The sequence below is a fragment of the Lithobates pipiens genome, unplaced genomic scaffold, assembly GCF_037356315.1.
Source record: "Lithobates pipiens isolate NorthernLeopardFrog02 unplaced genomic scaffold, aLitPip1_a1.2 Scaffold_8, whole genome shotgun sequence".
In the NCBI taxonomy this organism is placed as follows: Eukaryota; Metazoa; Chordata; class Amphibia; order Anura; family Ranidae; genus Lithobates; species Lithobates pipiens.
The window spans coordinates 194,037,855-194,182,033 of record NW_027507903.1 but is presented as its reverse complement, the minus strand read 5'-3'; the positions used below and the strand labels follow the sequence as shown (position 1 = coordinate 194,182,033).

Below are 144,179 nucleotides of genomic sequence, written 5' to 3'. Positions count from 1 at the left end.
CCCGTACTCAGGAGAAGCAGCAGAATTTATTTTGGGGTGTCATTTCACATATGCCCATGGCATGCGTGAGCAATATATCATTTAGTGACAACTTTGTGAAAAAAAAAAAAAAAAAGTTTGTAATTTTCCCGCAACTTGTGGCAAAATATAAAATATTCCATGGACTCAACATGCCTCTCAGCAAATAGCTTCGGGTGTCTACTTTCTAAAATGGGGTCATTTGTGGGGGTTTTGTGCCATCTTGGCATTTTATGGCCTTCAAAACTGTAATAGGTAGTGAGGAGTGAAGTCAAATATTTACGCCCTTAGAAAACCTGAAGGCGGTTCTTGGCTTTCGGGGCCCCGTACGTGGCTAGACTCCCAAAAAGTCCCACATATGTGGTATCCCCGTACTCAGGAGAAGCAGCAGAATTTATTTTGGGGTGTCATTTCACATATGCCCATAGCATGTGTGAGCAATATATCATTTAGTGACAACTTTGTGAAAAAAAAATAAAAAAAAATTAAAGTTTGTAATTTTCCCGCAACTTGTGGCAAAATATAAAATATTCCATGGACTCAAAATGCCTCTCAGCAAATAGCTTGGGGTGTCTACTTTCTAAAATGGGGTCATTTGTGGGGGTTTTGTGCCATCTTGGCATTTTATGGCCTTCAAAACTGTAATAGGTAGTGAGAAGTGAAATCAAAAATTTACGCCCTTAGAAAGCCTGAAGGCGGTGCTTGGTTTTCGGGGCCCCGTACGCGGCTAGGCTCCCAAAAAGTCCCACATATGTGGTATCCCCGTACTCAGGAGAAGCAGCAGAATTTATTTTGGGGTGTCATTTCACATATGCCCATAGCATGTGTGAGCAATATATCATTTAGTGACAACTTTGTGTAAAAAAAAAAAAAAAAAAAAAAAAAAAAAATTTTTTTTTGTCATTATTCAATCGCTTGAGGCAAAAAAATAAAATATTCAATGGGCTCAACATGCCACTTATCAATTTCCTTAGGGTGTCTACTTTCCAAAATGGGGTCATTTGGGGGGGTTTTGTACTGCCCTGCCATTTTAGCACCTCAAGAAATGAGATAGGCAGTCGTAAACTAAAAGCTGCGTAAATTCCAGAAAACGTACCTTAGTTTGTAGATGTGACAACTTTTGCGCAAACCAATAAATATACAATTATTGACTTTTTTTTTACCAAAGACATGTGGCTGAATACATTTTGGCCTAAATGTATGACTAAAATTGAGTTTATTGGATTTTTCTAATAACAAAAAGTAGAAAATATCATTTTTTCTCAAGTCATCTTCCAGGACGGCACACCTGAGAGATGAGAGGCTCCTCCCTACAGGAAACACAATCAATCGACAGCTGTTTTAAGTCCCCACCCTTCCCCTTGATCCTCAGTTTTTGATTGTGTTTCTCCCTACAGATTGAGGTTTTGCTACACAGCAGGAATACTCACCATGGCGTTATTGTTTTATTTTGCAGCAGACCAGAAAGATTGCAGCTGTAAAGGCTGTCTGTCTTTTTCCTCAGTGTCTGCTTTTATGTTGTTGCACAGCAGAAATACTCAAGATTGAAGCTTGTTGGTGCTTTCTGTTTCAGAAAAACACAATGTTGCAGGTTGCTTGTGTCCTTTCTCAGTGTTGGTTCTATCTGAACTACACTACAGAAGTGCATGACAGAAAGGATTGTCTTGTGTTCCATATTTTTCCCTGTGGCATAGCAGAAATGCACAACACGGGAGTTGGTGTTCATATTAATCTTATAACTGTGGTGGTTTGTCAGAAATACACAACATAGAAGTTTGGGTCTTTCTGTCTTTATATTTATAGCCTTGTTTTGCTGTACATAGGTAAAGCACAACCGTAAAGGCCTATGACCTAGCTAGCTGCACTAAGGAAATACGCAGCATTTAGGGTTTGCTTGAGTCTTAATGTTTTTACGTCTTGGCAGCACATCAGAAAACCAGACTATGAGGACTGTTTGTCTACATTGAGGTTCAGATTTGGGTCTCTTCCCATATTTGATATATTTTTTTTAGCTAGTCACACTCAGGCACACAACATTGTTGTCTATGCTTGTGTCCTTTCTGTCTAACTCTATTGTGCCGTGCCCACAATCTATGATCATTTTATTTGTGATATTAATAATGCATGTATCACCTTTTTGTATTTCAGCCTTCTTTTCCATGGAGGGGCCAGGAGTTCGGGCTGCAGATGCCACATGTCAGAAAACCTTGACCACTTGCATTCAGGGATGCCAGAACCATTTCCTAGGGTTGAAGCCCTGTAGGGTTGTGGGACACTGGAGGAAGGGGATAATGAATCGCCCTGTTTAGTAAGAACTTGGAGAGTTCTGTTCAGAGGAGTATTAGGGCCTGAGGATGGAGTATAAAGATGTATACCCGATCGAATAGGTTTCGGCTCAGTGCATGGCCTTCATTTTGCCCTTTTAGCAAAACTAGACGTAGCAATATGGGTAGTCTACTCCTGCTAGGGACTTTAATCTCCTGAAGAAGGCTCTCAGGCGTAAGTAAGGACATAGATTGGGCATGCCTTAAACCCAGGGTTCAAGCTTCTGTTAATCTATTTCCCTTAAGTAGGCTTCCCTTTAGTCTTTTGCTGACATAAAGATAAAAGGGAAGCAGTTTTATTTCCCTCAACAGGATAGTGTTAAGACAGGCCCTCTTATTGATTAATGTAGTGTCCTTGTCTTACACAGGTCTCTTATTTATCTTTTTAGTGGTTCTAAGTAGCACCTACAGGCACAATAGGCCATGGTTGTTAGATGTGTGAGATAGGCAACATTGCTAACCTACAAGTTTAACATGTTTTCTGATTCCATTTTTAAGAGCCCATTTCACCTAGATACTGCATCCGAAGTGGAAAAGGCAGGAACATCTGTGGAGCAGACCTGCAGATCAGCCGCATGATCCAGCTAAGATGCCTTCATCAAGCATATGAGCGTATGGAGTGGAGGTAAAGCTCACTGCAGAACCAAGGTTCGCCAAGAGGGTCTTGCAGTGGCCCCACCCTAAGGTAGGCCTGAGGTACTTGTTTATCCTCTCAGGTGTGCCGTCCTGGAAGATGACTTGAGAAAAGTACCAGTTACTTACCGGTAACTGTCTTTCTGGGAAATCTTCCAGGACGGCAGGCCTACTTCCCGCCCGTTGGAGGAGGGAAAATTCTAGAACACTAGAAGGTGAGTACCTATGAGGAATGATTTCCCTTGTGAACCTGGTTCAGGAGTTACTTCTCTACAAACTGAGGATCAAGGGGAAGGGTGGGGACTTAAAACAGCTGTCGATTGATTGTGTTTCCTGTAGGGAGGAGCCTCTCATCTCTCAGGTGTGCCGTCCTGGAAGATTTCCCAGAAAGACAGTTACCGGTAAGTAACTGGTACTTTTTTCAAAATTTGCGGTCTTTTTACGTTTATATCGCAAAAAATAAAAATCGCAGAGGCAATCAAATACCATCAAAAGAAAGCTCTATTTGTGGGAAGAAAAGGACGCAAATTTTGTTTGGGTACAACATTGCATGACCGCGCAATTACCAGTTAAAGCAGCGCAGTGCCAAATTGTAAAAAGACCTCTGGTCATTTACCAGCAAAATGGTCCGGTCTGAAGGTGGTTAAAGCAGAGCTCCACCCAAAAGGGAAAGCTCCATTTTGTTTGCATCCTCCACTGCCACATTTGGCACTTTTGTGGGGGGGGGGGGGGGGGGGGGTACCTGGTTTAGACAAGTACTCGCTCCCACTCGCGGCTCAGATCACCCCGGAGAACTGACCCGTAATTTCGCCCCCTACCCCTCCCCTACACACAGGTCCCAGAAGATTGCGGGACCATTCACAAGGCGCAGCGCGACTCGCGCATGCACAGTAGGTAACAGGCTGTAAAGCTGCAAGGCTTCACTTCCCCTTTCCCTTACCAGAGATGGCGGCGCCTGCACCCAAAGCCAATTGAAGAATTGGCTCAGGAGAGGACATCGCAGGATCCCTGGACAGGTAAGTGTCCTTATTTTAAAAGTTACAGTATTTGTAGCTGCTGACTTTTTCCAAAGTAGCCCAGAGCTCCTCTTTAAGACAGAAAACTTGCAATCGGAAGACTGCTGATCGCTCAGTTCTCCTCCGGCTTCACCTGAGAGGAGGGGTGGGCGCAGCTGTATGCTGAGATTCAGAGCCAGCTGTCAATCAGGAAGCTGGGTGGATCCCTACAATATGATCGGGATCCTTCCAGAGCCTGTAACTTCCCTGCCATGTTCGCTGACAGCAGGCAATAGCCCAAAATAAGCTGACTCCGGGTCACAGGAGTGCAAAAGTAAGTGCACCCTTCTTACCCACAAGAGAAGTATGGCCGAAAAATCTTTTATTGAATTATGAAACCGACAATTTTAGTGAACTGTTCTAAAGTAATAATATTCTTTATCCTTTTAGACGTCATAACAAGCAGCCCAGGCTTCCTAGTGGCATTGGCACTGAAAAACATTGGTAATGTGCTGCCACCTGGTGGAACTAGAAAATATCAGCTTTGATCTTTCCCTTTTTAATATGTTTGGTGTGGCTGTGATTTGGAATCCATGGCATTGGTACCGACTGTCATCCTTATAACCTTCTTCCTTAGTCACTGGCCTGGAACAAGCATGCAGCCAGCAAAGTCCAAAATCCAAACTGAATGCAGGTTCCATTCAGGTTTTACTGTAATTCACAAAATGTCTTTTATTTATCTGTGTAATATTCAATGTTACTAATACCCCATTAGCCTTATTCTGGTGCTATTTGAACTGTACAATAGTTTTTGGGTATATTTATTCCCCTTTAGACTCCTCACAACACCCTTGAGTTAGAATTGTTATACTGTGATTGGATGCTGGAGATAATTATGGTGGGTGTGCAGCTTACACCGACTTTACTATCTCATTATAAGGAGGATGTACCACACTGTCTAGAATTGGTTATTTTACGTCTAAACATTCAGTCTCGGTGTCATAAATAGTTTTTTGGGGATATGGATTTATCGCTACATTCTCCCAGCTGAGGTTTTGGTACATTTTGTATCAGCGACATAATCTTAAAGCAGAGTTCCACCCAAAACGGGAACCTCCATTTGTTCGCACCCTCCACCACCACATTTGGCATTTTTTGGCAGGGAGGAGGGAGCGGGTACGTGGTTTTGACAGGTACACGTTCCCTCTTCCTGGTAAGATTGCCGCACAGCGGTCCCTCCCCCCTCCCCACCTGCTGCCTTCAGCCTTACACACTGGAACTCTATAAATTAAAGGGGAGCTCCACCCAAAAATGGAACTTCCGCTTTAAGTGCTGGTGACCTCCTGATGTGCCACATTTGTCATGTCATTTTTTTGGGGGGAGGAGCGAGGGTACCCGGTTTTTATAGGCACCCAGATCCCACTTCCTCCTCTGGCTCTGCGGCACTAGAAGGGAAGATCACCTCCTCCCTGCAATCTTCTGGGACATGTCGTAGGTCCCAGAAGATTGTCTGGCTAGTATGGCACGTGCATATTCGGTGCGCGCCCGGCTGTGAAGCCACAACCAGGCGCCCACATTTAGAATGCTGGCGCCGTGGAGAGGAGGGGGAGAGGAGCGAGGCTTCTCTCGGGTAACTTGTAAACATTTGTAAAGTGTTGCCGATGGAGATTTTTTTAAGTACCGAAGTTTGACATGTTGGGTATTAGGGCTGAATCAATAATTGATGAATCGACAACTAATCGATTATGAAATTAATCAATTACTATTTTCATAATCGATTAATCGGCCAGTAACATAATGGGGTTAACAAAAAAAATGAGCCCTTTATAGTACAAAAAGAGCAAATCACTACTGTAAATATTACTGTCACCGTTCTACAGTAAAAAAAAAAAAGTGAACCCCTTAAAGTAGTCATCATCTGCTTTTTTTTTTTTTTAACTATAAAGGGCTGATTTTAGTCTTTTTAACCCCATTGTGTTAGTAAATGTCTTAGACCTGGTTCACATCTATATTTTTATTGGTGCTTTTTGCAGAAACGCACTACGGTTCATTTACATGGTTTCCTATGGGACACGCTCATATCTGCTTTTTTTCAGCCGCTGCGTATTTGGAAACGGTCAGGGACTTTTAAACGCAAAACGATCTTTCTTTGGTTCAATATACTTCAATGGAGAAGCTGCAGAAAAGCGTGTAATGCTTTTTTGAAGCAATTTGTGTTTTTTAATCTGCCCCAAAAAAATGCAAATTGCAGTAAAATCACGTGCGCAGAAATCAAAAACGCACAGCAAAAAGCCCTGCAGAAACAGATTAAAAGCAAACTGCGTAGGTGTGTACCGAGCCTTATGCTGCCACATGGATCAGACACCAGGCCAGTCACCCTGAATGGGGCGAGAGCAGCACTGACTGGTGTTTATTATAGGAAGCTCCTGAACAGGGAAAAGTGCCGAGGTTGTTACATGCTGGATTACTGCACAGATCTGGAAGAAATGCACAAAGGACACAACATTCAAATAACTATACACACACCTCTTCTATTTACACACAATTGCAGCTTTTGATTTATTGTATTTGAACATGGTGTACATTGGCTTTGCTCTAATACTTTATCTTTGTTCCCTTATTTTCTTTTTTTAGATGAAAGCTGGACTGGGGAGAACATTTTTTACCAGCATGCTGGCGTTTTATGTTCTGGACTTTATTCTTGGGGGATACCCGTGTTTGCTCTACACACCTTCCCAGACCGGACATCACACAATGTATCATCAGTAGCATCTCCATAAATAAAAATGTTTGTATCAACAATTTCTGACTGGAATTATGTGATTTATTTTTATTTGCCAAATGTGTCTATCAGTTTCCCTGTGAGTTCATTGTTGGCTAAACATCGGGAGCTGGAGACTTGTGACATCATTGAGGTATGAGGCTCATGATGTCACTTGTATCTGGAAATCCCCACTGAAGTCCTATTCAGACAGTTATGAGGCTCAGCTTACAAAGCTTTAATATCAGTATAAGGAACCTAATTAAAAAAAAAGTGGTTGGAAAATGGGCCAAAATAGAGTTTCTTATCCTTGTGTAAAGCTTCATGAATTTGGCCTGTTGTACTAAACTCACATTTTCATGGTCTTCCTTCCGCTATCCTTGTAATGGTTGAGCAGGTTGTCTGAATGTGGCTGTGGGTACCAGAGTTTGACCATCCTGTCCAGTGCTCTCTGTAATGTAACAGACCTGTGTGTGTTTTTTTTTTTTCTTTCTATAAATTAAGTATCTTATTAACTTAGAGAGAACAATAGACTCAAATTATTTCATACTTGGATGCGAAGGGGACTCTAAAGCCTAATTCACACAGGCTGAATGTCGGGGTGATTCTACCCATGTGTACTGCAGCTGGTCCGATGGAAGCCGGCTTCTGTCAAAGGGGCATGACCGAAAAAGATGTGCTGACCGGAGTGTTCTGGCAGGCAGGGGGTAGGAGGGCGTCCCCCCCTGTCTGAACACAGTAGCACAGCAGGGAAGATCACTGTACTAACATCAGATAGTACAGCGGCTCCTCCTGAGCTGTCAGGTTTCTTTTTTTTGTTTGCTTTTTTTTTTTTCATTAAACCCACTGGGCTTAAGCCTGGTACACACTGATTTGATTTTGGGTTAAACCAAAAAAAACGCAAATTTCAGAGCTGCTGTACTAACTATGCAAAGTTAGTATAGCTATCTCCCCCACTGAGCTGTTGTGTTCTGACAGGGGGGTGCTCCTCCCCCCGCCAGAACATTCCAATCAGCGATCTGCGCCATTGGCGCAAAGCCGCAGATCGAGAGTCGGTTGGCTCCTTGTTTTCCAGCATTCTCATCTGACAGAGGCTGACCAAATGGCCGGCTTCTGTTGGATAGGGTGGCATACACACAGGCCGAGTGTCGGTGTGTGTTTTGTTTTTTGTTTTTTTAACTGGCTAATGTCTTCTGACCTTCGGCCTGTGTGTACGGGGCTTTAAAAGTGACACTAAACTCTGAATTTTCATTTACTTTTTTTTTTTTTTTTTACTAGTTGCCACCGGGCCATAGCTGAAAAATCGTTGCAGCACGGTCGGATAACTCTAGGAGGGCGTGCTATAGCGTCCTCCCAGAATCTTGCTCCCGCCCACCCCTGGGAATATCCGGGTCCAGAGCCGGCAGATCACAGTAAATGGCAGTTGACAGCGGCCCTTTACCGCGTGATCGCTTCCTCAAATGATGGAGTGATCAGTTGTAAACAAGCCGGCGCATGCCCGGCTTAGCTTTTCCCCTCTCTATACCGATCGATAAAGTGTGAGGGGAGAGATCGGGTGCAGCAGCGCTGTGGGCTGGATCTGTAGTGCCCATTTCTGCCTCATTCATCCTTATATACTCAGGCATCCCCGTCTGCGGCTCAGCCACCCCCATTAACTTGCATGAATGAGGCATAAATGAGCTGTGATCATCCATGCCACTACTGTGCCCATCAGTGCCTCTCAAAAGTGTAATAGGAAGTCAAATTAGATTTGAAATGTATGCCCCTAGAACACCTGATGGTACTCCCTGCATGTTGGGCCTCTGTATGTGGCCATGCTGTTTGTCTCACATGTGGTATCGCCATACTCGGGAGGAGTAGCAGAATGTGTTTTGGGGTGTAATTTGTAGTATGCATATGCCGTGTGTGAGAAATAACCTGTTCATTTTGACAATTTTGTGAAAAAGAAAAAAAAAACTTCATTTTGCAAAGAATTGTGAGGAAAAAATGACAACTTCAAAAAACTCACTATGCCTCTTACTAAATACTTTGGTATGTCTACTTTCCAAAAAGGGGTCATTTGGGGGTTATTTGTATTTTCCTGTTTTTTTTTTTATTTTATTTTTTTTATTTTTTTTTATTGTCTGAAGAAATGAGATGGGCTGTCAGTACATCAGGTGTGATCACTTATCTGTCATTGGCACCATAGACTGTGGACTCTATAACTTTCACAAAGACCAAATAATATACACTGATTTGGGTTATTTTAACCAAATATATGTAGCAGTATACATTTTGGCCAACATTTATGAAGAGAAATTACAAATTTGCTAAATTTTATAATAGAAACTAAGAAAAATGACCAACAATTCTGTACATCTTTAAAAAAAAAATTTCATTTCTAGTGCAAAAAATTAAAAAAAACCCAGCGGTGATTAAATACCGCCAAAAGAAATCTCTATTTGTGTGAAATAAAGGACAAAAATGTCATATAGGTACAGTGTTGCACAACTGAGCAATTGTCATTCAAAATGTGAGAGCGCTGACAATTGGTCTGGTTAGGAAAGGGGTTTAAGTGCCCAGTGGGTAAGTGGTTAATACATATAACAGATAAAAAGAAATACTGATAATATTAGCAGAGCTGTAATTCCAGCAATAAAATGCTTTGAAAAAATGCTATATGGAACAATTGGACTGTACCAAATCACATGACCAATTTGTTCTATTGCCTTCTATAATCCAATCAGGTAGGGGAGAATATTAGAAGGGGGTAACGCTGTGATGTAATGACACCTATAGATGCCAAGAACACATTTTCAATGAACCTCAGCAGTTTCATTCGTTGCAAATTACGACTATTATAAAGGATTTATATAGCGCCAACAGTTTATTCTTGCTGCTTTTTCGCAGAAGGATACCAAATGTGAGGCATCCCCTGCAGGAGTTTTATCCTGACTAGATACTCTCTAGGGCTGGTTCACACAAATTTGGAAAGGTTAGGACTGTAAGGTTGGATTCACACCTCTGCATTTTTAGTGTATTATGCAGATTTACACTACAGTCCATTCAACATGGTTTCCTATGGAACACGTTCTGTAGTGCAAATCTTCAAAATGCAAAAAGAACTAAAAATGCCATAGGTGTGAATCCAGCCTTAGTGATACAGGGTGCCATGAAGAGGCCTTGCAGCTTACACATGCATTTGGAAATCTGTGCTAACTAAACCCCTGTTTTTAGCGCTTACTGTTGGACAGGTTAATTCAGTTGGTAGTCAGACTTGCTGGTGAGTTGAACTGGGAATTTTCTCTGGTTTTGTTTTTCATGCAGTTCAGTGCCTGTTTTTTGTTTTTGTTTTTTCTCCATCAATCGCATGGATAGTAGGTTATATTATTTCCAATTGCATAGTGCACACCAGTGCAATCAGTTCCAGCGTGTTCTAGTTCCAGAAATAAAAGCAGAACATGTTGCCATTTTTCTGCACTGAACTGTACTTGAACGCAGTAAAATGCATCAAAAAACGCACTGGAACGCACATGTCTCAATTTAAGGTGAAGAGAAAAAAAAAAAAAAGAGAGGAAAAATGCGCTGGAAAGCATCAAACCGCACTGGAAACACACATGCAGAAATGCATCCGGAACGCTTTTCTATGGTGTGAACTGGTCTTGAGCCCAGGTTCACACTAATGCGAGTTTGAAATCGTGCAAGTTTAATTGAACTCGCACGATTTCACACTAGCAATGCAGTCCGACTTCGGGGGCGATTTGACACATCTGTGCGGGATCATGCACAGATATCTATTCAAATCTCCCCCAAAGTCACCAAACGTTGTATAGGAAGTACTTTTGGGAATTGGTGCAGCACCGAAAAGTTGTTGTCGCACTGATTCAGACGGTGACATTCTTGGCAATAGCCACTGATTTAGTATGCGATTTTGACATGTCAAATGGGCCCGATGTGAACGTGGGCTAAGGCTGATTCTTTATGAAAGATGCAAATCCTGCAGCTTTTCTCATTACCGCACTGATCTTTTCCCAGGTGGTTATAATGTGTCCCATTAATGATTGTATTTAGAAATAACATTGTGAAACAGAAATTTCTTTCAATAAAGAAAAGGTAAGGATTTCAAACAACTCTGGAAATCTTTGTAAAATTTTTATTTTTTTCTTAAAATGTGTTACCAGGACAGGAAGAGAGTGGAAATCTTTCCAATGGGTACACCGTGAGGTCTTCCTAAAACAGAAGGTATTCATATGTCTCATTCCATCACATCTCAAAATAAGACGATTGTTTCTGATTTCAGGGCAGTGGGGGAGCCACACAAATGATTACTTTTTGTCCCTCTGGCCAGCTGCACATCCAGAACTGCTCTTGTATAGTCGTCTATAGTGCAATGTTTCAGGCTATTTGGCCATCATCAGTGCAGTGTATGGAAACCATAACTTCTGTGGAGTAGGGCTCAGGGCCCTACAAGACACCGTCAGTCACATAGCCCTCCAACCAAATTAATGTATTAGCACAGTAATGCCCCGTACACACGATTGGAAATTCCGCCAGCAAAAGTCTGATGTGAGCTTTTGGTTGGAAATTGTGACCGTGTGTAGGCTCCATCTGACTTTTGCTGGCGGAATTTCCACCAGGCATTGCAAGGCGGACAGTTACAAGCATGACTCCCTCAGGCAGAGGCATGATGGGACTTGTAGTTCCACAACAGCTGGAGGGCCACCAGTTTGAGACCCCTGCTGTAAAGCATTGCACCAGCGATCACCAGATCTCGGATGCCATGCAGGTCTCCTGCCCACTATCAATGTTATCTGCTTACCCATACATCCCGTACAGGTAAGACTCAATGATCTACCACAGCGCTCCACAGGGTTTGTAGTTAATTCAGATACATAGAGCTCTGTGTAGGAATTGCATTGTTTTCAAACAGACAGCTAGTAAGGGGAACTTCTCCCTTTACTACTGTCACCATAGTAGGTAGTGGGCTGCAGCAGCACTGGGAAGAACATGTTCCACCCTAAAATCAGGTGTACCATGTTCCCAAAGGTGAACTAGGCTGGGTTCGCACTATCTCTGCATACGACTCGCAGCAGGGGTACCGTGTGTCCTGGTTCACAGTTTCAGGTCCAAATTCGGACCTGAAATGGACCAAGAGACACACAGGGCTCCTGTGCAAAATTGCATCGGAGCCGCATCTATTTCGCAATAGTGTGATCCCCGCATCAAAGTTGTAACAGAATTCTGAATGTTGTGTTATTTTGAAACGTGCCTGTTTTATAGTTAGTTGTTTTTCCACTAGGTGGCAACAGATGTCTTATGAATGTAAAATATAAGCTCTTCACCTCTATAGGAAGGGAACCCCATTATCTGATAAAGATGTGTTAGATTTGGAAAGCGAAGACCAGCAGTATTGCAGTGAGGCCTACTAAACGAGGGGATATATAAACGTTATGACATAATAGTAGTGAATGTGACGGTCACAGCATACTCTCCTGTGAATCATTCATCAAATGTATAGAACACATGAACAGCATAATGTAACATTGACCAACATCTCTTTTTTTTCATGACAATTGTATTATTTTTCCATATATATAACCAGACAAATGAGACTTTCACTGTATATTAGCTGAAAACCTTTAAAACAAGACTTTAGACTTGTTAATGCGATATGTAAAGGATTACGTACAATACGTTTGGTACAATATGTCTTTTAAAGTGGAACTTTATAACAACTTGATAAAAATAATGTTCTTTAGCAAGCAACATGCGTTCTACATTTGTAATTATGCTACCAAACTAGTGGTGGTTATTTATGAAAGGCAAATCCACTTTGCACTACAAGTGAGCTTTGAAGTGCAGTCGCTGTAAATCTGAGGGGTAGATCTGAAATGAGGGGATTTTGCAGATTTGATTACCAATTATGTGCAAGCTAAAATGCTGTTTTTTTACATTTTCCTTGCATGTCCCACAGCGACTCTACAGCGACTGCACTTTCAGTGCAATTTCAAGTGCACTTTACGCTTGTAGTGCAAAGTGGATTTGCCTTTCGTAAATAACCCCCAGTGTGTGCTGTAAATTGCCTCCAGCGTTGCCCATGTTTATTCTTGATGGAAGCTGCTGTTTTGCTGAAGCCCAGAGCCCCTAAGCAGCAGTAAATCTTTAGGCTGTCAGCAGATCGGCCTCATTTGACACAATTTGACACAGTGCTGAAAAATAGAGCGCAACTGAGTATGTGCAGAGCAGGGTGAGACAGTGGGGGTTATTTACTAAAGGAAAATCCACTTTGCACTGCAAGTGCACCTGGAAGTACAGTCGCTGTAGATCCAAGGGGGGCATGCAAGGAAAATAAACAGCATTTTAGCTTGTACATGATTGGATGATAAAATCAGCAGAGCTTCCACTCATTTCAGATCTACCCCTTTGATTTACAGCGACTGCACTTCCAAGTGCACTTGCAATGCAAAGTGGATTTGCCTTTCGTAAATCACCCCCAGTGTATTACGGGATTTTTAACATCATGGGAACTTACTGTATTTTTAATGTTTTGCTTGGCTATACCTGCAAAAGGGGTCAGCATGAATGAAACCCAGGAGGACTTAATTCCCTGACTAAAGTTCCATTTTAAAGTGAACCTGCGCTCTGTCATGCACACTAAAGTATTTACATAGAACAAGTCCTAAAAGCACTTTCAGGGCCCATGCATGCTTAAGGGTGTATTTATAAAAAAAACAATTACCTAGCTCAGTGATGGCGAACCTTGGCACCCCAGATGTTTTGGAACTACATTTCCCATGATGCTAATGCACTCTGCAGTGTAGATGAGTATCCTGGGAATTGTAGTTCCAAAACATCTGGAGTGCCAAGGTTCGCCATCACTGGCCTAGCTACTCATCCAGTGAAATGTTCTCATCTCGTGTACACAGCCAGGAGGAGGAGAAGCCATGGAGGAGGGACATGACTGCACTGCAGGAGCTGCACTACTGTTCTGAGGCCTGTGTATTGCTTACAGTGGAGGGGGACAAAGTAATCGGGGTGGGGTTCAGATAACACTGATGCACACATGTATTGATGGGGGGTAAGGGGATATGTGTTAGGGGGGGTTCTTTGGGAGGGGGGGGTCTGAGCCTCCCCCACTAGCACATGTCCTCTTCCCTCCCAAAGAACCCCCTAGCATATATCCCCTTATCCCGCCCTCTCTCCAAAATCAATCTTTTTTCCTCATGCGTCCCTCTCTTTTTTCCTCATGGCGTCCCTCTCTGTCCCCCTTTCACGGCATCCCGCTTCCACTGCATCCCTCTCTGTCCCCCTCCCATGGCGTCCCTCTGTCCTCCTCCCATGACTTTCTTCTGCCCCTCCTCCGGCGTTGTCCCTCTCTGTCCTCCTCCGGCGTTGTCCCTCTCTGTCCTCCTCCGGCGTTGTCCCTCTCTGTCCTCCTCCGGCGTTGTCCCTCTCTGTCCTCCTCCGGCGTTGTCCCTCTCTGTCCTCCTCCGGCGTTGTCCCTCTCTGTCCTCCTCCGGCGTTGTCCCTCTCTGTCCTCCTCCGGCGTTGTCCCTCTCTGTCCTCCTCCGGTGGCGTCCCTCTCTGTCCTCCTCCGGCGGCGTCCCTCTCTGTCCTCCTCTCATGAAGATGACAGGGCAGGTCTTAAAGAGGAAGGGATGTGGCCTTGACAGGAAGAGGTGGTTCATATTTAAATTTGGGGATGCGCGAGTTTAGTCAGGCCTAGGGCAGCGCAAAAGGAAGGGCCCCATTACACTGGTGATGAGTGGAGAATGGCCCATTTGATTGGCAGAAAAGGACCTCCTTAACTTGGTGTAGAAAAAGGACCTCCTTACATTGGTTGGCAATTTGGGAAGGACACCATTACACTGGTGGTCATTAGTAAGAATGCTCTTAACTTTGATGGTGAGTGGAAAGAATGCCTCTTTTATAGATAGCGAAAAAAAATCATTATTGTCAGTGGTCACTTATTTGAGAGGCAGAGGTTGCTCATTTTACAGGAAATCCCAAGGAACCTTTGAAGGAACTCTAGTCTTCCACAGAACCCTGGTTGGAGAAGGCCACTTTAAAGTATGCAGTGTCAAGCAAATAGCTTTGTTGAATGCAGGCAGTGGTGTATTTTGGTTTTGCGCTGCCCTAGGCAAGACTAAAACTACATTTATCTCAACCTAGCGTTGGTATGCTGTTCTTGTCTCAGGATCTGATGAGAAAGCTGCAGCCATTTACATTGAGATATGATTTGTCCAACTCTCATATATAGAATTACTGCTCGTGATCTGACGTTCGCGGTGATACCTCACATGTGTGGGACGATCGCTGTTTGCATGCGTGCGGGACCAACACAAGCGTTTGCCTTTGTGCGCAAGGACGGGAGGATGGGGGCACTTTAATTTTTTATTTTTTTTCATCTATTCATTTGAAGTGGGATGGAGGAGCCAGAGCTGCGGATGGGGGGCATCCCCTCCCGCTGCTTGTAATAGCAATCGAGCAGCTAGTAAGCTGATCTGATTGCTATTACAAGAAAGCAGACCGCCGGCTCTAAAAACTATACAGCTATGGAAAGGATTGGATGTGGTTAAAGAGCTGCCTCTGCCCTTCAGACAGTTTCACAACCACCTTTGCCAAAACTACAATTTTACACATCAAAAATCAAATGATGGTGTCCTCTATCTCTCAATGACCCCAAGTAGAACATAACTCCACCAACAAATCCAACTTATACAGAGTTTATTTTACAAACTTTAACAAAGATTCTACAAAGTAATGTTAAGATGTCAAACTCTCATGATAAGGATATTACAAATAAGTGGGGAGTTGATGTCATTACAGTCTTGTGGAGGTGGTGGAGACACATATCGCCAGGAGGACTTGTTGCCAGCAGAATCTTCAAAAGGTCATCAGAAGCTGTTAGGGGATTTAAACTCACTGAAAACTGAAATATTAGTTCACCTTTAAGCCCCCCGTTCACACCGGAGCGACTTGTGATGCATTTAACAGGTAAAATTGCATGACAAGTCGCAACCTATTGTCGGCAATGGCAGCGTTCACATCGGTGTGATGCCGACTTTGCGGTGCCGCATTGATATGAAAACGTAGCCCATTTTAGGCCCATTTCTGATGCGACTTTCATAGACATCTGTGCATGAACCCGCACACATGTCTTCCAAGCCACAGTAACATACGGCTTTCAAATTGTGCAATTTCAGGTGAAGTTGCAGGATTTCAATGTGAATGAGGGCTAACAGTTCTCTAAGTAATGAATGAGCAGTCTTAGCCAGAGATATTTTAAAAACGTGAGTGTTTATTCATTTTAATTGTAGCGGTACCCCCACAGGGGCTGCTGAAAATGTATGTTTGTCTGTCGCCCTGCCCAGCCCAACATTCGATCTCTGGCACATCAAGACACAAAACAGTCAGTAAACTTTGTTTTTTTGTTTTTTATTGAGGGGTATAACTTGGATGGGGATAGAAGATATGGGATGCCCAGCGTGAATCAAAAGCAATTCATCTTGGGACAAACTATGTACACTCCCTCTACATACTCCTTCAGCTTCCTCCTGTATAGTCTTGCTAGAAGCTTATTACTCCCAACTCCTCCAGCACATCCCTTGCTGCAGACTGTTACTCTTATGCCGTGTACACACGTAGCGGACTATCCGGCGGACTTCCCGCCGGACTTTCCGAACGGGCTACTTGCCCACACATGGCACTTTTTCAGCGGACTAATACGGCGTACTAAGTCCGCCGGACTATCTGCCGTACTTTTGAAATGAACGGACCTGCCCACACACGCGGAGGAAAGTGCGCTCATTTTGAGCGCGTCTCCAGGTAGGCGGGGCCCGCAAAGGAGGCGTCGCTGGCCCCGCCACCTGGTATGGACATAAAGGGGAACCCCAGCGCCGAAAAAATCGGCGTGGGGGTCCCCCCCAGGTCAACATCAGACCCTTGTCGGAGTACGCTACCCGGCTGGCCAGGAAAGGGGGGGGACGAGCGAGCCCTCCTGAGCTGTACCAGGCTGCGTACCCTCAACATGGGGGGTGCCTTGGGGAAGGGGGGCCGCACGCCCCCCCCCACCCCAAAACACCTTGTCCCCATGTTGATGAGGACATTGGCCTCTTCCAGACAACCCTGGCCATTGGTTGTTGGGGTCTGCGGGCGGAGGGCTTATCGGAATCCGGAAGCCCCTTTTAATAAGGGGGCCCCTGGATACCGGCCCCCCACCCTATGTGAATGAGTATAGGGTACAATGTACCCCTACCTATTCACCTGTGGAAAAAAGTTAAAATAAAACACAACACCCAAGGGTTAAAATAGTTTATTGTACAGCTCCGGGGGTCTTCCCTCTTCGGGGGTCTTCTCGTCGGACTCTCCGCTATCTTCTGCTAGCTCTTTTGCTAGCGGAGGAGCCCGGCTTTCTTCTTCGCCGCCGCCGCCCTCTTCTTCCAACTTCAGGGGTCTTGTCCCCCTCTACGGGGGTCTTGTCCCCCTCTTCAGTTCTTCTTGCTGGGCCACCGTGCTTTCTTCTAGCTCTTTCACAGGCAGTGGCCCGGTCTTCTGTCGCCTTCTTCTGTTCTTCTGTTCTCTTCTTCTCTTCTTATGTTGCTTTGTCGATTGTCTCTGCTCACAATGACAGGGAAACGGCGCGCGGCGACTTATATAGGGACATCACCAGATGATGTCCCTGCCTATTATGATGTCAGTGTCCCAGCATCCTATGGGACTGTGACATCATACTGGGCGGGGACATCATCTGGTGATGTCCCTATATAAGTCACCGCGCGCCTTGTCCCTGTCATTGTGAGCAGAGAGAGCGACGAGGCAACATCTGAAGAGAAGAACAGAAGGCGGCGACAGCAGACTGGGCCACCGCCTGTAAAAGAGCTAGAAGAAGGTGCGGTGGCCCGGCAAGAAGAACCGAAGAGGGGGACAAGACCCCCGTAAGTGTTTGGGTAAAAAAAGTCCGCCGGAGGCTACACACGGGGGGGGATTGTCCGGCGGACTTGAGTTTGTCCGGCGGACTTGAGTTTGCCGGACTTTTCCACCGGATTGTTTGATCGTGTGTACGCGGCATTTAGACACCTCCAACACATCACTTGCTTCCCAGGATCAAGCAGCACATATTTGTTGGTTAGGCCTGACACTTGCTCAGCCAGGCCTTAGCAACCACCTCCTTGCGAGCAGGGACCGCAGGCTCCTATTATTGTAGCAGAGAAAAATGGTAGAATGTCCTCATGCTAGCTGTCCTAACTATGGCTACTGATCCCAGTTTGCCCTCCTCAGGCCCTGCCAGCCCCCCTGGCTGAAGCTGCCTTTTTCCACTGCCCATACCACAGTCCACTCTTCTGGTTCTGCGCCCATCTTTGACTGCAAGGTCCCAGTCCTCCCAGGTGTGCCTCCCCAGTCCTCCTGACTGTGCCTCACTCACCAGCCCTCCTGGCTGTGACCAGTTGTCCTCCCTGGAGTCTCTCAGCAGTGCATCTTCCGCTGTCCTCTCCTTTCTCTCTCTTTAGCCTCTGGTCCAGGACCTTTTCACGTGCTCTTGACAGTGGTCCCGACTGCACCTGAACCCCTGGCCCAAGGTCACCTCCACCCCAGACTGGGTAGCTCCCTAAAAAGCCCCCCCAACAGCCTCAGCACTCTCTCACTCCAGCTCTTCCACCCGACAACTTCCCTCCCCCATGTTGGGTAGACCGTCGGTATTTGAGAAGGCCTGCTCCCTGCCGAACCAAGTTGGGGATTGGTCAGGGCTCCCCAGGTGACTCTAGCCTCTTTTTCCAGAAAGAACCAGTACTGTCCACTACACTGAGAACTACACTGCCCACTATACTATACTGTCCACTATACAATATACTGTCCGCTACACCAGTGTTTCTCAAATCCAGTCCTCAGGCCCCCCCAACAGGTCATGTTTTCAGGTTTTCCATTATTTTTCACAGGTGATTTGATCAGTTTCACTGCCTTAGCAATTACCACAGCCATTTCATCTGAGGGAAATCCTGAAAACATGACCTGTTGGGGGGGCCTGAGGACTGGATTTGAGAAACACTGCACTACACTGACCACTATACTGTTCACTACACTACACTGACCACTATATAATATACTGTCCACTACACTGAGAACTAAACTACACTGACCACTATACTGTACGCTACACTGTTCACTACACTACACTGACCACTCTACTGCTCTAACACTAACCTAAGAGACAAAAAAAGTATACATATCATTTTTACAGCCGATCCAACCTGATCCCACTCTGAGCTGTCTGCACCCGCCTTTGCTGTGTGGGCGGGTGCAGAGGGGGCAGCCGACAACGGAAGCCCCATAGTAAGCCTATGGGTGATGTCACTTCCCTTTCATTTCACAGCCGTTGTCGGCCGTGTCCTCTGCAGAGCTTCCGCCGCTGAAGGTCGGACCAGGTTAAAAAAAAAAAAAAGATATGTATACTGATTTCTTATTTACAGGGCTAGTGTTAGATCGGTGGTGTCTGTAGATCCAGGTATTTTAGTTTTTACATGGACTTTAAATACCTCCAAATGAAAGCTCTATTTGTTTGAAAAAAATAATTTCTTTTGTAGCATGACTGCGCAATTGTCATTCAGAGTGTGACAGCGCTGAAAGCTGAAAATTGGCCTGGGCAGGAGGGGGGAGAATGTACCCTGTAGTGAAGTAGTTAAAGAGGGATTCCACCTAAAAAAAAATATTAAAAGCCAGCAGCTATAAATACTACAGCTGCTGACTTTTAATAAATGGACACTCACCTGTCCCGGGTTCCAGCGATGCCGGCAGCTGAGGCCGATCGATCACTCGGCCCTCGGCTGCTGCCGCCACCATTCTAGGTGAGGGAATCAGGAAGTGAAGCGAATCGGCTTCACTTCCCGGTTCCCTACTGCGCATGCGCGACTTGCGCCGCGCAATAGGAAATCTCCGCGCTGTCACTGGGACCCGTGTGTGTCCCAGCAGACAGCGCGGCAGGACAGGAAATGGCGTAGACTCCCACGGGAGTCTATGCCCGGAAGTGGGTGAAAATACCTGTCTTTGACAGGTATCTCCACCCCCCTCCCCCCTGAAAGGTGTCAATTGTGACACCGGAGGGGGGGAGGGATCCGATCAGCGGAGGTTCCACTTTAGGGTGGAATCCCGCTTTAAAGTTGATTTTTTTCCCCCACAAAATTGCCTTTAAAAAACTGTTGCGAAAATACAGTGTGACAGAACAAAATTGCACCATCCACCATTTTGTTCTCTAGGGCCTCTGCTTAAAAAACAGCATGTAATGTTTGGGGGAATTCTAAATATTTTGCTAGCAAAATAAAAATATATAGATTATTACATATATGTGAGAAGGGTCTGAATTGGTCTGGGGGAGTCAAGTGGTTAAGAAAGAGTGAGTGGAAGAGGAGGAGAGGGAAGTGAAAGAAAAGAGGTTGGAGAGGGGGAATGAAGGAGAGAGAGGAGAGCCCATAAAAAAAAAAAAGATCCCTTGTAGTCCCATTAACTTCAAGGGTGAATGTGCCATTTATGTCTAGAGGAACAATAAAAGAAGAGTTACTTATCTGATCCTCCTCCCCGCAGCTGGACTGGTCCTTGCAGCATCTGCACCCCAACGCTCCAAAGGTTATTGATGGCATCAAGACCAGAGCAGGGTCCATAGTCCTGCATTGGATGTCGGGACGCCAAAGAACAGTCCATTGGGGATAGTATGGGGGAGGAGAGTAAGTAAAATCAGGTAAGTAAAATGGTTTCTCCTCTTCTCCTAGGCAAAACTAGTGATTAACCATTGAAGAGAGGCTACAGTTGGGCTTTAAGGGCAGAAGGAGAGACAAGTGAGATATGACATTAGAATGAAGCTGGGGGGGGGGGGGGGGGGGTGCGCAGTGGAGAGGGGGAAAAATGGGGGGGAAGGGTGGAGAGAGGGAAAGATGTGGGGGGGGCAGAGTGGAGAGAGGGAAAGATGGGGGCAGAGTAGAGAGGGGAAAGATGGGGGGCAGAGTGGAGAGAGGAAAAGATGTGGGGGGGGGCAGAGTGGAGAGAGGGAAAGATGGGGGCAGAGTAGAGAGGGGAAATATGGGGGGCAGATTTGGAAGAGGGAAAGATGGGGGGCAGTGTGAAGAGAGGGTAATATGGGGGGCAGAGTAGAGAGCAGGGAAAGATGGGGGGGCAGATTTGGAAGAGGGAAAGATGGGGTAGCAGTGTGAAGAGGGAAAGATGGGGGGGCAGAGTGTAGAAAGGGAAAGATTGGGGGGCACAGTAGAGAGAGGGAAAGATGGGGGGCAGTGTAGAGAGAGGAAAGAGGGAAAGATTTGGGGGCAGTGTGAAGAGAGGGAAAGATGGGGGGGCAGTGTGAAGAGAGGGAACAATGGGGGGGGCAGAGTGGAGAGAGAGAAAGATGGGTGGGCAGATTTGAAAGAGGAAAAGATTGGGGGGGGGGGCAGTGTGAAGAAAGGGAAAGATGGAGGGGCAGATTTGGAAGAGGAAAATATTGGGGGTGGGGCAGAGTGGAGAGAGGGAAAGATTGGGGGTGGGGCAGAGTGGAGAGAGGGAAAGATTGGGGGTGGGGCAGAGTGGAGAGAGGGAAAGATGGATGGAAGGGGTAGATGGGTAGTTTATATTATAAGAAGATTGGGTGGGGTGAGGGGTGTTCTGAGTAAAAAAAACTGTTTCTCTTGTTGTGGTGGGGGAGGGGGATGTCATGAACTTACAACAAGCGGATTACAGACACTATAATATTTATTATAATGAGATCTTCCCGGATTTCTCCCCTACAGCTCTCACCTATCCTCCCTATCCATCCGCTTCCTCTGAGCCCGATCCGTGTTAAATATAACGCAATAAATACAGAAATCCATAAGTCAGCGGCCTGCTTTTACTTCCCCCCCAGGTGACCCCTTAGGGTTAGTGTAGGATTGGGGTATAGCACACACTCTGATAGTCACTGATGTGCTATGGCAGAAATTCCCACACTGCCCCCTATAGTGCTGGGAACATACTGAATCACTTTCTCTGATCTCATCTACCCAGAGGCACTAGGAAAGGCCTGCTGAATGTGGATTATAAATAAAGTATTTGTGGTGGTGATCGGTGACTGAGTCTCTTCTCCACATCTTTCACTCAGAAAGATGCGCAGTAGGGTCCCAAAAAACGCACCTCTTAGTATGCATTCGTCGGATTCCCAGGCGACGCATGCGCAGTAGCGGCCCGAAAACCCGCCTCCTAGTACGCATTCACCGGATTTCCAGGCAATGCATGCGCAGTACCCTCCCCGAAAACCACGCCTCTTAGTGTGCATGCGTCGGATTCCCGGGCGACGCGGGCGCAGTAGCGACCCGAAAAACCCGCCTCCTAGTGAGCATGCATCAGATTCCCGAACGACGCATTCGCAGTAGCGTCCCGAAAAACCCGTCTCCTAGTACGCATGCATTAGATTCCTGGGCGATGCATGCGCAGTAGGGTACCGAATAACCCGTATCCTAGTACGCATGCGTCAGATTCCCGGGCGACGTATGCGCAGTAGGGTACCGAATAACCCGTATTCTAGTACGCATGCGTAAAATCATCCTCCAGTGTTTCTGTCACCTCTATGATCTGCTGTATGTTCTGTATGCGGTCTCCCAGTGCGGCAATCACATTATTCAACGCCTTCGTTTTTAAACCTAGGGGAGAGCAGGAGAAGAGAGGACGATGACGGCTAAACAATCGGAGATTCCACCCCCCCCCCCAAATCTTCCTTTTCAGCGATCACACAGTTCACTGCGCCCTCTTGTGGTGGTCCCGATCCTCACACCCCCTGTGTACATTCACATCTACGTGTAGATAATGTATGTAATTTGCGAAATTATTTTATTTATCTGTGTAATCAGATTCAATGTTACTAATACCCTATTAGGCTTGTTCTGGTGCTATTTGAACTGTACAATAGTTTTTGGGTATCTGTATTCCCCTTTAGATCCCTCACAACACCCTTGTGTTAGAATTGTTATACTGTGATTGCATGCTGGAGATAATTATGGTGGGTGTGCATCTTACACTGACTTTACTATTTCATTATAAGGAGGTTGTAGGACATGGTCCTGAATGGTGATGGTTATTTTATTTATAATAAAAATTCAGTCTCGGTGTCATAAAATGTTTTTTTGGGAGATGGTTTTATCACTACATTCTCCCAGCTGAGGTTTTGGTACATTTGTATTAACGACATAATCTTAAAGCAGAGCTCCACCCAAAACTGGAAGTTTTGTTTGTTCGCACCCTCCACCCCGTCACATTTGCCATTTTTTGGCGGGGGGACCTGGTTTTGACAGGTACACACACCCACTTCCTGGTAAGATTGCTGCACAGTGATCTACGTCATTTAAAACCTCCACCCCACCCGCTGCCTTCTGGGACACATTCAAAAAGCACAGTGCAACTCGCACATGCACAGCAGCAAACAGACTGTGAAGCCGCAAGGCTTCACTTTGTGTTTCCCTTACTACAGATGCCGGCACCTGCACCTAAAGCCTATTGATGAATCGCTTGGAGTGCCGACACTGCAGGATTACTGGACAGGTAAGTGTCCTTATATTAAAAGTCAGCAGCTGTAGTATTTGTAGCTGCTGACTTTTTATATGTAATTTTTTTTTTTACACACTTGAACTCCACTTAAACTTCCGCTTTATGTGCTGGTGACCCCCTGATGTGCCACATTCCCCATGTCATTTTTTTTGGGGAGAAGCGGGGGTACCCTGTCTTTACACGCATCCAGCTCCCACTTTCTCGTCTGGCTCCACGGCAGCCTCCACTTTCTCCTCCCTCCCTGCAATCTTATGGGACACATCACAGGTCAAAGAAGATTTCCCGGCCATTCACAGCACCTGGCTTTAAAGCCACAGCCAGAGGCCCACAGAATGCCAGCTCCGCAGAGTGGGAGGTGGGTCTTTCTATTAAAGAGGCCACCGTGTAAACAGGAGATTCTCCTTTGGCGCTCGTCAGTGCATTCCTGACAATGGTCAGGGACCTTCCTGGGACCTTCCATTGTGGTGTTCCAATGGCCACAAATTTGCGAAAGGCCTCCGAGTCCACCAGTTTATATGGCAGTAGCTGGCGGGGTATGAGTTCTGACAAGCCAGCCGTCAACTGTTGGGCAAGAGGGTTATCCGGCGTCATCATTTTTTTACGCTCGAACATTAGGCCCACGGAAGCCTGCCTTTTTGCAGAAAAGCGTGAGCTTGGCGTGATGGAAGGTGGAGTGGAGGACAATTGTGAGGAGAGAGGAGAAGGAGAAGTCGAGGCTGGATGGTGAGAGCCTGGAGTGTGGCTTTGTGTGTTCCGTTTCTCCCACTCGGCTCAGTGATGGCAGCTCATGTGCCTTCTTAAGGCGGTCGTCCCTAGGTGAGTGTTGGGCTTACCACGACTAATGCGTTGACTGCAAAGATTGCAGATGCTATTGTCAGCAGCCGACACGTTAAAAAAAGCCCACACTGCGGAGCCATGTGCCGGTGTCCTGGGAGCGCCAGATGTGACCGTACATGGTCGATGACTCGCTCCTGATACATTTGCAGTCTGCTTTGTCCCTCCTGTGCAATGTAAGTTATTCCTGCTTCTCCTCCCTATCTGCTGGTCCATATCTCCCTCTGAACTCCCCTCCTCTTCCTCTCTTGTGGGCACCCAAGTGACATCACTAGACACGTCATCATCGACGTCACCTTCCCCACCGCTATAAGTAGAGATCTTGGAGTAGGCAGCAACACCGGGGACCAACCTCCGCCTTGGGCTGATCTGGGTACTGTCGTCAGACTGCTGAGTAGCGGTTGTTGCTACCTCCTCTTCCTGATCCAATACCAAGAGTGGCTGCGCATCAGAAATGTCTTGATATGGATCGGAAAATTATTCCTGTGACTCAAGCGGAAGGTATGTGTTGGTGGTGGTGGTGTTGTTGGTGGTAGTGTCTTTGGGGGTGCACATAGCAGAGAGTGAAGAAGAGGGTGCAGATCGAGAGGATAAGGAGGGTGCAGAAGAGTAAGGCTGAGTGAGCCACTCAACCAAGTCTGGTGCGTCCTTTAAATGAATTGAACGCACCTTCTGCAACTTCCCACTTTGGCTCAAGCCTGTTGCTCCTGCCCTACACCTACCACCCCTGCGGAAGGGCCTGCCTCTTCCTCTGCCTGTCATTTTTTAAACAACCCTGTGACAAAACTCTCAGTCCTATACCGATGAAGGACTGCTGCAGTATAGGGCAGCGGTCAGCAGTAGTGCACCTCAACCCTATGTATTGTGGACCTATACCAGTCCTTATAGAATAGCAGACTGTACCTCACTCAACCCTATGTACTATAGCACCCTACACCAGGTTATTACCAGTCCTTATAAGGACCTTTGTGGAACAATTAGGTTGTGTGTGAGTGATTAGCAGACTGTAAGTCAGTCCCTATACCGATGAAGGACTGCTGCAGTATAGGGCAGTGGTCAGCAGTAGTGCACCTCAACCCTATGTATTGTGGACCTATACCAGTCCTTATAGAATAGCAGACTGTACCTCACTCAACCCTATGTACTATAGCAACCCTACACCAGGTTATTATCAGTCCTTATAAGGACCTTTGTGGAACAAGTGAGTTGTGAATGATTAGCAGACTGCAGCAGAAGGGCAGCAGTAAAGTATAATATTCTTTCTATATTTGGAAGAAAGAATATTATACGTGTACAAGCCTATTACCATACCACTGATACCAGTCCTGAAAAGAACCTTTGTGGAACTAATAGTAACAGCTACTGTTTAAACTGACCCTCACTGCCTGACACACTGCTTCCTGCCTGTCCCTATATAAACTGGCAAAACAGAGGCTGCTGAAACAATAACTGGTTACTGGAATAGCACTTTTGTGTAACAGCTAATGATGATGGCTAATCTGGCTGTCCCTACAGCAGCACACAGCGTTCTGTCCCTTTCTCTAAACTGACAAAAGACACTCATGCTGCTGCAACAATCAGTAACACAGAAAACCTATATACACCTAACACCTATACCAGTCCTGAAAAGAACTTTTGTGTACCAAATAGCTAGCGATTTATCTCTCCCTGCTCCACACAGCAACCTTTCCCTATCGTGACAGAAGAAAGAATGTAAAATGGCCGCCGGATCGGGTGTATTTATAGGTTAGGGGAATGTCCAAGTGTCCATGTGCTGTAATGTCTCAATTGGCTGTCCTGTACCCCATGATGGATGTGTCATCATAGGTCAAAGTTCTTTTACACAGTAAACACGGAAGTCCGCCGGGTGAACAGCGCCAATAGTCCGCCAACGGGCGGACCGCGAAGAGCCGAAATTCGCTGCGAAACGACCGCCGGGCGAACCGTCGGCCATCACTAATAGAGAGCACTGACATCAGCAGCGTGACATAAAGCACTAACACCAGCACAGTGATATACAGCACTGACATCAGCAGCGTGACATACAGCAATGACACCTGCACCGTGATAGAGTGATCTGACACCAGCACTGTGATAGAGAGCACTGACATCAGCAGCGTGACATAAAGCACTGACACCAGCACCGTAATATACAGCACTGACACCTGCACCGTAAGCAGCCCCAGGAGGAAGTCAGCACATCACAGGGATGGTGGGAGTCCCTCATAATAAGCAGCCCCAGGAGGAAGTCAGCACATCACAGGGATGGTGGGAGCCCCTCATAATAAGCAGCCCCAGGAGGAAGTCAGCACATCACAGGGATGGTGAACTTTACAAACCTACAAGTCATATTTGCAGCCACAAAATAATTACTAGCTGTGCACACATAGTCCTACCACATGGCCAATGACATAACACATGTATGAGGTGAATTTGGGATCGACAACTACAAGCATTCTTTTTTTATATGTGAAATTCTGATAATTCAGGAATCTTGAGACAATGGAGGCGAGGGAAGGTGAGGGTAGGCAAAGAAGAGGGTGCAGGAGATGATCACCAGCACGAGCACCGTGATATAGAGCACTGACACCTGCACCGTGATAGAGTGATCTGACACCAGCACCGTAACATAACACATGTATGAGGTGAATCTGGGATCGACAACTGCAAGCATTATTTTTTTATATGTGAAATTCTGACAATTCAGGAATCTTGAGACAATGGAGGCGAGGGAAGGTGAGGGTAGGCAAAGAAGAGGGTGCAGGAGATGATCACCAGCACCAGCACCAGCACCGTGATAAAGAGCACTGATGACACCTGCACCCATGGGTGTCCGCAGCAGGGGGCAAGGGGGGTCAAGTGCCCCCCCTGGAATCCCCAAGGTGTCTGCCGTAGCCGCCGCCATGCTGCATTTTTTTTTTTCACTTTTTATTTTCATTTTTTTTGGCTGCATCCTCCGCCCTCTCCTATGGATCAGAGCGCTGGATGGCTCTGTGTTCGGAGGCCGCTCTGTAACACAGTCCCGCCCCCTCAGACCAGCTTATGTGATAGTAAAGAGAATCAACGTTCCCCCTATCACACGAGCCGGTCTGGGGGGGCGGGGCCGTGTTTCAGAGCAGCCGCCGAACACAGAGCCATCCAGCGCGGTGATCAAGAGAAGGAGATGCTGCAGGTACAGCCCGCCCTGTGTGCCACAGTGGATCGAGGGGGGGGGGGGCTGCAGTGGGCCCCCTGCAGATTTTCCTATCCAACTTATTTTACTGTCCCCAGTTCACCTTGTGCTCCCTGCACCCCCCCCCCCCTCCCCACCACCACACTCTCCTGCCCCCCTCAGTTTTCTCCTCCCCTGTTCTTTGCTGCCCCCCTGCTCTCCCAGCTCTCCCATCTTCTCTAGCCCACCACTCCCAGTGCACCCCAGTCCCCCCCCAGTGCTCTCCACTCCCCCCAGTGCTCCCCCCAATTCTCCCCCCCCCCCACAGTGCTCTCCGCTCCCCCCAGTCCTCTCCCCTCTGTGCTCTCCACCCCTGTTTTATTGCTCCCCCAGTGCTCTTCACCGCACCACACTCTCTTGCCCCCCATGCCCCCCTCCCAGTGCTCTCCCCAATGTCCCCCCCTCTCCAGCTCTCCCCATCCTTCTCCAGCCACCATCCCAGTGCTCCCCCCCCCAGTGCTCTCCCCCCTGTCCCCCCCCCAGTGCTCTCCCCCTGTTCCCCCCCAGTGCTCTCCCCTCTTTCCCCCCCCAGTGCTCTTCCCCCCTGTTCCCTCCCAGTGCTCTTCACTCCCCCCAGTGCTCCCCCCCACAGTGCTCTCCCCCCTGTTCCCCCCCAGTGCTCTTCCCCTTTGTTCCCCCCCCAGTGCTCTCCCCCCGTTCCCTCCCAGTGCTCTTCACTCCCCCCAGTCCTCTCCCCTCCGTGCTCTCCCCCCGTTCTCCTCCCCAGTGCTCCCCCCCTGTTCTCCCCCAGTGCTCTCCACTCCCTCCAGTGCTCTCCCCCCTGTTCTTCCCCCCAGTGCCCTCCACTCCACCCAGTGCTCTCCCCCCTGTTCTCCCCCCAGTGCCCTCCACTCCCCCCAGTGCTCCCCCCGTGCTCTCCCCCCTGTTCTTCCCCCCCAAGTGCTCTTCAGCTCTCCCCATCACTCTCCAGCCCCCTTTCTCCCCACCCCTGTCCTTTCTGCCCCCTGGTGCTCTCCAGCCCCCCCCCCCCACTGCTCTCTACCCTCCGTGCTCTCCACCCCTGCATTTTGCCCCCACCCATGTGCTCTCCAACCCTACCAGTGCTCTCCACCCCCATAGTGCTCTCCAGTCCCCCATGCTTTCCACCCCTGTTCTTTCTGGCCCCCACTGGTGCTCTCCACTCCCCCTGCTCTTTGTACCCCCCCCCCCAGTACTCTCCAGCCCCCATGCTCTCCACCCCTGTTTTTCTGCCCCCCCCAGTTCTCTTCACCACCCCACACTCTTAGCCCCTCCAGCGCTCTCAGCCTACCGTGCTCCCTACCCCTGTTCTTATTGGCCCCCCCAGTGCTCTCAAGTTCCCCCCCAGCACTCTCTGCTCCCCACCCCTGTGATCTCCACTCCCCCTCGCTCTTTGCCCCCACCCATGTGTTCTCCAACCCTGCCAGTACTCTCTACTCTCTAGTACCATCTCCCTTCTCTCCAACTCCCACCCAGTGCTCTCCACTTCCCCAGGACCAGAGGACAGGGTGACTGGGGCCGGAAAATGAGGATGGCTGAAGGTGCAAGTGGCCAGGGATCACTCCATCTCACAGCAGACAGATCCTCTGGAAGGAGCACCGTCCCCATCCAAAACGAGAACAGAGCCTGCCTGCTGCTACCCGTCATGGATATCCTGCTGGCATGCAAGGTACCGTACCAAGCATCAACAACACACCTTCCCACAGACAGGGACTGCAGACTGGGACATGGGGCACAGGAGGGGCTGCAATGATGGGCACAGTAAAGCTGCATTTTATGGACACAGTGAGGCTGCGTTTGGTGGGCACAGTGAGACTGCATTTGGTGGGCACAGTGAGGCTGCATTTGGTGGGCACAGTGAGGCTGCATTGAGCTCTTGCATCAAGTCTGCAGTCTCTGACCATCTCCTGTAGCATGTCTGCAGTCTCTGAGGGAGTCTGGAGAGGAGTCAAGAGTGGGAGCGCCGCCGGGATGGGGGTCATGGGAGAAGTCAGACTTGTCTGGACTGTAGACAGGAGACTATAGGATAAAACAAGAGCCACCAAGCTGGAGCTGACTGACTGAGCCCTGCACAGTGCACCCGAGAGGAGGTCAGTGAAAGCACCGCCAGGCCAGTCGGGGGGGGGGTCACTGATGTAAGGGGGGAGTGAATACGATAATGTAAGGGGCACTGATATAAAGGGTTTCCTCCTTATGTTAGTAACCCACCCCCCCTTACCTTAGAGTATTTTTTCTGCAGAAGGTGCCCCCCCCCACGTTCTGAGTTCCTGGGGTCCCCCTTGATGATTGATCACTTACCACTATTAACTGTAATTTGAATATATATATATATATATATATATATATCTCTTTTATATATATATATATCTGGTGTGCCAGCAATCGAGTCTGTCCCAAAGACTTAATATAAAAAAGCAGAAAAGGGATTGCTGCACAAACAAAAGTAAATTTATTGATAAAATTTACATCACATCAGGTATAATATATATATAATATAAGCCCTATGTGATTTCATATCTATATATAATATGCTCTTCATCAAATATGCTTTAAAATGTATGGTTTTCCCTTTCATGAACAAGAAAATAATGACGTTATGCTGTTGGACTGGTATAATAATGCTGTGAGGCTGGTATGAAATTTTTTCCAGGGCTGTTTTTTGAAAGCATGGGCGTCCGCAAGGTTACTCAGGTGGCTGGGTACCATGCCCATATAGCCTAGAGAATGTACATCTTTTTACATTGCAATACATCTGTTTTTGACATATTTTTATCTTGATGAAAACAGTCTATACAGTGACAGTATGAGATCAAAATATGGCCACAACAGATGTATTGCAATGTAAAAAGATGTACATTCTCTAGGCTATATGGGCATGGAACACAGCTGCCAGAGTAACTTCCAATACAAAGTGAAGATGAATTATCTGTTATATAACACATAATTATTTCCAGTGGAAAGATTTTCATGAGATTGTCGAAAAGGGGCAGAGCATGAGTGGCTTTTAAAATGGTGTCCCCCCCCCCCTTGGAAAAAGTTCTGCGGACGCCCATGGGTGAATCTGGGATCAACAACTACAAGCATTCTTTTTTTATATGTGAAATTCTGAAAATTCAGGAATCTTGAGACAATGGAGGCGAGGGAAGGTCAGGGTAGGCAAAGAAGAGGGTGCAGGAAATGAGCACCAGCACCGTGATATAGAGCACTGACACCTGCACCGTGATAGAGTGATCTGACACCAGCACCATGAAATAACACATGTATGAGGTGAATCTGGGATCGACAACTACAAGCATTCTTTTTTTATATGTGAAATTCTGAAAATTCAGGAATCTTGAGATAATGGAGGCGAGGGAAGGTCAGGGTAGGCAAAGAAGAGGGTGCAGGAGATGATCACCAGCACCATGATATAGAGTGATTGTATCACTTTGATCTTTTCTTGGCAGCCTGCCCAGAGAGGAGGAAAGTCCTTCACTGATGTCTTCAGGCATCTTACATTGACTTCTATCACAGAAGTCTTTTATAAGTCATAATAAGCATAATGATTGAGTCGTCTTCCGAAATCAAAAGTTCGTATTCCGTACAGAATTCAGATGCACTGTAATTCATATTTCGGATCCTCCCGAACGTACGAATTTTTGAAGATTCGTACGAAACGAATCGCACATGTCTAGTGGCCGTTATTTGGCTATAGCGCGGACGCCAAGTGGTTAAAATTATATTGAATATCCTCAATGTTACCAGCTCTAAAATGGGCACACTTTTGTTAGTTCAACTAAAGGAAATCTTTTTAGTCCTCATATTTGTTCTGCCCGTTATACTGTGATGTATAGAAGAACATTGGGGATGTCATCTACTTTAAATATACCACTGGTAAAAAAAAAGTGTCCCTGAAAGTATTTTTGAAATGTTGGCAACTATGCACTTGTGCACTGCCCATTAGCACATTAGGATACACTTACCTATCAGACTGAGCCCTCCAGCGCCGCGCTGTTATCAATCCGGCGGATCCCAGGTGCTTCCATCTTCACCTGGTCTTCCTTCGGGGTTCTGTGCTTTGCCTTGGCCGGGCTGCGTTGCTGTCACTCCCATGCATGCTCATGCGCATCCTCTCTCCCTCTCTCATCCCTTTTCTTATCCTCCCTCCCTTATCCCTCACGGCTCTCTCATCCTCCCTCTCGCTACTTCATTTAATTTGTTATAACAAAAAATTGTTTGCATTTTTTTATAAAAAACCCCACCAAAATCCTCAGCACCAGACCAATAATGTTCTTAATCTGGCCCTGCCCACGCTCCTAATTCTTGGGCATACATGCTCCTTTGTTTTTTTTTAAACTGCAGATCAGAAATCTCCTCCTGCAGGCACTCACATAATGTATGTTTTCTGGGAGCAGCACCCTGCTGCTGTCAGAATACACAGATCAGTGCTGCAGCTGATTGGTATTTCTGCAAAACAAACAGCAGCACTGAAACTCCTCTTCTGGGGTTCACTGTCAGTGATCTTGGCTCCTCCTCCTTCTCCGAAATTCCAGGCCTGGGAGCATCAACATGGGAACAAGGTGCTTTGGGGTGGGGGCCGCACAGCCCCCGTTTCCCCAAAGCACCCCCCCATGTTGAGGGCACATGGCCTGGTACTGCTCAGGAAGGGGGGGGCTTGCTCGTCCCCACCCCCTTTCCTGACCGGCCGGCCCGTGTTCTCGGATAAGGTTCTTATATGGACCTTGGGGGGGACTCCATGACGTTTTTTAGTCCATACCAGGTGATGGGGCAAGCAACGTGTCAATCTTGCCCCCGAAGGCGGCGACATTGACTTCCTTCGCTAGTCCCGGCTACCTAAAAATGAACGGACTTTCCTCCGTGTGTGGGCAAGTCCGTTCATTTCAAAAGTACGGTGGGCTAGCACACACACGGCCGGACAAGCAGTCCGCCGGACAATTTTTGAGTCAAAACTACTTTCTAAGTCCGCTGGACTTTTGGGAAAAAATTCCGCTGGAGCCCACACACGGGCGGATTGTCCGGCGGACCAAGTCCCCTGGATAATCTGATCGTGTGTACGCGGCATAAGGGTGAAAATTGCTCATTTCACTTCCTCACTACCTAGCACAGTTTTGGAGGCCCTGAAATGCCAAGATAGCACTAAAACACCATTTTGGAAAGTAGACACAATTTGATAAGGGGCATGTTGAATATTTTGCAGATCTCACTTTTTGTCACAAGGTTTTGAAAATTGAAAAAAGAAAAAAAAATTATTTTCTTTCTTAATTTTTCAAAACAAATGATATCTGCAAAATACTCACCTTGCCTCTTAGCAAATACCTTGGGGTGTCTACTTTATGAAAAGGGGTAATGAGGGGAGTGGGGGGTTGTGTTATCTTGGCATTTCAGTGCCCCCGAATCTGTGATTGATATGGAAGAAGTGAAATTAGCAATTTACAACCTTTGAAATCCTGAAGGCGGTGATTGATTTTTGGGGTCCTGTATGCAGCTACACTGCCAAAAGGTCACATGCATGTGTTATCCCCATACTCAGGAGAAGCAGCAGAATGTATTTTGGGGTGTAATTCCACATATACCCATGGCATGTGGGACCAATATATAATTTAATTGTGAACTTTGTGTAAAAAAAAAAAAAATTGCACTTTCCAAAAAAAGTGTCAAAAAATAAAATATTCCATGGACTCAACATGCCTCTCAGCAAATAGCTTGGGGTGTCTACTTTCCAAAAAGGGGTCATTTGGGGGGTGTTTGTACTCTTTTAATTCACAAAAACACAATATATTGCCAAATTGTTTGAAATATAAAAGATGATCTTACTTTGAGTACATAGATGCCAAACACAACATGCTTTAAAATGACTCATGCCCATGCAGTGGCGACAAACTACATACATTTTTAAAAGCATTAAAAGGAGGTCTAGTGCTAGAATTACTGTCTTCAATCTGACATTCATGGTGATACCTCACATGCATGATGCAAGTGCTGTTAGATATGACACGGGAAGGATGCTTGCGTTCGCCTTCCTTTGCCTTCGAGCATGGGGGGGGGGGGGGGGGCAGAGGTGCTTTCATTTTTTTTTTTCATAATTTACTTTGCTTTTAAAATGTATTTTTAGACTCTTCCTTTCATTTTTCAATTTTCTGATTATTTTTATTGTTATCACAGGGAATGTAAATATCCCCTATGATAGCAATAGGTAGTGACAGGTTCTCTTTTTAAAAAAAAGGGTGTATTAGACTCTAGATCTCTCATCTGCCCTTAAAGCATCTGCTTACACCAAGATCAGTGTAATAAGATGCAAAAATGCACAAGCAAACAACAGTTAACAATAAAACATAGTAACAATAAAACATTAACTCAATAAAACAACTTTTTTTTATTGCAATCTTTGCCAAAAAAAAAGAGTAAAAAATATATGCCTCAGCATAGGGGTGTTCCACCCTCTTACCACCACAGCCCCCATGCTTTGGCATATATGCTCTTTTATTTAAAAGGGTGGTGAAATCACCTTCTACAGCACTGTAGTCACTGATTTATATATTCTGAAAGCAAACCCTGTGTCAGGAACCATGAAATAGACAGAGACAGAAGTACAATCAAATCACACTTGTTTATTAATAAAAATAAAAAGGTAAATAGGAAAAAGCGTAGTCAAGCAAGCCAGAGTCCAGTAGCCAGATCGGGTAGTTAGCCAGTCCAAAGTTCATAAACCAGATCGGGTAATCAGCCAGTCCAGACGTCAGGGATCCAAGGTGAGCAACTGCAAGCAGGATGGAAGCCAGGTGGGATGTCAGCAAGCCAGTCTTGAAACAACAGCAGGAGATGGTTCCTAGTGATGTGACCAAACGTGAAGGCAATGGAGAAATGAGCTGGAGACTTTAAATAGGCTGGCCAGATGAGCATCATCGGAAACAGCTGGTAACAGTCGAGAAAGAAGAGAGCTGGCAATTAGCCGACAGCTGAGCGGCCAGCCCAGAGGAGGAAGGGCTAAGCCAGCCCCGACACCCTGTTTCTGTCAGAATAAATAGATCAGTGCTGCAGCTGAATGGCGTACCTGCAAAGTAAACAACAGTTATCAATAAAACACAGTAACAATAAAATATTAACTCAATAAAACAACCATTTTTATTGCAATCTGTGCCAAAAAAGAGTAAAAAAAGATATGCCGAAGCATAGAGGTAATCTGCCCTCTTACCACCCCAGCCCCCATGCTTCGGCATATATGCTCTTTTATTTAACTGCAGTGGTGAAATCATCTTCTACAGTGCTGTAGGTACTGATTTATGTATTCTGAAAGCAAACCCTGTTGCTGTCAGAATAAACAGATCAGTGCTGCAGCTGAATGGCATACCTGCAAAGCAAACAATGGTTAACAATAAAACATAGTAACAATAAAACATTAACTCAATAAAACAACTTTTTTATTGCAATCTGTGCCAAAAAAGAGTAAAAATCATATGCCGAAGCATAGGGGTGATCCGCCCTCTTACCACTCGAGCCCCCATGCTTCACATATGCTTCAAGTGATCCAAAAAAAACAAATCCGTAAAAAACAAAAAAGCGCAAACATTTTTTTTTTCAAATAATAAAAAAAATAAAAAATGTAAACCACCCCTGTCCCCGGTAGTTTGTGTTCAGAAGCAAATGTACATGCAAACGCCATTCAAACCACACATGTGAGGTATCGCCGCGTGCGTTGGAGCGTGTACAACAATTCTAGTACGAGACCACCTCTTTAACTCTAAATTGGTAACCTGTAAAAAATTTCAAAGCATCACCTATGGAGATTTTTAAGTACCAAAGTTTGGGGTCATTCCATGAGTGTGCACAATTTTAAAGCGTGATATGTTAGGTATCTACTTACTCGACGTAACATCATCTTTCACATTATATAAAAAAAATTGGGCTAACTTTACTGTTAGTTTTTAATTCATGAAACCGTTCTTTTTCCAAAAAAAAAAAGTGTTTTGAAAAATGATTGCGCAAATACCGTGCAAGATAAAAAGTTGCAATGACTGCTATTTTATTCCCTAGGATGTCTGATTGAAAAAAAAAAAAAAGCATAATGTTTGGGGGTTCCAAGTAATTTTCTAGAAAAAAAAATGATGATTTTATATGAAAGAGAGAAGTGCCAAAATAGGCCCGGTATTGAAGTGGTTAAACAGTGTTTCACTATCAAAATTGTCTTTTTTTTTTGTTTAGCGCAAAAAATAAAAAAAAGTGATGAAATACCACCAAAGTAAAGCTCTAGTTGTGTGGGGGGGGGGGGGCTTTTTTTCTGTGTATGTGTACAGCATTGCATGACCGAGCAATTGACAGTAAGTAATGCAGTGCTTTATCGCAAAAAAGGGGCCGGGTCAAGAAAAGGGGTAAACCTTCTGGAGCTAAAGTGGTTAAGATGGGCACAATGTGTTATCTCTATATTCTATGTTCATAAAAAATGTTTCTTTTGCATTTGTTCATAAAAAATGAGCTGAGCTTTATTTTTGTCTGTGAGACAGTCACTTGAGGTAAAAAAAAAAAAAAAAAAAAAAAAACGCAAAAACGCAAAAAAACAACAACATATTTTGTGGGTACAAGGACTGTGTCAGTAGGATGTGGTTCTTTTTACCCATGCCCCTTTAACCCTCCCCTACTGTCAGCACAATGCAACCTTACATTTCAGTATTAAGCTCTATAAGTGCTCAAGAAGTCCCCAGATCCCTCACAATCCTAGCAACTACCATGGTACCAGGTTATTAAGAACATTCAATTTACTGCGCTTACAATTCACGAAAAGGCAAACAAGCCTGTGCTGCAACTTTTCACCCTTTGGTCAGTGGCAGGCCGTTACATTGCATAATTTTTACTGGTTGCTACTGTTTATTTCCACTGCCAAACAGGCCCAGTAGCAGCATTCACTGAGGATGGCCAGATTCCTCTAACTTCAGAGAAAATGTGTTACAATGCATTTGATGAAACTAGACAATTTACCCATCAAAGTGTGTATATATATTTTTATGGCGCTGACAGCATTTTTCAAGGGTTTTGTACCTGTTTTTATCTACTGCTGGTCAAGCCAACAAGCTGCAACATTATATTTTAAATACCTATCAAATGTGAGTGCAAACATTCTATGCCCCTAATAATGCGGTGCCTACTTACTTTACAATGCTCTGTGTGTAGGAAATGTTTTCCCAGTTCTACACCACTGGGCCCCAATGTAAGGGGTCAATTTTTACCAACCATCGAATTAAGGGGTGGCATTTCTCCATCGATGGAGGGGGGAGGGGGCATTTCTCCACTAACTGCTAGCGCAAGGAAAAACTACACTAGTTTCTGGCTGTGGTTTTTTTTCTGGACATTTTATTTTTGTTTTATGATCATTACTGAAAATAAGGTGGATGTGTTTCAAATTACACCAAGGGTGTTCAATACTATAGGAAGCGCACATTCCTTAGGCTACACTAAGGTGCTGTACAGGAGCTACAGCGCTAAAAATAGCGCCTGTAAAGTGCCTCTCCTATGTTTTCAGTGTGAAAGCCCGAGGGCTTTCACACTGGAGCGGTGCCCTGGCAGGACGGTCAAAAAAAAAGTCCTGCAAGCCGCATCTTTGCAGGGCTGTAGGAGCGATGTTTTCACTGCTCCTAAAGCTCCCCTTCCCATTGAAAACAATGGGGCAGCGGCACTATGCAGGGGTTTTAACCTTTTTCTGGCTGCTAGCGGGGGTTTAGCGGCTGAATAGCACTGCTAAACTAACGGTAAAGCAGCGCTAAATATAGCAACGTTTTACCGCCAACGCTCAGAACACCCCAGTCTGAAAGTAGCCTTAATCTTTTGGGTAAAAATGTCTACAACTTACATGCTGTAGAATATATGATTATATTCTCTTGATATTATAGAACTTTAATGAGAATAGTCCCAAGAAAGTCCTTATGTAAAAACTCAAAAACTGAATAAAATATTACCATGCAGAATGTGTATGTATAATATATATATATATATATAAAATAAATCAATAAATGTAGTTCTATTCCTGAAATGCAAATTGTGTATATAAATCAGAAGTGTATTTGTGTAAGACACTAACGATAGCTTCCCTCGCAGTCTGCCCCAAATGTTCTTTTGTTCACCGCTTATACTCCACCAGTCAGCCCCACCTTCTCCTAGAATGGGCTGGTTTAAAGTTCTTCTGTGTCTTATTGTCCCACAAACTCTAGTGACAAATGTATTTCAGCCTAACTCCCTCCCCTGCACACAGAGATGTCCACTGAAATACAATACACAGCTAAGCTAGCATACCATAAGAAACCCTGGGTAAATGGGCATGCTATTGAATACTATATAAGTTTATCATCTAAATTAAAATAATGTTACATAAATCAATAAGTGTATATATTATTGAAAAGCCCTTGTTCTTATAAATATTTTAATCAAAAAAAGATTACTGTATAAAGGACGAATGTGAAACCTTATCCCATTTGCAATAGTGGAAGGAAAGAGAACTAGCTCAAGCTTCCTAATTAGTAACATGTGTAAGCTCTCCAAAGAGAAGCACAGACTGTAAAATTGTATTTGTTACTTTTCAAATCTAGAACAGATAAATATATTCAACTAAATCATACATATGTTAATTGATGAATATTAGATTAAGGAAGGCTTCTAAAACATGCTTATGTACCATGATCTGTAGATAGAGGGTCCAGGGTTCCCTGAAAATTATTTCAAGGGTTCTTCTTCCTAGCAACAGGCTAAGGACCTGGGAGAGGAAACAGTGAACCTATATATCCCCAGTCACCAGCTCCAGAGACTGGGGATTTAATAGACTTTTCTGCTGAGGATGAACAACCCGGTGAGACCCCAGCCGAAGAGCTGGCATCAAGGTATGGCACGGTAGACCTCTGCATACAACAAATCGGTGGCCCCGAAGAATGTCCGAGGCCACTGAATTTTCATTTTACTACCCAGTGTAAGAGCTGGCATCAGGGCAGAACCTCACTAAACTCAACCCAACAGCTTCAGCCTTCCTAAGAGAAGAGGAAGGCAGCCTTTCTCCCACACCACTGGCAGGGCAGAGTGCTATAGACCTCTGCCTCACACAAGCAGCAGTTCCAGAGGCCCAGGGTGAGAAGGTGGTGGGTCTTCCTCCCAACCAGATGACGCCCTCTCTCCCCAGCAGGAGATCCACAGTTCGGGAGAGGAGGTACAGCCACCCAAACGGCAGTATAGGGACTAAGGAGCGAAGAGGTCATCCTCGCTCCACAGTGAGAGTACGGGAGATGGAGCAACCGACTTATCTCCCCAGCGGCAGTTAAAGGACCTGGGAAAGGAGGGGGGTTGTCCTCCCTTCCCAGCAGCAGTTCAAGGTGCAGAGAGGGGAGGAAACTGTCCTCTCCCTAGCAGTAAATCAAAAGTCTGGGGAGTAAAGGAAGCTTTCCCCAGCAGTCAGCCAGAGCAGAGAAAACTGTCTTCCCGCCCCAGCAAGGATTTGTGCACCAAGAAGACAGTACCAGAGAAATGTTGTCCCAGCAGCCAGACGAGGGTATGGGAGATGGAGCAGCTGACATCTCTCCAACGGCAGATACACAGTTCGGGAGAAAAGGTGATTGTCCTTCCTCCCCCGTGGTAGATCCAGTCTGGGAGTGGGAGGAAGACGGTTTCCCTCAACAGTTAGCTGGAGTTGATGATGTGGGATTCCCTAGCAGAAGCGCTGGCAGCGGGACAGAGTGCTACCAACCTCTGCTGAGCACCGGTAACAACTCTGGTGTTCCAGGGAGCTGGGGCAGGTGGCCCCTCTCCCCAGCAACAAACTGATATAGTGAAGCTCCTACTCCCAGCTAAAGTGCTGGAAACAGGGCAGAACCCAGCTGGCCTCTGCCTAGCACCTATATTGTCTCCACAGTTTCAGGGAGCCTGGGCTCTGAACAGTAAAAACCACCCAGCTGAAGCACTGGCAGACAGACATTCCATGACTTTGTACCACACCTACCGATGCCAACTATTCCCTGCGGCCCAGAATAGAGATCATGTGGACCGATTATGTGGGTTTACTCTGCCTGACAAACGCATGTCTAGACCATGTGGGGGTCTGGAACCTCGGCCTATTTTGGATAGGGGATAAATGCAACAGACCTAACCAAGACAGGGGATTTTGTAAAGGACTGCAGGGTGGGCCCCCACACAGACTCTGGGAACTAGAGGATCCATCTACATATTTGGGGTCTCTATGCCTCAAACCAGCAAGGATTGCTTCAGACAGACTCAGAGCAGATGTTAATATAATCAACCTGATGCTGGGGGCACCTGCTATAATCTGTTTAAGCTGTTAAGTGTCTTCTCCCATTGTGTCCACTTTACCTTGTTATGGAACCATTGTGGGATGTTATGTGTTTATACTTATAACAATGTACTTTGTTCAGGGTTGTGGGCACCAGGCTGGTTTAAGTGGCTAGTTATTAGTTAATGCTAAATTACTGTCAGCTATTCGTTGCTAGAGGTGGATTAGCACACTGTTTATGTTGGCTGTCCCTTAGCTATGTTAATTATATTTCAGTATACGATAATGTGATCAGGCTCACCTGATCTGACGTACCATTTTTTTTTCTCATTGAGTTTTCAATAAAGAGAGTGTTCCAGTTTGTATCAAAGCTATTGTCGGCTAGTCTTGTATGATCAGCTATAATATCTGGTTCCAGACTGGAGGCAGTTGTATACTGAAGATAGCACCCAAGCTGGAAGCATGACAATTCCCTCACAGACTGCACTAGTCAAAGCCAGATTTGATTACCTTACATTACAGTTTTGTAGAGGGCTTTTGAAATTGGACGTTCATGCAAGGAACTCAAAGATCTTCCAACTGAAGGAACTTTTGATGGAGGAATGGTCAACAATTTTGAGGTCAAACTGGTGGCAAATTAAACAAAAAGGAGTCAGCTTTTGATGCCATGGGTGTACTTTTTCCACAATACAAAATTATATCTATTGATATTTTTGTTGAAGGAAGATCAAATAAAAGGTCGAATGGTTGCCTGCTCAAATAGGTTGAAAAAGTGAACAATTTACATGGAGTGTACTTTATTTTTCCCAACTGTATAAAAAAAGGTTTTAAAGGTCAAGGCTTGGTTCTTTGGTTGAACTGGCACCTTGACATTTAGGGCTTGTGTAGCTTTTCAGAATACAGGCCAAACCACACCATCAATTGTTCTTATTTATTGCAATACAAATATACAAAAATATATATTACAAACTATATTCCCGCCAAAAACAATAATATATATACAGTACAGACCAAAAGTTTGGACACACCTTCTCATTCAAAGAGTTTTCTTTATTTTCATGACTATGAAAATTGTAGATTCACACTGAAGGCATCAAAACTATGAATTAACATGTGGAATTATATACTGAACAAAAAAGTATGAAACAACTGAAAATATGTCTTATATTATAGGTTCTTCAAAGTAGCCACCTTTTGCTTTGATTACTGCTCTGCACACTCTTGGCATTCTGTTGATGATCTTCAAGAGGTAGTCGCCTGAAATGGCTTTCCAACAGTCTTGAAGGAGTTCCCAGAGATTCTTAGCACTTGTTGGCCCTTTTACCTTCACTCTGCGGTCCAGCTCACCCCAAACCACCTCGATTGGGTTCAGGTCCGGTGACTGTGGAGGCCAGGTCATCTGGCGCAGCACCCCATCACTCTCCTTCTTGGTCAAATAGCCCTTACACAGCCTGGAGGTGTGTTTGGGGTCATTGTTCTGTTGAAAAATAAATGATGGTCCAACTAAACGCAAACCGGATGGAATAGCATGCCACTGCAAGATGCTGTGGTAGCCATGCTGGTTCAGTATGCCTTCAATTTTGAATAAATCCCCAACAATGTCACCAGCAAAGCACCCCCACACCATCACCCCTCCTCCTCCATGCTTCACGGTAGGAACCAGGCATGTAGAGTCCATCCGTTCACCTCTTCTGTGTCACACAAAGACACGGTGGTTGGAATCAAAGATCTCAAACTTGGACTCATCAGACCAAAGCACAGATTTCCACTGGTCTATTGTCCATTCCTTGTGTTCTTTAGCTGCCTGTCCTCAGCAGTGGTTTCCTAGCAGCTATTTTACCATGAAGGCCTGATTCACACAGTCTCCTCTTAACAGTTGTTCTAGAGATGTGTCTGCTGCTAGAACTCTGTGTGGCATTGACCTGTTCTCTAATCTGAGCTGCTGTTAACCTGCGATTTCTGAGGCTGGTGACTCGGATGAACTTATCGTCCACAGCAGTGGTGACTCTTTGTCTTCCTTTCCTGGGGCGGTCCTCATGTGAGCCAGTTTCTTTGTAGCGCTTGATGGTTTTTGCGACTGGACTTGGGGACACTTTCAAAGTTTTCCCAATTGTTGGGACTGACTGACCTTCATTTCTTAAAGTAATGATGGCCACTCGTTTTTCTTTACTTAGCTGCTTTTTTCTTGCCATAATACAAATTCTAACAGTCTATTCAGTAGGACTATCAGCTGTGTACTGTATCCACCTCCTGCACAACACAACTGATGGTCCCAACCCCATTTATAAGGCTTTAAATCCCACTTATTATACCTGACAGGGCACACCTATGAAGTGAAAACCATTTCAGGCGACTACCTCTTGAAGCTCATCAACAGAATGCCAAGAGTGTGCGGAGCAGTAATCAAAGCAAAAGGTGGCTACTTCGAAGAACCTAGAGTATAAGACATATTTTCAGGTGTTTCACACTTTTTTGTTCAGTATATAATTCCACATGTGTTAATTCATAGTTTTGATGCCTTCAGTGTGAATCTACAATTTTCATAGTCATGAAAATAAAGAAAACTCTTTGAAAGAGAAGGTGTGTCCAAACTTTTGATCTATACTGTATATGCACACACACAGTAAAAATAACTAGCACTAATGAAGTGTGTGCCATCTGTGTAGGATGCAGTGACTTGTAAAATTCCTACTGTCAATCATCCCATACAGTAACGCAAGTCCACAATGTCCTGTGTTGAGATTTATGCTGGCTATATATATTTTTTTATTTTTCAAGAAAAAAAAACACAACAAACAAGCAGACGATTGAATTCCCCTCACCTTGCAAAATAACAAATTCAGTCTAAAATAGAAATTAAAAGCAAAATATTTTTGTACAGTATACATATTTATAATTTTATTTTATACCTTTGATCCCTTTGTTTTGAGCTGCATAAGGAGCTCAGGGAGGAGAAAAAGCAGTGCACTGGTCTTCCCACTGAATGGCTGTGCAGCGGGGGGTTTAAGCAGAAGTCTGATCATTAGAGGAGAGCAGGCTGAGTTTCCAGCACAGCTAGAGAACTGACAATGCTGTGCTCTCATACCTAGGGTGGTACATTTTTGAAGGCAAACAGGCAGGAATGCCAGGTGTTTCACACAAATGAAGCAATACAGACAACAGGATACTTTTTCGAACAAGACATAGCAGTCACATATCAGGAATATTAATGTTGGAATACAATATTCTTTCAATTCTGACTTTCCAACATTCCCATTCAAGAGAAGCATATAATGAGCTTGTTGAGCAGGAACGGCCTTGCTGAACTGGCTAATTTTTGAGCCTTATATAGGACTTGGTTATATTTGTACAAAATGCCTTCTTTCATAATTAAATTATTTTATTTTTTTAATGAAAAAAGTTATGCTTTTCTTCTCAAATTTACCCCAGTCTTGATGTCTCACTTATAAAGCGAAGGTATGTACCGGCCCTTTACTCGGATCTGTGATCACCCGGGTTTAAGATCTGTGCTTAAAAAAATGTAAAAGTTAATATTATTCATGTTACCAATGTAGAAACCTAATTCAAGAAATCAATTAGCGACTACACAATAACACTTCATATGCTCATTTGTAGTTCTAAATTCAGTAATGAAGTAATACTTTCTGGAAATATCAAACACTTTACAAGACTGCAACATATGATCTACAAATTTCTAATCAACACCATGAAATGACAAAAGTGAACCTATACCCAGACTATGCACATACCAGAGATCGGCTGTGATCCTGAGGATCATGGCTGATCTCTGTTTTATAAACGGACACCTTACATTCTAAACAAGCAACAAAAGCACTCTGAGGCAGATCCATAAACAAAGAAAAATAAACCAAAACAGGAATGAGCTTCAAGGGTCCTAGTAGCATGGCTACCTGGGGGTATGTAGCTGAAGTCATACCCCACCACTGGACAAAATTTGGGGCTCCTGCCACTTATAGTTCCGGAGATACAAGGCTCCTTGCGCAGCCAGTTTAACCACTTCCAGACCGTTGCGCGACGATGTACATCCTTACTTTGAAGGAGGGCATCATTATGGCAGCAGCTAGCTTCCATAACCCCAGTATCCTCTTCTTCAGCCTGCGGTCTGGCTTCCCATAACAGTGGTCTCTGTGGTGGATTTGCTGCGAGATCACTTATCGGCGGCAGGAGAGGGGGAGCCATCGGCAGCAGCGGAGGCAATCGGATCTTCACCCTTGCTGGGCATGGAGACGAGTGAGGGGAAGATGGCCCCCACCAGTCTCCATAACAATGCAGGGCGGAAGCGATGCTAAAACGTCACTTCTGCCCATAGCTCTTTAAAAATATATATATATATATATATATATATATATATATATATATATATTTATATATATATATATATATATATATTTTTTTTTTTTTTTTTGTATTGCATTTAAGTGTAAATATGAGACCTGAAGCCTTTTTGACCCCAAATCTCATATTTAAGAGGACCTGTCATGCTTTTTTTCTATTACAAGGGACGTTTACATTCCTTCTAATAGGAATAAGAGTGAAATTTTTTTGTTTTAAAACAGTATAAAAATAAAAAAGGTAAAATAAGAAAACATTTTTTTTTTTTTAAATGCGCCCCGTCTTGCCAAGCTCGCGTGCAGAAGTGATCGCATAGGTGAGTAGCGACCGCATATGAAAACGATATTCAAACCACACGAGAGGTATCGCCACGATCAGTAGAGCGAGAGCAATAATTCTAGCCCTAGACCTCCTCTGCAACTTAAAACATGCAACTGTTTTTTAAAACGTCGCCTATGGAGATTAAGGGTAAAATTTAGTCGCAATTCCACAAGCTGGCACAATTTTGAAGCATGACATGTTGGGTATCAATTTAGACAGATTTTTTTTTGTATCATGTGAAAGATGATGTTACGCCAAGTAAATAGATACCCAACATACTTTAAAATTGTGCACACTCGAATGGCGTCAAACTCCAAGGCAACACTAACATTTTTTACAGGTTACATGTTTAGAGTTAGAGATCTAGTGCTAGAATTATTGCCAACGATCGTGGCGTATGTAAATTGTGTGTATCTGGCTCTGATACTAGCCAGTGACTCACCAGCCACTGACCTAACCACACGTCCCTGCTCTGTAGCTAGAGGCATTGTGGAGAAATCCATCTTTAAAGCGGAACTCCAGTAATTTAGTTAACTTTTAAAATGTGCTGGCTTACAACAGGTCAAGTCCAACAAAGGTGTTATTTACAAGTTACCGTTTTACAAAGCGCTCCAAGTATAGCAATGGTTATACTTCAGATACTCGGACATTAATGATGCTGCTTTCTCACACCCGATAATACAAAGCACTCCATTACTGGGCAAGAAGGGAGCAGCGGTGGGAAGAATGGCTGCCCAAATGCGACATTGGGGATCTTTTTTTTTGCCACAATGCAAAGCATCATGGTAGCTTTATTTTGGTGGTATTTGATCACCCCTGCGGTTTTTATTTTTTGCTAAATAAAAAAAAGACCCAAAAATTTTGAAAAAATAAAAAAAGTTTTAGTTTGTGTTATAAAATTTTGTAAAAAAAAAAAATAGGATTTTTTGTACTCACCGTAAAATCCTTTTCTCTGCAATTCACCATCCGACACAGTTCCTCTCTTAGCCATTGGGTTGTTACGCCACCTTTAGGAGAATACTAGGCATTACATGTTCTGTGTTTTACATAACTTTCCAGTTCCGCCCAAGGGGCGGTCCCTTAGGTAACAACCCCACACCCTGCCATGCAGTCATCAGTACGTCAACGAGCAGTACAACATAAAGAAAAACAGGAGGGGTGGGTGCTGTGTCGGTCAGTGAATTACAGAGAAAAGGATTTTACGGCGAGTACAAAAAAAATCAAATTTTCTCTTATATTCACCGACCGACACAGCTCCTCTCTTAGCCATTGGGACGTCCCCAAGCAGTGCCAAACGAGGAGTGGGAAAACAGCATAAAAACTTCATCCACCATGGCAAGATGGAACTAGTGTAACTTTAGCCACAAAAAAATAAAATAAAAAACACAAAACCAGAGTACACCTCAACAGGAGGGACTACCCACAACCGCCCCAAAAACTGCAGAAATGAATGCAACAGTGCATTAACTTAAAAAGGTACAGCGTTTTTTTGGGGGGTAAAAACAGGAAAAAGGGAATTATTGCATACACAATTGCAACTATACAGCCGCCTGCAAAACTTTGCGGCCAAAACAGGCATCAGCCGATGCACTGTAGTCTACCTTGTAGAACTTGGTAAATGTGTGGACAGAAGACCTGGTCGCCGCTTTACACACTTGAGCGACAGACGCTTGGTGTCGAAAGGCCCAAGACGTTCCAATTACCCTTGTGGAAAGGGCCGTGACCGGAAAGGGGGGCACCTGGCCCCTTCAAGGCATAGGCTTGTATTACAATCTGTCTGATCCATCTGATCCGCCATGCCTTTCTTTGGACCAGCCACCAAAACAAGCAGCGAGTCTGACTTCCGAAAGGGAGCTGTGGCAGACAAATACACTTTTAGAGCCCGAACCACGTCCAGAGCGTGAAGGGTCACTTCCTTAGGATGTGCAGGCTTAGAACAGAAGGACAGTAACACAATGTCCTCATTGATGTGAAACACCGAGACCACCTTCGGCAGAAAGGATGGTTGCGGATGCAACACAATCTTATCCTTGTGGATCACCAGATAGGGCGACTTGCAGGACAAAGCCGCCAGTTTCGAAACCCTCCTGGCCGATGTGATGGCCACTAGAAAGACCACTTTCTCGGAAAGAGTCAACAGGGGAATCTCCCTGATACTTTCAAATAGCGGTTTTTGAATCTCTTATAACACTAAGTTCAGATCCCACGGGGGTAGCGATGGACGCACCGAAGGGACTACATGTCGCACCCCCTGAACAAAAGTACTCACTAGTGAGTGAGATGCCAAAAGGTCATTGAAAAAAAAAAGACATATATGGCACAGATGCGGCAGTGTGCTGGCGCTGCCCGGACAATCATGCTGACTTCGACCATGTGTTCTGGCAGTGCCGGCAGATACAGGTATTCTGGAAGGGGGTGACACACACTATACAGACGGTGCTTTCGGTGCCGATTCCTGTTACGGTAGCGACATGTTTACTCGGGCTGGTGGAGGAGTTGGCGCCCAGAAGGGCACAAAGAATTATGATTTCTCTTTCTTTGTTCTATGCCCGTAAGGCTATTCTGTTGTGTTGGAAGAGTCCAGAGCCACCCACGGTGTCATTCTGGAAAAGTATAATTAACAAATCACTACCAATGTATAAAGCTACTTACTTGAGCAGGGGATGCCCCAAAAAATTTGAGAAAGTGTGGCAATGTTGGCTAGATGCTAATGGTACTGTGAATTAATCCATTGTGTTGGGGCTGGGTTTTTGATTTCAGGCTTGCTATACTGGGCGGGGGAGTGATATGAGTATGGTATTTTTCTGTATACGGGTTGGACGGTACTGTCATGGATGTCTTGGACATGTAATATTTGTTATAGTTGGAAATATGGAATGAGATTTAGTATTGGTCGGAAGGCTGCACAGGGGATTAAGGGGGGGGGAGGGGGTTGGTATATGTGTGTTGTACTGTATGTGTTGATAAAACTGTTAATAAATAAAAATTAAAAAAAATTAAAAAAAAAAAAAGGGGAAAAAAAAAAAAGACAGCCGAGGGTGATATTTGTTTTTTAATGGTGCTTAATGCCAGTTTCTGGTCCACCCCTTGCTGAAGAAACAGCAGGATCCTGGATATAGAAAAGGAGCGCGGACGCCATCCTTTCCCCTGACACATGGAGATGTAGGCCAGGTACGATCATATATTTTCCGAGAAGATGATTTCCGTGCTCTCTGCATAGTAGGGATCACGAGTCCGACAGACCCCGGTTCCTCAACACCTGGCTCTCAATAGCCATGCCGTTGAAGCCAGCGATGGTAAAGCAGGATGGAGAATCGGACCTTGAGACAGAAGGTCCTTGCAACGCAGTCACCATGGGGTGTCTGCCACCAGGCGAACTAGGTCTGCGTACCAAGGACGCTGAGGCCAATCTGGGGCAACCAGAATTACTGGGATCCCCTAGACCAGTGATGGCGAACCTCGGCACCCCAGATGTTTTGGAACTACATTTCCCATGATGCAGTTGAGCATCATAGGAAATTTAGTTCCAAAACATCTGGGGTGCCGAGGTTCGCCATCACTGCCCTAGACTTCCACTCTGCGAAGCAGACGTGGTAACAGTTTTAATGAAGGAAAGGCGTAGATCAGCTGGTACTGATCCCACAGAGCCACCAGTGTGTCTGACGCGTCTGCCCACGGATCTCGTCCTGGACATGAACCTCGGCACCTTCCGATTGAGACGGGAGGCCAGAAGATCCATGTCTGGTGTGCCCCATCGCAGGCACAGTAGCTTGAATACCTCCAGATGCAACGCCCACTCTCCTGGGTCCAGCATCTGGCGACTTAGGTAGTCCGCCTTCCAGTTTTCCACTCCTGGGATGTAAATAGCCGACAGGGCCGGCACATGTTGCTCTGCCCACCGAAGTATGCGAGCGACCTCCCGTGCAGCGGCTGAACTTCTTGTTCCTCCTTGGTGATTGACGTATTCCACTGCAGTGGCGTTGTCTGACTGGATCCTGATCGGACGCCCTTGCAGTCTCATCGACCATGTGGAGAGACATAGCCTGATCGCTCTTAATTCAAGCAGATTGATCGGCAGCTTGGATTCCTCCTTCGACTAGAGGCCCCGAGCCGAATGAATCCCCATCACTCCACCCCAGCCAGATAGGCTGGTGTCCATTGTGATTACTGTCCATTTCAGAAGTAGGAACGACTTCCCAGACTGAAGCACCGGGGACCTCAACCACCAGATCAGGGAATCTCTGACCAACTGGCTCACCTGAATCTGTCGATGCAGAGACAACGGAGATTTGTCCCACTTCGTCAAAATCTCCTAATGCTGAACACTGGTGTGGAACTGGGCATAATGGTACTGCCTCGAAGGAGGCCACCATAAGACCCAAGACTCGCAAGCAGAAGCACCGGGGACCTCAACCCCTGACCAACTGGCTCACGTGGATCTGTCGATGCAGGGACAACAGAGATTTGTCCCACTTCGTCAAAATTGAATGCAGAACACTGGTGTGGAACTGGGCATATGGTACTGTCTCGAAGGAGGCAGCCATGAGACCCAAGACTCGCAAGCAGAAGCGAAGTGACAACCACATGTGGTTCTTCAGCAGTTTCCCCTGTGGCTCCGAGAGTCTGCAGCTTGTCCTGACTGCAAACCGCAGAAATTTTTGACGCCGAAGGCATATGGGTATGTGCAGGTACGCATCCTGGATGTCCAAGGACGCCAGGGAGTCCCCTTGATGGAGTGCAGTGACTACTGAGCAAACTGATTCCATTCCGAACCTCTGCACCTTTACAAAGTGATTGAGGGCTTTTAGATCCAAGATTGTAGTTCCCAAGAAGGAAGGGGTACGTCCAAACAAGTTCCGATTCCAGAACAGGTACAATCACCCCACGATTCAGCAGGTCCCTTACTGCCCCCAAGAGGGACTCATGGCGAGCCAGGAGAACGGGTATACTGGAGGGGAAGAATCTGTTTTGTGGCCAAGAGAGGAACGCTATCTTGTAGCTGTAGGAAATCAGATCGCAGACCCATTCGTCGGACAGTCGAGAGGACCACCGTGCTGCAAACTCCCAAAGGTGAGCCCCCCCACCCGAGTCATGGGTGGGGGCAAACCTTCATGCAGTAGCACTTTTGTTCACAGGCTTGCGGTTCCAGGGACGTTTGTCCTTCTGTGGTCGTCCTGTCGGGCTGGGGCCGTTTTGCCAAAGCTCCAGGCAGACGAAAAAGCAGTTTTTGAGAGGAAAAGGAGGGCCCTTGCCTACGGCGTGGCTCCTTCGCCTTCCTGGCCTGTGGGAGTAGTGTACCCTTACCACCTGAGGCATTTTAATAATGTCATCCAAAGAGTCGGTCCCCAAGGAAGGGAAGATCAGTCAGGGCTTTCTTGGATGCCTGGTCGGCAGCCAGAATTTCAACCAAATCAGGCACCGCAGCACCACTGCTGACACCGAAGCCCTGGATAACAGTGCAAGAGTATCCAGGGCCGCATCACAAAACGTACTTAAGGACTTGCACTAGTTGGTCTGCTATTTTCACGCAGACAGGAGAAACCTGTTCTCCCAATTCGCGGTGAGATAGTTTCGCCCACTCAGTGTCTAACACAAGTGTGGATGCCTGTACTGGTCGCACGGCTGACCCCACAACCATAAACAAGGAACGAGCCACTGCCTCGGCCTTCCTGTCCATTGGATCCTTAAATGCAGGAGTCTCCTCTACCAGGATCCTGGTTACTTTGTTTAACCTGGATACTGGGGGGGTCCACGACCGGAGGAGCCAACCACTTCTTGAGAAGACTCTCCTCAAAAGGCTAAAACATACTGGTATGTATTTGGGGACCGAAAAGGTCCATTGCAGGCAATCCCATTCCTTGTAAATGAACTTGTTAAAATAAAAGTCAGATACGGGAACACCTTAGGTGAACGGGCTGGCTTACGGGACCCAAAAGGGACCGCTACATCAGCAGAGGGATCTGCTGGCTCCTGAATCTGCAGGGTATCACGCACAGCTGTGATAAGTGCTCCAACAAGCGCTTTGTCGCGCACGGACTCGTCATCTGAAACGACAGAACAGGGGTCACCAGCCTCAGCAGGGCCTGAGTCTGCGGGGTGGCAGGGGCCATTTTTTAGCACCTTTGCGCCCACGCACCACCTCCATCTTGGCAACAAACGAATTGAGGACCACGGACAAGGTGTACAAAGGCACTGCGCATTCCGCAGGTGAACCGGTTGCAATTGCCTGGATTTAGGGGGAAGAAACACCAGTTTCTTAAGCAATGCTGACCCTACCCTGTTTGCCACCCGAAGGGGACTTAGGACAGCGAGTCCCAGCCTCCTTACTGCTGGTGGCTGAGGGGCTCTTTCCCGCAGGACTCACCACCCCGAAGGTTCTGTGCTGTGCCTGTAGTCTGTTGGCTCCCAGGTGCAGAGGAATCCGCTCTGTCAGTGGAAGCTGCTGCTAATGGTGCGGAAACTGCTCTGCAATGTGCTCAGGCTCCAAGGAAATGGCCGCCCAGCGTCCAGTATAAGGACATAAAACAGTGGAAACATGGCTGCCAGAGCACAGGAACACATGCTGCCGCTAGAGAAAGCTGAAAAACGTGTTCAGGCTTCTAAAAAAAAAATAATAATAAATAAATAAATAAAAAAGTCTGCGACGTCAGTATAAGGACAAATCACAGGGAAAATGCCCGCCAAGGCCCAGGAGAGCATGCTTTCCCTTGCCCACACCTAAGATGGCCACTGATGCTGAAACCATGAGGGACAGAGCTAAACAAATGGCGGTGATCAGCGCTGAAAGGGACACAGGCACCTGCAGGGACAAGAGAAACAGGACTCAGGACACGGCCAGCCAGCACAGCCCCTACCCACAGGTGAGAGGGCCCCCCTCGGAGAGCCCCTGTACAGACACACACACACACACACAGACTGCTCAGCAGCCACATGCAGCATCCCCCACAGGGAGGGGGGGGGGGGAGATAGGGACAGGGAGAGAATGTCAGGAGGTGAGGGACGCCAGAATCGACCTCCCAGGGAATGCCAAGCTGCTCAGCCCCAACGAGGCAGGGAGAGCTGTACTTACCAGTCCTGAAGAGCTGGCAGACATTCCATTACAGACCACTGATCAGTACAGGGTGGCTGCTGGCCTCGGCACACTGACGCAGACATCAGTAGCCCGGTCATATGTGCGCCCCAGAGCATAAAAGCTCACCGACAACCACTGAAGCTGAGGTTTTCGTTGTGGCTGGCCTAGCGCGGAGCTGCGACCTGCGCACACTTGATGGCCAGGCTGGGGAGACTACAACGATAAGGGTATCCAGCCTGTCACCCAGCCGGCTGTTGATAGCAGATCACAGGATCATCTTGCACAAAAAAAAAAAAAAAAAAAGAAGAAGAAGAAGGACGGACCGATGGGCCCGTCGGGGTTCCTAGGTCCTTCTCCTTCCCTAGGCAAAATAAAACTGATGACTGCATGGCAGGCTGTGGGGTTGTTATTTAAGGCAAAGTTCTGCATTTCACATAACATGTAATGCCTAGTATTTTCCTAACGGTGGTGTAACAACCCAATGGCTAAGAGAGGAGCTGTGTCGGTCGGAGAATATAAGAGAAAACAAAACAAGTTTTCTCCTTCACTAATTGGCACAGATAAGCTGCACTGACAGGCACCGAAAAGGCAGCACCGATGAGATGGCACTGATAGCACTGGCAGGCATTTTTAATGGGCACTGATTGGCATATCCCTGGTGGTCCTGGGCAGGCATCCACACGAGGGGGCTAACAACCAGCACAGACACCCCCACTCAGGAGAGTCGCTCTCCTCTCCTCTACTCATCATATGACGTCCAGCCATCATTTTGCTATAGGCCGGGTGGGAAGTGGTTAAAAGGCCAAATCTCGTTACATGAATGAAGCATAGAATTCACAGTAGATTAAAACTTCAAAATCACCCTCTCAAAAATGTCTAAAACGAAAGCATTTAATGACAGGGAATATGCTACAATCAAATATGGCAAATCAAATATGGCAAAACCAAGTATGAAGCAGTTTGATGGACATTTTTGATTGCTGAAGTGGTCACCTCAAACCCTTGACTGCACCAGCTTAAACAAAAAATAGATAGGCACGCCCCCCCCCATTCATTCAGACTTGTTAGTACAGTTATACAGTCTTTCCAGAATGTTTACAGTGGTTGTAGACCCTTACACATATACCCAGTGAAATGCCTAGCCTTGGGCAATTCATAGATGAATCAAATTCTCCTACATAAAAGTTGTATCTTTATTTGCCGCCATCTGTCCTGTACAGCCCACTACCAGGGCCACCATCAGGGTAGTACAGCCGCTACAATTGTAAGGGGCCCCGGGCCCACCCAGGCCAGAAGGAGGCAGGACGGTGGAAGGGAATCCGTGCTGTTTGCAGTACAGAAACAATCTCAGTTTCTGCTGTGCTCATGTCATTGACTCAGACATCGAGCCCTTTACTGCCACCTCTGGCTACTATGTGCACCCCTCTTGTGACGGTGATCTGCCTGTACTATGCATCTAAGCAACATGTCAGCTTTGTGAAAACGAGCTGGGACGAGAGAGAGAGAGAGAGAGAGAGAGAGAGAAAGAGAAAAAGAGAGAGAAAGAAAGAGAGAGAGATGCATTTTTGGGTGAATGAGTATTGGTACATCAGTTGTGAATATTACTGATTTATGACAAATGTCCCCCATACATGTGTAATAATATCTCACCCACAGGTGGTGTAGTGACTAAGCTGCTAATAAGCTGTGGCCAGAGTTAAGTATATGAGAGAGTGTGTGTGTGGAGGGGGAAAGCTGACATATATACAGATGTGTGTGTGGGGGGGGGGCCCCGACAGATATACAGGTTTTGGGGGGATTTATACAGAGGTGTGTGAGGGGGGGCTGACATATACAGGATTGAGCGGGTGGTTGAATGTACACAGGTGAGGTGGTTGGTGTGCGGATTCGCTGTATAAAATGTCAATGGTCCCAAAAAAAAAAGTAAAGTATCAAAAGTATCCGATCTGTCCACCCCAATAAAAAATAAATATCGCAGATCACCACCATTACTAGTATAAAAAGCCATAAATCTTTCCCATAGTTTGTAGACACTAACTTTTACGCAAACCAATCAATATACACTTATTGCGATTTTTTACCAAAAATATGTAGGAGTATATATTGGCCTAAACGGATGAAGAAATTTGTTTAAAAAACATTTTTGGGGATACGATACCAAAAAGTTAAAAATTGTTTTTCTTCGAAGCTCTATTTGTGGGGAAAAAAGGATGCAAATTTAATTTGGGTACAGCATTGCATGACCATGACCACGACCACGACCCCTTGCCAAATTATAAAAAGTGCTCTGGTCAGGAAGGGGGGCAATATTTTCCGGGGCTGAAATGGTTAAGTCGCTTGCAAAGATTCAATACATCACTGAGAAAGGGCCCTGAGTGTTCCTGCAAAACCAGGCAAAAAAATATTTTAAATTTTATTTTTTAGAAGGTGGTCCTTGAAACAGAAATATTGAAAATGCTCCTGTGGCCAATAAGAAAAATGAAAGATCTTTTTCTGAAGTGTTGCACAGAGCTTCTGACTAAAGCCTTGCAGATTTAAAGGGGAACTAAAAACTACTGAAGCAACAGTTTCTGCAAAGTAAGCTTAAGTTATGAAATGTTCAATAAAAAAGGAAACTCTTGATCACAGAAATCAAGCGTTTTCTGCAGTGCAGAGGCAGTGTAGTCTACATTCAAAGCAAGCTTCCGGTAATAAAACCATCACAGTTGCCAATGCTCTTAGGTCAGCTCTCAACTGAACTTTTTGCCATGCTTCTGCATAGTTGACAACAGCCTTTTGAGGGCATAAAACAGATCTAAACAGAGGCCAACATGGCAAAATGAGCGTTTAATTCTACCATAAAAAGGTGTTGTAAAAGGTACATGTTTTTTCACCTTAATGCATCCTATGCATTAAAAAGGTGGAAAAAAAAAAAACACCTGGCAGTCGCCTGCCCCCCGTTTTACTTATTTGAACCCCTTTATTCAGTCGGCGGTGACACGCTGGCTCCTTCTCCATGGGCACCCGGCTCTTAATTAGATTGATAGCAGCAGAGCCATTGGCTCTTGCTGTTAATCAATTCCAATGACGCAGGCGCCAGATACAATTATCCAAAAACGTGGTCATAAAATATAGAAAGGACTGAAAGTACACATTAACCTTTTTCTCAATAAGCATCCATCCAAATGGTGTGCATCCCTCTCAACTGTGTGATCCATTGGGAGACAAATAACCTCTTGAAAGTTCTTCCAGCTGAGCTGTGCATTCAGTGGAGTCTATTACTTTGTATGGAAAGACCACCCACTACCAGACACCATGGTTGATGGTCTTTCCCTTCAAATAAATGAGAGTTCTCACAGTGAAGGTCTACAAGGAGTTTGTACTTGGTGAAGGAGGCAGAGGGTTGGGGTGTGGGTTTCTGAAGGTTAAGTAAAAGTAACTAGCATGATCTACCCTCCCAATATTACAACAGCAATTTTTTTTTATTTAGCAATATGCAGCTCTGTATCACAACTATTTTAAACCCAAAAAATCTATATAGCATAGAAAACTATAGATCGTAAGCCATAGGATTCATGTAGTCTTATTAAAGGCTTAAGCTCACCAAAAAAAAAAAACAACAACAACAACAACACACACTGCTTATGTAAGGGGCATTTGTAGATAAATTGTAGCTTTGACTACAGTTGAAGAATGCCCTTGCTATAGGTGCAAGCCATTTACATACCTTATCAAGTCCGACATGAAAACGCCCAGGACGTTACTAAGCGAGGCCTGGGTATTACTGTTCACCATTACAGGAGTAAACTAAGACTGAGCTATTACATCAGTGGAGAGAAAACACATGTGAGAAGGTTGGAATCAGAGAAAGAGCTTGATCCTGTGATGGTGAAGGTCAACAATAATAATAGTTAGGCCTCACTGAGCAACATCCTTTGAGTTTTTTTAGGTCAGGCTTCATAAGGTAGGTAAATGGCCTACACCTACAGCAAGGGCATTATTCAATCATGGTCAAAGCTGCACAGCTGGTTTTTATCTATAGATGTCCCTCATCTGCATAGGCAGCTTTTTTTCTTTTGATAAAAGGTGAACTAACCCTTTAAAGTTAAGTCTTTAAAGTGAACCAGTCAGGTGATTAAAAAAACACAACCTTAAAAAGGCCAAAGTTCACATTTTCAAGAAATGGGCTATGAAGTCAAGGGGCTCCAATAGATATTAAAAACTGTGCAGCTTTTTAAAGGTGTTAATATATTTTATCGTTATACCTGTAGGCCATTTGGACTTCCCCCCAGAAGCCTGGCTGAAAAAAAAACATTTAGCAGCCCAATGTCCTGAGTTGCTAGGATTCAAAAATTGTTGGTTTCAACTGTATTGCTGGGAGTGAGCATCCAATGGTTTTCAGACCTGGCATATGGAACGTGTACTGTCTGCAGACAGTGAACACGCTACACAGGCAGAGCTTGCTGTATCAACAGCTTTCCCCCTTAATCCATGTCTTAGCTGAGCAAAGGAATTTTTTTTTTTTTGGAGTAGCAAGTAATGGGGGAAAAGCACAATTTATATTCCAATCAAAATGTTAGGTGTTAAGAAAATGCCCAAGGAAACAAACTCAAAGCAAAGAAATGAGGCAGTCTAATTTTTTTATTTTAATTAGTAAAATTTTTCTAGATTTAATAACTTTACAAAAATTACAGATCATACCACAGAGAAAGCAAGAAATATCAGTAGGAATTGAGATAGTGACTTATCCTGGTTATGAGATTAAGCATGTGGACCATGAAGCACTAGTAAGTACCTATAAAAATGGTTCTTGGTAAACCAACGAGCATTTGGCCCTGATGTACTAGAAAGTGCCTATAAAAAATGTTCCTAAAATGGTTCTTGCTAACCCAATAAGCATTCAGGTCATAATGTACTAGCAAGTGCCTTTAAAAAGGGGTTTTAAGATGTTGAGAACATTTATGATAACGTGATATCAAAATAACTTACTGCAATTTGACGCTATTGTTGGTTCAATCAGCTGATAGGTTCACTTTAAAATATTGTTTAAATAAATGACACAAGACACACTTTATATATTTATGAAATAAAAAAGGAAGACAAGGCACCCCTTAAAAAGTAAAACCATATTAAATTCCTGAGACATAAAACTGATGTCCAAAAAGTTACTTATTCAAAAACAGTTGCCAATAGCTTAAAATGTACATTTTAAAATATTTGGTATGCAAGAGGCAGGTTAGAAAATACAAAATTATTCAGTGTACATAGTAGTCCCTGGGTAGGAATACAGTTATAAAATGGTTACAGTATGTTATTTTACCTTTTTAATACCATTTATAGGATCTAAAAGCATGTGGCAGGAAAAGCGTAGACTAGCAGAATAAGACAGAAGTAAGCAAATTGTAACTTCCATAGCTGAGCGTCTTCCAAAGATTATTGAAACTGTGTAAAACATGAAAAAAATTTTTTTTTTCCTTCCATAATTTATTGCTTCTGAAGCAACCGTTTGGATAACCGAGAACCCTTAAAAACAAAACTAAAGAAAAATCAGAAATGAAAGTAAGAGAAATTTGCCATGAGAGAAAAAAATAAAAAAAAGTGGCCTGTCATTGTGATCCTCCTTGAAATAAACTTTTCTTCAACACTCAATCACTAAACCTGAAAAAAAAAAAAGGTATTCACATCGGTAGTACAGTACTTGTGTCACTGGCAGCATACTTGCTCTAGGTTGGATCTGTGTGACAGACAAGTAACATTTCCAGGAGATCATACCAAGTTTCCTTTAAACATGAGTAAACTACACCTTCTCTTTAAATTGTGCATAGGTTTGAAACAGAAGCACCTATGTACATTTCTGTAGTTATCCAGGTTTGTATATTTCATATAAAAAGGGATACTAGCCATATTTAAAAAATATGTATAATAAAGTTCAAATGCATGCGGAGGACTCATTTAACTAAGGAGTCTTAAGGAAGAGCCAAGTCCAACCAGTGGGTTAATCAGACCCTCTGTATTGATATTGGAGCCTGGGAAAATTCCTTGCCTAAAGCAGAAACACAACATACAGAGTTGAGAGGTTATCATTAACTCTTTTACATAAATTGAGTCAGGATTTAGGATAATGGCCTTTTAATGGGATTTATTCTTGCACACACTTTCAGTAAATTCCACATATGTTAAATGCTACCGTTACTCTTGGGAAGGGATCCAAGCAGGTATAGGGGTAGCTCTGCTATTGACATTCAGAGCATTTATAATTTATATGAACTACAGGTTGGCGTCATTTACAAAGTTAGGTTAGGAACCTTGTTCAAAAGTTCGTAGAACCCAAATCAATAATTAAATACTAGATTGTAAAATAAAAAAAAACTGAACACACCAAAGTACCTATATCATTCAGGAAATAGGCTTACTCAAGCAGCCACCAAAAAGAATACAATAACCCACTGCTAGTATCATGAACGTACCTCTATTTAAAAGAGTGATCATAGACTTAAAAAACGGTAAGATATGCAGTTGAAAAATAAAAAGTGTAAATAAAACGAATTAATGTGCTATAATAGTGCTGCTCTGTGTTTGTCCATTGTAGATAGATTTTGCTTAGCTTCAATTCTACCATAGACTGTATTAAAAAAATAAAAATAAATTGGTAATGCTGATATGTGCCTACTGATTTAGCTAAAGTGTAATTTTTAAATGACATCATATTAAAGCAAAAAGAGCAATCAAATGTACATCAGACTTGCTTTTACCCAAACCGGTGCTCCTCTACAAGAGTAAGTGTACATTTATGTAAAACTACAAACTACTCAAAAATGATTTAGTTTAAGCTGTATGTGTTCACTAATACAGACATACTTGTGTGCAATAAAATATTACTAGCAGAACAAAAAAGTCTTATTTCCTCTTAACCAATAAGGTGGTGCAAAATATTCATCATACAAGGTTGTGTGTACTGGGTGAAGTACAGAAGGCAAAACAAAATACATGAAAATAAAAAGAAAATTCTAAAAGCCAAGGGTGTTACAGCAAATGGGTTAGGAAGGTGAATATGGCAAAGTGACAAGCTGTGATTTTATATGACATGTAAACAAACCAAAAAAATAATGCACATTGAAATGCCAGGATTCTACAACAGTGGGAACTACCGTTTATTATAAGTCTTCTTTTTAGTGGCTCTTGTAAATTGCTGACTTTTCTAAATCTCATTTATCCAAGTGTCCGAAGAAGTGTCCCGAATAGAATTTTCGAAGCTGTACTGGAGTAATCAGATTAGTCGGTGTAGGCAACAGACATTTCTCTTAGACACTTTGATAAATGTTCATTCTTAAACCTGGATACAGGCAACACAAGGTGTACAGACTGACTAAACAGCCAGCAGTCAAATGATGCATCCAGGAATTTCTCATACATATATTCCATTTCGAGTCCTGTGGCTTTTGTTAAATGGTAACTCCAGGCATTCTTAAGTTTTAGATAAAGTAGGGAAGGGTTAGATGCGGTAATTTTTTATCATGGTCATGTGTCCTTCACTTCCTGTCCTACTGATGTTGGCCATCAAGTTAGAAAGGGGAGGTGAAATCTCTCCAGCAGGCACACAGAATTAAAGAAAAAAACCCTTCCCAACCCTATTAAAAAAACGTAGGTTTTGTCATGAGTTACACATTTTGTCACAGGTTACCTTTAGTGAATGATTTACATTGAGTCATCGCCTTACAATGGCTTCTATAGTTACATTATCCACTCTGCTGGAACAGCCTGTGTTCATTGGAAACCCCCTATTGTCACAGGCCGAGTATGGTTTCTTCAGAACCTGCAGTAGCTGCCATCTGATGTACACAAAGTTGACGTTTATGATGTTTTCACTTCAAACAGGTATTTCACAGACAGGTTCTAGACAGCCACATGTGACCAGTCATGAATAAAGTTATAGTTAACAAATAGCTCTGTAATATATAAATAAGATGGTTCAATTTACAAATGCCACATTCTCATTTGGTTCAGTCTTTGAAGGCAATACTCTGTGGCTGGCACTGAAAGGATAAATCGGACAGTTCTTCTACTTATACAAAAACCACCATAACTTACTAGTCCAAAAAATGTCACTTTTGCAGCTAAAGTAATAATTCTACTCAGTTTTGAAGGAGGAGGCACACTGTAAAAGAAAAAAAAAAAAAAAAAAAAAAAAAAAGGTTTTATGATTGCATCAACTAAATTGGTCTATAAACCACGGGTTTGTGTTTTACAAAAAGGATTACGTTTTACAGGACAGACACATCATTTCCACAAGTACAACAGGGAAAGGGAAATACTAAGTTCCCCATCCATCCACATTAGAATCTTGAGGCTGCTATGGTAACAATGTTACCATGAATAGAACTAAAATGTACAGGCAGAAATGTTTTGAAGTAAACAATTTTGTTAAGAGCATGCTTCATGTAAATCGAGCTCAAATCCCTTTATAATCCATTTTTAAAACTATAGAAAAAAACATCCACGCCACTTGTTAAAAAAAAAACGTACATTGCAAGGGTCACAAACTTTACAGATTCCAGTTTCTCTTCTGTAGAAAAAGCGGTTTGTTCCACTGTCTGTCTTTTTGATACTCATTCTGAATGGGAGTGACATAAATCAGCTGTTACGCTTTCTGAGCTCTAATAAGAAAAGATGCAGGGTCTGCATCCATTTAATAGAGGTCAATGGGCTGCCAATGCAGCATGCAGGAAACATATAGATGGGAACCTAGCCTTAGTGCGTATCTCAAGTAAAAATGACATTTTTGTTGCAGAGGATGCCTAAAACCTGAATTGTATCTCAGTGCAGAGCTCTCTACTCAAGCAGGAAATTACATTTCTGGGAGCATGCCGTACACCAACTGCGTACAGAATACCTCCAGGTTCCCACATTATGTTGCGTTTTACAGAAAATGATAGTGCTGCAGATTGAAAATGACAGGTAATGAATTTTTTCCCAAATTAAATTTCAATATGGCTTGCTTAACAAATGTACATGCTGGGTTTTTAAATGACTTGCTATATTACTTTTTCTGCAAAAAAAAAAAGGAGTCACACATAGGCCGAACGTCAGCCGACATTTGGTCTGTGTGCATGCCAGCTGGTCCGACAGAAGCCGCCCTGTCGGCTGGTTTCTGTCAGACATGCATGCTGGAAAACCAGCAGGCTACCAGCGCTCTCAGAACACAACAGCTCAGTGGGGGAGATTGCGGCACCAACATCAGATTGTTAGTACAGCAGCTCTGACCAGAGCGGACCATTTTTTTTTCTGTTCAACCCAGCAAAACTAAATAGCGTGTACCAGGTTTAACTCCCCTCCTCCTTTACAGATGCAGATTTACCGTGACCAGATAGCTGTGGCCTCTTTGTTTACATCCAGCTCTACAAGTTTACGATGTCCTGGCCAAGCCTGCATATTACTGCCCTAAATACAGTCTACTGCTTAGCGACACAAGCCCATGGAAATCTATGGGGCACCACTGCGTAGAGGCAGCCAGAACTTGTGGCACTAGATGCAAATAAACAGCAGAGCTAATTTCCAATGTTCTACTTAGCTGCTCTGTGAAATGATTTTGCACAGAGCAGCCTTGATCCTCCTCTTCTCGGTCCCCCCCCACATTAGCGCTCTGAGCTCCCCCACCTGGCAGAGAGCCTCCCTATCGAGCTGCTCGCTATGGGGGCACTCAAGCGTACTCACTCCTGAGCCTCCTCTGGGACAAATAGCATGGCTCAGTCCCACCCCTCACTCCCTTCTCCCTTGCTGTGATTGACAGCAGTGGGAGCTAATGGCCAATGAGAAGGCAGAGACCCGGGAGAGCAGTGGCTCTCATGCACATAGCTGGATCGGGTGAATATTGGGGGGTCGGGGTTTAACCTTCATGCAGATTAGGTCAGTTTATTTTTAGAATCACTTTAACCGCTTGCCTACCAGCCGCTGCAGTTATACTGTGGGCGCACCCATTGGCCAGCGGAGGAGGCAATCAGAACAGACAGAATGGGGATCTACTATAGTAAACAAGGCAGAAATCCGCTCTGTCAGGAGAAGATGCATATTTTTAGCACTGACCACTAATGATACTGGTTCCTAAAAAAGTTAGGTGTCCAAACTGTCCGCCGCAATCCCGCTAGACAAAAAAAAAAAAAAAAAAAAAAAGTACAATAAAAAAGCCATAAATCTATCTCTGTTTTGTAGACTAACTTTTTGTGCAAACCAGTCATATATACTTTTTTTTTACCAAAAAAATATGTAGCAGAATAAACATTGGCATAAATTGATGAAGAAATTAGATTTTTTACATTTTAATCGGGAGTGTTTTATAGCAGAAAATATTGTTCTATTTTTCTAAATTGACGTTTTTTTTGTTTATAGCGCAAAAAAATAAAAATAAAAATCAGGGGCGATCAAATACCACCAAAAAAAAAGGTGTGTGTGTGTGTGGGGGGGGCAAACATACATTTTATTTGGATGCGGCATTGCAAAAAAATGGCCTGGTCATTAAGGGGGCAAATCCTTCCGGGGCTAAAGTTGGAGGAATCACTTCAGTAAATAGGCAAGTCCATAGGGGTTCCTGATGGTAGCCAACCTAAGGTACTCACAGGCTGACAGACAATTGCACAATCAGTCAATCAGTACAAGAGCAAAGCCTCTGGTGAGAGGTCAAGGATCCAATTTTTGTTAATCCAGGCCAGATGCTCTATATAATCCAATAGACAAAACCAGCCTCATAGTACATTTATTGAAAAAAGTAGATAAGATAAAATTTGGATAAAAGTTAATACACCATGACAAAGATGTGTGTCTAGGCAAACAGCCATCTATATGAAAGTGGTAGACAGACTTGGATGGATGTGTCCTCAACCCTCAGGTTCTCTCAATTTGAGAAAGGTGCGTGGCCCTGAAATGTGCCATTTCCATGGTTACGGCTTAAAGCTGTATGTGGGGGTAAGCTGCTCCCTTGTGGCTGTCCATCCTGCAGCTCCCTGCATAGACTACACAGCAGGAGTCAGCTAACTTTGAAGGTGCACTCCTTTGGATGGCAGCCGGATTTGCTGCAGATCAGTTAACATCCACGGTTGCTTCTTCCTTACTCCGCTTTTGTCAACATGGGCGCGAGCACTTGCAGCTGGATTAATGCCTCCTAGGTGTCCCCCCGCGACCCCATATTAACCAGCTCTCCGGGCATTCTTGCCATCAGCGTGCAGCTCTTTGCCCTTTCTCGGAGATTACTACAGCCTGTAAGCCCCTGCAGCCTCCCGTCTCCCTGGCCAAGAGTACAGGGTACAGGACACATTCATCCAGGTCTGTCTACCACCTTCATACAGTTGACCGTTTTTATTTATTTCTTTTTATTTGCCTAGGACACACATCTTTGTCATGATGTATTAACTTTTATCCAAATGTTGTCTTGCTTGGTTTTGTCCATTTTCATGAAATGTTTGCATGTACAATAAGGCTGGTTTCTATTGGATTGTATAGAGCAGTGATGGCGAACCTTGGCACCCCAGATGTTTTGGAACTACATTTCCCATGATGCTCAACTACACTGCAGAGTGCTTGAGCATCATGGGAAATGTAGTTCCAAAACATCTGGAGTGCCAAGGTTCGCCATCACTGGTATAGAGCATCTGGCCGGGCTTAACAAAAATTGGATCCTTGACCTCTCAGCAGAGGCTTTGCTCTTGTACTGATTGACTGAACAATCGTCTAACAGCCTGTGAGCACCTTAGGTTGGCTACCATCAGGAACCCCCTATGGATTTGCACATCAACTTACAAAGTGATTGTAAAGTATTTTTCCTCTAACATATTATACTAACCTGCCCTGCCTTGCACAGAGCAGCCTGGATCCTCCTTCTCCGGTCCCTCTTCTCTGCTCCTGGCCCCTTCCTCCTGTTGAGTGGCCCCACAGCAAGCAACTTGTTATGGAAGCAGCAGAGCCGAGTCACAGCTCCCCGTGTCCATTCCCTGCCCCTCCTAATTGGTTGAGACACAGCAGAGGCACCATTGGCTCTCACTGCTGTCAAAGTCAATCAGAAGGGAGAGTCTCAGATGGCCAAGACACTCGTGGACATCGCTGGCTAGAGATGGAGCTCTGGTAAGTATTAGGGTGGCTGCTGCCCACACAGAAAGGCTTTTTATCTTAATGCATCAAGAAAAAAAAAAAAAAAAACCTTCACCTTCTATTAGGACAGTCAATAGCAGGTATCTATTGCCTGGGCAATTCTTTAGATTATGCATTAGTAAAATTTTTGTCTCCACGGATATTTATGTGGCAGGCTACATACCCTAAGGTTGGGAGGGCTGAATGTGCTGCGCTGGTTTCTCTCTTGTGGATTGAGTTTAGTTTGTGTTTTATCAGAACCACAGATATAAAACAAATAATTAGGGATGCACCGAATGGGTTTTTTGGTGCCGAAACCGGTACCGAAAATGAAAAATACACTAGGTCGAAAACCGAAACCGATACTGAAACAGCACCGATACCGAAAATGACTGTTTTTAAAAAATATTTTTGTACAGGAGGTGGTCAGAGACTGGGGACACGGTACAGGAGGTGGTCAGAGACTGGGGACACGGTACAGGAGGTGGTCAGAGACTGGGGACACGGTACAGGAGGTGGTCAGAGACTGGGGACACGGTACAGGAGGTGGTCAGAGACTGGGGACACGGTACAGGAGGTGGTCAGAGACTGGGGACACGGTACAGGAGGTGGTCAGAGACTGGGGACACGGTACAGGAGGTGGTCAGAGACTGGGGACACGGTACAGGAGGTGGTCAGAGACTGGGGACACGGTACAGGAGGTGGTCAGAGACTGGGGACACGGTACAGGAGGTGGTCAGAGACAGAGGACGTGGTACAGGAGGTGGTCAGAGACTGAGGACACGGTACAGGAGGTGGTCAGAGACTGGGGACACGGTACAGGAGGTGGTCAGAGACTGGGGACACGGTACAGGAGGTGGTCAGAGACTGGGGACACGGTACAGGAGGTGGTCAGAGACAGAGGACGTGGTACAGGAGGCATCCCCCATTGCAGCCAGTGTGCCCCATTGCAGCCAGTGTGCCCCATTGCAGCCAATTGCAGCCAGTGTGTCCCATTGCAGCCTGTGCACTGTGTGCAGGGAAGAGAGCCGGTCCAATGCAGGGAAGAGAACCCATCCAATCCTGCGGATGATCTGTCTATCTAAGTGCCCGGACAAGGGGGAGGGGCTGCGTGTGACGGCGCGGCCGGGAACACACAGCAATTGAAATGAAAGCTGTGATGTTCCCGGCGCTGTGATCAAACAGGCGGCGGAGGTGGCTCTCCTGCGCTATACACCCCCCATGATGGTCGTCACCAGGGGCGGGGGTCGGAGCCCCGCCCCATTTTCGGCCGTTTTTCTTTCTGCAAATTGCCGAAAAGGGCATTTTCGGCCGATATGTTTCGGCGGCCGAAATTTCGGTGCATCACTACAAATAATATATAAAAAGAGCGGAGCACTGAATCATGAAATATAAACAAATATCAAAAATCCTTGAATCAAACATATAAAGTGCATAATTAAAGGTCCATGCAATAAAGTGCAAAAAAGTCCATATTAAAAAATAGTGAAAATATCACTGTTTTAATATGGACTTTTTTGCACTTTTATTGCATAGACATTTAATTATGCACTTTACGTTTGATTCAATGGTTTTTGTGCATATGGGGGGAGGTGATCAGTGCTAGCAGCAGGTCTTTTAAAATATATCTTACACACACAGTGTTTCTAGTACATATATAATTTGTTTTGTGGGTAGCTGGCAAGACTATCACATATACAGATATAAACATCCTAGTAAAAGTCTATAAAAGTCTATGCCTAGCCAGTTCTCTTGGAGACATCAGCACGTTAGAAGGGAAGGAGAAGAAAGAAAAAAATAGCGCACACACACACACACACACACGATTAAAAGGTTCTCCAACAACTGTTGTATTGAACATAATATCTTTTATGCTACCTGGGGCTTCATCTTAAAGTGAAACTCCAGTGGGGGGGGGGGGGGGGGGGGCTTTGTTGGAAACTACAGGCAGCGCTCTTCTCCTATTGTTCACCTTTAATTTCCCCTTGCTCATCTTAAAACGCCTTGTATTCTGCTAACATAATACAAAGTATTCTGTGATTTGACAAGGGGATAGGAGCAGCAGGTAAATGCCAACACATCTTCCCTTGTTCATTCATAGAACTTCTAGTATTTTGTGGGACACCAATGCAAGGCATTTTAAATAAAGGATGTATAAAAGGACCCCTTCATTGTATGAGAGCTAGAGTCTGGAAGAAAAGGCACTTCCTGTAGTTTCTGCCTAGCATCAGAGAGTCTATGGTTTTTACAGTAAGCTGCAGCAATCTGGTTATAAACTAACTAGAAGTAACTTTGATTTGATGGGTGTGTGATGCAGGCATCAAAATTGCCACAAGAAAGCGTGCCTATAGTTTAGAAAAGCAATATTTACCTCATGATTTCTTGAATATTTACGTCAGTACTCCAGTTCTTCTCTATACCAGGTACGTGTCCCATCCCAACCACTCCAACAACAATAGTTGGTATGCTTTTTTGAGGCTCATCTGTAAGAGGCAAATATAAATTAAAATTGACATTTTACTACACTTCTAGAATCTTCCATGACAACAACCCTATCCCTGTAATACAATGCACATTATGCTGAATAGAGAAGGTATTAGAACATTACCATTTAGTCATGCATTGCTATAACATTTTATAGAAAAAACATAAATAAGCCAGGAAGAAACCACTCAACATTGCACATACAATAAAGGAAAAATATATATAAAAAAAAAAATAATAATCATACTCTCAGAGGCACGAGGTAGTTCTGTTTTTTTAGCTGCTTGCTTCAGCATGTAGGTTAGATAAACATCTCTCTCAGAGACTATGGTGCGATGGAGGTCTGGAAATTCACCAATCATTTCTGCCATCATCTGTTCTAATAAATCCTTCTGCTTACATTTCTCCACATCATCTTCACTGAAGTAGAAAAAAAAAAAAAAAAAAAAAAAAAAGAAAAATTGGTACAATTTCTTAGTTGAATTTGAAAATTGTGAAGGCCAGGCCTGGCCAATCCTAGTCAAAGATAGCTCACCTTATTGGGTCAGACAAGGAGCACAAGCCCCAGGCAAGCTTCACCTTTTGCCAGAATGAAAGTGCAGCAATCGCTCTCTTGAATGTTACAGGAATAGGTCTATCTCCAAGGTGAAATTTGCAAAAAGGCACTTTGCTGGCCTGCAAGATGTCCAACATAATGTTAATTCTTTGTGACAAATATGATATACTGTATATTAAAAGCAAGGCAAAAAAATTAAAAAAAAGTGTGGAAAGAAATTAGGAGTAGAAATCTCACAATGAACACTCAAAATGTAAAAAAAAAACAAAAACAAAAAAAAACAAACACACACCCCATACAATTTACATTGCCATATAAAGTATATGGTTTCAGAACAAGAAAGGTTTATGGACATGTGTACTGGCACACAATTTACGCCCCCAATTCAAAAAAAGTTGGAACACTGCAAAATCTACATAATAAAATACGGGTTTGAGATTTGCAAGTCATTGCTTGTTGTTTTATTTTTTTTTTTTTATTTTTTTAAAGAGGCACAGACAGCAATACAAACATTCTAATTCTTCTGCATTCTATCCAAAACTAAACAACTGCAGCAACTGGTCTCAGTTCCCATATGTTGAGAGTGTTAAAAGAAGGAATGGTACATCATGTTAAACATGGCCCTGCACCAAATTTGAGACATGTCAATGCCATCAATTTTAAAATGACCCTATTTTTTTCTTAAAATTGTACATTTTCTCAGTTTAAACATTTCATACGTTTCCTATTGTGAACAAAATATGGGTTTATAAAATGTACAAATCACTGCCTTCAGGACAGACGTTCAGAGGCATTTGAAATGCTTGTAAATGCGGTAACTTGCTTTTAGCCACATTTTGTTTACATTTTAGGCTAAAAAAAAAGAAAAAAAACAATATTTTAGTTTTTCTTAAAACGCTTCTAAACAGGAACACGGCATGTAAACGTTTGGACGTTTTAAACATCATTTACCATCTGTCAAGTTAAATTATTCAGGAGAGGTTGTAAAAAAAAAAAAAAAAAAAAAAAAAAAAAAAAAGGGAAAGGAAAAAAATAATTTGGGTTGTCCCCAGAAAAGTAATAGAGGGGAAATCTTCCAATGGGGACACTCGTTCTGGTGATCTGGCAGTCCACAAAGAATTCTCTTAATTTGCAGGGATTTCCTCTCACTTCCTGTTTGGCTATGGGACAGGAGGTGAAGGAAAATCTCACACAGATGGCAAAAAACCCTGCAAGGGTTATAACCCTTTTTTTGTTGTTTTTTTTTTTTTAGTTAAGAAAGTTTTGCCTATAGTTCTACTTTAATTGAAAAAGCTTATGTGAAATCAACAATAGTGCACAAAGTTGGGCTGTAGTAACTCTAAAGCGCAACAGTGGCACTGCAGTACTTTGTATAGTTCTCTAGTGATCAGTCCTTAAATTGTTGCAGGGAACCCAAAAAGCAGTAGAAACTTGTAGCTAGATTGATGCTGTATTCTTTTTAGGTAAACCCATGTAGTGCAGCATGCTGTAAACAAGCCAGTGGTGTAGGTTCAATTTTTTCTGGCAACTCCATCAAGCTGCAGTACTATGCGAACAGCCAATAAAAAGAAAAAATCTTCATTAAAGCAAGCATCAGTACATCCTAAATATAAATACCTTGCATGTAGTCACGTACAGAGTCCCCCTAGTGGTTGATATTCACATTGCTCATAGGTTTGCATTTTATTTATATTTAGGATATACGGATGCTTGCTTTAATGAAGATTTAACTCTGGGTGACCGTTTCCATTTGAAGCTGGCTGATTGTCAGTAGTATTATGGCTGTATGGTTCATGGCACCTGTTCCCCCATCTATTCCCCGTATGGGCGTTTTTGATATTTTGTCAGTTAATGTTTTTGCTAATAAGCAATTAAATTTATTAGGTTTTGTAGGGGATACTCTAGGTCAAATGCTGCATATCTCTGATATCATCCGTCCACCTGCTTTTGTGGCTGGGATCGCTTCTAATCTCTAGGTTTTTATCTCTGGTCCCCTGGCTTAGGGACTGAAAATATGTAAGTGGAGTTTAAGGACCGTAATTGGTCCATAAATGCATTTAGCTTAAACTAAGGATATAGTGATGATAAAGGAATTTACACACTTACGTGGGGCATATTCCTAATGATTGTTCTCTCTCTCCCTTTATAATTTAAGGTTCTCCAGATTTAAGTTCAGACTTGTGGTTCTGAAGAAGCTGTCTGCGAAACGCGTTAACCACTTTGTCTTTGATATATATTGTTACTGGAATTGCTGCATTCTGCAAGAACATCCCTCATGGTTTTTTTTTCCAATGTTTATATAAAGATATGTTGTCTAATAAAATTTGTTAAAATGATATTGCATAAGAGTTCCTCAATGGTACCAATATAGTCCGTCATTCAGGTTGTATTTGTTTTGAGTGATATCTGGGATGAGGTACCCCCATAGCCTTCTTTTATATATTTGTGGAATTAAAAATTGCCATCTACTTGCCTCCAACCCCATTCTACAGCAAAGATACCTGCTCAACAAAGTCACTTTAAGTAGCCCAATAGCCAAAAAATGAAACACTTTTCACCCAATTTCTTCCTTTATACAGGAGCGACTAGGACAGTGGATCATTTTAAATATCAGGTTTATGAATCATCATAATTTATGAAGAAGTCAATTTCTTGCCTTCCAATCAGGGAACAAAAGTAATAACATTCGAGAGATTGTGGGGGGCAATGAAGAGTTAAAGGAATAGGTTTCTTATGTCTTGTTTAGGCTACTGCTTTCATGAGAAGGGGACTACAGCCCTCCATCTGTGTTCTGATATATAGCAATATCATGAAAGATCTCACCTCTTTGAAGGCCTCTCTGAACTCACCACCTGGGGCCATTCCCAGCTGTTCTGTAATGTGTGCAGACACTTTTAATAAGAGAATTTGCATGAGACCGGACATAACTCCATTCTGCCATAAGAACAAAAAAATAAAAATAAAAATTATAAATCCGTAATGAAATATATAATAATGCAAAGAACACTATTGAAATAATAAAAGAAAAATACAAATAAAATATGAAAATGGAAACTTCAGTCTTACAAGCAGCTATGATTTTTTTTTAATGTAATCTGAAAAATCTGTAATCTGAAAAATAGGATTTTTGTACCAACTGTAAAATCTTTAATGGAATCCATTGTGGGACACAGGAAGTCAAAGCTTGGAGGTTATACTGCTGCCTACAGGACTGGACACTGGCAAAACTGCTGTGGAACAAACCAAGATAACCTATCCTATTCCTCCCACCTTGCCTCAGAATTTAAGCAAAACAATACAAAGTGCATATTTGTAAATTGTAAATCCAGCGCTGTCCAAAAAAACTTTTACAATCCTATAATCTTATTCTTAACACCTTGAAATTGTAAACGTTGAAAACCAAAAATAAAAAGAATTTTAAAAATTAGCAGTGCAACATTATATATATATATATATATATATATATATATATATATATATATATATATATATATATATATATATATATATATATATATATATATATATATATATATATATATATATATACATACATACACACACACATACACACACACACATATACACACACACATATATATATATATATATATATATATATATATATATAGTGCCTTGCAAAAGTATTCGGCCCCCTTGAACTTTTCAACCTTTTGCCACATTTCAGGCTTCAAACATAAAGATATAAAATTTTAATTTTTTGTGAAGAATCACCAACAAGTGGGACACAATTGTGAAGTGGAACGAAATCTATTGGATATTTTAAACTTTTTTAGCAAATAAAAAACTGAAAAGTGGAGCGTGCAAAATTATTCGGCCCCTTTACTTTCAGTGCAACAAACTCACTCCAGAAGTTCAGCGAGGATCTCTGAATGATCCAATGTTGTCCTAAATGACTGATGGTGATAAATAGAATCCACCTGTGTGTAATCAAGTCTCTGTATAAATGCACCTGCTCTGTGATAGTCTCAGGGTTCTGTTGAAAGCGCAGAGAGCATCATGAAGACCAAGGAACACACCAGGCAGGTCCGTAATACTGTTGGAGAAGTTTAAAGCCGGATTTGGATACAAAAAGATTTCACAAGCTTTAAACATCCCAAGGAGCACTGTGCAAGCGATCATTTTGAAATGAAAGGAGTATCAGACCACTGCAAATCTACCAAGACCTGGCCGTCCCTCTAAACTTTCAGCTCAGACAAGGAGAAGACTGATCAGAGATGCAGCCAAGAGGCCCATGATCACTCTGGATGAACTGCAGAGAACTACAGCTGAGGTGGGAGAGTCTGTCCATAGGAAAACAGTCATACACTGCATAAATCTGGCCTTTATGGAAGAGTGGCAAGAAGAAAGCCATTTCTCAAAGATATCCATAAAAAGTCTTGTCTAAAGTTTGCCACAAGCCACCTGGGAGACACACCAAACATGTGGAAGAAGGTGCTCTGGTCAGATGAAACCAAAATCAAACTTTTTGCCCACAATGCAAAACGATATGTTTGGCGTAAAAGCAACACAGCTCATCACCCTCAACACACCATCCCCACTGTCAAACATGGTGGTGGCAGCATCATGGTTTGGGCCTGCTTTTCTTCAGCAGGGACAGGGAAGATGGTTAAAATTGAGGGGAAGGTGGATGCAGCCAAATACAGGACCATTCTGGATGAAAACCTGTTGGAGTCTGCAAAAGACCTGAAACTGGAACAGAGATTTATCTTCCAACAAGACAATGATCCCAAACATACAGCAAAATCTACAAAGGAATGGTTCACAAATTAACGTATCCAGGTGTTAGAATGGCCAAGTCAAAGTCCAGACCTGAATCCAATCGAGAATCTGTGGAAAGAGCTGAAAACTGCTGTTCACAAACGCTCTCCATCCAATCTCACTGAGCTCGAGCTGTTTTGCAAGGAAGAATGGGCAGGAATTTCAGTCTCTCGATGTGCAAAACTGATAGAGACATACCCCAAGGCGACTTGCAGCTGTAATCGCAGCAAAAGGTGGCTCTACAAAGTAGAAACGCAAGGGGGCCGAATAATTTTGCATGCCCCACTTTTCATTTTTTTATTAGTTAAAAAATGTTTCAGAAATCCAATAGATTTCGTTCCACTTCACAATTGTGTCCCACTTGTTGGTGATTCTTCACAAAAAATAAAAATGTTATATCTTTATGTTTTAAGCCTGAAATGTGGCAAAAGGTTGAAAAGTTCAAGGGGGCCGAATACTTTCGCAAGGCACTGTATAACTGTAATATATATATATATCCGATAAGCTGTTCTGTGAAGCCCTCAGGTGGTTTGTTAAAGAACTTTAGTAAACAAACAGCATCATGAAGGCAGAGGAACACACCAGACAGTTCAGGGATAAAGTTGGAGACGTTTAAAGCAGGTTTAGGTTATAAACAAATATCCCAAGCGTTGAACATCTCACAGAGAACTGTTCAATCCATTAGCCAAAAACTGGAGAGTATGGCACAACTATAAACCTACCAAGACATGGCCGTCCACCTAAACTGACAGGCTGGGCAAGGAGAGCAGCCAAGAGGCCCATGGAAACTCTGGAGGAGCTGCAGAGATCCACAGCTCAGGTGGGAGATCCTGTCCACAGGACAACTATTAGTCGTGCACTCCACAAATCTGGCCTTTATGGAAGAGTGGCAAGCGGAAAGCCATTGTTGAAAGAAAGCCATAAGAAGTCCCATTTGCAGTTTGCGAGCAGCCATGTGGGGGAGACAGCAAACATGTAGAAGAAGGTGCTCTGGTCAGATGAGACCAACATATAACTTTTTGACCTAAAAGAAAAAATGCTATGTGTGGCAGAAAATGAACACTGCACATCACCCTGAACAAACCATCCCCACCATGAAACATGGTGGTGGCAGCATCATGTTGTGGGGAAGTTGATGGGAAGATGGATGGAGCCAAATACAGGGCAATCTTAGAAGAAAACCTGTTAGAGTCTGCAAAAGACTTGAGACTGGGACAGAGGTTCACCTTCCAGCAGGACAATGACCCTAAACATAAAGCCAGAGCTACAATGGAATGGTTTAGATCAAAGCATATTCATGTGTTATGGAATGACTCCAAGTCCAGACCTAAATCCAATTGAGAATCTGTGGCAAGATTTGAAAATTACTGTTCAGGCGCTCTCCAACCAATCTGACAGAGCTTGAGCGATTTTGTATTCTAGATGCGCAAAGCCGACATACCCAAAAATACTTGCAGCTGTAATTGCAGCAAAAGGTGGTTCTACAAAGTATTGAACTCAGGAGGAATGAATACAAATGCATGCCACACTTTTTTTTTTACAAATAACATAAAAATGCATTTATCCTTTTCCTTTCACGTCACAATTAATGTGCCACTTTGTGTGCAACAGAGTGGCAACAGTGATATCAGCACCGAATTAGGAAGCGGTGGGTGGTAGCCTGAATAAGGAGAAAGCATACGCAGAATGCGTACCATGCCCACTGCTTCCTCTTTCAGTGCAGACATCACTCCCGTCTCCCCAGGAAGCCCATACCTACCAGGAAGTGCCGAGAGCCACCAGCACAGCCAAGGGCTTTGTTCTGAATCCACCACAGCGGGACCAGACAGGCTCACCACAGTGGTGTTACCTAAAGAAGTGCTTTTCATTCCTATTGTTGCGAGTTGCCGCTTTGTTGTTTAACAAAATCAGTACTTTTACGCTACATTTATGCCGCGTACATACAATCGGACTATCCGGCGGACTTAGCCCAGCAGACAACCCGCCGGTATGTGCAGCGGAGGTCCGCCGGACTTTCCTAACGAGTGGACTTTTCCAGCGGACAATCCGCTGGACTATGGCGGGAGTCCACCTGACTTTTGAAATGAACGGACTTGCCCACACACTGGGGGAAAGTCCGTTCATTTTCAACTTGGCTCCAGGTAGCCGGGACTAGCGAAGGAAGTGAGCCATACCAGGCCGTGTGCCCTCAACATAGGGGGTGCTTTGGGGGAAAGGGTGGCCCTGCAGCCCCCCACCCCAAAGCACCTTGTCCCCATGTTTTTGAGGACAAGGGCCTCTTCCTGACAACCCTGGCCATTGGTTGTCGGGGTCTGCAGGCGGGGGGGGGGGGGGGGTATCGGAATCCGGGAGCTCCCTTTAATAAGGGGGCCCCCAGATACCGGTCCCCCACCCTATGTGAATGAGTATGGGATAAGATGTACCCCTACCCATTCACCTGGTGAAAAAAAGTGTAAATAAAAAATAAATTTAAAAAACACAAAAGTTTTTAAAATAATTCATTAGACAGCTCCAGTGGTCTTTTCTTCTGTCTTGGGGGGGGGGGGGGGGGATCTTCTCACCTGACTCCTCCGCTATCTTCCACTCTTCGCTTCTTCTTGCCGGGCCTCCGCAATGGCAGGGACGCATTGTGCGGCGACTTCTATAGGGACAAGGGGTGGGGTCACTGGCTGATGTCACATGGTGACTCCGCCCCTTATGCCACAGTCCCAGCATCCTCTGGGACTGACATCACCCGGTGACCCCTCCCCTTATCCCTATACAAGTCGCCTCACAACGGGTCCCTGCCATTGCGACCAGAGAGCGTTGTGTCAACATCGCAAGGAAGAAGACGAACAGAAGAAGGCGACGGCAGCGACAGAAGACCAGGCCAACGCTAGTAAAAGAGCTACAAGAAGATAGCGGAGGCCCGGCAAGAAGAACCGAAGAGCGGGACAAGACCCCGAAGACTTGTGTTTTTTTCTTATTTATTTTTTTTTTTTAATTTACACTTTTTTTCAACCGGGGAATGGGTAGGGGTACATTGTACCCCATACTCCTTCACATAGGGTGGGGGGCCAGTATCTGGGGGCCCCCTTATTAAAGGGGGCTCCCGAATTCCGATAAGCCCCCCCGCCCGCAGACCCCGACAACCAACGGTCAAGGGACAAGGTGCTTTGGGGTGGGGGGGCCACAGGGCCCCCCTTCCCCAAAGCACCCACCAAATGTTGAGGGCACGCGGCCTGGTATGGCTCAGGAGGGGGGGCACTCGCTCGTCCTCACCCCCTTTCCTGATCGGTCTGCGTGCTCGGATAACAGTCTGCTACGGACTTTGGGGGGACCCCCCCCCACGCCATTTTTTTCGGTTCCTCTTTAAATCTATACCAGGTGACAGGGCCAGCGAAGTGTCAATCTCGCTAATAGAGGCGGCGACATTGACTTCCTTCCCTAGTCCCATCTACCTGGAGCCATGTTCAAAATGAACCGACTTTTCTCCACGTGGGCAAGTCCGTTCATTTCAAATGTCTGGTGGACTAGCACACAGATGGGCGGATTGTCCGCCGGACTGCCGAGTCCAGCGGACAATTTTGAGTCAAAACTTCTAAGTCCGCCAGACTTTTGGAAATAAAAAGTCCGGAGCCCACACACGGGCGGATTGTGAGTCCAGAGTCGTCCAGAGTCCACCAGATAGTCCGATCGTGTGTACGCAGCATTAGAAGGCACGAGTCATGCACACTTGGATTTTTCACAGATCCTAATCCATGTATTGATAGCCTATATACTAACTGTGGTCTGGTTACTGATAGTGTGCCAGATACCGCCCCTTTAATTGAAAAAAAAAAAAAAACAAAAAAAAAAAAAAAACACAAAAACAAAAGTATGCAGTGACCATAGAACTCGTTTTAGAGCAAGTCAGGTCATTAGTAATCCAGCCCAGTTCTAAAACCTATTCCCCATTTGCTTTGTATAATCAAGATGGAGGGCACTCTAGTGCTCTTCGTTGCTCAGGACTGGACCTCGTAAATTTGGTATGCGGACCTATTAAGATTCCTGGCACACTCCCGTGCTTTGTCAGGATCTTCTGTGTCAACCAAAAATTTACCATCATGCTTCATGGTTGATTACTCTAAAGGGAATGGTCATGGAAACAGAGGACAATTCTAGATCTACGATTACTACAATGCTAAAAACGAAATGGCTACTTCGAATGGCGAGACCTTATAAAGGGCTTTTGGCTAGTCATCCATGGTTTAAAACAAAGTGAAGTCACAGCCAGGAGGCAGTGAAGAGTAGGACCCATCAGTGATTTCTCTTGGGCTTTTAACAGCTTATCAGTTGGGTCCTTAAAAACAGGTGCATCTTGTACTGGACTAATAAGCACCTTGCTAAAGCAGAAATCTGCTAGATTCCCAGTGGGGATAGGCCATTTGTGTACAAAATCTTCCCTAAGAGGGTATAAAGCCAATAAAGCATTTGGAGGAAGCAAACAGCTTGTCGGGGTAATTCCAATCTCCCTAGAGAGAGAGTTAGAAAAACAGGTGCAATGGGAAAGTCTTGGTGGCATTAGGATCTTTTAAGGACCTAAGATCAGAAACATCACCTGTAAAAGAAATGGGCTGATACTCTAGTTTTACAGTCAAGCGTTCCATATTGATAGGAGCTTTTAAATCCGGGGCAAAAGCATTGGGCTGCAAATCCTCACAGGCAAGCTTATCAGCCCGAGATTAGAGCATCTTTTGCACAGTAGAGTAGGTGCTTGCCAGAGAGCAATTACTTTGACACAGTTGACAATGTATTGCAATATAGTTGAAGCAAGAATCAAGTTTTTTTTTTTTTGCAAAAAAGTTTTCTAGAAATATTTACAGGATCAGTTAAAATTAAAAGCCCGAAAAGCATTGCACTGGTGATCAGTGAATCCCTGGTGCCATGCAGTACTCCTGCAGATTGTCAGAGTAAGCCGCCTGCCTGTACATCGTACATGCAGGCAGTTTCACACTGACAGAAAGTATCAAACTACCAGAGCGCTCAGCAGTGCCGTGGTAGTTCATTGAGGGCTACAAGCCAATAGCTGCAAAGGCTGTCAGTACTTGTAATCAATTGATTCATAGTACTTTTTTCAAAAAGTGACAGCTGGTTGGGGAACTTCTTCCCATACTGCTGTCACAGAGGGCTCAGATTGCCTAGTGGCTGCAGGAGTATGCTACACAAAAAAGGTGAACTTATCCTTTAAAAGGTGTATAGGATTGTACAGAGAGTTCATTAAGAACTTTGTTTAAGACTGGAGAATCCATACAAAACTACAAGTTAGTAGAGGTAAAAAGAGACAAACATCTAGCAAGTTATACATCTTGAAAAAATATTATTCTTAAAATGATAGCAGCTAGCACAGTTTTAGTAATTTAGTATGGCTAATCTGTTAGGAGATGGCCGACTAATCCTCATTGAGTTTACCAGGAAAGAAGAAGAAAAAAAAAAAAAAAAAAAAAAAACAACAGCAACAGCTCCTTCCACACTACACACTAGTCATTGGTACTTGCAGCTATGTCTGCATCACTATCTTGAATCAGCCTTCTTACGCAAACCGGTCTCTACTTTCCAATTCAGAACATGACTCAGGGCTGCTAGTACAGGTTAATAGCTGCTGAATGTGATTTTTCAAAGACGTTTGCCACAGAAAAAAAAGGAAGGGAAATAAACTAGTCCAAAAAGATATTACTGCATATATAAATGCATTTAAGGTAATCTGTTTTCGTAGGATTTCTAAAGGAAAGCATTTCCTGAGTTGTAATCAAGGGGTTTCAGGCATACTTTACTGTGAAACATTTTGAGATGTACATGACCTCTCATAGACACTGGTGATCAAAGAGACAAATACTATAACAAAATTCAGAATGAGTAAGATTAAAAAAAAAAAAAAAAAAAAAAAAAGAAGGATACCTGTTTAATAGCTTGGTGAAGCTTCTCAAAATTAATTTCTTTGGCTTCTTTCAATAATGTCTCTTCATCCATCTTCAGCATAGATACTCTATATTGGCACAGCTCAACCACAACAACATCAGGCTGTAATTCCTGAATGGTCTGAAAGAGAAATGTAAGTCTTTGTATAGTAATACCTAAAGTTTCATACAATCTTGTGTAGAATTCACACTCGGGCCCCTTTCACACAATCAGCCCACAAAGATCCACCTGTCCTTTTCAGGATGTGAGCAGGGCCACAAATTGACTTGTATGGATAGGCAGATGTCAGCAGAGATGTGTCTGCCGACACCAGCCTGCCATCCAATCCGACAAGATTCATTCGCCAATCCGTCCAGCAGATCGGAGGAAAAAACTTACACGCTACGCTGCCCGTTTTCATCCGATCTTCCCATAGAGAACAGCGGGCTCCAACAGGTCCAACCCTGCACAGTGAGTACACAGTCCTGTCATCCGCCTGCTCAGTGGGGGATCAATGGAGCGATCTCCGGCTGGGCGAATCCGCCTCGTGTGAAAGGTGAAAGTAGAACTGTAGGCAAAACGATTTTTTGTCTTTGGATAGAGTAAGAGGGTTATAATCCTTGTTGGTTTATTTATTTTTTGCCATCTGTGCTCTATTGGGGAGATTTACCTTCACTTCCTGTCACATAGCCAGAACAGGAAATGAAAAGAAATCCCTGCAAATTAAAGGGTGTCCCTTGGCAATACTCAGGTAACCAGAGCTGGTGTCCCCATTGGAAGATTTCCCTTATATTAGTTTTCTGAGGACAACCCAAAATGTTCTGAATATCTTCCAACTACAGGTTTGTTCCCTAACCATTTGCTGACCAGACGCCTTCATTATACTGCGGCAGGTCGGCATGATCCTGTAAATTACAGTAGGCGTTTGTTTGGTGCCTTTAGGGGCGATAGCAGGTATCCGCCAGCCACCCGCGAGCACAAGAAAGAACGTGGGGGGGGAGGGTGTTCCAGTTCTGACAGGAGAGAAGAGACAGTCTGTCCCTCCCCCCCCCAGTTAAACAACCAAGGGAACACATTTAACCCCCTGATCGCCCCCTAGTGTTAACCCCTTCGAGAGAGAGAGAGAGAGAGAGAGAGAGAGAGAGAGAGAGAGAGAGAGAGAGAGAGAGAGAGAGAGAGAGAGAGAGAGAGAGAGAGAGAGAGAGAGAGAGAGAGAGAGAGAGAGGTCTTGCATTTTTGGGTGAATGAGTATTGGTACATCAGTTGTGAATATTACTGATTTATGACAAATGAGAGAATAAAAACCGCAGAGGGGATCAAATACCACTAAAAGAAAGCTATTGTGGGGGGGGGGAAAAAAAAAAAACACACGTCAATCTTGTTCGGTTATGGCGTCGCACAAATGCGCAATTGTCAGTTAAAGCGGCGCAGTGCCGCATCACAAAAAAATGGCCTGGTCATTAAAAGGGGGAAAATCTTCCGGTCTGCAAGTGGTTAAACGTAAACTGAAATATGGTCCTAATAAATCTACATATGGGCCAACAGTTTTAAGGCTGGCCTCGGCTATTACCTTTACCACATCTTGCTTGCTGCTGTCACTAAAGTGAGCAGTGCCTACAATATACACTTTACTTCCATCCTCTGTACAAAGTTCTGTCACAGTTTCTGGAAGTGATGGACATTTCTGTCTTTTCTTCATTTTCATCTCCCACAGAATCCTAAAAGCATCAGCATCCGCTAGGCAAGAATGAGAAAAACAAAATGAGTAAAAACAAAATAGATTTGGTAGAATAAGCAAATGGCTAATAAAAATCTGAGCACACACACACACACACACACACACACACACACACACACACTCTGTATATCCCCATCAACTGGGCCCTTGGGATAGTATTTTAGCCATCTAGTGGTGGGAGTTGCTTAACCCAAGCTATTGCTGCAGAAATCATAGGCTTATTCCATTCAAGCTGGGATTATGTCTTATATAGTTTAGAGCTCTTGCATCTTTGGTAATGAGTTTGTCTTTGGAAAAATTTTGGACTTTGAATCTTTGGTTGGACTTTTTCACTTATAGCCAAAACATTAATTTAGGTTTCATCTATGCATTTAAAATGGTGTAGTACGTAATTCATAGATTTTATTTTATTTTTTTTCCACATTTATGAATTTTTATTACTTAAAAAATTGTTGCATTTGGGTATGAATGGTTTATTTGCATATTTGGATTTGATGCAATCGGTTTTTTTTTGGGAAAAAAAAAAAAAAAAACAAAGAAGGATAAATCACATCTAGTTTTTTCTTCCTTTAATAGTAACACACTGATAAAAAAAAAAAAAAAAAAAAGTGCTTTTTTCCCCCACATTGGCGTGCAAACAAGATCAGAGCATTGTGGGTTCAACGCTAAAGCTACTGCATAAATTTCCACAAACCCTAGGTTTGAACAGAGGCATGGACCTACCAATATGGGGCTGGAGGAATATAATAAACAGACTACAGCGGTGTTTCTCAATTCCAGTCTTCAAGGCGCAGCAACAGGTCATATTTTCAGGCTTACCATTATTTTGCACAGGCGATTACATCAGTTTCACTGCCTTAGTAATTACCACAGACGTTTCATCTGAGGGAAAATCCTGAAAACATGACCTGTTGGTGCACCTCGAGGACTGGAATTGAATACAGTGAAGTGTGTTAACATCAGTGTACTTGTGCTCTATTGAAATATACGAGTCTCTGTCACAGGGGCAAATGGGGCTTGTAGTGTTCCATTCACAGATACCTCTAAAAACAAACAAACAAAAAAAAAAACAACATTGTGATTGGACGACGAGGCTGTGTCAGCCATGCTAAAAATCAAACGATAACCATATGTTCCTAGGAGAACAACCCAGTGATTCAGGCAAGTGTAAGGGGGGGGGGGGGGAGATAAGGAATGTGACCAAGTTTCAAGCTTCTCATCCTGCATCCCCCTGCCACCCTTTTAGCTTGGCTTCTTCCTGCTCAGACATGCAAGCCGTTTCAGGGTTACATTGCCATCATCTGGTGCAGCTCTGCAGAGAAACCAATCAGCTTCCAGGTTTTAATTGTCAACGCTTAATTGAACAAGCTGAAGTTAAAAATTTGATTAGCAACCATGCACAGCTGCACCAGATTCTGAGTGCATTAGTATTATTAAATCTCTCCCACAGTGTCACTATCTAGTAGGTACCCCTCTCTGCCCCTGATTTACATGCACAAGGTTTAAAAAAAAAAAAAAAAAAAAAAAAAAAAGTTGTTAATATTGAGGAAATGTAAAGCATAGCAAGAGCTGCCATTGTGGACTTCCTATAAATATGCATATTGCCTCCTGACATCTCATAACAAGCAAAAAAACTATTTTTCCCGTACTTGCTTCTTGTGAATATATTCCAAGTATAAAACATAGGAAACATTGGTGAAAGGTTTGTTTCTTGCAAAGACTCCTTTGCATTATGGCTGAAAAACAAAAACTACAAGTATGACCATAGTGGTCCTTTAAAGATGCTTAGTGAGTTATTGTGCTGGTGCAAGCATGCAGCCAAATGTCCAAAATATTCTCATTTATTTTCCAGGTCGAGGACTCCGAGGTAGTGAAGCCAACGTCACAACAGCCACAGAGTCTGAACCTTTTAAAAACAAGTCAGCAATAGTAGATTCCTTATTGCTTTCCTCACAGGTCCACTCATTTGGGATTTCTTCATTTATTAATAGAATTATCTTACTACTTACAGATGTGTGGGGATTCAGAAGAATCAGCAGGGCCATCCTCTGATGCACCAGATTCTGCCATTGGTTGTGTACCAACCTGCAAACATAAAAGATCATTACCAATTTATTCAGCTATAAAACTTCAAACATGGACGATGTCAGGAACAAAACCATTACTTAAAAGTAAAAGCATAGCTGGTTATCATAAACATAGGTCACTGAAACATCTAGTGTAAGATACTGGGCCCAATGCAGTAAGAGTTAAAAACCGCATTAGTATCTCCATTAAAATAACTCATGTGGTACTGAACTCAGGAACATGCCATTAAATAAATCAAAAAACACGGTAATTACTACAGGAGTTAGAAAAAAAATAAAAAATAAGCTCATATAGTATTTAAAGCAGTGTTTCAACCAAAAGTGGAAGCTCCACTTATCTGCCTCCCCCACCCCCTCCAGTGCCACATTTGGCACCTCTTGGGGTGGGGTAAGAGTCCTAACGCCGCTCTAATTTGCATATTTACATTTTTCCCTCCCATTGCATGTTAATTACTGCATGAGTATCTGCGTTAAAATCACACATGTGGTATTTAACTCAGGAAGATGCAATTTAAAAACTCTAAATTGAGTTAAATACAAAAAAAAAAATTTATTTAACTTGTAGTATTCAAGGTGTTATTACATTTTTTAATTGCATGTTAAATTTCAACACATATATTTATGCAGTAATTAACTAAAAGAATCATCAATTAGAAAATAAAGAAAAAAACTTCGGAAGTTCATTATTTTTTTTGGTATTTAATGTCAGTTTTTTACACCTTTCATAGATAGTAAGGTTGAATAAAGACACCAGTCCATCCAGTTCAACCTGAGCGAGTGTCTACAATTGTCCCTATCCCTGTACATTGCACACTCACATTGGTCCCTACACTCAAGGAGCCCACAATCTAAGGTCCCCATTCATATACTAGGGCCAATTTACCTACCTGCATGTCTTTGGAGTGTGGGAGGAAACCAGAGTGGCCAGAGGAAACCCACGCAGGCACAGGGAGAACATGCAAACTCCAGGCAGGTAGTGTCGTGGTTGGGATTCGAACCAGCGACCCTTTTTACTGCTAGGTGAGTGTTAACCACTACACCACTGTGCCACCTTACAAAAAAAACATTTAGCAGTGGCATTCCTACGACTGCTAAATGTGACAAGTCAGCTCTGGACTGCTGGTTGGACCCTGGCTGTCATAATATGGAAGCCCCATGATCCCATTTATGCATGGACGCATCCATGTTTGGTCAATGCCATGACGACGAGGCGAGGACACCTGGCAACTTCACTGACCAAATACGGATGTGACCCTTTATGGTCAATGATGTCACAGGTGGCCCCGTCCACTGATGACATAGTCAACCCTGCCTCGGTTGGGGGGGGGGGGTTCATCATGATTGACAATAGATGTACTTTAGGAGACAAAAAAAAAAAAAAAAAAAAAAAAAGAGAGCGAGAGAGCGAGAGAGCGAGAGAGCGAGAGAGCGAGAGAGCGAGAGAGCGAGAGAGCGAGAGAGCGAGAGAGCGAGAGAGCGAGAGAGCGAGAGATGCATTTTTGGGTGAATGAGTATTGGTACATCAGTTGTGATTATTACTGATTTATGACAAATGTCCCCCATACATGTGTAATAATATCTCACCCACAGGTGGTGTAGTGACTAAGCTGCTAATAAGCTGTGGCCAGAGTTAAGTATATGACTTTTCTTTGGGATACTGGAAATAGCAGTGTATATTCAAGTTATGTTATTTGGTGGCCCTTGCTCTCATCAGCACGTCATGGTGCTTTGCGAGGCCCCCCCCGCCCTGGCAATGCACCCCCACCACGTTGAAGGCATATGGCCCGATATGCTTATGCACACCCCTCCTCCATCTGGCCTGCCATGCTGCATACTCAGATAATGTGCTGGTATGGTATAGTACAGTGCACAACTTTTTTTTTGGTTTATATGTCACCCCTTTCAACAGGGAATACCCCAACAGCAGGAAGGAGTCATGGTTGCTAGGACATTGGCAGGCGCCAGCTCCTTATTAAACAAATCTATTCATTTTTGTGAATTAATTTTAATGTCAGTTTATGTGGCATTTACTGTGTGTTTATTATTTTTGCAGTAAAAAAGGGAATTCACCGTTTCAATAATGCATGAGATATTTGGGTCAAATGAGTCACGAGATCCAAATATGGCATGCAATATTCTTTGGTGAATAGAGATCCCACTGTGTTTTTTGAAGTACAAGAGGTGAGAAGAGCTCTCCAGCAGCAAAATTAAATTTGCTTTCCAGAGCATTCTTGGGCATGCAATGGCAGCCATGCTTGGCAGTAAAGAATAGATCATCCTTAAGATTTTCCACACAAGACACGTAAAAGTGCACAAATGAGAGCATTTTGCTTCATTACTAGATGCCCATATCATTCATTTTTAGTGAAGTCAGAATTTAAAGAGGAACTGCAGTCTGCTCACATCATTTGTAATAAAAGCATCTTTGCCATTCTGAAGCTTCCCTCCAACCACTTTTCTTATTATTTTATATATGCTGCGATTCTGTACGCGCCAAAATATGCTGCAGAAATTCCCCACGAGTCTGGCTGCAAACATTTTAACTGTGGCCAGCTGAAGCTGCTGCCAGTTCACTTCCTAGATTTACACAAACCCACCTCCAGCTCTGCAGCCCTCATTGACCCTCTTATTACTCATCTCTCCTTGCTTCCTGGCAAACTCTGTGCAGGATGACATAAGCCTAGGCTTTTTACCAGACAAGAAACAGGAAGTGGGCTGTATAAGGTATTTACCAGCAGAAAAGTTATACTATCCAAATTTAAAACAAAGGCAGAAAATGTAATAGATCAAAAGTTGAAAAAACAAAAAATGACTGAAGGACCCCTTTAAGTAAACCTATTAGAGTTATACACCTGGGAAACGCACTCCTGCTCCCCCACAGGAGATCCCCAGGCTAATGAGCAAACTTCTGACTTTTACTGCAAGGCCAGGTGGGGGGCCTTTCAGGCTACTTCCAGACTGGGGCATTGGTGGCTTCACCCTCATTTTTGCAGAGGTTTTCGGCTGCTAGCAGATCGCTTTTAACCCCCGATAGCGGTCAAAAAAAGGGTCAAAATCAACCGCAAAGTGCCGATGCGCTATGCAGGCACTGCCCATCGATTTCAGTGGGTAGGGGCACTTTAGGAGTGGTGTATACACTGCTCCTACAGCGCTGCAAAGATGCAGCTTGCAAGACTTTTAGGCATCCTGCCAGCGCAGCGCTCCAGTGTGAAAGTGATCGGGCTTTCACACTGGAGTGAGAGTGGCACTATTTTTAGCGCTATAGCACCTGTAAAGCCCCTCCTTGTGAAAGCAGCCTAAGAAACTATAGCATACCATAATGAGATACCCAAGTGCTTCTCAAATTCCATGGCATGACCACACGCCAAAGGAAATTGCTCATCTTCAAATCAGCCTTGCCCACTGTATAGTTCCATAAGCCCTAATAGCACTGCCATTTTAGCTCGGCCCTGTGAATCGTACATTTCTTACAAGTTTTTTTAATGAGGGAGCATGCACTGCACCAGCATAACTCAAGACACTGACGCTTACCTCCTGTGGTCGGCCTTCCTGCATTATAGAATAAGTTCCAGCAGAAAAAAAACCTAGAGGAAAAAAAAAAAAAAAAAAAAAAAAAAATTAAAAAGTAAGTGGAATGCCTTTGAAAGACTAATTGCAGCTAGAAAGTCAAGTGTCAAAAACGACTTCTGTTTTCCCTAACTAACTTTCTACTATGCTGTGAACAGTCTGTGTAATCTGACCTCTTGCTATTGTGAATGAATATCTATCTCTATCCACACACACAAGTCCATTTAATGTAACCAGCTCTAGAATTTTTATTCACATAATACAGTATACTAAACAAAGTATCATAGGAGCACACTATATTCATCTTATATACAGTACTGTTCAGAAGCTTTAGGCAGGTGTGAAGAAATGCTGTAGAGTAAGAATGCTTTAAAGAAATTTTTTATAATATATATATATATATATATATATATATATATATATATATATATATATATATATATATATATATATATATATATATATATATATATATATATATATATATATATATATATATATATATATATATATATATATATATATATATATATATATATTTTAGGAATTTTTATCAATTTAACCGTTTGGCGTTTAACCACGCAGTTATACTACGGCAGGTTGGCTCCCCGGCGCGAGCCGTTGGCTATACGTCGGCTCGCGGGATCAAGATAGCGGGCACACGCACCCGCTGCACAAAAGGGGTGCCAGTGCACGTGGCCGACGTGATGACCGCCGGCTACAAGCGATCGTGGGCAGGAGAGACAGAACAGGAACGAGTGTGTGTAAACACACACACACTTCCCTGTTCTGACAGATCGTGTGTTCCTATTAGCTAGGAACCACTATCCATCACTTTCTATATTCAGTCCCCTCCGCCTTCAGTAAGAAACACCTTCCAGGGAACACAGTTAACCTCTGAAGCACCCCCTAGTGCAGGGGTTGACAAATTTGCTTGGAATCTAGGAGCCAGCTAAAAAAGTTAGGAGCCGGGTCCGTGATGGCGATCCGGACCTGTCCCTGGCCTGACATGGAGACAAGTGAGGGGAAGATAGCCCCAAGCCCCCCACCTGTCTCCAAGTCATTGCCCCCCATAGCTCTTAGAGGGACATTTTATTTTTTTTTTTCAAATGACAATTTTTTTTTTTAAATTGCATTTTAGTGTAAATATGAGATGTGAGGTCTCTCTGACCCCAGATCTCATATACAAGAGGACCTGTCATGCTTTTTTCTATTACAAGGGATTTTTACATTCCTTGTAATAGGAACAAAAGTGACACACATTTTTTTTTTTTTTTTTTAAAGAACAGTGAAAAAAATAAAAATAAAAGTTAAAATAAAAAAAAAATATTTTAAACGCGCCCTGTCCCGCCAAGCTTGCGTGCAGAAGCGAACGCATATATGAAAGCGGTGTTCAAACCACACATGTGAGGTATCGCTGCGATCGGTAGAGTGAGAGCAATAATTCTAGCCCCAGACCTCCTCTGTAACTTAAAAAGTGCAACCTGTAGAATTTTTTAAATGTCGCCTATGGAGATTTTAAAGGGTAAAAGTTTGTCGCCATTCGATGAGCGGGCGCAATTTTGAAGCATGACATGTTTGGTATCGATTTACTCGACGCAACATTATCTTTCACAATATTAAAAAAAATTGGGCTAACTTTACTGTCTTATTTTTTTTTTTTTTTATTAAATACATTTTCCCCAAAAAAGTGCGCTTGTAAGTCCGCTGTGCAAATACGGTGTGACAAACAGTATTGCAACGACCACCATTTTATTCTCTAGGGTGTTAGAATAAAATATATATATAATTTTTAGGGGTTCTGAGTAAAGGGAAGAAAGATAGGCTGGCAGACAGGGAAAATTAGCATTACATCCATTAGCATTGCTGGTTGTAATTCCAACGGCCACCACAAGAGGGCGCCAGATTACAGAAGGAACCATAGGATCGTAGAAGGCCTCAAAGCCGGGGGCTAAATTACCGGCCGGCGGCGGCGCGGCCCGACGCGATCGCGCCGGGGGGGGCCACGGAGACAGCATACCCCCAGCTGTGCTGCCCCAGGCGCCAGGTCTGGAATTCTAGTCGCAAATGCGACCGGGCGCCCGGGTTTTGTCGAGCCCTGCCCTAGTGGTTAACCCCTTCACTGCCAGTGACATTTTTACAGTAATCAATGCAATTTTATAGTTTTTTTATATATATTTTTGGGGGATATTTATTATAGCAAAAAGTAAAAAAATGTGTTTTAAAATAAATTATTGCTCCGTTTTTGTTTACAGTGCAAAAATGAAAACCGCAGAGGAGATCAAATACCACCAAAAGAAAGCTCTATTTGTGGGGTGGGGGGAAGGACATCAATTTTGTTTGGGTACAACGACACGCGACCACGCAATTGTCAGCTAAAGTGATGCAGTGCCGAATCGCAAAAAAGTGCTCTGCTCAGGAAGGGGTTAAATTCTTCCGGGGCTGATGTGGTTAAAAAAAAAATGCAAATAGAAGAAAAATCTCAATCAAATCAATATCTTGTGTATAACTAATGGAAAAGGGGGGGGATCCCCATGATGCCCCGCATTTGAAGATAGAGGGGTGGTCAGTGAACCAAGAAAGAACAGGGCACCAGACATTTGGAGCAGCCAGGCCTGCAGGGGGATAACAAGGCAGTTGGTTCGGTTATTACAGTTGAAATTATATAAAAAAAAAAAAAAAAAAAAAAAAAAAAAACACACAGCTGGGAGCCCATATTACCGTATTCATCTGAGTATAACACGCACCTTTTTTCCCCTTAAAATCAGGGGAAAATTGCAGGTGCATGTTATACGCCGATCCCACACCTTTTTGGAGCCTCTGGGTAGCTTTCAGCCACCTTCGGGCCTTCTCGGCGGCTTTCGGCCGGCGAGAATGGCCGAAAGCTGACGAGAAGGGCCAAAAGCTGCTACCGAGTGCCGCCGAGATACACAGGACATATCGGCGGCGCCATTTTTAAAAATGAAACCTGAAAATAAAACTGACAAGGCTGAAAATGACACTGACAAGGCTACATTGATGGGCATTTATATGTAGGCCTCTTTTTCAGACTCCGTGTTTACATGTTTAAAACAGTTTTTTTTTTTTTTGCTAGAAAATTACTTACTTAGACCCCCAAACATATATTGGATTTTTTTCTAACAGAATGGAATTGAGAACAAAATGGCGGTCATTGCAATACTTGTTTTCACACCGTATTTGCGCAGCGGTCTTACAAGCACACTTTTTTTGGGGAAAAAAAATGCACTTTTTTGAATAAAAAAAAAAATAAAAAATTTAAGACAACAGTAAAATTAGCCCATTTTTTTTTTTTTTTTTTTTAGATTGTGAAAGATAATGCTACGCCAAGTAAATTGATACCCAACATGTCACGCTTCAAAATTGTGCCCACTCGTGGAATGGCGCAAACTTTTACCCTCAAAAATCTCCATAATGACATTTAAAAAAATTCTACAGGTTGCGTGTTTTGCGTTACAGAGTGGTAGAATTATTGCTCTACCGATCATGGCGATAACCCACATGTGTGGTTTGACTACCGTTCTCATATGCGGGCGCTACTCACATATGCGTTCTCTTCTGCACGCGAGCTCATTGGGACGGGGCGTTTAAAAAAAAAATAAAAAATCTATCATTTTAAATTTATTTTTACACAGTTTAAAAAATTTTTTTATATCTATCTATCATCACTTTTATTCCTATTACAAGGAATGTAAACATCCCTTGTAATAGAAAAAAAGCATGACAGGTCCTCTTAAATATGAGATCTGGGGTCAAAAAGTCCTCAGATCTCATATTTGGACTTAAATGCAATAAAAAAAAAATAAAAAAATCATAAAAAAAAAATAAAAAAAAAAAAAATATGTGCCTTTAACCACCTCAGTACAGTGCAGCCCCCTTCCTGACCAGACCAATTTTCAGCTTTCAGCGCTCTCAGTTTGAATGACAATTACTCGGTCATCCAACACTGTATCCATATGAAAAGCGTCTTTTTCCACACAAATAGAGCTTTCTTTTAGTGGTATTTAATCACTAGTGGGTTTTTTATTTTTTGTGCTATAAATAAAATAAAACGTAAATTTTGTGAAAAAAAAATGCCTTTTTCTTTGTTCCTGTCATAAATTTTTGCTAATTAGTAATTTTTCTTGATACATTTTGGCCAAAATTTATACTGCTACATATCTTTGGTAAAAATAACCCAAATTAGTATATATTATTTGGTCTTTGTGAAAGTTATAGAGTCTACAAACTATGGTGCCAATCACTGAAAATTGATCACATACATCAGGTGTATCTCATTTCTTGAGACACTAACAAGTCAGGAAAGTACAAATACCCCGCAAATTACCCCTTTTTAGAAAGTAGACATTCCAAGGTATTAAGTAAGTAGCATGATGAGTTTTTTTAAGTTGTCATTTTTTCCCACAATTCTTTGCGAAATGACTTTATTATTTTATTTTTTTACAAAATTGTCATATTAATCAGGTTATTTCTCACACACAGCATATGCATACAACAAATTACACCCCAAAATACATTCTGCTACTCTTCCCGAGTATGGTGATACCACATGTGTGACACTTTTACACAGCCTGGCTACATACAGAGCACCAACATTGATGTAGTACCTTCAGACGTTCTACGAGCAAAAATGACGCATCTAAATTCTCAACCACCCATTACACTTTTGAAGGCCCTGGAGTACCAGGACAATGGAATTTCCCATAAAATGACCCCATTTTGGAAAGCAAACACCCCAACGTATAATCTGTGAGGCATAATGAGTCTTTTGAATGGTTAATTTTTTTCCAGAAGTGTTTGGAATATGTGGAAAAAAATTGAAATGCATTTTATTTTATTATTTATTTTTTTTTTTTTACACAAAATTGTCAATTTATAAGATATTTCTAACAAATAGCAAAAATTACACCCCAAAATGCATTCTGCTACTCCTCCAGAGTATGGCGATACCACATGTGTAGGACTTTTACACAGCCTGGTCACATAGAGAGGCCGAACATTGAAGTAGTACGTTCAGGCGTTCTAGGAGCATAAATGACATCTCATTTCATTCCTACCCATCACACTTTTGAAGGTACTGGACCACCAGGACAGTGAAATTACCCACAAAATTACTCCATTTTGGAAAGCAAACATCCCAACGTAGATTCTATGAGACATGGGCTGCAAAATAGGTACTCGGGTACCCTGATGGGCCGCGACAGGTACTCTGGTACCCTGATGGACCGCGATTGACAGGTACTCTGATGGACTGCGATTGACAGGTACTCTGATGGACTGCGATTGACAGGTACTCTGATGGACTGCGATTGACAGGTACTCTGATGGACTGCGATTGACAGGTACTCTGATGGACTGCGATTGACAGGTACTCTGATGGACTGCGATTGACAGGTACTCTGATGGACTGCGATTGACAGGTACTCTTTATGGGGGGGGGGGGGGGGGCAATCAGTGTGTGTTGGTGTACACTGTAGGCGGTAACGAGATGTTACCGCAATCTCCTCCTCACACACGATCGGTGTGTTAGGAGGAGAACCCGGTAACATCTCGTTACCGCGGTTTGTTTACATTTTAGTGATCGGCTGTGAAAGGATCACAGCCGATCACGTGGGTAAACGGCTGTTTACCAGCGTCGGTGACGAGCAGTGTTCCCGGGGAACACGCCGCCACCGACGTGCACGCGCAGCGTGCTCACGATTGCGCGCATGCGCCGTGCACAGTGGGGGTGTGACCATCTGTGATCGGCCGTGACTTCATCACGGCCGATCACGTGGTAAACAGCCATAACCAATGGCTGTTCACCCCCTTCGGTGGCGAGCGGTGTCTCCGTGACACGCCGCCACCGAAGAAACAGGGATGCGTGCGTACGATCGCGCGCATTCCCTGTTTAAATGGGAGGCCGTCATATGACGGCCTCCCGCCGCAATAGGTGCACCGCCTGGCCGTCATTTGACAGCCGGCGGTCAGCATCAAGTTAAGGAGGTATGGACGGAAGTGATGTTTTGAGGTCGCTTCCGCCCTCCTATGGTATAGAGACAAGTGGGGGCCATCTTAGCCTCATTCATCTCTATACCCAGGCACAGACAGGACCCGATCCCCTCCGTCTATACCGACTGCTCCGGTAAGCGTCGGAGGGCATGGGAGAGCGGCGGGGGGGGGGGGGGGGGGGGTGGCACCTCTCCCGCTGCCGATAACGGAGACTACCATTATCGTACACAAGAGATGTATCTCTGTTGTGGCAGCAGCTGCTTCAAAAAAAATGCACGTACATTGTCGTGCAGTCGTAAAGTGGTTAAGGGGACTTAAAGGCAAAAAATTATGTACAATTAAGCACCCTCCACGTTTTCCTCATGACAAGTTTATTATAGGGCTGGACAGGCCATTCATTGTCTATCAGTTAATCAGCCTCACTTGCAAGAGAAAGTTTTAAGGTTACTTGGAGCTCAGCTTTAGCCTAGGTTCACATTGGTCCGATTAGGCATGTAAAATATTGCCGGTGTTCTGCCGTATAATGTCCGGCCAAATAGTGTCCGGGCCGTACTGCGCATGTGTAGTACGGAGCAGACGAAGCTTCAGAAAATCTCCGAAGCTTCACGGCGCCTGCGCCATGAGTGGAGGTGGTAGCCCCACCATCGAAGCGGACATAGGGCTGTGAATATTAGAGGGCCCCTTCGCTCGCCATGCTTCGGGCTCGGCCTCGCTGCGCTCGGCTCTTTTTTATTCCTACTCTATGTTCACTTGGATAGTGGGGCTAGAACCTGGACTCACGGCGCAGGCGGTGTTAATCCTCGCCAATTTTCGGAATCTGTGTTGCTCTGTACTGCGCATGCGCAGTACGCAGCGGACACTATCGGATGGAGGACATTATATGACAAGACACCGGCAATGGCGCCACATAGATTCCTAAAAGTAGTTCCTTTAATACTTTAGGGGGACAACTTGTATAGACATCTGTGCAGGAACCCACACAGAAGTCGGAGAGCACTGCCGGGTCGACCGATATATCGGCCTATATTTGGCGTTTAATTGGCATCAGCCGATTGTGCTGATAATAAAGCTGATATATCTTCAGCCCGACTTGCAAATGACTTCTGTAATAGAAGTCAATGCAATTTCCCTAAGTCTTCAGTGATGCACTTGTTTCCTCTCTGCCAAGAAAAGATCAAAGAGATACAATGTTTCTTCTTCAATGAACTGAGCTTTGTGTGTAGGAGTTCTCAGTTTAACTATATCTTTTCTGACACTTGTTGCTTACAAGTAAAAATCCTGTATTTTCTGCTAGAAAATCACTTAGAACCCCCAAAAATTCTATATATTTTTGAGCAGAGATCCTAGGGAATAAAATAGCGGTTGTTGCAATATTTTATGTCACACGGCATTTGCGCAGAGGTCTTTCAAAATGCAATTTTTTTGGGAAAAAAAGACACTAATGACTTGAAAAAATAATAAATAAACCCAACGACTCTAAAACAGTAAAGTTAGCCCATTTTTTTCATCCAAAAGTTTTGATGACCTGTTTTTGTGTATTTAATATATGGCTTTTTATTTTTTATCCAAATTATACATACAAGTGAACTGATTGGAGGTTTGTTTTGTTTAATAAATGTTTAAATGTAAGAAATTTGCTGTATCACTTATGACTTAAAGTGGTTGTAAACCCTTACAAACCACTTTGACCTACAGGTAAGCCTAGATTAAGGCTTACCTGTAGGTCCAAGAAATATCTCCAAACCTATATGGTTTAGGAGATATTTGCCCGAAAACAGGCACCGCTGTCTACGGCGCATGCACCGTAGACAGTGGCACGCAGGCGCACTGAGCGCAGCATTCTCAATGACGGAGCTGCCGCGCGTGTTGGCTACCGTGCGCATGCGCGGGAGTGACGTCATCGCGGCTTCGCCGAATGACAGCGGCGGAGCTGCGAGACCCCACCAAGAAGATGGATGCGGCGGACTACAGGGGACAGCGGCGACTTCGCTGGCTCCTGTGTCAGGTAAGTGAGACATAATGGACTACTATGCGATGCATAGTAGTCCATTATGCTTTGCCTTTGCAGGGAATCAAAGAGGAAGTAAACTCATCAGGGTTTACTTCCTCTTTAAGGCTGCTTTCACACTGGAGCGGGCAGGCATTGACGGTAAAACGCTGCTAGTTTTAGCGGCGCCTTACCGTCATTTTAGAGGCACTATTCGGCTGCTAGCGGGGCACTTATAGCCAGGCTAGTGGCCGAGGAAGAGGTTAAATGTGCCCGTGAAGCACCGCTGCCAAATAGCATTGCATGCCTTTCAGCAGTGGTGCCCATTCAATTCCATGGGCAGGAGTGGTGGAGAAGCGGCATACACCGCTCTAAACATGCTGCTTGCAGGACTTTAACGTCCTGCCAGCGCATCGCCTCAGTGTAAAAGCACTTGTGCAAATTGGCATTATATATCTACCACCACAATTTCTAAATATATAGTTGTAATGAGATTTCAGCTGAACTTGCACGATTTTTAATCTGTAGCAATGTGAACCAGGGCTTAAAGCGGGAGTCTGCCGTTTTTTTTTTTTTGTTTTTTTTTAAAGCCAGCAGCTACAAATACTGCAGCTGCTGACTTTTAAAATAATGACACTTACCCGCCCAGTGCGCCTGCGATGTCGGCACCCGAAGCCGATCTCTCGATAGTCTCTCGGGTGCTGCTGCCGCCATCTTGGGTATGGGAATCAGGAAGTGGAGCCTGCGGCTTCATTTCCCGGTTCCCTATTGCGCATGCGCGAGTCGTGCTGCACAATAAGGATGGTCCCCGCTGTCTCTGGGATCCATGTGTTTCCCAGCAGACAGCGGAGGACCTTCGGAAAGAGGCGTAGATTCTGCGGAAAGGGGCGTACCTTCTGCAGATATCTATTCCGGAAGTGGGTGCAGATACCTGTACTGTACAGGTACCTGCACCCCCCTCCCCCCTGAAAGGTGCCAATTGCGGCTCTGGAGGGGGGAGGGTTCCAATGAGTGGAAGCTCCACTTTAGGGTGGAGCTCCGCTTTAAACAAAGCTCCATATGCACCTGTAATAGGCACGGAGGAAAGTCAGTTCTAGAATTCATTGAGCTACGAGTGCAATATGAGCTTCAGCCATTTCTCTTTGAATACAGGTTCTTTTTTGACAAAGCAATTCAATATAAAAAAGGAGCTCAGGACTACATATGCAGGCAGGAAATTGAAATATTAAAAATACTATTTTGCATTCTATATATAGGCCCCATTCACACGGGGTGCAGAAATAGGTTTCCAGCAAAGGGCCTTTTACTGGCATGGGGATACACAGCTGTCACTTACACCCGTGTCCTATTCATTTCTATTAGGACACAAAAGAAATGAATGGGACGCACATCCGCTGTGTCCCAATAGGTCATGTGGGTTTGAGTGCTTCCCAAAACACATAGGATGCCAGCATAGGGATACTCCCAATAGTTGTATACTCCTATACTCTTCACCCCATATGAATGGGCCTTTTTGTGCTACAAAAATAAAAAAAATATTAAGGAAAAAATATTACTACTAAATTTAAAGTACTGTATATACACAAGACACTATACATTGCATATCAAGTTTGCAAACCCCTGAAGTAAAGAAATTGGAGGGTGCTGTCCCTAAAGTGAAGCTTTACCCAGAAAGCTTTTTACCCTCATGCATGGATAAAAAATTTAAAAAAAACCCCCACACACAAACCACCCTACACCTATCTTTACAGACACTTTAACCTTGAGCAAGACCACTCCTGGAAGCATCAGAATGACAGCATAGCACAGAAATGCATGAGCTAATTAAAATCAGTCATGTTTTGGAGGAGCCCTTGGATTCTACTCAAGTAGCCACAAGTTTGCGCTGTAGCTGACCTCATATCGGATGGTACCTGCATAGTTCTGGGTCCAATGTCCTTTAGCAGAGCCAAAAGCGTGACACCGGTGATCATTTTAGCAGTCTAACAGAAGCATTTTTCCCACTAAACCCATGTAAGGGGCATTCTCCCCAATCACCAATGTAAAGGGCATTCTCAACACTGCCTTTTTGGAGATATTTTATTAAGAACAAAAATGTATGTATAGCCAAAACATTTTTGCTTTAAATAGCATAGGGAAGAGTTAAAACCCCTTTCCCAATCTTTCTGTAACAGATGGCCAAAGACCTGGCACCCAGAAAAACCCTGGGAGAAGATGCAGGCACTGGCATGAGACCTCGCAGACATTGGACTACTGAAGGGTAGGTAAAAGCATTGTGGACATGCTAAAGGGAAGAAATGTGAAAAGGAACAAACAACTATCTTTGTGGTCAACTTTATGGAAAGTACCATGACATGCCACCCCCACCCATACTGGCTGTTTCACTTTCCAGGAAATCTTAGTGTAAATTATTGTGGTGTTGCTGCTTTGTGAAAACAGCTAGCACTTTGGCTACAATAAAATGACATGCTAAGACAAACCACCAAGTTCGAAATATATGTCTTATAAAATTTGTTTTAGGAGAAAGGCATTTGTAGAAAGAATTACTATAGTGAGCAATTTGTATTTCCGCTTGATAAGATTTCCAATAGTTACCCCATGATAAATATTTGTACAAGCGGTAAAACAGAAAAACTCAAGCAAATATAAAAACTCTAACGGAAGTACATTTAGTTTGTTAAAGCGCTATAGGCCTAGCCCTAGACTGACTTTTGTTCAACCATAGTGTCAATGGATTATCAGGGACTAGCCGAATTTAAATCCTTGCACGGCCAGCTTAAAAGAAAAGTTTGGGATTAGAAAAACAAAAAACACAAAACAAAAAACACAAAAACCACCCACACAATTCATGCTCACCTAGGTGAATACAGCATCGATCCGATACTGCATATGTCCCCAGCCACCTCTAGACCAAGAGCTGAGCGGTCAAAACCACCGATTGCTCAGGTTTTCCATCTTTGGCTCAATGCTCTGCCCCTCTAGCGCTCAGTGCGCTGTGCATACTAGCACATTATTCCTTTATTTATAGTATATGGTTTATTCAAGTACAATTGTTTACATGCATAAATAACACCTACAGTTGCCAATTAAAAAAGATACATAAACAAGGAATAATGGTACATAAATGTAGTAGTAGTAGTCATAGTACACGGGCATCATACTACCCGACTAGTTTCACGAGATCCAGCTTGCTCTTCAGGGGTGGGTGTGTGTGTGTGTGTGTGTGTGTGTGTGTGTGTGTGTGTGTGTAACAATATACCTAGGATGAAAAAAATATAGCAATATATCAGAGTATTAGTTATAAACGCACAGGGTAGGGGGGTTGTGGGTCCCCATACTCACCACTGAGCTAGACCATGGCTCCAGGTGTGTCCATGGGACTATTGACATTTATACAGCGATCAGTGCTATAAAAACCATACGGATTACTCTGTAAATGTCACTGGCAGGGAAGGGGTTAACTATGTTCCCCCAGCATGTTCTACTGTATGGGGGATGTGACTTGCTAGGGAAGGAGACATATCTTGTTCCCCATTTAGTAGGAACTAAATGATAGGTCTCCTCTGCCCTGACAGCACAGGTATTTCTGTGTTTACATACGCACACCATCCGTCTCATATCCTCTGACGGAACGTGGATCTGTGCGTTTACACACACAGGTCCACAGTCTTGCTCAGTTACTCAGTCCATGCACCCAGTCAATCGTGGGTGCATGGACATCACAGCCGCCGGGCACGCGCCCAGTGACATGGCGGGTGCGCTCCCCCTAGAGGCCTGGGAAGGCAAAGACATCATACGACATCCGCCCAGAATAAGAGCTTCATTGTCACGCTGTCATATGATGGAGGGCGGACGGCTAGTGGTTAAGGTCCAAAACTGACTAGGACACTTCATGACCTTCATGTGCGTCTTCTTGAGCCACTCCTTTGTTGCCTTGACCGTATGTTTTGGGTCATTGGTCGTGTATGGACCTTCCAGTATGACAATCTTCCGTGTTCTGGCTGAGGGAAGAAGGTTCTCATCCAAGATATTACAATAGCCCCGTCCATTGGCCCCTAAATGAGGCAAAGTCAGCCTGTACCTTTAGCACAGAAACAGCCTCAAAGCATCAGGTTTCCACCTTCGTGCTTGTCTGTAGAGATCGGGTTCTTAGGATAATCAGCATTTTTATTTCCCCAAACACGGCAAGCAAAGTTAATGCCAAAGAGCTCAATTTTGGACTCATCTGATCATAGCACTTTCTCCCAATCCTTCTCTGAATCATTTATATGTTCACTGGCATGACTGTACATGTGCCTTCTTGATGAGGGGGGATTTGCTGTGTTTGGAGAAGAAAAATGCTGACTATGACCCTAAGAACACCATCCCTGCAATCAAGCACGCAGTTGGAAACAAGAGGTCGACTGATATGGGTTTTTCTCTTGCCGATATTTAGAAATCGCAGCGGCCAATGGCCGATATGTTAGGCCGTTTATGTTTTTATTTCCCATCTCATAAAATCAGACAACTTTCACACTGGGGTGTTTTTCAGGCGCTTTTGGACTAAAAATAGCACTTTTAAAGTGCCTGCAAAGAAGTGGCACCATTGCCAAAGCGCTTGCAATGCGATTTGGCAGTGGCGCTTCACAGGCACATTTAACCCCTTCCTGGGTTGCTAACTGGGTTATAAGAGCTCCGCTAGCAGCCGAATAGCGCCGCTAAAATGACAGTAAAGCGCCGCTAAAACTAGCAGCATTTTACCGGCAATGCCTGCCCGCTCCAGTGTGAAAGCAGCCTTAAAGAGGGAGTCCGCGTTTTTTTTTTTCAAAGCCAGCAGCTACAAATACTGCAGCTGCTGACTTTTAAAATAGTGACACTTACCTGTCCAGCGCGCCCGTGATGTCGGCACCCGAAGCCGATCTCGCGATCATCTCTTGGGTGTTGCCGCCGCCATCTTGGGTATGGGAATCAGGAAGTGGAGCCTTTCGGCTTCATTTCCCGGTTCCCTACTGCGCATGCGCGAGTCGCGCTGCGCAATAAGGATGGACCCGCTGCCTCTGGGATCTGTGTGTTTCCCAGCAGGCAGCGGGGGACTTTCGGAAAGGGGCGTCCCTTTACGCAGAGAGCTATCCCGGAAGTGGATGCAGATACCTGTACTGTACAGCTACCTGCACCCCCCTCCCCCCTGAAAGGTGCCAATTGTGGCGCCGGAGGGGGGGGAGGATTCCAATGAGCAGAAGGTCCACTTTAGGGTGGACCTCCGCGTTAAGTAATAAGCAATAGTAAGTAATAAGCAATACAGCAAATTTCTTACATTTATTAAACAAAAGAAACCTCCAATCAGTTCACCTGTATGTATAATTTAGATAAAAATATATATTAAATACACAAAAACAGGTAATCCAAACTTTTGGACGAAAAAAAAAAAAAAAAAAAAAAAAAAAAAAAATGGGCTAACTTCACCGTTTGAGGTTTTTTTTTTTTTTTTTTAAATCATTAGTGTATTTTTTGCCAAAAAAATTGCGTTTGAAAGACCTCTGCACAAATATCATGTGAAAAAATATTGCAACAACTGCCATTTTATTCCCTAGGATCTCTGCTAAAAAAATATAGACACACACACACATTTTTGGGGGTTCCGAGTGATTTCTAGCAGAAAATACAGGATTTTTACTTGTAAGCAACAAGTGTCAGAAAAGATTTAGTCTTTAAATGGATAAAGTGGGGACATAGGGTCCAGCGATGCAGGGGAACGAAGCCCCCACCCCTTCGTTGCCCACTCCGCTCAAAGCGCCGGCATTCTTACTGTGGGCACCCGGCTGTGGCTGCACCGGGATACGCCGCACAGTCATCTAGGACACGTGACAGGTCCCAGATGACTGCAGTGCGAGGGGATGTGATGTCAACAGCCCGGGCATTGAAGAAGACAGATGAGGGACCCCCTTAGCAACAGGCATTTAGAGGGGAGTAAAAAAAATATGTTTCTTTTCCCATTTTTTTTTTTTATTATGAATTTGAGTTTTTTTTTTTTGGTGGCAACACCACTTTAAACTGAGAACTCCTATACACCAAGTTCATTTAATTGAAGAAACATTGCATCTCTGATCTTTTCTTGGCAAACTGCCCAGAAAGGAGAAGTCCTCCACTAAAGAATTCAGGCAACTTGCATTGACTTCAATTACAGAAGTCTTTTGCAAGTTGTGCTGAAGTTATAGTCAGCCAAAGCTCATTAATTAAAAAATGACAAATATTGGCCTACCGATATACATCGGTTGACCTCTAGTGGAAACATGTTTCTGTTCTAAAAAGGTTCAGACCGACTTTGCCGCATTAAAGGGTGAATGGATGGGGCCGGAGACAGCGACGAGGCAATATCTCCAGAAGAGAAGAACAGAAGACGGCGACGGCGGCAGCGGCGACAGAAGACCGGGCCACCGCTTGTAAAAAAGAGCTAGAAGAAGGCGCAGTGGCCCAGCAAGAAGAACTGAAGAGGGGGACAAGACCCCCAAAAGTCGGAAGAAGAGGGCGGCGGTGGCAAAGAAGAAAGCCGGGCTTCTCCGCTAGAAAGAGCTAGCAGAAGATAGCGGAGGAGTGCGGCGAGAAGACCCCTGAAGACGGAAGAAGACCCCCGGAGCTGTGCAATAAACTATTTTAACCCTTGTGTGTGTGTTTTTTTTTTTTAACTTTTTTTTTCTTTACTTTCACAGGTGAATGGGTAGGGGGTACATTGTACCCCATACTCACACAGGGTGGGGGGCCGGGATCCGGGGGCCCCCTTATTAAAGGGGGCTCACGGATTCCGATAAGCCCCCCGTCCACAGACCCCGACAACCAACGGCCAGGGTTGTCGAGAAGAGGCCCTTGTTCTCAACATGGGGACAAGGCGCTTTGGGGTGGGGGGCGCACGCCGCCCCCTTCCCCAAGGCACTCCCCATGTTGAGGGCACGTGGCCTGGTATGGCTCAGGAGGGGCGCTAGCTCATTCCTACCCCCTTTCCTGGCCGGCCGGGTAGCATGCTCGGATAAGTGTCTGATATGGACCTAGGGGGGGCCCCCCCCACACCGATTTCTCGGCGTAGGGATTCCCCTTTAAGTCCATACCAGGTGACTGGGCTAGCGACTCTTACTTCGCTGGTCCCAGCTACTTGGAGCCACACTCAAAATGAGCAGACTTTCCTCTGTGTGTGTGTGTGCGCGAGGCCGTTAATTTCAAAACTACACCGTACTCAGTCCGCCGCAAAACTACAGTGTGTGGGCAGGTAGCTTGTTCGGAAAGTCCGCCAGACTAAGTCCGCCGGATAGTCTGCTACATGTGTACGCGGCATTAGACTTACAGGTGATTTGTTTTCCTCAAGTCTTTCCGGACAGCAACTGAGATTGTGATTACTCCCGACCAACCACAAGAAACACCCTCTTCCTCCAAATCTTTAAAGGGAGGCACCTCCCTACCACACAGTTGTAGAAGAGAACCTCTGGCCGGGACTGGAACGCATAAACATATACGTTAGTCACAGCATAGTACAAAACCAATAGGGCGGGTCGTTGCTGTCCTGAAAGAAAGACTTATGGAAAAACAAGTTACCAGTAAGTCAAACTTGACTTTTCCCAAAGCGTCTTTCAGGACAGCAGCCTGCAGGACCTTCCTGCCAAATGCTTGATCACTGGCGGATGCAAGGTCCAGCCTGTAATGGCGCACAAAGGTGCGAAAACTTGACCACATTGCTGCCTAGGGGTGGCACCAGCTCTCTGCCCAAGTGACCGCAATCACTCTGGTTGAATGTGCACGAATTCCAGCTAGCGGGGACAAACCCGCATGAGAGTATGCTTCCAGGATGGATAATTTCAGCCATCTGGCTATTGATCCTTGATGGTTTCAGCAGGGAGCATCACTAGCTTCAAAAAACTATTAGATAAGCACCTGAATGCCCACAACATACAGGGATATACAATGCAATACTAACATATAAAAACACATAGGTTGGACTTGGACTTGTCTTTTTTCAACCTCACCTACTATGTAACCTCTCTTGTTGCCAGAAAAAAAGGACAAAACAAGTCTGACATCTAAAGTCCTTTGTTATTTCCAGGTAATGAAAGAAAATTCTTTTAACATACAACATATGAAAAAAGATCTTTCTCCCCGATGGGTTAGCACAGAAGGTTGGGAGAACAATATTCTGTGAACAATTATGCATAGAGGCTAACTTGGGTAAGAATTTTGGGTCCAGTCTAAGGATGACTGTCCAGAAACACCGATAGGCAAGGTTCCTTAACTGAGGGCGTGTAGATCGCTGATCCTGCGTGCTCATGTAATGTCGATCAGAAAAACAGCTTTAAAGAGTGAGTGGCGTTTCTTCCAGAGGTTCAAACCGTTTTGCTAGAGATTGCAGAACTACCAGCAAGTTCCACTTTGGAAAACTTTTGATCAGTCTTGGCATTGATCTTGTAAGCCCTTGTACACACGGTCGGAAATTCTGACGGAAAAGGTCTGATCGGACCGTGTTGGTGGGATAATCCGACCGTGTATGGGCTCCATTAGACTTTTTCCGTCGGAAATGTCCGACCAACAAAGTTTGAGAGCTGGATAAAAGTTTTCCCGACAACATGATCCGATCGGACAAAGTGCACAGCATGCTCAGATCAAAATGACGAGACCAAAGCTATTGGCCACTAGCCTGAATGTAGTCCTGTTGTAACGAACGAATGCCATCACGTTCTGAATGATCGGATTTTCTGACAACTTTGTCCAACCGTGTGTATGCAACACCAGATTCGGACAAAATCAGTCAGAAAAAAAAATTGCTGAATGTCCGACCGTGTGTACAAGGGCCAAGAGCTCGCAGAGCAGGGGCAACAGATTTTTCTAGGAAGACCACTTGAGGAGCAACCTGTACTTTCAAAGTACTGACTCTGCTAGTCCTTTATCTGCCCCTCCTGCAAAAAACCCAAAATGGGCACAAGGTTCTTTGGGTCCTGAGCAGTTGATCTGCACCATGAATTATAGACGTATAGAAGTATAGAAGGCTCTAATACCTTCTGCTTGACAGCAATGTTGTAACCAGACGGTCTGAAAACACCTTACTCTTTAGGCGCTGTCCCTCAAATACCATGCTGCAAGGGACAGCCTGTCCTCCTCTGGCTGACTTACTGGACCTTGGATTAGCAACTCTTGCCTGAGGTGAATGCCAACAAGGCCAGGTCGTTATACCTAGAACAGTTAAGAACCAGGCTTTTTTGAAAAAATAAAAAAATAAAATAAAAAAGGGGGGTAATTATAATGAACGGTACCCGTTGGATCTTCCTTAACGCCAGTAGAATTGGAAAGGGGGGGGGGGGGAGGAAGTAACAAAAAAGGTGAAATCGCCATGGATGCCCCAGGGCATCTGTCCCTAGGGACCCATTGAGATTGGTTAGAGGAAAGGAACCTGTGCATTCTCCCTTGAGGTGAACAGGTCCACCTCTGGCTGTCCCCACATACTGGAAATCCTCCCAAAGACCCCCAGATTCAGAGACCACTCCACTTCATAAATAGGGTACCTGCTTAGGAAATACACCACTCTGTTAAGGGTCCCCTTTAGGTGGACTGCCGATAAGGATAGCAAATGCTTCTCTGCCCATAGAAGAATCTATTGCCAGTGCTTGTAATGATTTGCTCCTTGTGGCCCTGTGTCTGTTTAAATAAGCTACAGCATTGTCTGTCAACACCTGAAGGTGGTGAGACCGGAGAGTTTGAGCTTATATCAATAACGCTAAAATTAACGCCTTTCAACTCTCTCCATTTCGTGGATATCGTCGCCTCCTTCTTAGACCAAAATTTTGCACAAAATTTTCTTCTAGGTGCTCCTCCCCCCATTCCCAAGAGCTGGAGTCAGTTAGTCTTTCGACCGGAAAGGCCCAAACCAAACCCCTTGATAGGATCTCCAGATTCCTCCACCAAAGAGAGACTCTCTTCACTTTGGTGGTAATCTTTACTTTCCTGTCCAGGGATCCTAAGCTATGATCCCACAATCTCAGGAGGAAGGCTTGTAGACTTCTGAAGAAGTGTAGCCTCGCCCACTGAATAGCCAGCATGGTTGAGGTCAGAACCCCAACATGCCAAAATGATCTCCCGTATAGTTACTGGCTGGTTGGCCTGCAGGATATATATTGTGCACTGTACCTTGTCCCTTCTTTCCTTGAGGGAGAAAAATCTTCTGTCCCATCAAGTTGATCTGATAGCCCAGAAACTGAACCTCCTGGGACTGATCTAGGGAGGACTTCTGGAGGTTCAGAATCCATCCTAGAGATTCCTGATGGTTGCGTGCTTTGACTAAAGCAATTGTTCTGTAACCTCTCCCTTGAGGTAGCAAAGAATAGCAGGTCATTCAGGCTTGGGAATTCATTCGATTCCCTGAAGACGAAACGGAGCTAGTGCTTCTGCCATCACCTTGGTAAAAAGCCGACACGTGGATGATAGACCGAAAGGCAAGGCCATGAACTGTAGATGAATTACGCCTTCCATCTTTACTGCCAATCTGAGAAAACTTTGGGACTGGGGTAAAATTGGGACACACAGTTATGCATCCCTTAAGTCTATTAATGCCATATAAAAAAAAAAAAAAAATAAAAAATAAAAAGAAGAAGAAGCACACCACACACAAAACACACACCACAAACATTCGGGGGTCAGTAGATTTCATTCTTTTTTTTCAGTTAGAAAAGTCCATCCTGAACCTTCTGTACTTGTTCAGAGGCTTTAGGTTAAGGATCGGCCATAATTTTCCCGTTGGTTTCTTTATCAAGAAATTGTGATAATAAAAATCCCTGTTGTCACTTTGACAACCACACCCTGTTGCGTCAGCTCCCTTAAAAAAGGGACTTCATGGCCAGGTCCTTTACTGGATCCCTTGGGGTATTCGTCATAATAAATCTTCTTGGGTGAACTTCTGTAAACTATTGCATAGCCTTGAGAAAAGTGGTCAAGATGAATTGATTCGATGTTATGACAGACCATTGTGGAAGGAAATTTTCCACCCACCTGCAGGCTCGAGTCTTGCTTTTTCAGCTTGTGCAGGAGGATGAAAAAGGAGTGCGCCCTTACCTTTAGCTTTCTGTGCGGACCAATTTTTCCTCCTCCACTGGGACTTGTCCTGCGCCTAAACTCTGAGGTTGAGAAAGGCGTTTTGGGGGTTGTTTCTTCTTTACAGGAAAGGTCTTCTTCCTGGCGGCTGTCCCGTCTAGGATGTTAGCTAGATCAGGACCAAAGAGAAAGTTGCTCAAAAAGGAATCACACAGCGCTTACTCTTAGATGCCGCATCACCTGGCCAGGTCTTCAGCCGCAATGCCCGTCTTGCCGAATTTGTCAAGGCTGCTGATCTAGCTGACATTCTAATTGCTTCGGCTGAAGCATCCGCCATATAGGCTACTATGGTGGGCAAGGTAGTAAAAGAATCCAATATCTCCCGTTTGGGTGAATCTGCTAACACATGGGCTTTTAGCTGGTTAACCCAGTACTCCAGGTTTCTAGCTACATGTCGTAGCCATGGCTGGTTTCAAATTGCTCGTGATCAATTGCCAAGATTTTTTGAGCAGAAGATCTATTTATCCATCAGATCCCTAAAGGACCCCCATGTCTTCAAAAGGCTAGGTCGTGGGACCTAGAGACCTGGGAGAAGGCAGCGTCGAGCTTAGGGACCTTGTTCCAAACTGCAGAGGATCTTCCTCAAAAGGAAAGCGCCCCTCTTGTGGGCTCCTAAGAAAAAAGGCTTTTTCTCTGGTTCTTGCCATTCCTTCTTTATAGAATCCAAAACGACAGAATGTACTAGAAACGTCCACCCCTTAGGCTCACATACAGTCACGCAGTGTTAGCTCCTTTTTTTTTTTCTTCGCTTAGGCCTAGAGTAACATGTATAGCTCTTATAAATTAATTAGAAATGCGGCGCTACCTAAAAGTGCTTAAACATATAGTGAATAGTAATCCCAAAATTAAAACAAGAAAATATAATGTAAATCAGATACTATCCATTAGATGCAACATAAATAGTATAGAAAATATGTCTATATAAATAATCCAAATATAAATGAGCGTGCAATCAATATGTATAAATATAAAAAATGAATGAATGAAAGTCCGTGAAAAAAAATCATTCAAGTGGTTAAATAAAAATAATCTGCATTAATGATCCAAACAAAAAATTTATAAAGTGAAAGTTCGTGAAAAAAAATCAATCAAGTGATTATTTATATAATCAATATAAACAAGTGATTGTCCATAAACAAAAACGTGCACTGATGACTGGTAAACTTGCAAAAATAAAGTTCATGCAAAAAGTGTAAAAATCATTTCCAAAAGTGACAATCCACTGCAAACTTCAGTGCTTAATGGGTGCACCACCTATTTCCCCCAGCCTCTCACCTCCAGTAACTGGTAAATAGGCACTGTGTATAAAGATAGCTGCTGGCTTCTTATTCATTCAGTCACACTGCTCCACCGCTGTCAGTATTTCACTGTGTGGCTATGTATTACATGCCCTCTCAATAGCTCCAGGATATCCCAGCAGTATAGAATAGAAGAACACAGAGGGCTTTCATGTGTAGTATTTCGCTACTTTATTGAAATAAAGATAAAATCCACACTTACATCAACATATACAGCAGAGTGTGCAGCAGACGCGGACTTCCGGTTTCGGCCGCAACCGGAAGTGATAGGTCCGACACCAAATTCCTTCCCTGACGCGTTGCGTTACAGCACGTAACTTTTTCAAAAGGTAATAGGAAGTAGGTGTCATGGGTATTTATATGCAACGAGCGCCGTCGCCATATTAACTCAGGGCGGCAGCGCTATTGCAGACTACTAATAAAATGGCTATAACATCAATATTCAATATATTCCAGAACCACTTATAGTGAAACTACAGAAACCATATAGGTAAATCACTGTTTAAAAGGAATATATAATGGGCCTGTGCTCATACTTCTTTTTGCACACCACCATCCGGCTGGGCCCCCTCTGTCTTCCCTCCCCCCCATATGGTGATATAGGTTGAATGTCGGGCCACCGACCTGGATCCATACTGACGGCTGCACTACGGCCCAATGTGATTTCAGTTTTTTGAGGTTCCTGTCATCCTCCTTTCCTCTCCCTCACCTTCCCCTGTCCCTTCCCCCCTCCTCCCCCCCCTCCCTTCCCTCCACAGGTTGATATTTTTTCTTCTTTATTTTCATTTATACTGGTATTAATCAGTCTTGTTATTTACGCAGTTTTTTATGCTTTTACACTTGTACCTCGCTGTTTGTGTATCTTTTGAAATGTACTGCTATTTTGTACTCCTTATTTGCACTGACCTTGTGATAATAAAAACTATGTTCAACCTTAAAAGGAATATATAATTTAAAATAAAATAATATAGAAATAATTTAAAAATAGGCCGTATTATATACAGGCTTATAGGAAGAGCGACATCTAGTGGTTGAATATAAAATTGCTCTTCAAATTATTTAACTTAAATCCAAAAACCAAGGTATGAAAGGGAGAAAAACATTGTATATACAGAAGAAAAGATCATAGAAATTATATCATTGAGCACTTAGTAAATAATCCTCTCTATTTAGAGCAGACTATGTGAGAAGGAATATCTCAATGACATATCATTATCTACACAATGCTAATAGACAAATATATACATAAAAAATTATTTAAAATTTCATAAAAAGTTGATAAATCACCATAAATATCGACAAATAAAATTCATACAGTACCAGTGGATATAAGCGCTAATATATATCATATATATGCATATAAAAAATGTTAAAACCAATAAAATATAATTTTTTGAAATTATATATAAAATTCTCTATAAATATTACTGGATAAAAATACGTTAAAAATTAGAAATAAAACCTTGGTTTTTGGATTTAAGTTAAATAATTTGAAGAGCAATTTTATATTCAACCACTAGATGTCGCTCTTCCTATAAGCCTGTATATAATACGGCCTATTTTTAAATTATTTCTATATTATTTTATTTTAAAATTATATATTCCTTTTAAACAGTGATTTACCTATATGGTTTCTGTAGTTTCACTATAAGTGGTTCTGGAATATATTGAATATTGATGTTATAGCCATTTTATTAGTAGTCTGCAATAGCGCTGCCGCCCTGAGTTAATATGGTGACGGCGCTCGTTGCATATAAATACCCATGACACCTACTTCCTATTACCCTTTGAAAAAGTTACGTGCTGTAACGCAACGCGTCAGGGAAGGAATTTGGTGTCGGACCTATCACTTCCGGTTGCGGCCGAAACCGGAAGTCCGCGTCTGCTGCACACTCTGCTGTATATGTTGATGTAAGTGTGGATTTTATCTTTATTTCAATAAAGTAGCGAAATACTACACATGAAAGCCCTCTGTGTTCTTCTATTCTATACTGCTGGGATATCCTGGAGCTATTGAGAGGGCATGTAATACATAGCCACACAGTGAAATACTGACAGCGGTGGAGCAGTGTGACTGAATGAATAAGAAGCCAGCAGCTATCTTTATACACAGTGCCTATTTACCAGTTACTGGAGGTGAGAGGCTGGGGGAAATAGGTGGTGCACCCATTAAGCACTGAAGTTTGCAGTGGATTGTCACTTTTGGAAATGATTTTTACACTTTTTGCATGAACTTTATTTTTGCAAGTTTACCAGTCATCAGTGCACGTTTTGTTTATGGACAATCACTTGTTTATATTGATTATATAAATAATCACTTGATTGATTTTTTTCACGAACTTTCACTTTATAAATTTTTTGTTTGGATCATTAATGCAGATTATTTTTATTTAACCACTTGAATGATTTTTTTCACGGACTTTCATTCATTCATTTTTTATATTTATACATATTGATTGCACGCTCATTTATATTTGGATTATTTATATAGACATATTTTCTATACTATTTATGTTGCATCTAATGGATAGTATCTGATTTACATTATATTTTCTTGTTTTAATTTTGGGATTACTATTCACTATATGTTTAAGCACTTTTAGGTAGCGCCACATTTCTAATTAATTTATATACTCATTTTCGGTGCTGAGATCACTGTTTCCATGCTGGCTGCTTCCTGTGTACATTATTTTTATATTTAGTCTTCCTATGACATATTAGGTGGAGCGCACTAGTTTTTCCCTATATACATTTGATGTATAGCTCTTAGAAGCCCATCAACCTCTTCCAGGGATATTTTGAACTTGGAGGGGGCCACTTCCACCCCCTCACACTTCTAATCTATCGAGGGGAGGGGGGGGGGGGATGCTTTCCCTGGTAGAGGACCTGACAGTATCTAACACTTGTCCAGCAAGCAAACCCTGGGAAGTCTCAGATGGAGGGCTGGCTAGCAGCCGGATTACTCAATAAAATCAAGGAATGACTGAATCATGGCAGAGTTCCCTTTTTACTGAGGCAACCAAGTCATCACAGACGGAAGCAGATTCCACTTTGACCAAGGAAGCAATGCAAGTGCTGCATAAAGCTTTCTTCCAATTCTCCCCCATTTTAGCCTTGCATGAGTAGAGGAAAAAAAACCAGAGGGCCCTTTGCCAAGACCCAGTCTCCACCTATGGACCTCCCAAAAAGGTGCACCAAGAGGGGTAGAAACAGCCTCAAGTGCCCCCGCCACTGGAGGAAGACTGGAACCCCAAGTAAAGGATGGGGCAGATTAACACACAGCCCCCTACCTGAGCCTTGCTGGTGCCCGTTTCCACCGCCACAGATCCCAAAGAGTCCTCCATAGCTGATGTGCAGTGCTTCACACGCTGGCCCTGTTAAAACCAATAAAATATAATTTTTTGAAATTATATATAAAATTCTCTATAAATATTACTGGATAAAAATACGTTAAAAATTAGAAATAAAACCTTGGTTTTTGGATTTAAGTTAAATAATTTGAAGAGCAATTTTATATTCAACCACTAGATGTCGCTCTTCCTATAAGCCTGTATATAATACGGCCTATTTTTAAATTATTTCTATATTATTTTATTTTAAAATTATATATTCCTTTTAAACAGTGATTTACCTATATGGTTTCTGTAGTTTCACTATAAGTGGTTCTGGAATATATTGAATATTGATGTTATAGCCATTTTATTAGTAGTCTGCAATAGCGCTGCCGCCCTGAGTTAATATGGTGACGGCGCTCGTTGCATATAAATACCCATGACACCTACTTCCTATTACCCTTTGAAAAAGTTACGTGCTGTAACGCAACGCGTCAGGGAAGGAATTTGGTGTCGGACCTATCACTTCCGGTTGCGGCCGAAACCGGAAGTCCGCGTCTGCTGCACACTCTGCTGTATATGTTGATGTAAGTGTGGATTTTATCTTTATTTCAATAAAGTAGCGAAATACTACACATGAAAGCCCTCTGTGTTCTTCTATTCTATACTGCTGGGATATCCTGGAGCTATTGAGAGGGCATGTAATACATAGCCACACAGTGAAATACTGACAGCGGTGGAGCAGTGTGACTGAATGAATAAGAAGCCAGCAGCTATCTTTATACACAGTGCCTATTTACCAGTTACTGGAGGTGAGAGGCTGGGGGAAATAGGTGGTGCACCCATTAAGCACTGAAGTTTGCAGTGGATTGTCACTTTTGGAAATGATTTTTACACTTTTTGCATGAACTTTATTTTTGCAAGTTTACCAGTCATCAGTGCACGTTTTGTTTATGGACAATCACTTGTTTATATTGATTATATAAATAATCACTTGATTGATTTTTTTCACGAACTTTCACTTTATAAATTTTTTGTTTGGATCATTAATGCAGATTATTTTTATTTAACCACTTGAATGATTTTTTTCACGGACTTTCATTCATTCATTTTTTATATTTATACATATTGATTGCACGCTCATTTATATTTGGATTATTTATATAGACATATTTTCTATACTATTTATGTTGCATCTAATGGATAGTATCTGATTTACATTATATTTTCTTGTTTTAATTTTGGGATTACTATTCACTATATGTTTAAGCACTTTTAGGTAGCGCCACATTTCTAATTAATTTATATACTCATTTTCGGTGCTGAGATCACTGTTTCCATGCTGGCTGCTTCCTGTGTACATTATTTTTATATTTAGTCTTCCTATGACATATTAGGTGGAGCGCACTAGTTTTTCCCTATATACATTTGATGTATAGCTCTTAGAAGCCCATCAACCTCTTCCAGGGATATTTTGAACTTGGAGGGGGCCACTTCCACCCCCTCACACTTCTAATCTATCGAGGGGAGGGGGGGGGGGGATGCTTTCCCTGGTAGAGGACCTGACAGTATCTAACACTTGTCCAGCAAGCAAACCCTGGGAAGTCTCAGATGGAGGGCTGGCTAGCAGCCGGATTACTCAATAAAATCAAGGAATGACTGAATCATGGCAGAGTTCCCTTTTTACTGAGGCAACCAAGTCATCACAGACGGAAGCAGATTCCACTTTGACCAAGGAAGCAATGCAAGTGCTGCATAAAGCTTTCTTCCAATTCTCCCCCATTTTAGCCTTGCATGAGTAGAGGAAAAAAAACCAGAGGGCCCTTTGCCAAGACCCAGTCTCCACCTATGGACCTCCCAAAAAGGTGCACCAAGAGGGGTAGAAACAGCCTCAAGTGCCCCCGCCACTGGAGGAAGACTGGAACCCCAAGTAAAGGATGGGGCAGATTAACACACAGCCCCCTACCTGAGCCTTGCTGGTGCCCGTTTCCACCGCCACAGATCCCAAAGAGTCCTCCATAGCTGATGTGCAGTGCTTCACACGCTGGCCCTGGACTCCCATAGTGACACTGCACCAGACATGGAAATAGGCACCAGCAACTGCCTTGCCTCCCCACCCGGTGCCGAACCATTCTTAGGAAGCGTCACTTTCCGGCATGGGCAATACTCCTCTCAGCCCCCGCAAAATGGTGGCGGTGTATGTGCAGCCATCACCGGAAGAAAACCAGAGCGGGCCAGCCAGACCTACTGGAGGCTTTTCCCCAACCACCTAGGGGAAAAAGGAGCCCACAAATACCCTGCAGAGGCCCTGTTAAGACGGCAGGGCTGGGGTCTTAGAAAAGGAGAAAAAAAAAACAAATGATGAGGAACCCCATCTCTCAGGACCACCTAAGAGATCATGGCTCCCCCCCATCAGATGTTTCCTCCAGGTCAGAGGAAACACTGTGCAGCTCGTTTTGCACAGAGTAGCTCCGATCTTCGTCTTCTGGGGTTCCTCAGCGGCTGTCTCGGCTCCTCCCTGCTTCTGATAACCCCCTCTGGGAAGTGCTCTCCCAAAGGGGTTACCTCGCAGGCACGCTCCCGAGTCCTTTATTCTGCATCCATAGCCGCAAACTACAGGACTCAGCCCTCTCCCGAGTCATTGGAGTTGGTTGATTGATTGACAGCAGCGCAAGCTCATGGCTGTAGTGCTATGAATCTATCCAATGAAGGTGAAAAAAAAATGGAAGCTTTACAACTCCTTTAACTTACTAACAAGGGTTTCTCCAACAAGTACCAAGTCATGTTTTGCTAGGGGATCAAATACTTATTTTACTCACTGTCCTGCAACCTAATTTATAGCATTTTGTTTTAGGTTTTTATTTTTGGTTGATTTTCTGTCTCTATCATTTAAAATAAACCTATGATAGAAATATTATAGACTTCATTCTAGGGGTGCAACGGATCAAAAAAAAAAAAAAAAAAAAAAACCCCCACAGCACACACACACACACACACACACACACACACACACACACTTGATACACCCACCGGAGTTTTAGATTTCACAATTATTTTCGAAACAAAATGGAGCTTATATGTTTAAACAGTATTTGTAAATCCGATTGTTTAGATGTTAAATTTTAAAAGCAGCAGCAAACCTGATGCCCTTACATGGTTGCTAATGTGACAGAACACCTCTGATTTTCACATTTAACATTTAGTTAAAATTTAAAATCTAAACAGTCCATTGGATTTACAAATACTGTTTAACCATACAAGCTCCGTTTTGTGTTGAAAATAACTGACATCTAAAACTCCAATGGGTGTAACAAGATGTCCTCTTGCCCCCTTCTCACTATCATTACTGTGCAGAAGTGTGGGGTGTAGCAAGATGGCGACGACGAAACATCACTTCCTGACGAGACAGTGGCTGCCGCCGGGTGTACCAAGATGGCTGCCTCTCAGGAGCGGCCTTTCCTTTGGCCGAGGCAGTGGAGCGCTCCACTGATCGTGTGGTGTGCCGATCCACACGGGTCAACCTGTTCGGATCACGGATAGGTGACGATCCGTTGCACCATTACTTCCTTTCTTGCAAGTGAGCAAACTTACAAAAACTGCAGGGGATAAAATAATAAATTTTCCCCACTGTATATAAGCATCACAGACTACTATTTTTTTTTAACCACTTGCTGACTGCCAGCAGTATATTTACTGCTCCCCAGGCACTGCGACACACCCTTACATTGAGGAGCACATGCGCATGCCATCTAGGGCACACAGAGGTGCTGGGTATTGGCCATTGTGATCAGCCTGAATACCACGTCATTGCTGTGCAAATACATGACATCTAGTAAACAGTCATGAATGGAATCCATCCATGACATCACTGTTTACTACTGTGTATGATCAGTCACCAGTGATCACATGGTGCCTGGCAAATCACAGCACTGTATAACCACGTTATATCTGTGGGCTAATCACAGCATCATTATAGTAAACAAGGAGTCATAATTGGCGACACTGAACTATTCTGGCAAGGTTATGCAAATATAAATAAAATTAAATTAGGAAGAGATGAAAATTGTTACCAAAAAAAAAAAAAATTTTTACAACCTTTACAAACTCGTAATGCCTCTCTTACTAAATACCATGGACTATAGAGTTTGCAAAACAGAGGTCATTTGGGGTGGGGGGGGGGGGGGAATTTGTACTGTTCTGGCATTTAAAAGTGTCAAGAAATTATAGGCAGTCAGTACATCAGGTGTGATCAATTTGCAAATCACACACACACACCCATTAACCACCTCCCACTGCACACAAATGGCCAGGTGGTCATTTCCTCGTTCTGAGTGGACGTTCAGGAACCCCCCTCAAAACGAGTGCTCGCAGAGCAGCCACGGGGTGTGCTGCGGCTCGATCCTGTGATCACCATGATCACAGAATCCAGCTGAGCAGACATCGGGATATGGGCGCTGTGATTGGCCCTCCCAATCACGCGACGGCTGTGTCCAATCAATCATTCTCAAAATGGACAAATGAGGGAGGAACTCTTGGAGCCTCCCTCCCACCTTGAGGGACGAGTCATTGTGGCTTGGTGGCGGACGCAGGAGGTTTGAGGAGCACTCCATCCCTACCTTTGGGTTTCTGTGCAGCCCAGGGCTTCCTCTTGTTCTGTGACCTCTTCCGGTTGCCCCTTTGGGGGCCCCCCAAAAAAAAAAAAAAAAAAAAAAGTCTACGCGCCCACACCGGCTTTTTCTTGACCGGGAATGACTTGTCCGCCGTCCGGTCAAGAATAGATTGAGCCGAATAACAGACCCCCTGCAGAAGGGAATAATGTGCGCTTTCAATTGGTTGACCCAATGATCTAGATTCCTTGCCACACAGGTTGTTGCTATGGCCGGTTTCAAATTAATCATTACTGACTGCCAAGCTCTCTCTAGAAGGAGGCCCATCTTTTTATCCATTGGCTCTTTCAAAGTGCCCACGTCCTCAAAGGCCAAGTCTGTCAACTTTGAGACTTGAGAGAAGGCAGACTAACTTCAGGACCTTGTTCCAAATAAAATCCGGACTGTCTTCAAAAAGGGAACCTTCTCTTGTGCGCCCTAGAAAAAAAAATGGCTTCTTCTTGGGCTCTAACCATTCCTTCTTGATCATATCTGAAACCAGGGAATGGACTGGGAAGGTGCGACTTCTGGAATCCCTTAGCCCCACATACATACGATCATTTAGGGAGTTCTTTTTCTTCCTCAAGTCCTAAGGTCACATAGATCACTTTGAGGAGACCTCCCACTTCTAAGGATAATTTATACTTAGAGGCTGCCTCCCAATCATTTTCTTCTTCCTCCGAATCTGATTCATCTAAGGCCAAAGAGACAGAATCCTGGGGAGGTATCTTGCGACACTCCTCCCCCCCCCCCGGTCATCAATTGAGAACACCCCTGGAGCTCCGAGGATGACTTTGAGGTTCTAGGCTCTCCCAACGTTCCAGGACCTTCTGCCAAGTTAGATCTGAATGCCGGATAAGTAGCCTTGAGCTCATCCTTAAGGGTTGTTATTAAATCACCACTAATGGATGGGTATTCTTCCCTAACCAGACTTGAGATACAAGACACACAGAGCATCTTGATCCAGGATTCACTTAGTTTTTCCTTGCAGACAGGGCATCCCCTCAACTCATTGGGCAGCACTTTTTACCTAAACAAGCAGAAAAGAGAAAAAAAAAAAAAAAAAAAAAAAAAAAAACCCCCACAAACCACGCAATTTAAAAGCTGCCAAACGAATGCAGGTGACACCCAGATGCGACTAGGAAAAAAAATAAAATAAAATGCCCAGTTCCCAAGCAAGCCGACAACCCCCTACATCTTCAGCCACATAACACCAGCTTACAAGGCAAACAGCAGACTCTCCCCAGACTGGGGGGGGGGGGGGGGGGTGATAACTTCCCTGCCCCCAACAGGAGCAAAAGGATCTGGACAGTTGAGACACCGCTCCTACCTTCCCCTTGCTGGCGCCTTGGCTTGCCCCCCTTGTCTGCATTGCTCTCCATTGCTAGCTAAACAGAACGCATGGTATCAGTCACCGCCAGTCCCGGGATTCAAAAACGCCGCTGCGCTGACCCGGAAATAAGGCACCAGGTGGCCCTTCTCTCGCCCCTTGAGTTCCAGCAACTGGAAATTATGCTGTGCGCCATCCAGAAGTCCCACCCCTTTCCTGGAGGATGTGGACGGAGACTCTCCTGGCCACCAGAATGATGGTGGCTGCTGTATCCCGCGCTGCACGTGGGAAAAACAAACCCTGCGGCTGCCCGCTCGGCAAAAAAAAAAAAAAAATAGGGGAGGACAACTGGCGTACTGGCTCTCCCCGAGCACTGAAGGGGGAGAGAGAGAGCCCATGGCACCGTCCCCACTGGGAGGCAGATGGGAGGACCAGCCCCAGAGAAAAATACAAGCGAGAACCTACCTTCTCCCAGGACAAGCCTAAGAGATCATGGCTCCCAACGGAGGTGTTACTCCCAGTTGGAGGAAACACAAAAAAAAAAAAAAAAAAAAAAAAAAAAAAAAACCTGGAGGAGGCTTTCCTTTTAAAGCTCTGATGGAGGAGGTGGAGCCATGATCTCTCTGGTGGCTGTCCTGAAAGTCGTTTTGGAAAAAAAAAAAAAAAGATATAAAAACGCCATATGGGTACAGTGTTGCTACAAAACTTCAGCTGCTGACTTTTAAAATATGGACACTTACTTGTCCAGGGCGCCCCCGATGTCCTCACCCGAAGCCGATCTGTCCCTGTTTTTTTCTTATTTATCTGTTAGTCTAGCTAGCCTGATCATCTCTGAATTAACTCAGACTTCCCCTTTAACTATTAGGCCTCATGCACACTGGACATTAAAAATAACGTTATAAAGATGCCAGTAGCAGTGGGCGCATGGCCTGGACATTGCTGAGTAAAGTTGCATATTCTGTGAGCTCCTGGCCTCCCCTATCTATCCCGGCCATCTCAGCTTACTACCAGTTATGCTATCGGCAAAAAGGCACAAAACCAGAGCAACGACTCGGGTGACCCTCTCCAGCGTTTCAAAAAGGCAATAGTCAGCACTCATTACAGCTTCAGAGGCTCTCCCCGGGTGCTATAATGGCGGCTCCACATGGCCCTCCTCAGGAGACCCAGGCAGCACACACGCAACCCCTCTCTCCCAGTCCTTCTGCCACCTCGGACTCACCTCACCAGCAGCCTTTCGGACAGAGATGTCTGCCTCCCCTCACCCGCCGGTCAGCTAGACCAGGACATTCGTTTCCTGCTGTAAGCCCTCCCTACCAAAAATGGGCATCGAGGCCCTAATCCTCCGGCTGGGATCTTCAGGTGGTGAGGGATGAGGTGCATATGCTCTCAGACAGGATGACCACGAGAGAGACATCTCTCTCCACTCTGAAGCAGTGGGAGACAGCCCTCCCAAGACTCCCACGTAGACACCACCATTGAGTTGCAGCTACACTTCTAAGACATCGAGCCACCGGAACAACTGGAGGACACGAGCACCGAAAATCACCCAGTTGTTCCGGTGGAATGCACCGTGGGTGATGTACTGCAGTCAGGTAGGTGGCTGTCCCGATTATGGACCCGGGAAATCATCATCATTTACTGTTAACAGGAAGAGTTGGAGGACATTTTGCTGGGCGACACACTTGGGGGGGGGGGGGGGGGTAATATGGCTTCCATGTAGATGGGTGCACCCCCAGTTGAGGCATGCAATAATTCCCCCGGGCAGAGAGACATGCCTAGCTGAGATGGCCCACAGGGAAAAGATGGATCCTTGATCGATGCTGGAGAGCTTGGGGGATCCATCTTCTATTACTACACGGCAGACGTGCCCCACCAGAAGCCTGCAGCAGTGACCCATAGTAGGTTGCGCAGGGCTCGGGTCGCTCTTAGAGGGAGGAACTCGGGAGCTGTTGCAACAGTATCCTAGGAGTCTCAGGGGGGGGGGGGGGGGCTCAGGTTCACATTTATGTCAGTTTCTAAAAGTTTAGCAATTACCTCACGTTGTAATATATATTGTGTTTGCATGTTGTCGTGTTACGCTGAATTTTGCACGTTGCTGGGGTGGATGGGGCGACAACCTTGGGTCTGTCCAACCACTCTCCCATGTAGTTTTGCACTCATTTCCCAGTCGTTTACTGGCAAGCATCTTAGCAAGGCTTTGCTACAATTTTAGCTTAGACTGAGGCTGCTGCGCCTCACTGCAAGCTCCCACACCTTTGTAGTTTCAGACCTTCTATAAAAATCCTATTTATAACAGCTTGCCTGTAAAATCCTTTTCTTGGAGGACATCACAGGAGGGTTACGGACCACCTTCAGGTGATGGACACTGGCACACCCTAAAACAGGGAGGTTGCCTCCCTATATAACCCCTTCTATACCGGGAACACCTTAGTTTTTGTAACAAAGCAATATAAATATACATATAGCACAGAAGAAGAGGGGAGGGACCTCTGTGTCCCGTGATGTACTCCAAGAAAAAGATTTTACAGGCAAGCCGTTATAAAAATCCTATTTTCTTTCTTTATCGTACATCACAGGACACAGAGCACCATAGTAATTACTATGTGGAAGGTCCCATAGCAATGCTATTTGAGGGGAGGGAGACAGACTTGAGGACCTATACTGCTGCCTGCAGCACACTGCACCCAAAGGCGATATCCTCACACTTTTTTTTTTTTTTTTTTTTACATCCACTTGATAAAGTCTGGTGAATGTATGGACTGCAGACAAAGTTGCAGCCTTGCAGATCAGCGCAATCAAGGCTTGTGATGCACCAATTGCTCTAGTAGCAGTTTGACATGAAAAGGTGAAATCTTACCTTTTAACCATTAGGCCTAAATTATTACTCCACCATCAGCTTTACGATTTCTGCATACCAGGACCTTCTGGGCCATTCTGGGGCTACAATAATTGCCGGCTTTCTTTCCAACTTGATCCTGCAAAGATGCCGGGCTGTAACTGAATAGGGAAAAAAGCCTAACTCAGTGAAAACTGACCCCATGGGATCACCACACATCTATCATGCACGCGCGTGGATCCCTTGTCCTTGACATAAAGATGACCAACTACATGTTGAACCTGGACGCCACAAGATCTATGTCCGAGATCCCCTATCTTTGGAATATAGCCAGAAAGATTTCGAGGTGAAGGGACAACTGCTGGAGACTCCCCTAGTCCGCCTGCCAATTCTCTATTCCTGGAATGAAGACTGCGGATGGGTGGAAAAGGATGTTCCTTGCCTAAGCTAGAATATGGTCCACACTGAGCTGCGTGACCCTTAGTACCCCCTTGGAGATTGATATAGGCCACAGCTGTGGCATTGTTGGATTGGATCCTGACAGGACAATCCCGTAACCAGAATGTTCAGGGCTTCAGAGCCAGGCATGCTGCCCGAATCTCTAGGATGTTGATGGGTAAGGCTTTTACAGTTTTTGGACCACTGTCCCTGGACAGTTGTCTTTTCCAGTACTGATCCCCAACCTAAAAGGTTGGCATCTGTTACCACTTTCCAGGTAACTGGTATGAAGGTTTTTCCTTCTGCAGATTCCTGGATACCGAGCACCAACTGAGGCTCTGGAACACCTTTGGGGACAGCTGCATCAGCAAGTCTACAGCTTGAATCGTTTTGTTCCAAGCAGACAGGATACGGTTTTGCAACAGTCTCGAATGGATTTGGGCATAGGGAACCGCTTCAAATGAATCTACCATCTTTTCTAACCTCATGCAAAGGCGAATGGAGGGATCTCCTTTCGACCAGACCATCCGCACCAGCTCCCTTATGGAGTTGATCTTTGCCTGAGGCAAGATCACCTTTTTCTGGGCTGTGTCTTTGATCAGACCCAAATATTTCAGTCTTTTTAGTGGTTTTAAAAAGTTAGAAGACTTCTCTAGTTTGAGAATTCAACCCAGATTTTCTCAGGTATTTGGTAATAAGCGTACGCTTTGCTCCAAATGAGCCACCGACTGGTCTATCAGCAATATCTCATCTAGATACGACAAGACTTATTCCCTGTGCCCTTAACCTGGCTAGAGGTGGGGCCAGAACTTTTGTAAACACCCAGGGTGCTGTAGCTAGCTCGAAGGGCAAGGCTACAAAATGAAAATTCAGCTGTTCTACCTTGAACCGCAGAAACCCTTGGCGAGTGGGAAGGATTTTAACAGGAAATCCAACCTTGTATCTGTTGGATCTTTAAGTATTTGTGCATTGTCTACTGGACAAGTTAGTCTTTTATTCAAACTGGAAATCGCAGTGTCAACTGCTGGTACATTCCATTTTTTGGTGACTTTCTCCTCCATGGGATAGAGTGCTGTGAATCTCTTTGGAGGGAGAAAATGCCTATCCGGGTTAACCCAATCAGCATAAATAAGCTGTTCCAGTAATGCATGGACAGGAAACACATGCAAAGGCTGTGAAGGATTAAGGGAACCTAAAGAATAAAACAGAACTTTCAGCTGTTAGGGGTAGCTTGAAAGTGGAACGAATCATCTCCGTTAAAGATTGTACCAGCAATTTCTCAGATTGGGAAGCTGAAAAATATTCAGCGACCGTTGTCTCCTCTGCAGAGGAGTAATCGGTTTACCTTTCCTCCTGATCATGTGAGGGTAACACCTCATCCAGTACCCACTGTTCTCTTGGTAAAGGGTCCGAGGTGGGGGAGGGGTATCTAACATGCTTCCTATCCTTTTGGATGGAGGATGCAATTAAAGACGCTACTCTTCCTTCTAGGCCCTGCAGGGTGGAGGAAAAGGCACATTCAGTCACGTATACAGAGGCCGACATGTGAGAAGCAGCTGCACCACCAATTGGTTCCAATGCCTCACCTTGGCTTGCCATATCTGGTATTTCAGGAGAGAATAACAGTTGTGGAGGCACGACAAGTTCCCAGCGTCTGGGGGTGAAATTTTTAGTACCTTTGTGGTTTCTATTTTGGAAGCCATAGCGCTAAGCACAAAAGCAGAGGCACCAAGTAAATGCACCATTTGCTGAGCAATACAGTGCCGCTATAAAGTTCAGCTTGGTGCTAAGTAAAAATGTATTTCCTGCACTGGAAATGCCTGCATACATTCCTTACGTGCCCCAGTGCTCCTGTATCAGACCTCCATCTCTTCAGTTGCATCTGATAGAGATCCAAGTATGCCAGCCTTTTTAGTGTTAAATGAGGAATCAGTTTTAAAATGCCTCAGATCGAGCCCTGCTCCACATGGACATTAAGTCCCTCACGCAGCCCTTCACCACTAACCCGCTCCCTTGTTTCAAATGAACAGCAGTGCGCGTTCATTACGATATCTTTGGGTAGGACGCGCTCTGTGTGTGCAGCTTGGAAGTAGTTTCTGCGGTATCTTCCCGATTCCCTACACTGTCTCGCGGATCTGATCCTCACAGGCAGATATTCTTCTATCACATTTTTTACTATGTCAGATGCTCCTTGAACAGTGATACACAACACTATACGGTTAGAATATACCATATCTTATTTGATGGTTGCATACCACCATGTTTGTTCATTGCTGTCTGTTCTTCCACAATGTTTACAGATGAGGATAGACTGCACCATCAGCCCCTGAAGAAGAGGTTCTACCTTATAATAACCTTGAAACACGTCGGGCCTTTTTGGTCCTAATATTGATTTGGGAATCTATAAATGTGGTGTAGTTATCCCGCTGTGTTGGTATATAGCATTGTAGTCTTGTGTACATCAGTTAGTAATTACAGTACATCCTTCTGCTCTTATTGTTATTCATGTTTTTAAAAATTTCTACTAAATAAAATGTATACTTTGATATAATCTTTTAGACTGCTGCCTATTTAAAGTCCCATAAGAGGAAAAAATTGTTTTTCTATACAGTATATGAGGGATGTGGGCTGTTGGTCTCCATCCATTAAGTTTTGGGCACATTCATTAATTATAAATCAACAGCAGTGCACGTGCAGACGGCATTCAGATGCCAGCGGGGGGGGGGGGGGGGGGGAAATGAGGGAGTAGTACAAACTGCTGCTGTACCTCCAAGACCCTTAGTTCGCCCCGGGGGGGGGGGGGAGAACATGCCAAACTTTGATTGCATTGATAATCCCCTTGGCTTGCTGAGACCACACACACACAGTTTTAGCTGGACACTGAGCTGACTGAGAAGCAACGTATCCAGGTATGTGCATTTACTCCCTCTAGTGGAGACTTTAAGGCATGACAACATTTTAATGAAATGAGGGAGTAGTACAAACTGCTGCTGTACCTCCAAGACCCTTAGTTTGCCCCGGGGGGGGGGGGGGGGGGGGAGAACATGCCAAACTTTGATTGCATTGATAATCCCCTTGGCTTGCTGAGACCACACACACACACACACACACACACACACACACACAGTTTTAGCTGGACACTGAGCTGACTTAGAAGCAACGTATCCAGGTATGTGCATTTACTCCCTCTAGTGGAGACTTTAAGGCATGACAACATTTTACTCATGGAAGAAAAAACCCATAGGTTGACATTTTACAATTCCTAGGCTTCTTCCTTTACCTTATCCTCGCTGCAGGATACTGCTATAACAGACAGATCCAAACTTCACCCATCACAGCAGGCTGCATTAGCAAACCTTCAAGGACCGGGTTCGCCTTTTAATTGGGGTTCCACTCCCTTGGACCTGTATTAGCACCCCACCAGGAAAATGTTTAGGTAATGTAAGCATGACCAAAAAACCCAGGGTCCAGCCCTGCAGAGAGACGTTACAGGCAAAATCTTGTGCTTTGTATACGAGGCCCGGGTACCATCCACCTTAGCCTCATTGGCACTTTGGATGGATCCGTTCTATGGAGGCTGTTTAAATCCAGCAAGGATCCCTTCACTTGATAACAGACACTGGCGAGAGAAAAAAAAAAAAAAAAAAAAAGAAGAGGGTAGGTGTTCCCGGTATGGGAGGGGTTATATAGGGAGGCAACTTCCTGTTTAGGGTGCGTCAGTGTCCATCACCTGAAGGTGGTCTATAACCCACATATTACTATAGTCCCCCGAGTCCCATGATGTACAATAAAGAAATTGCTATTCTGCTCTACTTACCCAACCACTCCCCCCCAGCGTAACGTGGGTCAAATTGACGTTCATTTTCAACCACAGCGACAGTTTGGAAATAGCAGACTTCTTAGTCAAAGGAATTTTCAGACAGTATGCGATTTTCGTTCAGAAATTACATTCATTTTAAAAACAGAATGTTCAAGTGAAAATTTCAAACAAAAATTCTTTCATTCAGCGAATGTACAAAGATTCTTCGTCTGAATATTCTCATCTGAAAATTGATCTGTGTGGCCAGCATAAGGCTCGGTAAACACCTATTCAGTTTGCTTTACATCTTTTTGCTGTCCTTTTTGATTTTTGTGCTTGTGATTTTACTGCAATTTGCATTTTTGCGGGCAGATTTAAAAAAAAAAAAAAAACACACACACACACACACACACACACACACACACACACGCTTAAAAAATGCATTACATGCTTTTATGCAGCTTCTCCATTGAAGTATATTGAACCAATAAAGCAACATTTTGCGTTAAAAGTCCCTGACCCTTCCAGATGTGAACGTGTCCCATAGTAAACCATGTAAATGAACTGTAGTGCATTTCTGAAAAAAAGCACCAATAAAAACACATTGATGTGAACCAGGTCTAAGATGTTTAGTAACATAATGGGGTTAAAAAAATAAAAAAAAAAAATAAGCTAATTTTAGGTTTTTAACCCCATTATGTTACTGACCGATTAATCAATTATGAAAATAGTAATCGATCAATCAATTCGTTCTTTCAGACCTACAAAGGACTAAATGTCCCTGAAAAAGACAGATGTACTTGCAGGACATGCACAGTCTTAAAGCAGATATCGCCTTCGTCCAAGAAACACATTTTAGAGATGACAAAGTGGCTATACTCAGGAACAAGTTCTTTCCTGTGACATACCATTCTACATACCCAGCGGAGAAAGCTGAGGGAGTAACTATTCTGTTGTCAGCCCGGCTACCCGATTGGCAAATTTTTATGTCTCCAGTAGTCAAGACCTTTTCATTTGCCGGCACATTGAGAAACTTCTTGTTTGCTGAGGGCCAACTAATTCTTGAAGGGGATTTTAATACCCCCTCTGAAGATAACGCCACAGGATCTTCCTCGGTTCCTCATGGCTCCTGCAGACGTATAGCAAAATCCCTTCATAATGTCCAATTGATAGATGCCTGGCGTCCATTTCACCCCTTTGAACGAGACTAAAATTCTACTCCTCAAAGTCTACTCGCGTATAGACTACTTTCTGATTCCGCATGTCCAGTTACATGTACACCTCCATAACATGGTCCAACCATGCTCCGGTGGTTCCATCATATGCCCTCACTGACAATTCCACAGCTCAAATGTAGACTGAATAAGAGCCTTCTACAAGACGTGTTGGCTGAGATCATCAAAGAACTAGGGAACTATTTTCACACCAATGACATACCTGACGGAGACAAGGGCATTGTCTGGAAAGCCCACAAAAGGTGATAATACGTGAGGTTCTTATTAAAACATGGGTCGAGGATTAAACGGCAAAGCGCATTACAACTGACCACCCTTCTGCGGGATTTGCAGACCATTACAGCACAGCATAAGCATGCCCCATCACCACCTCTGGTGAGGGAATTAAACACCAGCCGTAAACAAATCACTGACTTACTACACTTCAAGGCCAAAGCAGCGCTTCAGGTCTGCCGTAAATGGTCATACGAAATCGGGCAATGTGGTAGACTACTGGCCTAGTCCCTACGGTCGCAGAAACTAGCGTCCTATATACCACACATGTCCTCTACTGGTCATAAAAGCTCCTTACCCAATCATATCACACAAGAAATTAAACTATTTTATGAATTGCTCTATAATCTCCAAATATTGACCCCCTCCAAAAAAAAAATAAATAAATAAATAAATAAATAAATCACATAATGGACTACATACCCTCCTCCCATATGCGTTCGCTACCCGACGATGTTAGTGAACTTCCTTGACAACCCCATTACACTATCTTAACTCCAACTGGATATAGGGAACACCAAACCAAGGGAAGAACCAGGGCCGAACGGCTTCACAATTCAGTATTACAAAACCTTACTTCCCTCTCTCTGAACACACATTGTTCAACTATTTAATGACCTAGGCCAGGACTCGACAAATCCCAGGCGCCAGGTTGCCGTTGTGACTAGAAATTGTGCCCTGGCGCCTGGGTTTGTGTCACTGACAGCTGCCTCTGTTGCTCTGTGTCTGGCGCCTCCAGACACAGTACTGTCTGGTAGTCTGGATGGAGCAGGAAGAGAGCAACTCAGCAGCCTCCGACATCCTCCTACCTTCTCCACACACTGTTGGCAAAGCAGCGCCACAGTGTGTGAAACTGTGTGTAGGGAGGAGCTGTCAAAATTGAAGCTGAATGTTGGGGTGGGTGGGACCCAGCTTTCCAACACCAGCCAATGGGATGGGATCTGGGCGGGCCTATACATGTATGTGGCCCCTCCCCTTTCTTAAGACGCCTAATTGGCTGGATAGCTGCTGGGTCCCGCCCACCTCCGACATCACGCTGAATTTTACCAGCTCCTCTCCCTCCCTCCCTCTCCCTCCCTCCCCCTCCCTCCCTCTCCCTCTTCACACAGTGCAGCACTGCAGGGAGCATTCAGTTACACTATCGGCTGTGAAACCTGCCAGTGCAATCCAGTGCCACCTGCCAATGCCAGTTAGTGCCACCTGCCAATCAGTGCCACCCATTTTCACCTACCAGTTAGTGCCGCCTGCCAATGCTGCCCATCAGTGCCACCTGCCAGTTCCCATTAGTGGCACCTCAGTGCTGCTTATTGGTGCCCATCAGTTCCAACCTCAATGCCGCCCCATCAGTGCAGCCTATCAAAGCACATCAGTGAAGGAGAAAAAAAAATTTTGCAAAATCTTATAACAAAAGTAGATTTTTTTAAATATTGTCCGTCTTTCTCTCTTGGCATCAGGCATGAGCAATTCTTATTGTCCGATGCCCCAGACATGCAGTTCTGGGCACTGGGCAGAGGATTTAAATAACTGGCTCCTAGATTCTAAGCAAATTTGTCAAGCGCTGTCCTAGGCACAGGGAAGTCTTTCTAGGGGACTATCCACCAAGCCTAAATTTCGGTGATCGCAAAATAAGGCACAGATCGGCCTCTTGTGGGAGCTACAAGCCTATATCCCTACTAAACACAGACATCAAGCTACTTAGTAAAATTATTGCAACCAGACTGCAGCAACACCTGCCCTACTTGATTCATTTGGACAAAGTGGACTTTTTTCCATCCAGAGACAATACTACTAAAGTCCTCAACCTCTTACATATCACCAATACCACTAGCACCCCACGTGTCTTCCTGGGGACAGATGAAAAAAAAAAAAAAAAAAAAAAAAAAAAAGGCATTTGATCGGGTGCACTGGCCTTTTATGTTCTCGGTCCTACGGCACACAAGATTGGGAAGCGATATGCTCAACTGGATATCTTTCATTTACTCCAACCCGACAGCCAGGGTCAGGGCTAATAAGAGAGTTTTATCTGATCCCTTTGCAATCACTAACAGGACAAGACAGGGTTGTCCTCCGTCGCCTCTCCTTTTTGCCCTGACTCTGGAACCTTTCCTCAGTCAAACAAAAAAGAAATATCCCCAAAGTGGACTTTAAAGGCATTATGTCTATTCAGAAAATATTTAGAAATATAAAAAGAAAATATTTATCAAAATGTGCTTAAAAACATTAAGACAATGGACAATAGTTTTGGAATGTATACAGATATGTATATGAGACACCGAAGATTACAGAATACGGTGCAGCGTGATCCTTCATCCGACATATCCCATGGAGAAGGTTTGTATAGCCACGTTTAGGAGATAATTAACTCTGTTGAAAAAGCGGATCAAGAGCCTGGCAGTGGTGGGCTGGTTGTCTGGAAGCTGTGTGATATTCAAATTCCTTTTGAAGGTAACATTTCCATCTAAACCATTTAAATTTAAGTTTTAGATATGGTCAATTACTCTGCACATATGTAAATACTACAAGCATATGTTGGGTTATAACCAGTTGATATACATTTGTAGATACATTCTGAGTATATTCCTGTCCATTATATAGAGATTGGAGACTCATATTATCTGTTGAAGCTTCTTGGTTTATCTTGGACCTAGAACATTTCTCAGGTAATAAGCCTATAGAAATCTATGCTTCACTTTTTGCAATTTAGTCATGACCGGTTGGTTATGGATACCCAATTGTAAAATTAAAAAGTTTCTACATTTAATTATAGGAAGTGCTTCCACCTTAGGCCTCAGTGTTCTTGTCTGTTCTGCCCAGGGGATTTTCCCTGGGAGGGGGTGGGCCCACCACTGACAGCTTCTTGATCCACTTTTTCCAAAACAGAGAAAAGGTATCTCTCACACCTCCAAGCGAACTTTAAATTAAAATGGATAGGGACCACTCTGAAATATTTGGGCACGTTCACCTAAGCTTTCAAAATCCCCTCCCCTCTCACACACACACACACACGCCACACGCCACACACACTTCGGAAAACAGTCAAGACCCTCCTTAATACATGGGACTTCATTCATGGTTTTGCCACTGTAGTATACTTAAAATTAGTATTCTAAATTTTTAATCACAAATTCTTTCCCTCAATGTTAGATCTATGCTGGCGATGCCAGGAGGAACGGGGAACACTCCTGCCTATTTTATGGTCCCGCTTTAAAATCACAGGCTTTTGGAAGACGGTCATGCTGATGTTCAGGGAATGTTGTATCCCAGACAACCCAGCCTTTTTTCTCCTTCACTCCTCCGCCACTCCAGAAAAAAATGTATATGAAATCTGAAGTGTGCCACCTCCTTGACGCTGCCAAAGCATTGGAAATCCCCACATTCACTGACCACCAGCCTCCGACTGAGAAAAGTTGGACAAACCAAATGGAAGACCTAATCTTCACAGCCAGACACCAACACGACCGACGAGGGACAGGCTATCTTGAGAAACTAACATTTTTCTGACTAAAAATGTTCTTTTGACTCTCTAATATGTGACGAAGTCACTGGACACTATACGCTTTACCCACAAGCCCCCTTTCCACCTCCCTCCCTTCTATTCTTCCAAATTTCTTTCCCTTGCACTTCTCTCTCTATCTTTTTTAAAATGTCTACTGCCATCTCTTTCAGTTTATTGTTTAAGGGAGAAAAAAAAAACAATACAAAAAAAAAAAAAAAAAAACAACAAGAGCCGGGATCAACGGCCTAATTCCCCATTCAGGCATCCCATATTCTGCTATGTCTGCAGGATAGATTAAGTCCATATGTTGTAACTAGTACAATTATACACTGAACACACACAATGCAATACAGTCGCTAATGATACATGTTTGATTTTGTCGTCATCCTCTTTACCTCCAACACTACAGACTGATGCACTGTGCTGTATTATAGGCCTGCGTGTAATAGGTTTTTTGTTATTTGCATTAAGTTGGTCCTGTGGATCTTTAACACCACAGTAGCTTTACAGTGAGTTTTTAAATGTTTTTGCAATAGCAGTTTTTGAGTTTTTCCATATTAGCATTTTTTTTTTTCCTTCATCAATGGAAAAAAAAAAAAAAAAAAAAAAAAACACACACACACACACACACACACACACACACAGGTGAGCGTTTTTACAGCTGAAAAACTCCTCTTAGAACCCACTAGTTTACAATTTTTTTAAGCCAAAAACTGCTAATAACAGCCTGTGTGTGTGTGGGGATACACTGGATAACATGATGGGGAGTTTATGGACTGTAGAAAAAAATAAAAATAAACCCCACCTGAAGCCAAAAACAGCTGCATAAAAAACGCCCAAAAACATCCAGTGTGCATGAGGCCAGATTTTGCTTACTTTTTTTCTGTAGACATTTTAAAGGTAGACTGGAAGCAAATAGGTTTATTTTATGTTTTTGCAAACAGACATTACATGTCTGATCTGCAATAAAAAGCCTGCCTGCTTGCAATTAAACAAAAATTTGAGCTCTGCTTTAAATACTGCTTTCCCCAGGTTATACTCTACTGTTCGCTCAGTCTCTGTTCACTGTAAATAAACTGCAATAACCAGTACTTCAGGTCATGGCATATCGAATACCTCTGTGCTCTCCCACAAGGCAGTGTTGGTGAACAGGTGCCAATCCCGAGGCCATAGTGCAGGTCAAAAAGGGTGAGAATTACAGTTCAAATAAGGGCTTATATAGATTAAGGTTCTTCTCAAACGTAATCTAATGCATTTGAAAGCAGCACTGCAAAACAGTGTTTGACAAGCAACTTCACTGGCTTTGCTTACATTTCAAACAAATCTCAATAGAAGATACTAGGGACAATTCATAGAAAGTGCCAAAGACACTCTTTCAAATCTCCGCTTGTCATCCATTTATGTATTTTTTGGATCTTAATTTATTACTCTCATTTTGTAGACACTGTCAGTAGAATCAACTCCTGATGAAGTGAATTCTTATTCACGAAACGCGTTGAGTTTTTTGGATGCAATCTCTCCATCTGTGTATTCTGAAAGTTGATATGATTCAGGTTTGCAAAGATATTGTTTAAAAGGTGTATAAATTGATATCTGAAGTGGACTGATGTTAAAAAATTTGTTACACAAGAACCGATTTACTAACACTTTATGTGCTCTGTGTACAAGAAAGTTTTTTCTTTGTGAATATTTACTAAAACAAAGATTTTACATACAATAAGTATGTTGATGTACCTCCAAAACAGTCGCCTGGGCACATAGTTTGGCTTTTTACATGTTACTGCAGGTTGCATCGGACTTCAACAAACGTATGTATTCCCATACTTTTATTGTACGAGTTTTAACTATTTTCACCTGCCTAGGGCATGCTACGCATGTCTGTTGATCTACCTGACTGTTATGTAACCACTAAAACAACTGCAAAGTAGATTTATAACCATACATGACATCTTTTAAAGGGGTTGTAAACAAACATGCCTTCTCTGTGAAAAAAAAAAAAGAAAGAAAAAAAAAAAAAAAAAAAAAAGTGTTGGTTTGGTTCAGGGAGCGAGGCTATTAAGCTGGCCATAGATGCAGGGCAGTCTTTAATATTGACTGGACCCTGGGCAAACATTTGCTTGGGCCCCCTCTTCCACACAATTTCGCTCTCCGCATGCTTGGAGACATACAATAAAACCAGAGTTAGACTTACCAGTAACTCTGTTTCTAGGAGTCGTCCAGGACAGCACTAGAGAGATAAGGCTCCACCTCCGGAGGCAGGAAACACATCAGACCTTTAAAGGATGGCACTAGAGAGGATCAACTTACCAGATTGGGGGGGGGGGCGGACTACCGCTTGGAAGACTTTTCTCCCAAATGCTTAGTCTTGCGCTGAGATTAAGTCCAATCTATAATGCTTCATGAAAGTCGAGTAGTTTGACCATGTTGCTGCTGATTTGTTCTGGTGTCGCTCCAGCTCGCTTTGCTGCCCAGGAGGCCGATATTGCCCGTGTGGAGTGAGCCATATGGGGGGGGGGGGGGGAAGACATTCCATTTTCATAAATTTGTAAGCTTCCACAATAGCCTGTTTAATCCATCTCGCAATTGTGTTTTTTGAAGCTTGGGACCCCAATTTTTTTTACCCGCATGTAAACAAATAGTGCATTTGATTTCCTAATGCTTTGTGACATCTTCAGATACTTTAAGACACAGGCTCTCACATCCAGTTGGCAGGATTCTACTTCCCTTAGATTGGTGAAGGACCCACAGAATGAAGGCAAAATAATTTCCTGGGATCTATGGAATTTTGTCACCAAATCCCGGGTCTGTGCGTAGAACCAGCTGGTCTTCAAAAATGTGCACAAATGGCTCTTTTATAGAAAGTGCCTGAAGCTTGCCAATACGTCTAGCTGTAGATATAGCCACTAGAAACACTGTTTTAAGTGTTATCCATTTTAAGGAGGGCTCTACCTCCTGTGACCATTTTACCGATCCCTGTAATATAACTGACAGGTCCCATTTGGATAGAATTTGAAACTGAACCGGTTTAATTCTGGCTAACCTCTTGAAGAACCTGCTAATTAGCGGGTCTAACGCCAGGGGTTGCTCTAGAAACACAGACAGGGCCGCAATTTGTACCTTCAAAGTACTAATGGCCAGTCCTTTATCCGCGCCGTCTTGCAAAAACTCTAAGCTCTTGTACACACGGCCGTATATTCCCATGGAAAAATGTCAGATCGGACCGTGTTGTCGGATAATCCAACAGTGTGTGGGCTCAATCGGACTGTTTACGTCGGAATATCCGACAGACCAAGTTTTAGAGCTGGGCTATAAAATTTTCCAACAACACGATCCGATCGGACTTTGTCGTCTGATCATTTGTAGAGAATTCCGATTGGACAAAGTGCCACGCATGCTCAGATCAAATTCCTAGACCAAAGCTATTGGCTACTAGCCTGAACGTAGTCCCTTTTGTAACTGAATTACGCCATCACGTTACGAACGATCGGATTTTCCGACAACCGTGTCCGACCGTGTATATGCAACACCAGTTTCGGACAAAATTAGACAGATTTTTTTGTCGGAATGTCCGATCGTGTGTACAAGGGCTAAGACTGCCGGGATACTTGGTGCATTTTTGGCATCTAACCATGAAGGAGAAAAAAAAAAAAAAAAAAAAAAACACACTTAACATAAATTGCTTGGGTTACCTCCTTCTTACTGGAAAGAAGCGTATTTATCACCCTGTCTGAGAGCCCCTTAGACTTCAAGAGGCTCTCCACAGACACTAGGCCGATAATTTCAGGGTCTGCATTTCTGGCAACAGAACTGGACCCTAGGACAGGAGATCCTCCCTCTCGGGCATAATGAGGGGAGGCTCCTCTGACAGGCCCAGCAGCATTGAGAACCATGGTCTCTTTGGCCAATATGGAACCACCAATATGATTGCGGTCCATTCCTGAAGAAATTTCTTCAGGACTAGAGGAATCAGCTTGAATGGGGGAAAGGCATAGCAAGTGCTACACGCCCAACTTTTTGCCAAAACGTCTATCCCTTTGGCCCCTGCTTCCCTCTCTAGTGAGAAGTATACTGGAACTTGAGTGTTTGTTCTGCTGGCGAACGGAGCCACCTCTGGGAGACCCCACTTCTGCACTATCAGCTGAAAGATTTCCCTGTTCAGGGACCATCCTGATTCGCACACTTGGTGTCGACTCAGAAAATCCGCCAGATGGTTGTCCACCTTTCAGATGTACTGCCAAGATCAATACTAAGTTTTTCTCGGCCCAATACAAGAATGTACTTGTTAACCTGATTAAAGTAGTGTTGCCACCAAAAAAAAATACAATTTTACTCACCTCTAAATACCTGTTGCTAGGGGGTCCCTCATAGCCTGCCTTCTTCCTTGCCCGGGCTGGTGACATCACTTCCCCTCGTGCCGCACAGTCACCTGGGACTTGTCACGTGTCCCAGGTGACTGTGCGGCATGTCACGGAGCGGGGAATGAGGGGGGGGCTTCATTCCCCCGCATCGCTGGACCCTGGGACAGGCAAGTGTCCGATTATTAAAAGTCAGCAGCTGCAGTATTTGTAGCTGTTGACTTTAAAAAAAATGTAGGGGGTACCCTACTTTAAGGACGGGCACCTCGTTCCTCCTTGTTCATTTAGATACGAGACTGCTACCCCACTGTCCGAGAGGATCTGTACGTGGTGGTCCTTCAACTCTCTGGCAAATGCTCTCAATGCTTCCCAGATTGCCTGCAAATCCCTCCAATTGGCCGACCATTGCGATTGTGCTCCCCCCAACATCCTTGGGCTATTCTTGTACTAGGTGTTCCTCTTTTCTCCACCACCATAGAGACCTTCTGGTCTTTGAAGATAGGTGGATAGTTAAGTCTAGGGACTCTTGTGTTCTGTCCCAACTGCTCAGGACGTTGAACTGCAGGAATGGTTGCAGTATCAGGTGCGATTTTTCTTCATTTATTAACCACCCTAGTCTTTAGACAGGACATGGCTACCCTAAGGTCTCCCTGAAGTTGGAGTTTTGAGGGGGTGAAGACTAAAAGGCCGTCCAAGTATGGTATGACCGCAATTCCCTTCAGCCTCAGGGGAGCCAATGCTTCCGCCAGGACTTTTGTAAATATCCTGGGGGAGGATGATAGGCTGAAAGGCAGGGTCCTGAACTGGAAGTGTCAGGTCTGCCTTCCCCACTGAATCGCTATTCTCAAAAAAATTTGAGAGTCCTCGTGAATGGGGACGTGCAGGTAGGCATCCCTCAAATCAAGAGAGGCCATGAAACAACCTGGTGGAAGGATTGACCTTACTGTAAAAATTGTTTCCATCTGGAATTTTTTGTATGTTACCCATTCGTTTAGTAACCTTAAATTCAAAATCAACCAGAATTTGCCAGACGGTTTTCTCACTACAAACTCATGTGAGCAGAAACCATGGTTTACTTCCTGTGTTGGCACTGGAACTAGAACCCTCTGGTCTACCAAGTCGCCAATTTGTGACAGCAAGGCCTTCGCCTTCTGAGGATCTTTGGGAGGTTTGGTCACACACATCCTCGTAGGCGGAGTGTGCTTGAATTGTATTTGATATCCCTCCCTGATTATCCTCAGGATAAAAGCATTTGGGGTAATCCTTTCCCACTGTGGGAGGAATTGCCCCAGTCTTCCCCCCACGGGAACCAAGTCACTGGGACTTAGTGGTTTTCTTAGAAGAGGAAAACAGATTGTCTGTTTTCCCCCCGTCCACTGTTTTAGGCTGCACTAAGGGGTCAGGTCCTTTCTCAACCTTTTCAGTACAGAGGAACCCTTGAAATAGTTCCCCAGTCTCGGGGAACCCCTGCTAAAAATTAGAAATCTACAACTCAAGATGCATTAGTGTGATGGTCAGTGGGAAGAATGGTCCTTACACTTGTGGTCATTGGGAAGAACTACCTCCTTACCGATAGCTAAAAAGATCAATGGTGGGAGTGGGAACTTATCCAAGAGGCAGAAATGGCCCAATGCTGAAGGAACCCCTAGCAACGTCTGGAGGAACCCTGGTTGAGAACCACTGCCTTAGTGGTCTGTCCTTGGGACCGTCCCTGACTTTGGGGACAAAAAAAAAAAAAAAAAAAAAAAAAAAAAAAAAAAAGCGGTTTCCTAGTGCCTTTTTAGTTTTAAATAGGAAAGGCTTTTTCTTGTTCGCAGTGCGATCCAGAACCTTTTCTAGATCCTGCCCAAACAGGAGGTCTCCTTCAAAGAGGATACCACATAACCTCACCTTTGAAGCTGGGTCCCCTGACCAGGATTTTAGCCATAGTGCCCTGCGAGATGAATTCACCAGAGCAGCGGTCCTTGCTGACAGCTTGACCAACTCTGCAGAAGCGTCTGTCATATAACCTGCTGTTAAGTGCAGCATAGGAAGGGAATCCAAGATTTCCTTCCTAGAGGTCCCGCTTTCTAAATGCCCTTGCAATTGTTCCAGCCAGACCTCCAGGTTGCGAGCCACTATTGTTGTGCCCAAAGCAAGCTTTAAAATTGGTCATGGCAACTTCCCATGACCTTTTTAACAGCACCTCCATCCTTTTGTCTATGGGTTCCTTCAGGGCACCCATGGCCTCAAAAGGCGAGGTCTGTTGATTTTGCGCACTGGGAGAAAGCTGCGTCCACCTTGGGTACTTTGTTCCAGACACAGGTGGGATCTTCACTGAAGGGAAATCTTCTCTTCATACTTTTAGGAAAAAAATCATTTTTTCTCTGGTTCCACCCACTCTTTTTTAATAGAGTCCACCAGTGCGCTGTGAACCGGGAAAAGCCTGGCTTAATCTTCTTTCAGGGTTTGATACATCCGGTCATGTAAGGACAGACACCTGCTCTTCCTTAATTTCGAGCGTCTCATAAATAACCCCCAATAAGGCATCAACTTCCGAGAGAGAGAGCCTGTATCTAGGAGAGCTTGTCCCTATAAAATCAGAATATCTCTGGATGATGCCATCTCACTTAGGCCATCCAGAGAACCTAATTCCTCTTCCCCCGATTCGTCACCCTCCTCTGGGGTAGAAGCAGGGGGAACTGCGGCTGGTTTTGGGGTCTCAAGGTTCACTAGCATTGTCGTGATGGACTGCATTTCCTTCTGTACTCCAGAAATAAGTTCCTTACAGGCCCCCTCCCGTGTCCTCCTTATAGACAAATGTATCTATACAGGGTTTACAGAGGGGCTTAACCCATCCTTTAAAATTTGTTCATACATGGACATTTCTTCTTCCCCCCTGATCTCTCTGGTTCTTTGGGCAGAGCCCAAGACAAGAGAAGGAGAGAAGAAAAAGGAAGGGAGACAGACAAGCTAATATCAGCGTAACCTTAGCAAAATAGGATGCCTTCAAACACCTATGTGCACCCCACCAGCCACCGACAGGATTTGCAAGACACGTTAGTCCGGGTCCTGTTTAAATAGGGAGGGGGACATAAAAATGGACCATTTCTAAATGCCTCTGCACCGATTAGTCCAGCATTCCTCCTCCCCCCCCCCCCCCTCGCAGCCCCGTAGGTACAAGGCACCCCTGTGTTTGCCAACCTGAGCTGGTTCGGCACCACTGCCACAATCTGCTGCATCCATCCGTTCGGAAGTTGCCTGACAGTTTTCCTGAGGTGCAGCACTGTCTTGTGGCTGGCGTTTTTTTAAAAAAAAGGCGCCCTGGTTCAGCTGTCCATGCTCGCGACCAGAACCGGAAGTGGTTCGTCGGAAGTCCCCCGCCCTCCTCCTGCGTTCCACAGGCCGGAACTCACTGCCTGTGCCCGCCCCTGCCTGACCCGCACCAAATCCGAAACCAAACATCAGACGGGGAACACCAGCCCTCCCTGTGCCATCAAGGAGGAGGATGCTGTTTCACAGCTGCTCCCAGCCTGACCAGGGGACCCCAGATGTCCGCCATCCTGACCCCAGGTACACTGACCTCCTTCCCCTTCTGTTATGGGCTCTCCCAGTTTCAGGAGAGCTCCAATCCTGCCTCCTCCTCCGGTAGAGGAAACAAAGACTGAGGAAGAAGGGACTGGTGCCGCCCTTTAAAGGTCTGACGATGTGTTTCCTGCCTCCGGAGGTGGAGCCTTAACTCTCTAGTGCTGTTCTTGACAGACAACTAGAGAAATAGTAGCTATGCTCAAAATCAGTTTACTGATTCAGATCAGGCAGTGACTGCAATTGCTTGCCAGAGGTTACAGTGTATCATTACCGCTTTACGGACTGGCTGCTAGAGGTTACAGCACACATTATGGCTCACTGTTATTTTCTAAAAGTTACAGCATGTGACTTCTGCTTGTTTATGGTTGCTAGAGATTACTGTACATCAATACTGCTCACCAATTGATTGCTAGGAGGTTACTGAACATCTATAACACTCATTAATTGGTTGTTAGAGGTTACTGCACATTATTACTGCTCAGTGATTGGTTGCTAAAGGTTACAGCACATCATCTCCTCACTGCCTGCCTGTGTATGCACATTCACCAAAATTCAGGGTGCTGTGGCACCATGTTATTTTAAAGAAAGGTTCCACCTTCAATTTGCTTACTTTTGCAGAACAGGCTGATGTTAGGCTTAATGACCAAAGTTGTAGGCAGCATTTTCAAGCATGCTCCTTTACCTCCCCGGCGGGCAGCATTCAGCAGAAGTAATGGTGGATTTGACCTCAGGAGGACATGATATACATATGAATGCCACCATCCACGACTATTTACATGTAAACACAGGGTCTGCAGGCAAGTCATCTGTACATGGCAATAGGGCAGAGCTCGGCAGCAGAAGTTTGCGCAGAGATACCGGGACACAGCACGGGACTAAAACTTCAAGGGACAAGGGAAATTAAACTGGGATATTTGGCAAGTATGAGGCAGCTGCATTGGACCCCACTACAATGATGGGGCCCAGGGCAGCTGCCCCTTTTGTCCTGCCTTAAAAACGGTCCTGCATAGATGGTTCGAATCTGAGCTGGTTCAGCAGGGAGTGGCCAAGACTCCAACCATGTATGGGCAGGCTGAATGTACCTAAATTGATTGATCAACTGGGGTACAACCAGCCTGTAAGATTTTACATGTGATTACTACTAGCTGCTCTTATATCCACTAGCAATAAAACACTGAGTCACCCCTGCCGGGAGAAGACAATTGCCAAGAGGGAGGTTGTCCCCACATCAACATTGACTGCGATAATGGGGAATCAAGTGATTTTTTCTGGGACCCGTAGTTGCCGGAAAGAACATTGCTTCATCTATGGCCAGCTTTACAGCCGTTTACTTGCGAGCACAGGAATCCACAGCCTGACGAGAGGGAAGCTGTGGCCTGGAGGTGGGCCACAGCCTTGTGGTTAGAACTGCTAATCTACATGACTAGGTTGAAGCCATAGAAATATGCCGACCTGTGTTTCAAACACACAGGCAGATAGCCCTGCACATCCGTAAAGTGGGTCATGTACATGTTCTGGGGTGTCACAGTTGTCCCATATTGCCAGCCTGTAAATATCAATGACAGGGTAAGAGATGCAGCAGCTATGTGGATCTTCCTGAACATTCCAGTGTTCTCATCTGTACACCTCATCCCTTTAAAACTGAACACATAAATTAAACAGGTTCTGAGGCTAATTTAATGCAGATAAGGCACCAAGTTTACCACCTAAACCACAAAATGCGTACGTAATATGTGTTCGGTTTTAAAGGGATGAGGTGGCAACTCTATAGGGTTGCCGCCTTATTCCTTTAAAACCAAACACATTAAAGTGGTTGTAAACCCTTACAAACCACTTTTACCTACAGGTAAGCCTAGATTAAGGCTTACCTGTAGGTCCAAGAAATATCTCCTAAACCTATATGGTTTAGGAGATATTTGCCCGAAAACAGGGACCGCTGTCTACGGCGCATGCGCCGTAGACAGCGGCGCGCAGGCGCCCTGAGCGCGGCATTCTCAATGATGGAGCTGCCGCGCGTGTCGGCTCCCGTGCGCATGCGAGGGAGTGACGTCATTGTGGCTTCGCCGAATGACAGCGGCGGAGCTGCGAGACCCCACCAAGAAGATGGATGCTCCGGACTACAGGGGACAGCGGTGACATCGCTGGCTCCTGTGTCAGGTAAGTGATACATAATGGACTACTATGTGATGCATAGTAGTCCATTATGCTTTGCAGGGAATGAAAGAGGAAGTAAACTTATCAGGGTTTACTTCCTCTTTAATAACACAGGTTTTGTGGCTGAATAAGGTGGTAATTAATTTCACTTAGTGCCTTATCTGCATTAAATTAGCTTCAGAACCTGTGCCATTTATATGCGTTTAGTTTTAAATGGATGAGGTAGCAACCGTACCTTGGGCACAGTCTATTTGCATCCAGAGTAGGGAAGGGTTCAGGCACGTCCGGACACAAAATTGTCAAAGCCAACAGCCAATCACAGGTGGTGGAGGCACTCCCTACCCCGCATTTATTTCTAAGTGTGACTGCGGGGAAACCTCTCCTCTGCCTATGACTGGCTGGTGGGATAGCTCAGGCGGGTTCGGACCCGGGTCATTCCTGATCATCGCCCCCATACGGACGTAAACGCTTAGATGTGGGAGAAGATCCGTACAGCCGCTGCATCTCTCAGCCAATCATTGACATTTACTGGCACAAAAGAGCCATCTCTCCCCGGGCACATAAATATGGTCCTGTGCACGGATGTACGGGCCTATGCGTCCATGCAAACGCACATTCAATGCCCCTATACAGGTCAGCTCACCGCAGATGAACAAACGCAGACCTTACCCAAGGCTTCTCCTCCTTACTCTGCATAGGCACAGCACAGGGTCACTCAGACAACACTAATACAAAAATGAGGGCCAGCCATATGTTTATGAGCAATGCTGGTGAGGTGATGCCACATACAAGAGCTGAGAGGGAAGAGTCCACCTCCTGACAAGTGATTACCACCTGTGGCCCGAACTACACAGCACACAACAGTGCTCCATATGGAGAGTGTGAAGCACACACCATGACCCTGCACACCATACTCACTGGACGTTGAGGCACAGGGGGACGGGAAGACTCGGGACTGCCAGCTACCCTCTTCCGCTATGAGTGTGGGCGAGCTGGGAGCAGGCACTCAGCTGAAGCTACAGCACGGTACAACATGCTGCACTAGTCATCTGTCCGAAGGGAAGCCAGCAGCTCTCTGCGCAATGCATCATGGGTCTTGTAGTCCCTACATAGCTAAGGCACGCTTCTACACTACGCAGCGCGTCAGCGAGCGGAACTCCAATTCCCGGCATGCCTGGCGCCACAGGCTCAGCAGAGAGGGAGCCTCCAGTGAGAGACAGTGTTGTCAGCAGAACTTGCAGCCAATCAGGAGTGTAGTAGAGCAGGTCTAGTAGACTGGGGAACCGAAGTGGACGTCACCGCCCTGCACGTCACCTGCGCTGTGCACGGAGACTGTGTGCTTCTATACAGCCGCTCTAATCTAGAGATGACGTCCGACCACGTGACTCCAAAGAGAGAACGGGCGGAAGTCTGTGATGATGCCGCTACAGCTGATCTAATGTCATGTGACTTTTTATTGAGCTACTAGTTATCATGAGGTCACCGGTAGTGATGAGCAGACTGAAGTCTTCATATCCCCCTTACCGAATCCATACCTCCCAACTTTTTGAGATGGGAATGAGGGACACCTACTAACAAATCATGTAGGCATTGGATATGCCCCTGCCACGCTCCCTTGAAGAATTAACCTAAAAAAAATATATTAGTTAACCCTTTCATGACTAAGCCTATTTTTGGAATTTGGTGTTTACAAGTTAAAATCCATATTTTTTGCTAGAAAATTACTTGAAACCCCCAAACATATATATATTTTTTAGCAGAGACTCTAGAGAATAAAACGGCGATTATTGCAATATTTTATGTCACACGGTATTTGCGCAGCAGTGTTTTAAACGCAACTTTTTGGGAAAAGGGACACTTTCATGAATTAAAAAAAAAAACAGTAAAATTAGCCCAATTTTTTTGCGTTACAGTTCCTCCCCAGCAGCCGGAGGCAGCGGAATTTGAATCAGTGCTCCCAATCGAGCGGGAGCACCGGTAACAGCGGCGGGAGGGGGGATGTCCCCTCCCGCTTCTGTCGGAATAACAGCCGAACGGCTTTTAGCCGCATCGGTTGTTATGCCTGGATAGCCAATCGCCTGCTGAAAAAAACGGTACCAAGATGATGCCTGCAGGTGCGGGCATCATCCTGGTATACCCCCCGGAAGCCGAGTACGCACATCTGCGTACGCTCGGCGGGAAGGGGTTAAACCCGCAAGGGCCTTTTTTCTATTTTTTTTCTACTATTCCTTTATATTGGCTTTTGAAATTTAAAATGCAGCCAATTAGATTTTGGATGAAAGGTTTAGCACTGGGAAACACTTTTTGAAAGATAAAAAGTGCATTTTATATACAACTATATAGATCAGAACCAAATGAGGGAACATAAGGAGCAAATAGGGACGAGGGACAGTCCCTCGAAATCAGGGACACTTGGGAGATATGCGAATCACAGCACTTACTTGGAGCCCCTCCCCCATGTACCAGAACCAGACAGTGCAGATCCTCTCACTGAAATCCACCAATCACTTCAAATCTGCCTCTCCAAGAGCCAGCCAATCACCGATAAGGTTGCCACCTCGTCCCTTTAAACCCAAACACATATGAGTTACACAGGTTCTGAGGCTAATTTGATTCAAATAAGGCACCAAGTGTGTATAATTACCATCTTAAATCAGCCACAGAACCTGTGTAATTATTGTGCGTTAAGCTTTAAAGGGATGAGGTGGCAACTCTAATCACTGGCCAGCGCATGGGTCATGTGCATTTAGAGCGCTGAGCAATCCAAAACTAGCAGACAGCTTGACCATTGTCAAAGACATCACTAAAATCTCGGTACTCCTCCAGCAGGGAAGAGAGTGAAGAGGTGCACAGGACCTTGGCTACCTTCTGGAAGCATGTCTCACTGCATTGTGGCGACCAGGAGAGAACCTCAGCACAGAGCCACTCAAAAGAGGGGTTGTGCCTCTGTAACCAAGGATAACTAATAACCAGCGGAAACTTAGGTGAGGAAATAACTTGGAATTGGATTAGCTCATGGTGAAGAGCCCCTATGGCCATGGACAATGGAACCGTCTCATGAATCACATGGGTAGGCTGTAGAGGTCTCCCGTCAAGAGCCTCAATGGCAAGTGGAGTGTCATGCAGCTGCAGCGGAATCTAGTGCATTGATATAAAGGCAGCATAAATGACATGCCTGCAGCCCCAGAATCGATTACAGCCTGTATCTCGATGGATGACTCAGCCCAAGAAAGGGTGACAAAACCAGGGGCTTATCCTTCTGGATAACTAAAACAATGCCACCTAAGGTCTGACCGTGACAGGACCTCAAGGTTCGGGCGTTCACTGGATGGGTAGGACAAGACTTCAAAAAATGAGCTGTCTGGCCACAATAAAGGCACAATCTCTCCCTCTTCCTAAGGGTTCTCTCATCCGCAGAGAGACGCCTGAAACCCAAGTGCATGGGTTCACTTTCACTTCGCAAGGCTCTGAGACAAATGTACAGGAGGCTTCCACAAGCGTTCCATAAAAGAGAGTCTTTTTCTGAGTCTGGAGTCAATGAAGATGGCAAACGTGATCAACTTCTCCAGCTCAGTGGGTATATCTTGGGCTGCTATCTCATCCTTGATGGAATCCGAGAGACCACGAGAAAAAGCAGTCACGAGGGCCTCACTGTTCCATTGCCAGAGTACGGAATTCAATGGTGTATTCGGCAATAGTTCTCATACTCTGATGGACATGAGGCACTTTGCAGCAGAAGTGGAGCGTGCGGTAACATCAACTATGTTAGAAGTTTTTGAGTTAATTAATATTTTAAGTGATAAAAGTTTCTGAAAATATATGTAAGTTATATGTATGGTAATAAGTGATGGTTTCTAAAGGTCACAGAACAACACAGAGTATAGATAGGATTGGTTTGGCTGAGTAGGTATTTCTATTTTTGAGTTAGTCAGGACAATGGGTGGAGTTATGCTACTTATCTATAGACTGAACCATATTGGGTATATATGCAAATGTGAGAGTTATTAGGATATGCTGACATAACATCATGAAACAGTATAAGAATGGAGTAAGATTATGAGAGGACGGAGAGGATTGGTGGGAAGAGAAAGAACTCTACACTTTGGAGAATGTAGATCAGATGACCCTTTCCTCCTTCTGAGGCCATCACCATGCCATATGTTACCAGATGTCAATCTTGTCTTTGCTTATCTTTCTGAACAATAAACCAACTATTGGACGAACAAAGGATTCTTCAATTTCTACTCCTGAAAATACGTAGCAAATGCAGCCTTGGATGAAGACATACATATCTCCGCTACACACCCTTTAGGAGAAGGGATACTGATTCACATATTACACAAAGACTTTGCTAGTACTTATGAAACGCCCCTGTGAGTATAGTAGAATACTAGAGTATTATGTATTTTACTAAGAGTAGAGCTTTCTACTCTCTTTTCCATTTTTTTCAAACTACCCTTTTAAACTAAGCCACAAACTCAGGGTAGCTCAAGACAACAGTTTTTTTGTGTCTCCCATAGAGGCTTTGCCCATGCGAAGGCTCTCTCAGAAAGCAAAGATATCACAAAAGCTACTCTGCTTCTGTCCATGGGAAACGCCTGGGGCAGCATCCAAAGTATATCTCAACCTGGTTGAGAAACCCTCTGCATTGGACAGGATCACCCCCAAATAGCTGGGGAAGCAGAGCGGAACCAGACATACCTCTTATAGAGGTAATACTCGGGGCGGGTGCCGGCACAGAGACTGGAGCAGCAGCAGGATCGGCTTGAAACATAGGTTGTACTGAGGCAGCCACAGTGGTAGATTCCAGGTGAGCTGATCCATGCGGTCATCCAGTTCATTGACTCTGGAAAAAATATTATCAACAACTGCATTGACTGCATCTTCTGAATTCATGGCCTTCGCCTACTGTCAGAAACCATGAAATCAGATCGTGACAGAAGTACAGTTAAATCACACTTGTTTAATAATAAAAGTAAAAAGAACAAACGTAGTCAAAACATAGCCAAAGTTCAGTAACCAGAAGGGATAGAAAGCCAAGCCAGAAGTCAGGGATCAATGTAGTGGAACAGCAAGCAGGATCCGGAGCTAGAAGGGATGTCAGCAAAGCAAGTCTTGAACAGGATCGCAGGAGATAGTTTCTGTGATTTTGACCAAGGCGAAGGCAGAGATCCTCTGGACTGGACAGCTTAAGTAGGCAGGACCGAGAAGCAGGATATCATCAACAGCTGAGTAACTGTGGAGAGATAGGAGCTGGCAATTAGCCGACAGCTGAGCAACCAGCTTAGAGAAGGAAAGGCTCAGCCCTGACACAATCCTGTGAGTTTCGTTTTGAACCAGTTGACCATGGCTGCCATTTCTGAAAGTTTTTAGGATACTATAAGCCAACGATCATTTTTCCTAGGGGATAGTGTATATGTATGTTGCGGTAAGGAATGCTATACATGGATACCAGTTGGTACCCGTGGATGGTGTTATTTAGTCTCATTGATTCCAGTGATGGGAATCATAGGGGATGAAAAAGGAAAGCACCAACATCTTTTGAAAGCTAGTGCATACCTCAGGTACCCCCTTAAAACACATAGAGAAAAGAGAGCTATTTCTTGAAAAGAATCAGGCCTGGGTATGGTTTTCCTCATGGACAGGATGGGGAATAGAAATAATGATAAGACTGAATAACGACTCTTAAATTATGGAAAAAAATTCTGTAGACATCAAACTGTTAAGTATTGAACAAAGGGCTATTCATAAACAACTAAATAAGCACGAAGTAGCTACCGATTCTATAAGTGCTGCTGTCATAAACTAGAAGTGACCAGAACTATGTGACTGCAACAGAGTGAACCAGACAGAAATACTTGAAAGTAAGTTTATTAAAGTAAATGTATATAAATGTGAATACACCACCAATACAAACTGAGTGAACAAACCAAACAACCAAACAGTGAAGATAAACAAACAAACCAGCATATGTAGCAAAAGGGAGTACCAGAATCGTAGTCAAGCCAGGCCAGGGTCATAAATAGGAGGTCAGCAGATGGGGGGACAAGGAGAAAGGGATAAGGTTCCAGGGATGCAGGAATAGATAGGATCAGGTACAACAGGTTCAGGAGGCAGGATGTAGGAATCAAGGTTCAGGTTACAGATAAACAGGCTGCAGGTCAGGGCACAAGGACAATACCAGGGCAAGGTGTGTGTGTGCACTTGCCGGGTATTTATACAATGGCTGCTTTCAGTCATGTGACGTCTGACTGCAGAAGGTAATACCTGCTCCACACTGCCACGATCCCTCCCCTGGTTGGACGCCAGTACTGCAGACCAAAGATGCATCATTCCAGCAGGGAAAAGCTCTTCTGACAGCTCCAAACTGCCAGGAGACACCTGCTGGTGGATCTCAGTACTGCACGCCAAATGATCGATATTACCAGCAGAGGGAACCTTTCCTGACAGCTGCTCTTACTGGATTGTGTGAAGTAACAAAGGACTATGAGTGCTGCACATGGATTCAAAAAACAGTATCGAAGTTCTGGATTATTATGATATAATTGATAAACACTGAAAGAAGGTGTCAAACCTCCAAGCTGAAGCCAGAGATATTGCCAAAGATGGATGGAACCCCCTTAAGGGACTAGGAAGTTTCAGTGATTTTTTTGGTTCAGACAGTCAGGAATGTTAATTTTAATGTGCCTATTTTTTATCCATGTTATATATACATATATTGTTCAAGCTTATTCAATGTATCTGTAATTATACAATGCAACAAAAGTATCCCACACAGAGAATATTAAGTGATCATGGTGAAATCATTTGTGATTTAACCGGTTCCCGACCAGCGCACGACGATGTACGTCGACAGAATGGCACGGGCAGGCATATTGGCGTACAGGTACGTCCAATATTCAATGCCGCCCTGCCATCGGGAGCGCGCCGGCGGCGGCGCGCTCCCGCGCTGGTCGGGACCCCCATGAGTCCGGTCGCGGGACCCGCGGACTCGATCGCCGCGGGCATCCCCGCGATCGTCTCACGGGACGGCTGAATGAAGAAAATGCAATGTAAACAGCATTTCTCCATTCTGCCTAGCAACTAGTGACGCTGATCTCTGCTCCATGTGATTGGAGCAGAGATCAGTGTTCACTAAATGAAAGCCCAACCCCCCCCACAGTTAGTAACACACCCCTAGGAACACTTAACCCCTACACTGCCACCCACTGGTTAACCCCTTCACTGCCAGTGTCATTTACACAGGAATCACTGCATTTATATAGCAGTGATTACTGTATAAATGACAATGGTCCCATATATGTGTCAAAAATGTCCGATGGGTCCCCCACAATGTCGCAGTCACAATAAAAATCGCTGATCGCCGCCATTACTAGTAAAAAAATAATAATAAAAAATTATTAATAAAAATGCTATAAAACTATCCCTATTTTGTAAACGCTATAACTTTTCCGCAAACCAATCAATAATCGCTTATTGCGATTTTTTTACCAAAAATATGTAGAAGAATACGTATTGGCCTAAACTGAGGGAAAAAATGTTTTTTTATATATTTTTGGGGGATATTTATTATAACAAAAAGTAAAAAATAATGCGTTTTTTTCAAAATTGTCGCTCTATTTTTGTTTATAGCGCAAAAAATAAAAACCGCAGGGGTGATCAAATACCACCAAAAGAAAGCGACGCAGTGCCGAATCGCAAAAAGTGGTCTGGTCTTTGACCAGAAAAATGGTCCGGTCTGTAAGTGGTTAAGAGGGGTTTGAAGGATGAGAAAGAGTTAATATGACTAAAACTTTAAAATAGCTGACAGAGGAATA

The 144,179-nt window shown here is 44.1% G+C and overlaps 1 protein-coding gene and 1 long non-coding RNA gene across 5 annotated transcripts in view; one reads left to right on the top strand and one right to left on the bottom strand.

The window, feature by feature from the left end:
- The window catches only part of LOC143963694 (uncharacterized), a 12,381-nt gene extending 5,609 nt beyond the window's left edge, over positions 1-6,772 (top strand). The window contains exon 2 of the long non-coding RNA XR_013271024.1: positions 6,605-6,772. This is a non-coding gene — a long non-coding RNA (uncharacterized LOC143963694). The remainder of the gene's footprint in view (positions 1-6,604) is intronic.
- A 27,104-nt stretch (positions 6,773-33,876) lies between these two features.
- On the bottom strand, positions 33,877-137,463 carry TRABD (TraB domain containing). Of its 4 annotated transcripts, XM_077472113.1 has the most exons (12): positions 137,281-137,463; positions 84,475-84,527; positions 80,866-80,941; positions 78,689-78,855; positions 77,119-77,259; positions 69,244-69,354; positions 66,400-66,539; positions 66,112-66,284; positions 65,752-65,863; positions 59,355-59,421; positions 42,966-43,045; positions 33,877-34,339 (listed from the first exon to the last, which is right to left on the bottom strand). In XM_077472113.1, the coding sequence occupies exons 2-11, from the start codon at positions 84,496-84,498 to the stop codon at positions 43,013-43,015; spliced, it is 1,044 nt and encodes a 347-aa protein (XP_077328239.1). In that variant the 5' UTR covers positions 84,499-84,527; positions 137,281-137,463; the 3' UTR covers positions 33,877-34,339; positions 42,966-43,012. The 4 variants fall into 4 exon arrangements, with proteins under 4 accessions (XP_077328239.1, XP_077328238.1, XP_077328240.1 ...); XM_077472112.1 differs by lacking the exon at positions 42,966-43,045; XM_077472114.1 differs by lacking the exons at positions 42,966-43,045; positions 59,355-59,421 and having other exon boundaries at positions 137,281-137,462.
- Positions 137,464-144,179: the final 6,716 nt, after the last annotated feature.

Bases quoted from the DNA above. Each gene is read 5' to 3' on its own strand.
- TRABD (XM_077472111.1), bottom strand. From the start codon at position 84,498: ATGCAGGAAGGCCGACCACAGGAG. The intron at 69,355-77,118 runs GTATCCTTCTTT...TTCTTATGGCAG, and splicing joins TTCACCAAGCTATTAAACAG to AATGGAGTTATGTCCGGTCT. The intron at 59,422-65,751 runs GTAAATATTGCT...TTTCTTTTACAG, and splicing joins AATATTCAAGAAATCATGAG to TGTGCCTCCTCCTTCAAAAC.